Source organism: Dendropsophus ebraccatus, chromosome 8 (assembly GCF_027789765.1).
Source record: "Dendropsophus ebraccatus isolate aDenEbr1 chromosome 8, aDenEbr1.pat, whole genome shotgun sequence".
In the NCBI taxonomy this organism is placed as follows: domain Eukaryota; kingdom Metazoa; phylum Chordata; class Amphibia; order Anura; family Hylidae; genus Dendropsophus; species Dendropsophus ebraccatus.
The window spans coordinates 83,499,020-83,629,884 of NC_091461.1; the positions used below are offsets into that span (position 1 = coordinate 83,499,020).

The window sequence follows — 130,865 nt, forward strand, 5'->3', positions numbered from 1 at the left end:
TAAGCATCTCCCGTAATAAGTGTATATTGGTAATTTGTAGAGATGAGCGAGTAGAGAAATATTCGACTTTCAAGAATTCAAATCGAACAGGCACCGATATTCGACTATTCGAACGAGTATTCAATCCCATTATAGTCTATGGGGAAAAAAATTTGCAGCACTAGGAAATCAAAATTCGACCACTTGGAGGTCAGCAAGTCCCCCATGAAACCTCCCTAAACGATGCGAACACCTCCGGAATGAAACTGTGACATCAGGGGGAGCTTACCTGGGTGCACCCAACACCCCAAAATCGCAGTATAATGCCACTCTGTGCAGCTGCGAAGGAAAAACGAACATTTATGGCAATGTTCACACATTTCGTTCATATTTCTTGCGCAGTGTTACATACATGATTCCAATGTGCATCTGCAGAGCGTCATGTTATTCGCGCGTATCACGCGTAATGCTGTACGAACATTACTGGAACAGTATGTATGACGTGCCTTTTTCTGGGCTACTGGAACAATAAGTATCATGTGCCTTTTAATGGGCTACTGAAACAGTATATATCAGGTGCCCTTAGTGGGCTACTGGAACAATATGTATAACGTGCCCTTAGTGGTGTTAAACAGGGACACTATAAGTCACTTGTACACACAGGGTACTAGAATGAATACAGCTGCTGTTGCTGTTATATGATCGAAGTCTAAAACTGATGCAAACCTCCTACATTATAAATTTGTGCTTAGAAGCTACTACTCCGCTCTTCATTCTGCTAAACAATCTTACTTTACCTCTTTTATCTCTTCTCTATCCCATAACCCAAAACGTCTCTTTGATACCCTCAACTCCCTCCTCAAACCCAAAGTTCAGACACCCGTAACTAACCTCTGTGCTGAAGACCTAGCATCCTACTTCAAGGAAAAGATAGATACTATCTGTCAGGAGATCACCTCCCAGTCCCCAAGTAGTGTTGATCCCATTCCCTCTTGTATTTCCTCCTCTTCCCTCTCAGTATTTGAACCTGTAACAGAGGAGGAAGTCTCCAGACTCCTCTCCTCCTCTCGTCCCACCACCTGCCCTAGTGACCCTATTCCCTCACACCTTGTCCAGTCTCTCTCTCCTGTTGTCACTACTTACCTTACTAAAATCTTCAATCTCTCCCTCTCCTCTGGCATCTTCCCCTCGGCTTTCAAACACTCCATTATCACTCCATTACTGAAAAGACCCTCCCTAGACCCATCCTGTGCAGCCAACTATCGACCTGTCTCTAATCTTCCTTTTATCTCCAAACTGTTGGAACCCCTGGTCTATTCCCGCCTAACCTGCTACCCCTCTGACAACTCTCTCCTTGACCCCCTTCAGTCTGGTTTCCGTCCTCACCAATCTACCGAAACTGCCCTTACTAAAGTCTCTAATGATCTCCTCTCCGCCAAATCTAAAGGTGACAATTCTCTTCTCATTCTCCTGGATCTATCTGCAGCTTTTGACACTGTAGACCACCAGCTCCTCCTCTCCACACTCTGCTCTATCGGCCTCAAGGACTCTGCTCTTTCCTGGTTTTCCTCCTATCTCTCTGACCGCTCCTTTAGTGTATCACTTTCTGGCTCCTTCCCCTTACAGTCGGGGTTCCCCAGGGATCAGTCGTGGGCCCTCTCCTTTTCTCACTTTATACTTTACTCATCGGACAAATCATCAGCAAGTTTGGTTTTCAGTACCATCTCTATGCTGATGATACCCAGCTGTATACCTCCTCCCATGATATCACCCCACGCTCTTCTACAGAACACCAGTAACTGTCTGTCTGCCGTCTCTAACGTTATGTCCTCCCAATTCCTAAAACTAAACCTTGCTAAGACTGAGCTTCTTGTATTCCTTCCCTCTGCTAACCACCCCCCACCTGACATCTCCATCTCTGTCTGTGGTGCGACCATAACCCCTACTCAGCAAGCCCGCTGCCTTGGGGTTATGTTTGACTCGGATCTGTCCTTCACTTCTCATATTAAATATCTTTCACGTTCCTGTAATCTGCATCTAAAAAACATCTCTAAAATCCGTCCCTTCCTTACTGTTGAATCTGCTAAAACTCTTATTGTCGCTCTGATCCATTCCCGTCTAGACTACTGCAATTCCTTACTAATCGGCCTTCCTTCCTCTAAACTCTCCTCTCTCCAGTCCATTCTCAATACAGCGGCCAGGCTCATCTCCATGTCCAGCCGCTATACCGATGCCTCCCTCCTGTGCCAGTCACTACATTGGCTCCCTATTAAACACAGGATACAATACAAAGTCCTCCTGCTCACCCACAAGGCTCTCCACAGTGCTGCACCTCCCTATATCTCCTCTCTCATCTCTGTCTACCGCCCTACCCGTGCCTTTACGCTCTAACGACTTAAGACTAACATCCACCTTAATCCGCACCTCTCACTCCCGTCTCCAGGACTTCACCCGAGCTGCACCAGTTCTATGGAATGCATTACCCAAGACTGTCAGACTCACCTCCAATACACACAGCTTCAAACCAGGGCCGTCTTACCCATTGGGCATGGTAGGCGGCTGCCCGGGGGCCCTTGCATCCTAGGGGGCCCCTGCCCGCTGTGACAGCGGGCAGGGGCCCCCTAGGACGCAAGGGTCCCCGGGCAGCCGCCTACCATGCCCAATGGGTAAGACGGCCCTGCGCGCCCCCCCTCCCCCTTCTCTTGCGACCGCAAGTACTTTCTTGCTTGTGGTCGCAAGAGGAAATCCGGCCCCGGCTGATGCGTCGCTCCTCGGGGGATTCTCAGGAAGCGCACGCATCAGGAACCTCAGTGCGTGTCGCTGGGGCTTCCTGTACCGGAAGTCCCGGCCTGGGCGCACACTGCGCTTCCGGATGTGTGCGCTCCCGGAGAATCCCCCAGGGAGCGACGCATCAGCCGGGGGCAGAAGAGGAGAGGAAGCAGCGACGGGGGAGCGCTGGTAGGTGAGTTGGGTGTTTGTTTTTTTTATCTGCTGTGCAGGGGGGAGCCATCTATAAGGGGGGAATACGGGGGAGCCATCTATAAGGGGGGATACAGGGGGGAGCCATCTATAGGGGGGGATACAGGGGGGAGCCATCTATAGGGGGGGATACAGGGGGGAGCCATCTATAGGGGGGATACAGGGGGGAGCCATCTATAGGGGGGATACAGGGGGGAGCCATCTATAGGGGAGATACAGGGGGGAGCCATCTATAGGGGGGGAATACGGGGGAGCCATCTATAAGGGGATACAGGGGGGAGCCATCTATAGGGGGGGATACAGGGGGAGCCATCTATAAGGGGGGATACAGGGGGAGCCATCTATAAGGGGGGATACAGGGGGGAGCCATCTATTGGGGGGATACAGGGGGAGCCATCTATAAGGGGGGAATACGGGGGAGCCATCTATAAGGGGGGATACAGGGGGGAGCCATCTATTGGGGGGATACAGGGGGAGCCATCTATAGGGGGATACAGGGAGGAGCCATCTATAGGGGGGATACAGGGGGGAGCCATCTATAGGGGGGATACAGGGGGGAGCCATCTATAGGGGGGGATACAGGGGGGAGCCATCTATAGGGGGGGATACAGGGGGGAGCCATCTATAGGGGGGATACAGGGGGAGCCATCTATAGGGGGATACAGGGGGAGCCATCTATAAGGGGGGAATACGGGGGAGCCATCTATAAGGGGGGGATACAGGGGGAGCCATCTATAAGGGGGGGATACAGGGGGAGCCATCTATAAGGGGGGAATACGGGGGAGCCATCTATAAGGGGGGATACAGGGGGGAGCCATCTATTGGGGGGATACAGGGGGAGCCATCTATAGGGGGGATACAGGGGGGAATCATCTATAGGGGGGGATACAGGGGGGAGCCATCTATAGGGGGGGATACCATCTATAGGGGGGGGATACAGGGGGGAGCCATCTATAGGGGGGATACAGGGGGAGCCATCTATAGGGGGGGATACAGGGGGGAGCCATCTATAGGGGGGATACAGGGGGAGCCATCTATATGGGGATACAGGGGGAGCCATCTATAGGGGGGGATACAGGGGGGAGCCATCTATAGGGGGAGATACAGGGGGAGCCATCTATACGAGGGGGGGGGGGGATACAGGGGGAGCCATCTATAGGGGGGGATACAGGGGGGAGCCATCTATAGGGGGGATACAGGGGGGAGCCATCTATAGGGGGGATACAGGGGGGAGCCATCTATACGAGGGGGGGGGATACAGGGGGAGCCATCTATAGGGGGGGATACAGGGGGGAGCCATCTATACGAGAGGGGGGGATACAGGGGGGAGCCATCTATAGGGGGGGATTGCAGGTGGGAGCCATCTATATGAGGGGGGGGATACAGGGGGGAGCCATCTATAGGGGGGGATACAGGGGGAGCCATCTATACGAGGGGGAGGATACAGGGGGGAGCCCTCTATAGGGAGGATACAGGGGCGAGCCATCTATACGAGGGGGGGGAGCCATCTATAGGGGGGGATACAGGGTGGAGCCATCTATAAGGGGGGAATACGGGGGAGCCATCTATACAGGGGGAAAACAGGGGGAGCCATCTATACGGGGGGATACAGGGGGGAGCCATCTATTAGGGGGTAATACAGGGGGGAGCCATCTATAAGGGGGCAATACAGGGGGAGCCATCTATAAGGGGGTAAATCCGGGGATTAGCCATCTATAAGGGGGTAATACAGGGGGAGCCATCTATAAGGGGGTAATACAGGGGGAGCCATCTATAAGGGGGTAATACAGGGGGAGCCATCTATAAGGGGGTGATACAGGGGGGAGCCATCTATAAGGGGGGGATACAGGGGGAGCCATCTATAAGGGGGTAATACAGGGGGAGCTATCTATAAGGGGCCAATACAGATGTGCAGTGTGTAGAGAGATGAGGATGGTGACAGAGTGTGGAGCCTAATATGTCTGTCTGGCAGATTCTGTGGATTCGTGGCTCAGACAAGTTCTCATAACGGCACAGGGCAGATCAGAGAAGACATTCCATGTGAGTCACTTGATGTATCTGCACTGTAATGTATATGGTGTACAGAACCTGTGTAGAGCTGGGTACCTCTATATGACTGGATGAGGTGATAGTGATCTGTGTACAGTGGATTAGTCAGTAGCAGCGGTGGTGTTAGTCAGTATGCGGTGGTAATATTTGTTGCTTGTTATCTGGCATATATATAGAGAAGGGCAAAACAACATGTCTCATATAGACAGAGGAGCAACAACATGACTATTATATTATATATGAACCATGTTGCTTCCCTGTGTTCTGTATACAGGGAAACAACATGGTTCATATATAATATAATAGTCATGTTGTTGCCCCTCTGTATATATGAGACATGTTGTTTTGCCCTTCTCTATATATAAGCCATGTTGTTTCCCTGTATATTGTATTATACAGTATACATACAGGGATACAACATGGTTCTCATATATAATAGTCATGTTGTTGCCCCTCTGTATATATGAGACATGTTGCACTGGTGTGACAATAAACCCTGCAGATTGCTGTTGGAAGTGCTGTCTCCGTTGCGTTTTTTGGATACTTTGAAGCCAACCTGGTCAGGTTTGGTGCGGCACGCACGGTTATTTTTTGTTTTTGCGCTGCTGAAAGACTGTGTTGTGAATTAAAGTTTATGTTAACAATAATTTGTATTTTTTATTGTACGTAATTGTACTGCCTAGGGGCGGGGTTGCAAAGATGGGGGGGTTTTGATGGCGGCGGCCGTGGGGGGTGGGGCCCAATTCGCACCTCTGCCCAGGGGCCCATAATGCTGTTAAGACGGCCCTGCTTCAAACGTGCCCTCAAAACACATCTGTTCAAGCAGGCTTACCAGGTTTCCTAATTCTGACTGCTACCCTCAACCCCCCCCCCCCCACACACACACACACCTCCACCACGCGCACACAGACCCATACATACACACACGCCGAGCATTTAAGCACTTAGACCTGTGCATGCAGGCATTGGCTGGTGACAGGTTCATCCACCCTTACCTGCACTGCCTTATTTATAAAGATGGCCGGACCATAAGAACAATGAAGCACTTTGCCCCTCTGCCATTTTGTCTTGCACCCCCTCCTGATAGTATGTAAGCTGATGCATGCGAGCAGGGCCCTCACTCCTCATGTATGGATAATTATATGTATCTCTGTAATGTCTATTTTTTGTCTATGTATGTACCCCCAGAATTGTAAAGTGCTGCGAAAAATTATTATTATTATTATTTCTTAGCACTGAGAAGTGCTTTTGATTCAGAGATGACTTTTTCGCTTGATCTTAGCCCTGAAAAGGACTTTTGGGTTCTGTAGTAAGCCTGCCTAACCAAAACACTACTAAAACCTATCTCTCCCTGTTGCAAGATCTTTCCCTGGCTAGGTTGAAAGCTCATCTGCGGCCGAGAGGCGGGAGCCAAGTATTTAAGATTTGAGGTCATGTGGTTCAGCTATCCAATGAGGGTAGACGCCGTTTTCGCGCTGCGTGCGTACTCCCAGGGTCCCTCGCGGCCTCCCTGCATGGTCATTGGATTAAAAAAAGCGCCAACTGCGATGGGAGGGCTTTCGAATGTTTTCCGCGTATTCGACTCACTACTTGATTGAATTAGAATCTTTCGAATACCTCAATATTCGATCGAATACAATCTCGATCGAATCGTATTCGCTCATCTCTAGAAATTGGTATAACTTTTGGGGGGCAATACAATACTTTAATAAAAGATTTTCGCTGGACTTCTTTAAAGAAAATAGCTAAAAGATTCTAAACTGTGGTTATGTTCTCATAGTACACAGAATGCTGAGAAGGAAGGTCATTTTCTTACCTTCATCCTCAGCTCTGCAAAATCTTCACTAATCAATATAAAAATGAGTTGGTGCACTGAGTGCACCAATCCCACCTGCCAGCTCCCCCTTCCACGTGAATACTGAGGCAGTGACATTACTCCAGCCCCCATCATCCCACCATGAAGAATACTGATCAGGACAGGTGGGCCAGGTTAGTGCACTGATCCTGTCCCCACTGCTCCAAACTGGCCAATTTACAAACAGATTAAAGTGAAGGGGGGAAAAAAAAAAAAACTGCCCGGGGGCGAAGGTGAGAAAATCACCTTTATCCTCAGGGTCTCTGGCCCTACAGGAACATAACAGCTGGTTAGAGAGTCTTCTAACCTGCTGTTAGTTTCCTTATTTTTTTTTTTTTTTTGTGGTGTTAAAATAAAACTGCATTAAATTACTGCTGTGAAATAAGTGGAAAAAATATATATTGCATTAGCGATCGACGTCCGTATGGTCTCTGCTGTCGAGTGAAGAATCTTTATATAGTTACAGTGTAATCTTTCTGCACAGGTCAATAGCGCCCCCTGGTGATGAGAACACTGAACATTCATCATCCACTAAGGTTTCGGGATGAGTGGGTGGTATTGGTGGATTGCGCATGCGTAGTTGCCTGGCTGAGCCGTAAATGTGTGTTCCCGGAAGCTCCTCACTGTGGGTCGATGCTGATGTCAACCATCTTTGTTGCTGGCAATGTTGTAATTGAAGTTTTATGTACAAGGACGGAGAAGCGTCCATTCAGCTGAGTGTGTTTTGTGGACTAACGGAATCCGGGGGCGCCTATGCCTGAGTGTCGGGCGTTTACTAGGAGGCCCTTGTGCACGGGCTGAATCCGTGAAGGTCAGATTACCTAACAGCAGAGATAACCGGGCTGAGGCTGCCGACATGCCTGGCATCACATTTGACAGATTCACTGGCGACCAGTACGGATCCTGTGCATTGTTTTAAAAGGAACCTGTTATGTTACAAATTCTATTTATTTTTAGTGTTGGGGAATATATTTTGGGAGAATTCATAAAACTTTTTGTTCCTTCAGGTCTGTGTTTGACAGCTCTCTAGATGCATTACTCACATACAGCTGTCAATCAATGAGAAGGACCGCTCATATGACTATTTAATGATAAATGACAACTCATCCTGGATTTTTTTTTCTTCACAAAATGATATATCAATCTGCACAGCTCTTCCTACTCTGTCACATGATGGCTATAGGTTGGACTGCATTTTCAATGTGACAGGTTCCCTTTAATTAAAAGTATATTCATATTTCTATCATTACCAAACCATCTGCGCAGTCTATAACTGAAGGGACCATGTGGACACCCAGCTGTTTCTTTATCTCCCATTGACAAGTTTCACCCAAATTTTTGGTTGTCCCTTGCAGGTAGTAGCTATGCCTGCTGCAATGGCAACTACTGGAGATGTATAGTATTACATGGCCAATCCTTGTCCCCCACAGAAATCTGGTGCGTTTGCAGACTGTCTACATTGCACACTGCACATAGAAAGTTTTAGAACATTTGGGCATATAAGCAGCTAAAAGCCTTGGCGATCAGTCATTGTTCCTTGGGAAGCAGCAGGCGACTGCATATTTCTCCTGCTGCAATAAATGTAGTTTCCCTTGGTATGGATGTGAAAGGACTATTTATGTGACACCCTTTAGGGTGCCAGCTGTTTTCTGGTATAACCCCACCGTTTTTGAGTCTCAGTTATGGTCTTGTTATAGACTATTGGAAGGAATACATAATACCATCTGCAGTAACTGTATAGGATATAGTTCTGGGAATGCTGGCTGACAACCAATTGAGCCACCTCTCCAGTTCCACTCCAATTTCTCTGCATTGGAAACACTTTGTAATGGCATCCATACTGTTTGTCAGCTAGTTATTTAGGCAACAACTACTTGTATTGATCATTTATATGCTGTAGAGACATTGAGAACATCTTCATCTATAGTAAAGTGTACATACTCTGCAATTGTTTTTCTATAGGAACAAATGTTCTTGCATCCGCATGTTGTAAGTCGCAGTCTTTGCACTAAGTATCTTCAGCAACTCCCTCATAATGTCCTGACCAAAGAGACAGAGCAGCGATGCCGTCAAATCTTGGCCAAGAACTCCCTACCACAGAAGGTCTCTGCAGGTGTCCTGGTGACATTATGTACTTCTGGGGGTGCTCCCGCTTTTCTCTACACCCTGAGATCCTCCAAGCTCAATGGGAGACATAAAGGAGATGTCAGGTAGGTGACTCAGATGACCCAATGCATAGAGTGACAACTAGCTTTAAAAAAAAAAAAAAAAAAAATTGCTCCCCCACTGTAGAGAACAACCCACATACCACCAGAATAAATTTTGCAGATTGATATGAATGTTTTGTGAATTTTTGTCTTTTTAGCTTTCCAGGTGGCAAATGTGATTCCTCAGATAAAGATGTGATAGATACAGCATTAAGGGAAGCACAAGAGGAACTTGGAGTAACACTGTCCCGCAGCATAGTCTGGGGTCCAATGAAGCCAATTACAGACCAGGTAGGAAAAACAAGACATGCACTTGGAGTGTTCTCTACATTGGCATGTTCTTCTGACTATTGCTCCGCATCAAGAGTGTGGGATTAGGTTATCCGTCTTCACAGTCTTCTGTTCAGATATGTCAAGGACTGCAGGACCCAGCAACCCCTGCATAACTCTCCTTCCCTGTAGGGCTGCTTGAAGCACTGCCCTGACCCCAGAGCGCCGATTCGCCTCTGGCCAGCCTGCCCTTTCTAATGATTAGCAGTGGAGCGGGCACTCTGGGAGCAGAGCATTGCTCCGAGCTGCCTTAGCGGACACAGGATTACATTACAACTGCATGGGAACGGTGCCAAGCATGAAGTTAAGAGACATACCTTCATCAGGGCAGATGTGGGCACAGTATAGCAGCACTCTCTGTCCAGGAAGAGAGAGGCTACAGCTATGAAGAGATTACCTCCACAGGCATGTCCCCTGACGCAAGCCCCAGCCTAAAATGGATCTGCTTTGATTTGGAAGGCGAGGGAGACTTCCTGGGTCAGAGTACAGGGCTGGAGACCATGCTATGCAGACCATGCCCCTCCCCCACTCACCCTCCCACCTAGTACAGGGAGCTCTTAAGCCAAAGCAATGCTCTTAAACAAAGTCACAATTTTGAAAAACTGTAAGCTCTTCTTGCAAAGCGCTCTCAATCCAAGTAACTCTTAAACCAAGGTACCACTGTATTTGGAAGAGGTTTTTGCGTGTGTTGCTCTGGTTAATGGTCTGGATCCATGCGAATAACTGCTTTAAAAACCTTGGGGGAGATTTATGAAAGGGTGTAAATATACACCTGGTGTAAACTGCCAAGAGGAACCAATCACAGCTCCTTTTATATGTTACCAGAGGTGAAAGCTGAGCTGTAATTGGTTGCTGTGGGCAGTTTGCACCAGGTGTATATTTACACCCTTTCATAAATCTCCCCCCTTATCTTTTTTTGAGACCCCAAGCCTGACTGTGTAGTAAAAAACCCCCTCAGAAAAATATACAGATAGGCCAGCTTTCTTTTCTCAAAGCGGGCTGTGATTGATTGATTGCCATTGGCCTATTGTCTTAGAATAATAAGTCTGCGCCATGGTTTTTCTTCCTGTAAAAGTGTTACAAATGGCATCTGATTGCAGGCAAATATATGTGTGTTCCATGGATAGGCTGTCAATGTCATAAATCTGGGGAAATGTGTGCCTTCATAGGGAGCAGTGACATTATGCAGTAATGAAACATATTTGCTCATTATTAGCTTGAAACATATCACATCTGGAGTGCTGTTCTGTTCCTTCACTGGATGGAAAGTGGTCAGCACTACTGGGACATGCACCTACATACCATCATACAGCATATAGTTGTTTGACAACCCCATCTCTACACTCTAAGTAAAAATCTACACAGGTGATGGTAAACCTTTGGCATTCTAGCTATTGCAAAACTACAATTCCCATCATGCCTGAACAACCAAATATATGGCTTTGAGAGCCATGTGTGATGGGAATGGTAGCTTTGCAATAGCTGGAGTGCCACACATTCTCCATTGTTAGTCTATACCGGTGAGTGCAGATTCGGGATATACAATAAAATGGTTTTAATGCTTACATTCCATTGATGCCTCATCTAATCTTTTGATTCCTCTGTACTTGCAGACAGGCATGGTTATAGTGCCAGTCCTTGCAAATATAGGATGCCTTGAAGATCTGTCAGCAAAACCTAATCCCGAAGAGGCAAGTAACACACTAATGTACAGATCTTATTTGTACATTTTAGGCTGGTGTCAGCAGGTTTTTGGATTGCTGCCACTGCATTTTTTGACCCCAAACTAGAAGTGGATCCAGCAACAAGGCCTCCTTTATTTTTATTTTTTAAATTCCTTGTGAATCCACTGGCCTTGCTAAAATTCTGCAGTGGCACCTTTCCAAAAAATTGTTGTGTGTGACCCCAGCCTTTGATTTTGCCAGCTTTATGCCATGCGATCATATGGTGCTGATCAGTCAACATGGCAGCCGGAGGCCTTCTGCAGGCCTCCGTTTCTGCCATGTTAGGTCTATTGATACAGTCTGTCTAAGGCAGGCTGTACTAGTAAAGTACCCATTTCACAGAGCAATATAGTGGGATAGCACAACAGTAAGCTTATATTTGGTATTGCTGAGGATGGGAAACCATCAGAATTGCAGATTTTTGGTCACATTAGATGCTAGTAAGAAAACAAAAAGCAATTTAAAAAAAATTGTATTTAGCTACAGGTGATACTGTTCAAAATAACAGGATTATTGTGCATAAATTGATCCTTCACACACCTACGTAGGCTAAAAAATAAAAGTTAGAGGGGTTAGAAAATGGCTATTTTAAAGGGACTATTAGTCAAAAAGTTTCTGTTAACAAATATGCCCAGGCTGCCTGGTAAAAGTCAAGGTTCCCAGTCTCCACTCCACTTCACAGTGCTGGGGTTAGCAGGAAACATTGCATTTTCAGCTAAACATTAGCTGAGGCAGGACAATGTAATATATATTATACAAGAAGGGGTTGCTAGACAGCACTGTGTAGGCTCAAAGGCTCAGGTGGGTGCATGAACTCAAGTAGCCAGACCCAGGCTTCCAAATTCACAAGTAGTCGAACGAGGCGGCACTCCAATATAAAGTGAAGAAAAGGTGATTTTATTCACCCACCAATGTGCAACGTTTCGATCTCTCATTAAGATCTTTTTCAAGCAGCCAAAAAAAAAATCTCAATAAGAGATGGAAACGTTGCACACTGATGGGTGAATAAAATCACTTTTTCTTCACTTTATATTGGAGTGCTGCCTCGTATATATATATATATATATATATTTTTTTTTTTTTTTTTTTTTTTTTTAACTCATCTGCCTGAAAAACGTATTTTGCTCTATTAAAGAGGTAATGTGTGTTATTTGGCACCCTTCCCCATGTCTTCCCCCCCCCCCCCCCCCGACCGTGGACCTGGAAGTATGATACAGTATATTTACGGAATCACTGTCGACCATGGCCGCCATCTTGGGACGACCAAGTCATCTTCAGGAGGCCGGCCTGACTGCTCCAGCCCTCCCTCATGCTGGCCCCCCCTCCAGCGCGTCATCAGCTGCGATTGGCTGAGCATAACTGAGCAGCTGATGACACGCTGGAGGGGGGCCAGCATGAGGGAGTGTTGGAGCAGTCAGATACGGGATCGTCCCAAGATGGTGGCCGGGGCAGTCAGTGATTCCGTAAGTATACTGTATCACACTTCCGGGTCCACGGTCGAGGGGAGAGACATGGGGAAGGGGGCCATTCACTTAAATAACACATAGTGTGATTAGGGCTATGGGACTTTCTGAAATATAAATTGCAGTATGTTCCCCAGGAGTCGGGATGACTAGTGCAACAGTACCTCTTTAGACAAAAGATGGGCTGTAGAATATTTAAAACATGGCCACTGTTGGAGGGGCACATGACCAGACACATCCAAACATCTAGAATGCACTCCCCCCCCCTCAATGTAGGCCACTAATTAAGCCTGGTCAGATGTCCCTTCACCAGCAGCAGTTCTCAGAAGATCACCATGCAGTCAGTTGAGAAAACAATACAGACTTAGTTCTCATTGGAAGATATCAGTGCAGATCTAACAACTATATAATAAAGAAAACACAAGGGTAGTTTGAGCAGCACAAAGACCAACATATGGTCAGAATCTTTTAGCTTATCTCTGCACTGGAGAATTTAATCTACAAGTGTATTAATGCTCTCTCTCTCTCTTAGGTGGAATCCCTCCTCACTCTCCAAATTTCACAGGCATGTACAAGCTCTGTTTCTGGCTACACATGCTTCCGCCACCGTGGGCGCTATGCCTACACTCTACCAGTCTTCCGGCTCCCAGGACATAAGGTGTGGGGGCTTACAGCCATGATGACAGACTCTGCCCTTTCCATGTTGTTCCCTGGCACATATCAGAGTGTCCTCACTGGTTCAAGAACTCAGTGACCAGCTTAGTTACTGTCAAAACCTTAAAGGTGCTAACTGGCTGAGGCAGGACAATGTGTATATGTATATCAATCAAAATAAAGGATTGTTTTCCATTATGATATGCCCCTTATAGAATTTACAGACAAAAGATGTTGGCTTAGAAAGTTCTGGTTTATTAGCACACATGAAGGGTTATGCAGTAGTTTCTTATAAATACAATCTTTTACACAAAGTGACCTGAGCCCTTTTAGCTGCTCGCTTGCTTTCTCCTGGCTCCATCAAACTGTTTTATACGTTTCTCCAACTCTGGCCGAAAATGGCGGATTAAACCCTGCAAGAGATATGTAACTGGTTACAGTAAAGGGATGAATATATTCCTCGAATCATCGCTTACAACAGTGTTTTCCAACCAGTTCCTTAACCTCCTCAGCCATTTTTCAGTTTTTCACTTTTGTCCTTTTACTGTTTAAAAACCATAGCACTTGCATTTTTTCACCTACAGACTCACATGAGCCCTTATTTTTTGTGACACCAACTGTACTTTGCAATCACAAACTTAAAGAGGATGTTCAACTCTATGCAAAAAATAAATAATATGCAGGCGTAGTGCAGCGGTCCGCTAAGTTTTGTGGCCACCGTGGACGTTTTTCTTTTCACCAATCTTTTTTTTTTTTACTTCCTGGTTTGGATCATTTATGCAAGGAACCTGCTAAACTACATAGACCAGAATTCTCTGTAAACCGAAACCCGCCCCTTCCACAACGCATACTTCTTTTAATTCCTCCCACAGTCCCTCCCCCCAGTGACCACTAGCCAATCTGAAGTAAGAACCACACAAACACCACCCAGCCATCATTTCCACATATGATTCCTTATCATATCCCTAGATGCTGTTGCCTCTGCTGTAACATGATAGAGGCAGCCAGCACAAGGCAGTCAGCTCTTTTGCATTACAGTATTCATGCAGAAGAGCCGACTTCCACTGAAGTCCTTGCATGTATATACAAGCTCTGTATTTTTAGAGCTACAGAACTTCCTGTACAGCTGGAGAGTGGGTCAAATTCAGGGAAAATTACGAGATCTGGAACTGGAAGTACAGGGGTGGGATGTATAACTTTGGGAAAGGGAGAAAAAGTGTACCTGTTACAACCTTTAAAAAAAAAATCTAAATCAACAGCACATGTGATATTAACCCCTTCCCGCATGAAGGAGTTACTGTACGTCCTCATGCGGGTGGGGGAGTTCAGAGTTCTGAACTGCCGCGATCCCGGATGCCGCTTGTAGCCCGGGAGCACGGCAATTTTTCAATTTCATCACACATTTAATTTTTTTATGCTTTTGCAGTGTACTTTATGAACAAATTCAGCCTGTCATTGCAAATTACAATTAGTGGCGCAAAAAATAAGGGCTCATGTGGGTCTGTAGGTGAAAAAAAAGTGCTATAGCGTTTTAAACACGAGGAGGAAAAAACAAAAAGCGCAAAAAAAAATAAAAAATAATAATAATAGTCCGGTCCTGAAGGGGTTGAGCAAGTTTGCAATATACTTTTTTTTTTTGTGTGTGTGGGGGGGGGGGGGGGGGGAAGGGGGTTCACCCAGTGGTCAAACTGAGTCAAGTCTCAAGTTAGTATGATTGCAACTATATGCAACTTATACACCTTTTATTTTATTAGACTACTTAAAAAAATAAAGACTTTTACAAAAAAAATAAAAAATAAAATGTGTTAAAAAATGGTTTATTACTATCCTTATAACGCTGTTATTTTTTGCATCATGATCTTTACTTTCTATCAATAGCTTGTTTGTGCATATGGGACTTTTTGATCATGTTTATTATAATTTTCCTGGATGTGATGTGACTGAAAATCTGCACGTTGGCGTTTTTTTGCATATACGCTGTTTACTGTGCTAGATTAGGGATCTTATAGTTAATAGTTTGGGCTATTACAGACGCAGCGACAGCAAATGCAGCAAAATGGGAAAAAGGGGGTGACGAAAAACTTTTTTTGTACAGTAAATTGAAGTCCCCATGGGGAACTTCTATTATAACTATACTAATATCAGTGCTTGATTACTATGAGCTGCTGTATATCCTGCAAGAAGTGGTGAATTATTTCCAGTCTGACACAGTGCTCTCTGCTGCCATCCCTGTCCATTTCAGGAACTGTCCAAAGCAGGAGAGGTTTTCTAAAGGGATTTGCTACTGTTCTGGACAGTTCCTGAAATGGACAGGTGTGGCAGCAGAAAGCACCATGCCAGACTGGAAAGAATGCACCACTTCCTGCAGGACATACAGCAGCTGGTAAGTATTAGAAGTGTAATAGGTTACTATTACATAAATTGGTCAGTTTGTCTGCAGCACATCCTGAATTACACTCCAGTGTCAAACTGGGGTATCTGGGGCCCACCAGGAGAAATGATCCTTGGGGGCCCACCAATGAAGAACCAGTGAGAAATGACATTTCAGTCAGTGTTAGTGCAGGTTCTAAAGCTGTGGGGGCCACTGGAGGATCCTCCAGTCGTCTGGTGGGCCAGTCCGACACTGCCCTCCCCCTCCCTTCTGAGATTCGGCAATGAGTTCAAGGCTATTCTGCATCTGCGCAGTACAGCACAGATCGGACCGATGATAACTTGGGGACAAGTTACATACAGCGCGCCAAGTTTATAAAGTAACTTTGCAGGTTGTACATTGCAGGGAGGGGGTGTAAAATCATGTCTAGGAAGTGTACTGGGTGCTGGAACAGCACATTTCCATAGCGTAACAGGCGTTTTTAGGCGATTGGTTCCCTCTAAACTAAATTTGGGGAACATATAATTACAGCATTTTCCTCCATATAGTTAGGAAAGTTTCTTGTGACCTAATGTCAGCAAACTACTTAATGGAGATGATATACAGTTCTTAGTACAAAAAAAAAAAAGTTACCTGCACAGGCCAAGCTGCTCCATCTCCAAGGGCGCAGATAGTGTGGCCCTCAATCTGCTTGCTGATTTCCCATAACATGTCAATCTCATCTGGACGGGCATTTCCTTGACACATTCGCCACATGAGTTTGTTCATCCAGTCAACACCTGATGGCATTTCAGAAAAAAATTAAATAGCAAATAATTGTTATTTTAAGATAAGCCAAACATATGTTCAATGACCGAACATATGCATGATTTACCAGATCACACATTGGAGCTCCTACAATTACATTTTGATTTCAAGTGGTGTGCTGCCAGGGGGAGGGAAGGGAATCTCTCATATCTGGGTGTTTACTTCACTCCCAATATTTCCTCTTTTTACAAAGCCAATTACCCACCACTGTTTAAAAAGGAAGTGGATGACATCTATTTGGTCCTCCCTGAACATTTTGTTGCTAGACAGAATAGCTTCCATCAAAATTCTACCCTGCCTACCGTATTATTTGTCCTGCACTCTCCGAATACATGTCTTCATTCAGGCCATTCCCAGAGGGAGCTATCTCACCTCGTCTGGGGCAATAGGGGAAAGAAGGGTAAGCTCCTCTATCTTATATACAATGAGAATATATGATAGGAATTGTACTTTTGTTACAGCTGGAGGGCCTGAGTTTGTCACCTGTGTTCTACACAATCCCCTTGTCTAGTAAGCCCTTTACCCTTGGTATGTATTGTCTGTCAGATTCCCTTGTCTACCCCCTTTATCATCATGGATACTGTCCTAAATCACTATGTCTTGTTTTTCCTCATACTTTTTTCATCCTTATAACTATAGAAATTTAGCAATGATTCTGTGATATATCACTACCAACCAATATTTATAGTTCACCCACTAACACTGGGAATCGTCCCTGGAGAAGGTAGCAGGATAAGGCTGGGTTCACGCCATGTTTTTTGCACTACTTGAAAACAGATAAAGCATTAACTTACCTTCCCTGCAGGGGGTGCACTGACCACAACTTTCATGTTTATAGAACTCTATAAGACGTGCAATTGCACGAACAATGTCTGTCTGCAAAAGAAGTCAGGAGTGAATTCCTTGAGTTAATTGCATTGCTCAGACGTATCCATAAGTAAACAGTTTCTTAGCATCACTCACTGATTTATCCATTACAATGACAGCTGCTGTGCCTAGACCAGTCTGCGCTTGTATCAAAGCATCAAAGTCCATGAGGACATCATCGCACACTGACCGGGGAATGAGAGGAGTGGAGGAACCACCTGGGATTATAGCAAGCAGGTTGTCCCAGCCACCAGTGACACCACCTATAAGAATCAGAGTACCACAAATAGGTTATTAAAAAAAATCCTAATAAACACCCCATCAAAAGACTAAGGCTAGGTTCACACTGCATTTTTTGCATCCTTTTCAGTACGTTTCTTTGTGTACGTTAAAATAAAAAGGAACATATCAATTTTTTTTAATAATGCAAGTCAATGAAAAAGAGTTCCTGGAGTATGGCACACAACAGCACCTGTTTTTTTTCTTTTAAATATATATACGTTAGATGAGCAACAAAAAACGCCCAGCCTTGGTTGTCTTTGTATAGAATGAGCAGTGTTCCAAATTTACTGTGTAAATCCAATAAAGAACACACGTACGTACATATATATATATATATATTGTATTATCACAAGTACCTGCATGTCTTTCTATAAGCTCTTTCAGGGGGATGGACATCTCCTCCTCTACAGTGCAAGGATTGTTGACATGTCCAGAGATGTTAAACAATTTGGTTCCAGAATTTCTTTCCCGGCCAAAGCTAGCAAACCAAGATCCACCACGGCGACAGATAGTGGGGGCCACAGAAACAGTCTCCACATTAGCGACCGTTGTTGGGCAGCCAAAAACACCTTAAAAAAAAAAAACACAGACAATCTTGATTTGTTAACCAAATACCACAATGGGCACCCCTTACCTAAAAATATACATGGCTCTTCAGTATTAGACAGGCAATTTCTCCTCACAGAATCAGTTTTTAGACAAATGTGAAGCTTCGTAGTGACCTTGAAGGCTATCACAACTTTTCCTTCCTTTACATAACAGCCAGACTAAGAAGCGCCAAAGCAAAAAAGACATCTGGAAAATTTTTGTTTATGCCTTTATTCATTTCCTCCTCACCTTTTGGAAGCCAGAACTCTTAATATTCTGTCTACAGATCCGTACAAAGACCCTTTTTGGACTGGGGGGGAGGCTGTGCAGTTAATAGTAACAAAAAAAAAAAAAGGGTAAACTGAATATGGTCTCGGTTAACAGACCTTTTTCATGTAGATCCTGGAAGTTGATCACACAGCACAGACCACAGGTCCTGGAAGGGGCGCTCTTATCAGGACCTGTGGCCTGTGTTGCCTGATCTATTTCTGAGACCTAATAGTCGGGCACAGTGCTGATTTAGCGCTGTGCACCACTGCTCCCCCCTCCTGCCGGCACCAATCAGTGAGATCACATTCAGTTTCCTACATGTAGAAGCCCCATGGGAACTTACCCAGATTGAAATGTAAAGGACCTGTAGGCCCTTCAGTGATGTCACATTTATGTGATTAGACACCTGACTGGGAGACAGGCTCCCTATAGGTACTGTATGTATTGACCATCTGTATAAAATTTGTTTGTTGATCTGTGTCTGTTGAATGTACATATATAGCAGAGCTGTTTGTGTAGCAGAGGGGAGTGGGTCTATATTGGTGTAGTACCACACAGTACAGTGTGTCTCTGTGGGTATATTTATGTACCAGAGCTGTGAGTGTGTTTTGATGTAGTAGAAGATGATTTTTTGATGAAGATTTTCACTTTAATGTCAGACATTGGTGATTGTTCCAACGTCGGGCATTAACTGTTTAAATGCCACGACGATCTTCAACAATCCTAGCATTTAAAGAACCGTGTCACAAATCCCTGGTATCTAGTGGGCTGTTCACCGCTGCACCGCTTATTTCCCTCTTCCTGCCTTCCCAATGTTTGGTGATGTGTGTGAGATGGTGATGTATGAGAAGTCCGACAACATAAGATGTCATGTTATTTTCAGTATTCAAAACATAGGAATAAATAGTTAATCTGTGTTTTCCTTCAGTAATTTTAAAATTAAAGAAATATACACTGTCTATTAGAAGCATCCCAGCTTTAGTGCAAGAAAAAAAAAAAATTTCTGCCGTTAGGCACACCCAAATGGGTGTGGCTTGCAAAAGGGGTGTGTCTTATAAAAGGGGTTGAATAATTGTTTAATAATCGTAATCAAGCTTCAATTAATCGTGATGCAGAGTTAGGCTATAATCATACCGGACAAATAAATTGGATTAAAATCGATCTATTCTGATGCCTATAACTTTATTTTCCGGTCTATGGGGCTGTATCATTTTTTGTGCTGTGATCTCTAGTTTTTGTCGGTACCACATTTGTGGAGATGTGACTCATTTGATAATTTTTGTTATTCCATTTGTCTAATATGACATGCAGGATCAGGAATGTTACAATTTTGCGGTACAACACATAATGCTTATTTCACATCATGTTAGAGGCAATAATCCAGAATACAGGTAAATTAGGTACAAATACAGTTCCCAAGAATAAAGCATAAAATTATATGTTATAGAAAGTGGTATCATTTAACATAATATATTCAAAATCTAGAGCAAAACAAGACTAACAGGACCGTCGGCTAGCCTGCTAATAGTATGTAAAGCTTCAAAACATAATTTATTCAGGAATTTGGACTTTGATAATAAGGAGCGCGTGTCCATCTAAACCAAACAGTACCAGAGAGAATGTGCTGATGTATTGCTATCAAGCATTTACAAGAATAGTTAACAGAATGGATAATTAATGTCTTAGAAAGGAGAAGGGGAGCTCTCCAGTGCTTAACAATGATATATTTAGGAGATACTAATACATGGAAAGTTATGGTATGGTCCTCGCTGGGAAGGTCAAGGATCCCTACTTGAAGGACAGCAATGGTGGGGGTGCAGGGTAAAGGGTACAGTAACAGAGAGGAAACGGTCATCTACCACTGCCCAGCTTATTATACGCAAATCACAAAAAGTTAGGGATATTAACCCCTTGCCTCCGCAGTCTGTTTTGGCCTTAATGACCAGGGCCTATTTTTTAAATCTGACCTGTCTCTCTTTATGTAGTGATAACTCTGCGTTGCTTTTAACTATTGCGGTTATTCTGAGATTGTTTTTCATAACATATTCCTCTTTATTTTAGTGGTATACTTTGGTTGATACACTCAGCAGTTGTTTGTAAAAAACACAACATTTGCGCAAAAATTTGAAAAATGTATGTTTCTGTATATTCAAAACTCTCTTTTCCTAAGAAAGATAGTCACATGAACTAATTACTACTGCAACATCTACAACATGTCTGCTTTATGGTGACGTCATTTGGTGAACGTCCTTTTACTTGTTAGGATGTTAGAGGGCTTCGAAATTTTGCAGCGATTTTTCAAATTTTCAGGAAAATTTCAAATTCTGATTTCATTAGGGACCAGTTCAGTTCTGAAGTGGATTTGTGGGGCCTGTATGGTAGTTACCCCCATAAATCTCTCTACTATAAAAACTGCACCCCTCAAAGTATTCAAAGTAACATTTCATAAGTGTATTAACCCTTTAGGTGTTTCGCTGAAATTTAAAGGGAACCAATCACTTAAAAAACGCATGTAAAGCTATGGGAATGTGCTGTAGCAGCACCCAGCACACTTCCCAAACATGCTTTTATACCCCCCGTCTCTGCAATGTACAAGCCAAAAACGTACTTTATAAACTCGGCGTCCTGTATGTAAATTACCCCCAAGTAGTCCTCTGGGCGGGGAGCTGCGGGCAAGTAGTCACGGTCCCTGGGCGTTCTGCAGTGCTAATCACGCCCCTCTGGGCGTGATTAGCCTGCATAATTGTGGCGGCGTCATCGGAGGCGCGCTGTCTCTAACGTTAGCACGCCTACGTTCTTGCTGTGCCGCTCATGCGCAGTACAGCGGGTCCGGTCAACGCCGTACTGCGCAGGTGCAAAATAGCCTCGAACTCATTGCCGGATCTCCAGCAATGAGTTTGAGGCTTTCTGCACGTGCGCAGTACGGCGCAGACCGGACCCGCTGTACTGCGCATTAGCGGCACAGCAAGAACGTAGGCGTGCTAACGTTAGGGACAGCGCGCCTCCGATGACGCCACCACAATTATGCAGGCTAATCACGCCCAGAGGGGCGTGATTAGCACTGCAGAACGCCCAGGGACCGTGACTACTTGCCCGCAGCTCCCAGCCCAGAGGACTACTTGGGGGTAATTTACATACAGGGCGCCGAGTTTATAAAGTACGTTTTTGGCTTGTACATTGCAGGGACGGGGGTATAAAAGCATGTTTGGGAAGTGTGCTGGGTGCTGCTACAGCACATTCCCATAGCTTTACATGCGTTTTTTAAGTGATTGGTTCCCTTTAAGCAAGTTGGAGGGGAAATTTAACATTTTCATTTTTTGGCAGATATTCCATTTTAATCCATTTTTTTCTCTTACACAGCAAATACTAACTGAGAAATACCACTCACTATTTATTCCCCTTATTCCAATGTTTCTAGAAATCCCCCATATGTGGCCGCAGTGCGTCACCTGACTGAACCACAGGACGCAGACATGACAGAGACCTGGGGAATGAGTGCAGAGGGAGCCGGGGGAGGGGGGGGGGAGGCTACAGCAGAGAAGGGGAGCCTGGGGGAGCACAGCAGCATGTGCTGCAGCCTCCCCCCAGGCACCCGATCGTCAGGAGGGGCCGGCTGAGGATTGGGAAACACGGGGAAGGGGCGGCTCGACAGCAGAGAAGGGGAGCCTGGGGGGAGCGCAGCAGCATGTGCCGCAGCCTCCTCCCAGGCACCCGATCGGCAGGGGGAGCATATCTCCCCACAGACGCTGCGGTCGCACAGACCGGCGTCTATGGGGTTAACTGCTGGGGGGGAGCGCGGCTCCTCTCTGGGCAGTGGCAGCAGGGGGAGGCTGTGTGACACAGCCTCCTCCTGCAGCTCGATCTCAACTAGGGACAGAGGGGGGAGGCAGGGAAAGCATGACGTCCAGGGACGTCATGATGTGTTCTGGCACTGCTTTTCATGACGTCCCTGGACGTCATATTGGGGGAAGGGGTTAAGCTTGCGGGTGAAATTCATGGAAAATGTAGAAAGTTCACACTACAGTGATATTCTATCATGAAAGTAGGGCAGTTAAATAGAAGCATGCAATTGCAATTTCTTTATCTCAAACAATTTATTGAAACAAAAACCGTGGTGGGTATATACCCCAACAAAAAATGTCAATGTTTCAATAACTTTCTATAACAAAGGTAAATGAATGATGCGGCACTCACAACTGTATGCGTGAAAAATCAGTGCTTGTTTTATTTGTCCAAATCGACAAACATTTCTTAGCAGGTAAGACGCCAACAACACATGATGATAACACCTCATCATGTGTCGTTGGAGTCTTACCTGCTAAGAAATGTTTGTCGATTTGGACAAATAAAACAAGCACTGATTTTTCACGCATACAGTGGTGAGTGCCGCATCATTCATTTACCTTTCTTATGGACTATGATTTTGCAACAATTGCTAGAAGCTGAGTACCCCACTAGCGTGTAAATACCCTGTCTGCATTACAAGGTCCAGCCGCGCATAAAGCGCTATCACCGAGTGTCGTAATAAATAGCATGCTGTGCCGGTCTGTACCTATATGAGACTGTCTCAATAACTTGTTATGTACCCTTGAGCATCAATTACAGCCTAACAACGTGTCTTGCTGTTCACAAGTCGGCTTATTGTCTGCTGAGGAACGGCATCCCACTCTTCTTGAAAGACAGCCCTCAGGTCGTTGAGGTTCTGGGGTGGGGTACAGTTACGAGCCTCTACATGGCGAAAATCGTGCGCCAAAGATGGCACCACCATTGACTGCATTGTAGACAAAAGCGTTGCTGAAAGAATTCAGTCTCAGGTGAGCACCCGAACAGAGAGCTCAGCGGCAGGATTTTTAAAGCGTCGCCAGCCAAGAATGATAGTTATACTTTAAGCTGTTTAAAGAAAGCCAGCACAATTGACAAAGAGGCCTGTTAGAGGCAAAGCATGAGAAGAAGAGAGCCATGACTAGTCACGGCCCAGACCTCACCCAGGTGAGTAGTCAAGGCTCTCCCCTCAAAAAGTCGCATATGTGCAATCAAGGTATCAAAAAAAAAAAAAAAAAAAAAAAAAAATGACACCTCACACAGCCCCATAGACCAAAGGATAAAGGCGTTATAAGCCTGGGAATGGATTTTAAGGAACATATATTTGTTAACAATGGTTTGAATTTTTTACAAGCCATCACATAATATAAAAGTTATACATGTTGCATATCGTTGTAATCGAGTTTTTCCATAGGGGACACAGCATAAAAACGAAGCCGCCCCAAAGAAAAATAATTGCTTTTTTTTTTCAATTTCACCGTGCATATAATTTTTTTCTAGTTTCGCAGCATATTTTATGCAAAAATTCAGGCTGTAATTGCAAAGTACAATTAGTGACGCAAAATATAAGGGCTCATGTGGCTCTGTAAGTGTAAAAATGCAACTGCTATGGCTTTTTAAGCACAAGGAGGAAAAAACAACAAAAATTAGCCCGGTCCAGAAGGGGTTAATACTGCAAGCAACAGACGCTTACCAACATCCGCAGGGAATGGAGGCTTGAGACGGGGCTTTCCTTGCTTTCCTTCAATACTCTCAATCAAAGCAGTCTCCTCTCCGCAAATATAGGCACCAGCTCCTCTCGCCACGAACACATCAAAATCATAACCCGAGCCACAGGCATTGCGTCCAATAAGACCCGCAGCATAGGCTTCCCGGATTGCCACCTGTAACAAATTCATCATCATGAGTTAAAAGTAGCTATATATATTATATATATATATATATATATATATATATATATATATATATAGAGCAAAAAGAAGGGTTGCCGGACACTGTGTTGGCTCAAAGGCTCAGGTGGGTGCATGAACTCAGGTGGCCAGACCCAGGCTTCCAAATCCACAACAAGGTTTGTACGAGGCGGCACTCTGGTATATAGTGAATGAAAAAAGGTTTTGATTCACCCATCAATGTGCAACGTTTCGTTCTCTCATTGACATCTTTTTCAAGCAACCAGTATATTATATACTCTCCATAGACCTGAATGGGCAAGTAATCTCTCACTGAGCTGCGAATCCATCTTGTAAACACAATGTATGAGATCATGAGAAACCAACCAAACCAGAGGAGCTACAACAATCAGTCAAAGCTGCTGCAGTCCATTTAATGTTTAATCAGGTACAGCATCCCAGCCACACATGTGATTTATGTCCAACTATCCTTGGCAGCACTAAGAATAGCTTATACTTTGACAAGCCAAGCGACTATACCTGTAAAAACATTGAAAAGGGCACAGAGCACACTGCTTTATGATCTACAGCACAGGTTATAAATATCAGAGACCTTTATCAAACGGTCACTCAATTCCACCCATGTTAATGACTATATCCATGTTTTCTACATAGCCTAAGGGCTTTATCCAACTTCAGCAGCCACCGCTAATCAAATGCCAAACGATGGGGTTCAGATGGACTCTAGCATGTTTAAGGTTCGCTCATCTCTAGCCCTGATTAAGCTATTTTTTTTAATGATTTTACTGCATATCTGCATGTATTAACTGTGGATTCACCAATACAACTGCAATACAAGTCTTTCTTTTTCTTGGTAATAATAATAGAATAGTGAGCCTTAACATGCATAAGTCTGTTGCAATACCAGACATAGCTAATGGATAGTTGTACCAGAGTTGTTGGGGGGAGGGGGGGGGGGGGACACAGAACAGAATCCCCCCCCCCCCATCCAATCCTATCCTAACTATTACCTGGAGGTTTGAGGCTTCGTTGTAGAACTCTCCTCGGATGTAGATGTAGGCAGCTCGTGCTCCCATGCTGCACCCTGCCACCAGACATCCTTCCACCAACTTGTGGGGATCGTGCCTCATGATCTCACGATCCTTACAGGTCCCTGGCTCCCCCTCATCTGCATTGACCACCAGATACTTAGGGCTAAAGAGAAAAAAAAAGAAAAAAAAAAAAACGAATTAGTTCAAGCACCAATAAAAACACCACAGTTAAAGGGAACCAATCATGCCGAAACTGCCCCCATTGATAAGGAAGCGTGCTGGTACATCAGCCAGCACGCTTCCCAAACATCCCCCTGTCCCCTCTTTTGTTAGCCCGTAATCTTACTTTTGTGATGTCCCGCGCCATATGCTAATCAGCCCCAAGTAGTCAAGGTGGGCTGAACTAGTCAAGGTGGGCTGTACTAGTCACGGTCCTGGGCGCTGTAATCACGCCCAGAGGGGCGTGATTCAAAGACCTTCGCTCCGCCGACGTCATCTCTGGCCCGCGTTCACGTCGGCGGCGCGCCGCGTCTTTCGCATGCCGCGCATGCGCAGTACGGCGGGAGAAGACGCTGTCGTACTGCGCGTGCGGAAGACGTCGGCGTTGGAACGCAAGCGCCGGCGACGTCTTCCGCACGCCGCGCACGCGCAGTACGTCAGCATCTTCTCCCGCCGTACTGCGCATGCGCGGCATGCGAAAGACGCGGCGCGCCGCAGACGTGAACGCGGGCCAGAGATGACGTCGGCGGAGCGAAGGTCTTTGAATCACGCCCCTCTGGGCGTGATTACAGCGCCCAGGACCGTGACTAGTACAGCCCACCTTGACTAGTTCAGCCCACCTTGACTACTTGGGGCTGATTAGCATACGGTGCGGGACATCACAAAAGTAAGATTACGGGCTAACAAAAGAGGGGACGGACGGGACAGGGGGATGTTTGGGAAGCGTGCTGGCTGATGTACCAGCACGCTTCCTTATCAATGGGGGCAATTTCGGCGTGATTGGTTCCCTTTAATAAGGAGTAGGAAAACAGTTGCTCCCACACCGACCTAATATATGCAAATAACGTAGGGAAAGCATGGACCATAACACTAGTTCTGCTAGTATAAAGCTGGAATTATGACTTACTGATAATACACTTCTCATGAGTTTATCATGACAGCATTCCATGAAAGATGTCACCCTTCACCAGGGCTGTGGAGTCGGAAAAAAAAAAAGTAGACTCCGGGGGAGATTTATCAAATGGTGTAAAATTTAGACTGGTGCAAACTGCCCACAGCAACCAATCACAGCTCAGCTTTAGGCAGTGCTGAAAGGAAAGCTGAGCTGTGATTGGTTGCTGTGGGCAGTTTGCACCAGTCTAAATTTTACACCCTTTGATAAATCTCCCCCGCCGACTCCAATAATTTTATTATTGAATTTTCATATGAATTTTATAAAAGTTCCCCATTAATTTAGTTTATGTTTTATCAATCTAAGGCCATTATAAAACAGAAATGTAAACATTTAGTTAAAAAGGGTGAAACAATTTCTCCATATGGGTATTTGCACACTGATGATGAGGCAAGGAATAGGTAAGGAATTAAAAGAAGAAAGTTTTCTGCTTGAAATTCCTCACCTATTCAGCTCTGGCATAATAGGAGCAGAATTTGAGCCCTATCGACTTCTATGGGATTCCTCTAGTGGAATCCACATGTCATTTGTTTGGGCGGAAAGCGGATCTGCGGCAGATAATTCTGCTCAAAAATTTTGCCGTATGGAAATCCCATTGAACACAATAGGACATTGCTCTGTTCATATTTTACGGGGAGGAATTTCAAGTGGAAATTAAGAGCAGATTCTGTTTCAAATTCCTCGCCTATTCTTTAGTGTGCACATACCATATATCAGCAATAAAGCACTGTCCCTATTAGAAAAGAACGGTCGGGGAAAAGTTGCAGCTCAATATTTGGCAACTTTTTTGTGAGCTAGAGGTGAGGGGAGAAGTAGTATTGTGTGTGTGTGTGGGGGGGGGGGGGGGGAGCCTGTGGACACAGGGAAGATCTGTACTGTTCTCTTCCCAGCAATGGTATTTAAGCAGCAGTGTACATCCTGTGCAATATAGAGAAGATCTGGAGACGCATATTGCAACATTAAGGGCAACTGACCAGCTTGAGATGGAACTTCTGCTGATTGAGCAAGACGTTAGTGGGGAAGAGATGGTGGGTAGTGAAATAAATCAGGAGGACCATGCAAGTAGCTGGGTAAATGTAGTTAGAGGGACTGGAAAGGGTTCCAATAAAACAAAGCAAGCAAAATTGTGTTGGTTGCAAGAAACGTAAGGCTATGTCCAGTTCTGAAACAATATGGGGTCCTTGGATAGATTGTCCTGGTTTGCCGTCCTCCCAGATCCGACATACACCCATGGAAGCCTTTTTTGGAAGCGGAGTGCACGCCTTATGCAAAGCAGGTGAGATAAGTCCGATGTCCATAGACAATGACAGGAACTTTGCGTAAGGCGCTCGCTCAGCTTCGGGCCATGGTTACTTTGCCCAGGGACCGGATCCAGCAGCAGGACTCCGAGGGATGGTTACCTACAGTATGCCGGGCTCCGCCACAGCATCCCGACTGACAGGTTTCCTCTAAACTATAGGGAGATTTACTTTATGGATAGGCTCCCTGAGGTTTCGCAAAAAAGTGGTGTAGGGGGCCGTTTCAGCTTTTAAAGTAAGTTGGATCTCAACTGAGAGCTCCTTCTTTGCTAGCACTCGACGCAGACATATGCCAGTTATTTGGATAAATGTTTTTGGCTAGATTCTTAGTGTCACTTTCAAAGTATTTAGTGACCCCCGAGCCACACTAGCACTAGACTGGTTAGACTCTTAGAGGGATTTATAAAGATCGGTGTACGCCCGCTTTTCCCCAGCGAATTTCACCAAGAGGCGCACGCAGATGTAGATTTGGATCATGATAAATAAGGCGCGGAAGAGCAGGCTGCCCGGGAGGGTACAGTAGGTAATGGATAATAGTTTAGCAAACCGAAATTTCTTCAAATATATTAATGCAAAAAAATCAAGGTCAGATCATGTAGGACCCCTAAATAATGGTGAAGAGGAGGATAGAGATGTGGTGGGCGGGGTCAGCACTGTGGTAGGCGGGGCCAGTGCTAACTACCAGGAGAATGCGTATATGGGGGGAATTCTACTTACTGAGTAAGGGCTACCTGCATGGATGCAAACAAGGGCATAACTACTACATGGATGCACAGAGAAGACCTCTTACACTACGTATATTTCAGTCAGTATTGTGGTCCTCATATTGCAACCAAAACCAGGAGTGGATTAAAACACAGAGAGTATCTGTTCACACAATGTTGAAATTGAGTGGATGGCCGCCATATAACAGTAAATCACTGCCATTATTTCAATACAACAGCCATTGTTTTAAAATAACAGCAAATATTTGCCATTAAATGACAGCCATCCACTCAATTTCAACATTGTGTGAACAGATCCTTTCTGTGTTTTTAATCCACTCCTGGTTTTGGTTGCAACATGAGGACCACAATACTGACTGAAATATACGTAGTGTGAACCCAGCCTAAGGATGCACAGAGTGGCCTGAACACTACTTGGGGGCAGATATTGGCCATAACTGCTTATATAGGGCGCAGGGGGGGCCACTGTTACGGTGTGAAGCAATACAGTTTCTGCCTTCAACACTATTAAAATAGTATCCGACACTGCCTGCAAGGAGGAAAATGTTATGTTTACTAAGCAAAAAACAAAAAGAAAAATAGAGATTTAAATCGTAAATCACCCGTGTTAAAAAATAAAAATAGAGATTTTATTTTTTGGCCATATCGTCTAGTCCTATGCAGTAGAGAGGGAACCTTTGTAATCTTCTCTATGCTTCTAGTTCCCAGCAGGGTTAAGGGTAACATCTGCTATGTGTTGCTGTTATGTGGAGAAGATGTAAATAATATGTCCCCAGGAGTAATGGGTAATGCTTATCTGGGGCATTTAGGGCATATTCTTCGGATACAACATAAGTATCTGCTAGGTGCATGTCCGCTGGGCTTGCTGCAGCCGCCAGAGGTGGTCAGGTAGTATGAGCTGTTTTCAACTCCGTGCTCTGCACTAATGAGGGGCAAAAACCCTGAAATAGCTATCTGCACGTGGGAATTCTTTCCTTTTGGAGAGATAGTTTGGCTTGGCATAAAATCCCCAGTCAATGGCTTCTTGACTGAGCGAGACTTGACTTGAAGGGACATATCCTTTCTTCCCAGAATTCTCTGGAGCAGCAATGGTCTGTAAGTCTCCACACATCTTTATGACGGGCTCTCCTTAAGGAGAGTCACTACCCCTTATGTACTTTAAGTAGTTCTCAGAGTATAGTTGTGTACACAGCATAGGAATGCAAGCTTCACTATTTCTGTAACCTGGGAGTTATGTAACTAGTGTTCTGAAATTTATCACTGGGTTGAACTGAAGCTCACCGTCCATCACTTGGCTTATTCATAAAACTCCATTTTAAGCCTGTTGGGAAACCAGCACCTCCTCTTCCACGCAGCCCTGAAGCTTTGATCTCCCCCAATATCCAATCGACTCCTTTTAAAAGAATTTCCTTGGTCTTATACCAGTCGCCACGGCTCAGAGCTCCCTTCAACCTGCACGAAGAGGAAAGAAGGTTTGTGGTGATTATAAACCAGTATGGCGACAAAGCTGAATACAAAAATGTACAGGCTTACTTCCAGTCATGACGACCATAAAGATTGGTGAAAATTCGATCTTCATCACTCAGGGGGCCAAACTTTGTCTTTTTTGGTGCCTGATAAAAAAAAACACAACAAAATTGTTCTACAATTTTATAAATAGTAAATAGGTTAAAATTGAAAGCGCCTGCCTTTTTTAAGAGGGAGGAATTATAGCTGGTGATGAGGAGAAAGCAAGTTTATTAAAATTTCCCTTCATTATATACACAGAGGAAAATAAAATGCCATTTTTTTTATTTCTCCTCTGCATATTTAAACGGTCACAGCACTTAAAGACCCATATAAGATCGTATGCTCTGCAACACCAACTGTAATTTGCAATGACATACTTATGTCTTCCAAAAAATATGCAGCAAAAATGAAAAGAAATTATTTGAGCAGTGAAATAAAAAATAATAATATTAATAGTAATAATGGGGGGGGGGGGGGGGGGGGTTGTCGTCCTTTGATGACTTTTTATTCAGGTTTTTGTGCTTACGCCACTTACATGAGAGATCAAGAATAGCTCATAAGGATCAATGGATTACATATGTACTGCACTGATCTATGTGATCAGAGCTTGATTACTAGGGGCTGTTGAAGGCAGTCTCTAGAGATTGCCGAGCAGGGACATCGCTGAGGCCCAATTAAGTATGATGGATCAGAGATTCACGCAATCTTATCGCATGGAGCCAATACTGCCACCAGACCACCAATGAAGCAATTTACAGGCTATTTAATTGCGTCTGTCATGTAAATTGCCACAGACGATCAGTTTGTGATGACTATGAACAGCAGCACCATATAGAGTGAAGTCACCTTGTGAGCCCTCTCTGTACCCCTTTAGGGATGAAAGGACGTAAAAAAATTAAATAAGTGACATCCTTGGTCCTGAAGGGGTTAAACAGACAAATTGGCAAGTTAAGATGGCGTTCATACCCATATTCAAATTAGGTTAAAGCTTACTTATCACAAAACTACTTTTGACATGTCACAAGACATGTAAAAAATTATTGACCAAAGCAGGTCTTACTACTCACACCCTGATAAGAAGAACTAGACTGGGAAAGATCAAAGCAACGCAGTCCGTCAATATTCCCCATACAAGTCTACGGGAAATTTCGACATCTGTCAATAGTAGTCCACAAGACAAACCCTTTTATCTAATATTCAAAGGGGTATTCTGAAAACACATAAGAAAAGAAGGTCCCACAGTTGCAGATAAAACTTCAGAAATGTATTGCTTGTCCATAAAAATACATTACAAAAAATAAAAGGCACTCAGACGCGTTTCGGGATCAACTCCCCTAGTCATGGCTAGGGTAGTTCATCCCAAAACGCGATATAATGCATTTTAATCTTTGTAATGTATTTTTATGGACAAACAATACATTTCTGAAGTTTTATTTGGGGCTGTGGGACCTTCCTTCCTTATCTGATTCAGTAGCTGGTGAATGGCCCAGCCTCCTCCTTCCACGTGCTCCAAACTTACTTGAGCTGACCTTCTCCTTACGCATAATATTCTGGAAACCCAAAATTCTAAAGTATAATAAGGGCAGGTTATTGTAATTGTTTGATTGAATGTTGTGCAAGTCTTGTACAGGGCATGTGTGTCCACAACCTCACTGGAGGTTTGGCATTTACTTTCTTTGACTTTACTGCAGTACGAGCTAGGTCAGCTCCCTCTCACTGGCGAATATACATCAAAGCTCAGGCACAGCTTGGCCTGATGACGTTTCTACACTAAAGCCAGCCCACCTAGTTGACATCAGCGTTCTCAGCCCACGTAACTAAGCAATGGTACATAGTCGTATAGGCTGACAAGAAATGCATTCCTATCATTGGCTTTACAGTAGGTGGTTCAAGCAAAATTAAAATAAAGCTTGTATGTACCCTTAAAGGGAGTCTATAGCCATATTAAAGCTGACCTAACTGAAGGCATGAAATCTGGTGACAGGGACCCTCAGAAAGATGCTACATTAGTTCTCTTTGCTGCTGCTGTAATATTGCTGCTTCTAAAGCCCCACCTGTCATGTATTGGCAGAGATCTGGAGATTGGCCGGAGAAGCAGCACAGACTACTTAATGTGAACTCTCTCAGTAGTCCACAGCAAGTAACAGGGATTTTATTAATTGTTCTAATACAGCATCTTACAGTCTCTAAAATCACTACAGCAGCAAGTCAAGCTTACAATACAACTCTTCCTGTGATGTAACTGGCTATTGATTAGTCTAGAGCTTACCTGTTGAGGTGCTGCTGTAGAGTTAAATCTGACTAAGGAAACGGCGGGTGCAGGGGAGGGAAGGGTTGAGCGCAGGACGTGTCGAAGAGACAGCATCATCCTGGCAGACTACTAGGAGAGAGATGGCACTGTAAGAACCAAGCCAGAAAAAAATACAATAAATGTGGATCCCCCTAATAAAAATGATTACATACACCTTGAGGTACAATCGTGGTTCTTCGCAGTTTGTGAACAGTTTACGTGCTGTGGTGAGTGGACAATGGCATTATGGTGAATAAACACCACAGAACCTGCAGAGCACCGCATGCCACTGATGTGAAAGGGCGGACTGATGCTCCAGTGGCAAAAAAAGAAGAAAAACAGCTGAATAGGGATGGTCCGAACCTGCCGAGGTTCGGGTTCGCATGAACCCGAACGCTCGGCAGCAGATTCCCGCTGTCTGCCTGCTCCGTGGAGCAGGCGGATACAGCGGGAGTAACGCCAGGAAAACTGGGATACAGCCTATGGCTATGGCTGTATCCCAGTTTTCCAGGCGGTCTTCCCGCTGGATCCGCCCGCTCCACCTGTCACGTGCCGACTCGTCTCCGATCTTCAGTCAATGAAGCCATCTTTGGACGGCCAGGCCGAATCCCTCCGACCGTCCTGAGTGCCGGCCGCCCTTTGCCACGTCATCGGCTGCTCAGCCGCGATTGGCTGAGCACAGTTTGGCTCAGCCAATCGCAGCTGAGCAGCCGATTCCGGGGCAGAGGGCGGCCGGCACTCAGGGCGGTCGGAGGGATTCGGCCCGGCCTTCCGAAGATGACTTCACTGACTGAAGATCGGAGACGAGTCGGCACGTGACAGGTATGTATAGCGCACCAACACTTCCGGGTACACGGGTGGGGGTGGTGGGTTGTATAACTTTGTAATGTGTGTTATTCTGTGAATAATTCTTTACTGCCGCACTACCCCTTTAAAATCACTGTACCACCAAGCCCAGGCTGAAGCACTGGAGGTGGGCCGACCCACCCCCAGTGGGAAGAAACCCCAGCCCTATCATAGAGGACCTAGGGTTTCCTCCCACTAAGGGTGGGTTGGCCTGCCTCCAGTGCTTCAGCCTGGGGGTACAGTCACTTTAAAGGGGTTGTCCAGCAAAATCTTTTTCTTTCAAATCAACTGGTGTCAGAAAGTCATATAGACTTGTAACTTACTTGTATTTAAAAATCTCTTGCTGTACTTATCAGCTGCTGTATGTCCTGCAGGAAATGTTTTATTTTCAGTCTGACACAGTGCTCTCTGCTTACATCTCTGGCCGGGACAGGAACTGTCCAGAGCAGTTTCCCATACAAAACCTTTCTTGCTCTTGACAGTTCCTGTCCCGGCCAGAGGTGGCAGCAGAGAGCACTGTGCCAGGCTGAAAATAAAACATTTCCTGCAGGACATCTAGTAGCTAATAAGTATGGGAAGACTTGAGATTTTTAAATAGAAGTATGTTACATGTCTGTTTAACTTTCTGACACCAGTTGATTTGAAAGAAAAAGATTTTTGGACAACCCCTTTAAGAGTCTTACCCTCTAAGCCATAGCTTAGGACAGGGATGGGAAACCTTTGGCCCTCCAGCTGTTGCAAAACTACCATTCTTATTATGCCTGGGCAGCCAAAGGGAATTGTAATTTTACAACAGCTGGAGGGTTCCCCATCCCTGGGTTAGGTCCAGTAGGTAAGCTTTGGGGTAGGCATGGAGTGTCTCCTGCCATGTCACTGCATGGCTCCCAGCAGCTCAGATACCAGTCAGCATGGCTCCAGATACCCAGGACAATCTAGCAGGAGCTGACTGGTTCCCTCCCAGCCTGTCTAGCTGCTGGATGTGCTGCATATGTACTTCATATAAGGAGCCCGTACAAAGCATACACTGCTATAGTGTCCAGGGATCACACACACACACACACGTCACATCCCAGCAGCTGAGCACCAGGCCAGGATCAGGGAAGCACAAATAACCCAAGAAGACAACATGTTCCCGATCCCTGCGAGTCCCGCACCAATAACCCCAGCCACCCCGATGACACCCCGATAACTTATCATCTATTTACAGTGTCACCTTCAGCAGCGGCCCCCTAGACAAGCTCCTCCTCTTCCGGCACCGAGGCTACAGTCACTGCTGGAGACTTACTGGCGCCGACATGACGTCACTAGCGGAGGAGGCCATCTTTTCTTCGGGCAGATTCCAGAACATTGTAGATAGATGTTCTGAGGGAAGCACGTGACGTCACTTCCCCTTCAAAATAGGGGAACCAAATGTTTGTACAAACCTTCCCCTGCATATCAATACATGGCCACAGAAGAGGGCAGCCACTGTCACCCCTGTATTATGTGATGAGTGCCAGGTATAGACCCCCATGCTGTGCCTCTATAGGGTCATAGAGACAGCCATAATGCGGCAGCACAGTGTCCAAAACATTTTCACAAATCCCAAAAGATACGCCATTATATGTAAACGAGAGGGAGACGATGTGCATGAAATGGGAAATTGGGGGCAGTGCAGTAGTTATATATATATATATATATATATATATATATATATATATACATAGTATATAACTACTGCACTGCCCCCTAATCCCTATCCAACGTACATCGTCCTCCTCTCCCGCGTGTGAATAAGACTGTTGCCATCGTGTGGTCATTGCAGGAACTGCAGGGTTACATGCTGTTACATCCTGCTGTTACATGATCACAGACTCTTACCGGAAATGCGAGCTGAGAAAGGTGAGAAGCTTTGGAACGCAAAACCGGAAGTGTATGATATACAAAGGAGGCTACTTCCGGCCTGTGGAGAGGCGTGTGTGTGGGGTTACCCAGGCTATAATTCCCTTCGCTAGTGGTATATCACCATTGTACAGGTGAGGGCTGCGGATAAACACCCCATAGTACGTTATGTTGTTGTGTGCATGAACAATGGGACGCTGGAACTGAGCACGGCATGCTGGGACTTGTAGTCTGGTCTGTCTGTGCCCTTGGGTGACAGATTAAAAAGACCTGTCATAGAGGATGAGTAATTGTTATTGTCCCCTCCGGAAGGGGCCCACTGAAGGGCGTATGTGATGGCGTTAGTTCTGTACAATGCAAAATATTAAAGGGGTAGTTCAGCTAATTATTTTTTTCTTTTAGATCAACTGGTGCCAGAAAGTGCCACAGATTTGTAATAAAAAAAAAAAAAAAATCTAAAGTCTTCCAGTACTTATCATCTGCTGGATGTGCTATTCTTTCCAGTCTGGAGAGCAGGAGGGATTTTCCATGGGATATTGCTGCTGCTCTGGGCAGTTCCTGTCAGGGACAGAGGTGGCAGCAGAGAGCACTGTGTCAAACTGGACAGAATACACAACTTCCAGGACATACAGCAGATGAGAAGTATTAGAATATTACAGCGTAAATTACAAATCTGATTACAGTTGATTTGAAAGAATTTTTTTTTTCTGTTGAACTACCCCTTTAAGGATCTGCTTGGAAAGGGCTCACTTTTTTGGGAACGACACAGAGGTGAATGCCTGTCCTGGACTGTTTCCCTGCATAGCATGATGTATCAATATCATGCCGGGATCAGGGAAACACTGCTGGGATCAGCACTGTAATAACTGAGCCACACCTGCCGTGCAGGGAAACTGTCTAGGGGAGGCATTCACCGTCCGTGTTTCATGGACAGAATACAGAACATGTAAATGCAGTCAGTTCTGAATTATTTTGCAATATATTGTATATTTTGTGTTTAGGACTGGAGGGGATGTATCTGGTCTTTTAGGCTCTACCATTTGACATATATAGTGACTATTCGCCTCCTACAATGCACTTTTTTCTGTGCAGAAGCTGTTTCATGCCATGATAGCCACAAGGGGTGTTCTGGCCATGTCATTGAAGCTTGACCCTGTCCCAGCCTACAGCTGAAAAACTAGCTGAAGTACTTTTAGGAAGGGACATCAGAGAACTCCCTGACACTTTAAAGTGACTGTACCACCAGGGCCGACCCACCCCCAATGGGAAGAAACCCCAGCCCCTCCATGACGTGACTTCATTAGAATTAATGGAACCCTATTATAGAGGGGCTGGGGTTTCTTCCCACTGGGGGTAGGTCGGGCCGCCTCCAGTGCATCAGCCTGGGCCTGGTGATACAGTCACTTTAAATACACATGATAAATATATCAAGTTATGCTGCGTTTACAAGGAATGATTATCGTCTGAATTTTTTAGCAATAACTACTCCGTGTTAACACAACAAACGATCAAGCGACGAGCAAAAAATCGTTCATTTTGATCTTTGAACATGTTCTCAAATAGTCGTTTGCTAAAAAATAGCAGATCGCTTCGTGTAAACAGTCTTTCAAAGATTCACCCTATGTGAAAGTTGGGCTTAAGCGATCTTAAAAATGATCGCAATAACTACTCTTCTTATAAATTTTATAACAATTTTCATCTATTTATTCATCTAAACACTGCTCGTTATAAAAACCAAATTGTTGCTTCAAAATCGTTAAACGATCGATTGGACGAATTTTCGTTCCGTGTAAACACAGCATTAGACAGCAAGCACCCTGGATGGATCAGTGGCAGCTGCTCTGTAGAATGGGCCCTTTATTCCTCACATTAAAGGACAAGTGCCATGAAAAACTTTTTCCCAGTAATTGAAGCACATTACAAAGTTATATAACTCTGTAATATGCTTCAATCACCTATCTGCCTCCCTTCCCTGTCTTTTCCCCCCTCCACCCCCCACCAGGAAGTGTCCTGACTCACACAGACCTGATTACTGTCGTCACCGTCACCAGGCAGCTCCTTCTTGTGAGGATGAGTCATCAGCAGGAGGGCTGCTCTAGGTCCTGTTACACCAGCCTCCCCCTCCCCCTCCTTGTCAGGTGACTCTGCTTGCTCAGCTTATCTTCTCTAGTGACATGACTCCTTCACTGAGTCCAGGGCAGCAGGAGAGAGGGTATGAGGGGAGGGGGGAGCTGCCTATGTGCCGGAGTCAGTCGGAGGGAAGATAAGCAAGTGAGATGTGACAAGTGATGGCTTGCAGTTGTTCAGCCAATGGGAGCTGAGCAAGCTGTCACCTGACAAGGCAGGGGAGGGGGAGGCTAGTGTAACAGGAGAAGGAGCTGAGAGAAGAGCTCGGTGACGACAGTCATTAGGTCTGTGTGAGTTAGGACACTTCCTGGTGGGGGGTGGAGGGGGGAAAAGACAGGGAAGGGAGGCAGATAGGTGATTGAAGCATATTACAGAGTTATATAACTTTGCAATGTGCTTCAATTACTGGGAAAAAGTTTTTCATGGCACTTGTCCTTTAAGTACTTTCAGCTAGCCATCCAAACTGATTCACTCCTCTCCTTTTTTGTTCTGTTGTATTTTTGTTACCACTTAGCTGTGGATAGAAACCCAGGAATTGGGAAAGCGGACTGTGGAGTGCCTGGTAGATTTGACAGAGATCTTCCCCTTTTCTGGGAGTCTCTCTCTATAGTGGGGTATTCCACTATAGAGCTAAAAAATTAAATGTTTCCAAACCTAGCTGGTCTTACTCAACAAGTCATCTGGAGTATTTTGAGCCATCGTCTGTCTAGCATTTCCCAGCATGCATTGCACCTCAGAGCCAACTGCCAAGTACCTGCCCATCGTTGGCTCAATCTGCTTCTGTTTTACACTGTAAACAAACTAGTTATCTGTTATCCACAGCCACTCTCATGGTATGGCCATGTGGAATATTGTGATTTCTTTGAGATTCTGAGGGAATTGGGGAGGTGCCTTGGGTCAGGTCCTTAACCTCTTAAGGACCTATGACATACCGGTACGTAATGGATCCCTGTCACTTAAGGACCCATGACGTACCGGTACGCCGGCCCTATAATACATAGCAGGCCATCTCTCTCTGTCGGCACGGGGGGTGGTTAACTCCCCACCCCCCCACCCCCCCCACCCCCCCCGTGCCGACGATCACTGCTATTGGCTGATCAGTTCGGATCAGCCAATAACAGTAATCTACAGCTTTCCGGGTCATCTGTAACCCGATGACCCGGTAAGCAAGGGCGGTCGGTGCTGTCCGAGACAGCACCGACCGCCATTACTGTTAAAAGTAATGGTGGCCACGGTGCCACGTACCAATCGCCGTGATCGGCCGGCCGATCACGGCGATATTAGTCTAAAAAGTGTAAAGATACCTGCTCTGATCACCTCAGCTATGTAGCTAAGGTGTTCAGAGCAGGTATTAGCCCATACTCACCTGATCCCAACGTCCGGATCGGTGTCTTCCGGGTCCCACGGCGTCTTCTTCCGGGTGGCTGTGTACAACTTTTTCTGGCGCTTCATCTTCGGGTTTTTCCGGCGCTTCAACTTCGGCTTTTTCCGGCTCCCGTTGTTTGTCTTCGGATTTTTGCCTTCTACTGCCCCCTAGTGGCTAATAATACACTTATCAGTAACTATAGGGTTGAAGACAGCTTTTTTTTTTTTTTTTTTTTCCGCACCCTACCGCCGCTGAGTGCTGATCAGCATCGCACGAAAGTGCGCCGCTGATCAGCAACTCCTCCTTTTTGGCGTAGGTGCTTTTTTTCCCCCCTATATCCTACCGCCACTTTCTGCTGATAAGTGCCGCACACTTATGTACGGTATTTATTAGCAACTCCTTTGTTGGCGTAGGTTTTTTTCTTACTGTTAAATAAAAAACGTAAAAAACACTACATTACACTACACGAAATAAAGTTTTACACTACACCAGTACACATTTACATACCCCATATACTAGTCCCCGTATAAAGATAGCCCCCAGGGTGTTTTCGGTGGCGGACGCATACGCTATTATTGCCTCCGACACCGAAAGAGCCAGTGAGGATGAATGGGGGGGATCCTTTTTTCCTCCATTCATCCTCATCATCCAATGACGTATCTGGGGGTAGCGTAGCGTATGTTGCCTCCCAGACATGTCTTTTCTGCCAGTACCGTCCCAATAAGAGATCACGGTATGGCGCAAAATTCTGCAAACTCTGTGAGAGTACCTCAGGGTACACTTACAGATTTAGGGTAAGTGCACAATGCGGAATAGCGAAGGATAACCCTTTGTGCTTTCCGCAGCTGGCACCCGCCGGCGGACTGATGCAGGCGCGCGTCTCCGCCTATGTCATAGACTCCATTCTATGCATGTGCGGATTCCATCGTCCGTCCAAAGAATGAACACGTTCATTCTTTGGACAGAGGGCGGAATCCACCCGTGCATAGAATGGAGTGTGACTCGAGCGGAGACGCGCGCCTCCATCAGTCCGCGGGCGGGTGCCAGCTGCGGAATGCACAAAGGGTTATCCTTCGCCATTCTGCAGTGTTCACGTACCCTTAGAGTGTATGAAGGAAGGGACACCAGAATCCTGCCCCATCCTCCGAGTTAGTGGGGAGATCATTTGGGAACTGATCTTCCCACTGCTGGATAAAGGTCACCACCTGTACGGGGATAACTTTTATACCAGCACCCCCTCTTCCGGTCCCTTGCTGCCCGAGCTACTGTAGCTTGCGGCACAATCCGAAAATATCAGAAGCAGTAATAAAGCCCTAATATTTAGCAGCCATGGAGCTGACCCAGTGCTTCTGGATATGAAGGACCCCGTATCGCCCCCGGGCAACATTTTCCAGGCGACGTCCCCCACACTGGAAAATAGGAGACCCCAGAAGAAGTGCAGAGTGTGGCGTAACAGGGGTCACACAGGACAGGTGTCACACTGGAAAATGGTGTCCTTCCTGATCCCCCCGGCCTCTGCATACTGGATTGCTTCAAGGCGTACTACACGTCATTGGAGTTCTACATTATCTAAATTCTGTCCCTTATTCCTATTTCAGGGGTCACTTTGATCCGGGGATTATTCTGATCGCCATTATGGAGTCGGGAAGGAATTTTTCCCCTGTGATGAGGCTCCTGTCGTTTGCCTCACAAGGGTTTTTTGCCTTCCTCTGGATCAACACAGGTTGAATTTGATGGACACCTGTCATTTTCAACCTTATAAACTAATAATTGCCATATTACCCCCAAATAAATTAAAATTGTCCCTTTTCCCCAGCTAAGGTATGGCCGCCATTCCAATTAGAGGCTTGCCATGATGCAATTACAAAGCCTCTGTGCGGCCAGGACAGTAGAAAACCCCCACAAGTGACCCCATTCTGGAAACTACACCCCATAAGTAATCTAACAAGGGGGGCAGCGGGGATATGGTCCCCTGGTGACAGCCACATTTGGGACGTGAAAATGAAAAAAATTGTATTTTTTATTTTCACACCACATATTCTACATATGTGCCTGTTACCAGTGGGGTCCATATGCTCACTGCACCCCTTGTTAGATTCCTTATGGGGTGTAATTTCCAGAATGGGGTCACTTGTGGGGGTTTCTACTGTCCTGGCAGCACAGGAGCTTTGTAATTGCGACATGGCCTCGATCCTCCATTCCAGCCTCTAAATGGCGCTCTGTCCCTTTGGTGGCTTGCCCTCTGCCCATATGGCACATTATATCCACATGTGGGGTATTTTCGTACTCAGGGGAAGTTATTAATGAATAAAGTGACACAGGTCATATTCATAAAATTTGCTCCGGTCCTTAAGGCCATTTCAGGCCCGGTCCTTAAGGGGTTAAAGTGTCACTGTCGTTATAACTTTCTAAATCAACAGTAAATGGGATATAAAGCAAGTTTGCAATATACATTCATTCTTTTTTTTTGTTGTTATCATGCTGTAAAACAAAGCTGAACTTACCAGAAATCCAGGTCCAGTCTCTGGAAGGCAGATTGTCTCACTTGTGCTGGTTGAAAAAAAAAAAAGAGACTAAACACAGGAATTCCGGCCAGTGGAGTGTCCCGGCTCACTGTGTCCATCAATCGTATGACTGCATTTTCGCTGAGAACGTTCAGATGGCCTGGGATGCACAGGACGTACTGTTTTGTGACTGTTTCCTGTTTTTTGATGGAGAAAAAAAAGAGTCAGAAAACAGGAAGTGCCGTGTTTTCCATGATAACTAAAAAAAATAATAATGCATATAAAGTACAAACTATATCACATCTACTGTTGATTTAAATTTTTAAAGTTATAACGACAGTAACACTTTAAGTTTATCCTCTATATAGCACACGTCATGAAGTTAAACAGGCTCCATTATAGTGCAGTCTAACAGGATTTATTAACCCCATTAAGGACCGGGCTAATTTTCGTTTTTGCGTTTTAGTTTTTTTCCTCCTTGTGCCTAAAAGGCCATAGCACTTGCATTTTTACACCTACAGCCCTTATTTTTGCGTCACTAATTGTACTTTACAATGACAGGCTGAATTTTTCCATAAAATATGCTGCGAAACAAGAAAAAAAAAGTTTTGCGCTGTGAAATTTAAAAAAACTCAATTCTTTTTCTTTGGGGGGGGGGCTTCGTTTTTACGCCGTGTGTCCTATGGAAAAACTGATATGTTATATATGTTCCTCAAGTCGGTACGATTACAACAATATCTAATGTATAACTTTTATTTTATTTGATGGCTTGTAAAAAATTCAAACCATTGTTAACAAATATATGTTCCTTAAAATCGCTCTATTCGCAGGCTTATAGCGCTTTTATCCTTTAGTCTATGGGGCTGTGTGAGGTGTCATTTTTTGCCCCATGATGTGTTCTTTTAATCTGTACCTTGATTGCACATATGCGACTTTTTGATCGCTTTTTATTACAATTTTTTCTGGATTTGATGCAACCAAAAATGTGCAATTTTGCACTTTGGGATTTCTTTGCGCTTACGCCGTTTACCATACAAGATCATAAGTGGGACAAATTAATAGATTGAGCGATTAAGCACGTGGTGATAACAAACATGTTTATTTATTTATTTATTTTTATTTATAAAATGGGAAAAGGGAGGTGATTCAAACTTTTATTAGGGGAGGTTTTTTTATTTTATTAATAAAAACACTTTATTTTATTTTCACTAACAGTAATTAGAAGCCCCCTGGGGGACTTCTATACACACAGCACTGATCTCCCATTGAGATCAATGCTGTGTATATAATAGAGCAATGATCCATCAGATCAGTGCTCTATTATAATGGTCTGCTGCAGACCATCTAAATAGATTGCCGAGCCGGGATCAGCGCCATTTCGACGCTGAGCCCCGGCCGGCTCATTACAACGGATCTCCCCTCCGCAATCGCATCACGGGGGGTGGGGGTGATCCCTTACTAGACACCAGGGACAGGGGCCACATATACTATCCAAATGCAGCTGTCAGCTTTGACCGCTGCATTTGAATAGTTAATCAGCCGTCCGCAGCGGCTAATACCTGCGGTCCCTGGCTGCACATAGCAACCGGGGAGCGCGGGCTGCAGAGAGGGCTCACGCCGGTAGCACTCTCTGTTTACCCCTTACGGCCGCATGACGGGTACACTCGTCATGCTTCCTTAAAGGGGTAGTTCACCCAAATTTTTTTTCTTTTAACCCATAGCTGCACCAGGACGTTATTGAACGTCCTCGTGCCGCTATGGGAGTTCAGAGGGGGTCGCGCGGCGACCACCCTCTGAACTGCCGCGATCCCGGGTGCCGCGTGTAGCCCGGGCTCGCGGCTATTAGCGGGCACGGTCCGATCGCCGTGCCCGCTAATTAAGTACTTAGAAGCAGCTGTCAAAGTTGACAGCTGCTTCTAAATACTTCCTGATATGCATCCCTGGTGGTCTAGTGGGGGGATCGCCCCCCTGCGGCGCGATTGCGGGGGGGCGATCCCTGCATCCATACCGGGCCGGGGTCTGCTCCGTAATGGCGCTGATCCCGGCTCGGCATTCTATTGCTTTTGGCTGCAGCAGCCAAAAGTAATAGAACACCGATCTCATGGATTCATGCAGTATAACTATACTGCATGGATCTCTATGAGAGATCAGAGTGCATATACTAGAAGCCCCCCAGGGGGGCTTCTAGTATATGTCTAAAGTAAAAGAAAAAAGTATTTTTAATAACACAAAACCCCCTCCCCTAATAAAAGTCTGAATCACCCCCCTTTCCCCATTTTATAAATAAAAATAAATAAATAAATTAATAAACAAACATGTTTGCTATCGCCGCGTGCGTAATCGCCCGAACTATTAATTAATCACATTCCTGATCTCACACGGTAAACGGCGTCAGCACAAAAAAATCCCAAAGTGCAAAATTGCGCATTTTTGGTCGCATCAAATCCAGAATAATTGTAATAAAAAGCGATCAAAAAGTCATATATGCGCAATCAAGGTACCGATAGAAAGATCACATCATGGCGCAAAAAATGACACCTCACACAGACCCATAGACCAAAGGATAAAAGCGCTATAAGCCTGGGAATGGAGCGATTTTAAGGAACGTATATTGGTTAACAACGGTTTGAATTTTATACAGGCCATCAGATACAATATAAGTTATACATGTTACATATCGTTTTAATCGTAACGACTTGAGGAACATGCATAACAAGTCAGTTTTACCCCAGGGCGAATGGCGTAAAAACACATTTCCCCCAAATAAAAGAAATGCGTTTTTTTTTTCAATTTCACCACACATATAATTTTTTTCTGGTTTCCCGGCACATTTTAGGCAAAAATTACATCTGCCTTAGCAAAGTACAATTAGTTGCGCAAAAAATAAGGGCTCATTTGGGTCTCTAGGTGGAAAAATGCAGGCGCTATGGCCTTATATACACGAGGAGGGAAAAACGAAAACGCAAAAATGAAAACTGGCTGTGTCCCCTAAGGGTTAAATCAACTGCTGCCATGAAGTGCCAGAGATTTGTAATTTACTTCTATTAAAAAATCTCAAGCCTTCCAGTACTTATCAGCTGCTGTATGCCCAACAGGAAGTTGTATTATTTCTAGTCTGGAGAGCAGGAGAGGTTTTCTATGGGGATTTGCTACTGCTCTGGACAGTTCCTGACATGGACAAAGGAGGCAACAGAGAGCACTTTGTCAGACAGGAAAGAAAACACCACTTCCTGCTGGACACACAGCAGCTGATAAGTACTGGAAGACTTAAGATTTTTTAATAGAAGTGAATTACAAATCTCTGGCACTTCATGGCACCAGTTGATTTGAAAGAAAAAATTTTTGGGTGGACTACCCCTTTAAGGGGTTAAGGTATATACAGTAAACTCCAACTAAAAGAAATATTAGTGGTGACAACGATGAAATGCTTCCCAGCACCCACACAGTCTGGCTTCCTCTTACAGTGGAGATACTTACAGGTACCTAAGTCTCACCAGTCCTATTCTGTAATCCATCTGATTCCCACTGGGCTGAATTCTCTCCCCTTGTGGCAAATCCAGCACCTGTGCTATTATCTCTGGCTGCTGTTTTTACATAAATCTGTCTCTGTCACTTTTTCTACCTCAGACACCAGGACCTTGCTTCATTTTACCTCACAATGTACTGACTGGACTCCCTTCCTAATTCTTTTATGCCCCTCATCTTCCAGCATGCACAGCACAGCTCTGTTAACTCCTTCACTACTGGCCAACTAGCAGTGTGTGCTAGCACTACTGGCATTCTCTAACTTCCAAACTGAGGTAAATAATTAACCCTTGACAGTGACAGTCAGGCTTACCCTGGACCACCTATCTATCTACATAGATTAAAGTGACAGCCTCTAGAGAGGTTCCCCTATACTGCTCTGGAGGCTGTCACTGTTCTGTTGTTTCCTCGCCCCTTGGCCAGGTGCTCACTAATTGGTGTGATGTCAGTAGTGGGCAGGGTTAGAGATGAGTAGATGAGGTGTTACAGCTTGTCTGGCAACAGAAAAGACAGATCATGTGACTTTGGTCTCAGAAGGAACAGGGTAACATAGGGGCCTATTCCACGGAGCAATAATCAGACGAATCGGCCCCATTCGGCCGTTTATCGCTCCATGGAATAGAGACAACCATAAGCCGGTGATCGTGTCATCGGCTGATCGTTTATTTAGGTTCAACCTAAAATTATCGGGCACCGACTGCACATCGCTGCGTGGAATAGCGGTGCGCGGCCGTCACGCATGAGTAAGGGGGCAACCCCGAAACGTCACGGCAGTAAGGAACACCCACTCCGTTCAATGCACACCCAAGAGAGCCCACAGCTACCAGCATGAACTCTCATGTGAAAATTCCAGAGAATAAATGGAAAAAATTCTATGACTGAAACGTGAGTCTACCTTTTCTTGTCTGGATATATAAGGAATTTAAAGTGCAACTATAATTTCAGTAGCCAAAAAATGAAATTCCTCAAATAAAAAGCCCTCGTGTTACCCTTTACAAAGAGCCCTAAAGTGCGTTGATAGCGTGTACGCTCACTGAATTATTTGGCTCAGAGGAATAAATGATTTTTTCTTCTGGCTGAGAATGTGGGCGTGGCCTCTCCCTCATCTCCCTGGCTGGGTCCCTCCATTCACTGAGCAGCACCTTAGCAGATGTATCACACATAGCAGGATCAGATACAGCCCCAACATACAGTATCACACTGTAAGATTAGATACAGAGCACCAGCAGATGGTATCACACACAGTGGGATTAGATACAGTCATCTGCTCTCATTACACTGTAGGATAATGTCAGCCATGGAGGTGGGGGCACCTGCTGCAGACATCTGATAGTGAGTGTTATATGTACTATGGAAGGACTACAGCTGTAGTCCTCCCCTCAGTGACTCACCCACTCTCCCTCATGCAGTATATTGGAGTCATGATGGCATGTGCCTCCTGGGTGAAGCACTGGGTACTTGTCCCTCCATCCAGCTCTTCCCCTGCGCTGCTCCTTACACACAACACCCTCAGCTCTGCTAAGTCACCTCTGTGAGGGGAGGGGGGAGAACGTGCTGCTAGGAGGGGGGGAGGAGGTTTTGTTTCTCTCTGTGTCAGGACTCTTATCTGATGCTCCTGTCACAGTCCGTACACTCAGGACGGATCTCCAGGGAGGGGGCGTGTCCAGCAGGAGTGCAGAAATAAGTCAGAGCCAGAGAGGGCTGTAAGGGCATAGTCAGCCTTATGTATTTAAAAAACTGTTCATTTTAGGTTATTAATGTAGATTGCAAAAATTCTTATCATGACGTAAGCTAACTAAAACTGAAAGGTCAAAATATTTTATAGTTACGCTTTAAGTTACATTGTATACACAAGCTAGGCGCTCCAGCAAATCATTTTTACATTTGTAGTTGGGGGAAAGATCAGACGCAGAACATGAAAAAATATTACGGTACTGAAAGAGTAGTAGATGCTTGAAACAAAAATCCAGCAGATGTGGTTGGTAAATCTACAATAAGTGAATGTAAACCTGCCTTGGAAAATCATACACCTATCCTAAGATCAGGGCCGGCTCCAGGTTTTTGTGGGCCCTTGGTCGAGAGAGACTCAGCTGGCCCCTTTGTATAGCACACCTCGGGGCACACCTACCAAATAAAGTAAAATACCGAAAAGAAAATGTAATTCAGTGACTCACAGGTGAGGTCTTTGATCTGAGGCGATCGCTCTCCGTTTCCTCTCCATCTGGCCCAGACCACCATGATGATTTCTTCAAGCTACAATTCATCTCTTCAGAACCTGTGAGACAAACATCTTAGGCTCCGCACATTTTCAGCAACTTCCTTCCCTTTTCCCCACCCATAGGCTCCCATACAGTAGTAATTCTGCTGCTTGGTGTCATGTGCAGTGAAGTAAGGAGGTTTGTGGGTCCTGTACTGTGCCCCCCATATAGTAATAATGTCCCAATGCTGTGCCCTTCATATAGTAAAAGTGCCCTCTGTCCCCATAGTAATGCCCCCTGCCATGCCCCCATAGTAATGCCCCCTGCTCTGCCTGCCCCCATAGTAATGTCCCCTGCTCTGCCCCCATAGTAATGTCCACTGCTCCCATAGTAATGCCCCTGCTCTGCCCCCCTAGTAATGCCCCCTGCTTTGCCTGCCCCCATAGTAATGTCCACTGCCCCATAGTAATGCCAGTGCTCTGCCCCCCTAGTAATGCCCCCTGCTCTGCCTGCCCCCATAGTAATGCCCCTGCTCTGCCCCTCTAGTAATGCCTCCTGCTCTGCCCCCATAGAAATGCCCCTGCTCTGCCCCCCTAGTAATGTCTCCTGCTCTGCCCCCATAGTAATGCCCCCTGCTCTGCCCAATAGTAAATGTCCCCTGCCCCCATAGTAATGTTCCCTGCTGTCCCATAGTAATGCCCCGAAATAGATGCCCCCTGCGCTGCCCCCATAGAAATGCCATCTTCTCTGCCCCCCTAGTAATGCCCCCTGCTCTCCCTCAACACAAGAAAATTAAAAAAAATAAAATCATACTCACATAATCTAGGAGCACTCCCAACTCCCAGCATGTCCAGCCTGTTATGGGAGATCAGTGGACATTATAGGACAGGGGTGGGGAACCTCCGGCCCGCGGGCCGCATCCAGCCCCTGACCCCTCCGGATGTGGCCCGCGGCTCCCCTGTGACATGCGCCGCTCTGGAGGAGAAGGAGCCGACACACACGGCATCCTCCTGTGTCTGTGACAGCTGCCAGGAGGATGCTGTGAGTGCCGGCTCCTTCCCCTCAGAGCGGTGTACATCTTCTGACTCCTGCCCTCCTGTGACGTGCGCCGCGCTGGTGAGGCAGGAGCTGGCACAGACACAGGAAGATGTGTTGTATGCCGGCTCCTGCCTCACCAGCGCAGAGCGGCGCACGTCTTCTGACTCCTGCGGGCCGCGCGCGATGACGTCATTTCATCGCGCACCTCCTGCAGGAGAAGACCGGCACAGAAGAGAGGAGGGAGAAGAGGACCTGGACAGCGTGGGAGCGGAGGAAAGGTGAGTGGGATGTTTATTTTTTTCATTTGGGGCAGACACTGGGGGTTAACTAGGCCACCAGGGACATGACTGGGGGGGGGGGGTTAACTAGGCTACCAGGGACATGATTGGGGGGTTAACTAGGCCACAAGGGACATGACTGGGGGGTTAACTAGGCCACCAGGGACATGACTGGGGGGTTAACTAGGCTACCAGGGACATGACTGGGGGGTTAACTAGGCTACCAGGGACATGACTGGGGGGGTTAACTAGGCCACCAGGGACATGACTGAGGAGTTAACTAGGCTACCAGGGACATGACTGAGGGGTTAACTAGGCCACCAGGGACATGACTGAGGAGTTAACTAGGCTACCAGGGACATGACTGAGGAGTTAACTAGGCCACCAGGGACATGACTGAGGAGTTAACTAGGCCACCAGGGACATGACTGAGGAGTTAACTAGGCCACCAGGGACATGACTGAGGAGTTAACTAGGCCACCAGGGACATGACTGAGGAGTTAACTAGGCCACCAGGGACATGACTGAGGAGTTAACTAGGCCACCAGGGACATGACTGAGGAGTTAACCAGGCCACCAGGGACATGACTGAGGAGTTAACTAGGCTACCAGGGACATGACTGAGGCGTTAACTAGGCTACCAGGGACATGACTGGGGGGGTTAACTAGGCCACCAGGGACATGACTGGGGGGGTTAACTAGGCCACCAGGGACATGACTGAGGAGTTAACTAGGCCACCAGGGACATGACTGAGGAGTTAACCAGGCCACCAGGGACATGACTGAGGAGTTAACTAGGCTACCAGGGACATGACTGAGGAGTTAACTAGGCTACCAGGGACATGGCTGGGGGGTTAACTAGGCTACCAGGGGCATCACTAAGGATTCAAATCAGGTACAAGGGGCATCACAGAGGGTTAACTACAATAGCAGGGGCATTAGGGGAACAATACTTTGCCTTGTTCGGGTGCTGCAAACCCCCGCTATTAACTGCCGTGCACGGTATAGCATTGAGTGCGGCCCTCGAATGATTTTATTAAGGCCCGACCGGCCCTCGACATGGAAAAGGTTCCCCACCCCTGTTATAGGAGATATAAGAGGAGAACTCCCAGCATACAGAGGGGAGGTATAGGTGAGCCCCGCCCCCTCATGTCACATGACAATGATCACAGGTCCTTCATCCACCAGCATCCTCTCCCGTTCTCAGCCCCGCCCCCTTATGATGTCACCACAGGTCCTTTCCCATGGCTCAGCAGCAGACAGGCAGGTCCTTTACCCTGTAGCTGTCATTATCAATGTGCAGGGCCGGCGTCAGCACCCGGCTCACTGCTCGGGCAAGTGTCGGGGGCCCCTCGAGCGGCTGTGGGCCCCGGCACTTGCCCGAGTAAGCCGGGTGCTGACGCTGGCCCTGCCTAAGATAATAAGAAACTAATAAAAGGGCAGACTGGATGGACCAGGAAGGCTTTTTCTGCCGACAATCTTTTGGACAGAGCTCTGAAAAAGTTCTCTGACCCTGCCCAGAGAACTTGCTGATATGCCGCAGTAGCAGAGGATTGCAGTAATACATAGCCATTAGTTTAACCCCTGTACGCCTCTGCATTGTTTGTAAAATGGCTAAATGCTCTTATGCAAATTACTTGCATAAGAGAATTTAGGGCGTTGCTCAGGGCCAGAGAGCATCACCCCGCCCAGCCTGCCCACTATGCATATTCATAACTGCATAGTGGGCTCTATACACAGCGGCTGCGCAGGGAAGCAGTCCCGTCGGAGACAAGCTGCTTCCTGCGCATGCGTGAACCCCCTGGGCCGCCGCCAATGCTCAAGACGTAAGTATAAGATAAACTTTATACTTACTTTATACTTATATACGCCTTGAGGAACCTCCGGGAGTATCGGCAGCGGCCCGGGAGCAGCAGGCGGTTGCAGGAGTGGCTCTCGACAAATCCGGAATCCTGGGCACTTTCCTGATGTACATCAGGAAACTGCCCGTGATTGCAAAACTACCATAGACTTCCATGGTTGCCCCATTCCTGCACAATTAGGGTCCTTTTACATGTAATGATCTAAGGGTCCATTTACACAGAAAGATTATTTGACAGATTATCTGCCAAAGATTTGAAGCCAAAGCCAGGAATGGATATGAAGAGGAGAAAACTCAGGCTTTCCTTTATGACCTGTTCTTTGTTTATAGTCTGTTTCTGGGTTTGGCTTCAAATCTTCGGCAGATAATCTGTCAGATAAACTTTTTGGGTAAATGAACCCTTAGGGTACTATTACACGAAACGATTATTAACGACTAACGATAAACGATCGCAAACGAGATTGTTTATCGGTAACCTGAAATCGTTCACCATATTACACAGTAGGGATGCACGATGCACCGAAAAATCGATTCTACTATCGATTTTAGGGGCATATTTTCGGTTCGATACCAGGATTTCCTGGTATTCAATACTTTATGATTAGGGTGGTATTACACGGGCCGAGCAGGGCCCGATAATACCTGTAAACGAGCAGCGATCTGCTAGATCGTTGCTCGTTTACTGGGCCTATTACACGGCCCGATAATCGTTTGACAAGAGCTGCAAGGACATCGTTACCGATGTCCTTGCAGCCCTTGCTAAACTGGCATACATTACCCATCCACGTTCCAGGGCTGCTCCTACGTCCGCTTCTCCCGGGGGTCCCGCGCGCTCTCTAGCGTCACAGCAGCCTGTCAGCTGGTAGGCCGCTCAGCCAATCACAGGCCGGGACCGCCGCGGCCTGTGATTGGCTGAGCGGCCTACCAGCTGACAGGCCTCTGTGACGCTAGAGCGCGCGCGGGACGCAGGGAGAAGCGGACGGCAGGAGCAGCCCTGGAACGTGGATGGGTAATGTATATCGTTAGTCGCCGGCCACGCACCGCTATTACACGCAGCGGTGCGCGGTCGGCGCCCGACGAAAATAGGTTCTAAACTTTATCAACGATTAGCCGATGATCGTTGTCATCGGCTGATCGTTGCATTTATTACACGGAGCGATAATCGGCCGAATCGGGCCAATTCGGCCGATTATCGTTCCGTGTAATACCACCCTTAGCCGCACTGCTGCACAGCTTATCATAGAGTACACAGCAGGAGACATGGCAGGCAGCGAGCCGAGTGCCTGTCATGTCTTCTGCGCATCCCCTGTACTGTTACTCCTCAGCCCGCCCTCCCTCTCTCCGCTTCAGCGGCGCCAAGTTCAAATAGCCGGCACACAGCGATCGATTGTGCCGGCTATGTAACTGTATAGATGCCGCTGTCACACTGACAGCGGCATTTAACCCTCTCCTAACCCCCTCCATATGCAGCAGGGTCGGCTACTGTGTGTAGCAGACCCCGGCAGCTAATGACTGCGGCCCGAGATCCCGCAGGCTACAGTCATTTAACCCTTGAGGTGGCTGTGAAGTGTCTAATCGGCACCCCCGCAATGTGAGTGCGGGGGGCTGATGGGTCACCTCACAGCCTGAGGTCCGCACTCACCCTCCCAGTGTCTCTGTTAAGTCTGGCTCAGCCACATTCTACTAGCAGAGCGCTGATTTTACTGATGCTATGCAATGCTATAGCAGTAATATATAGCCTTGCATAGCTCAGGGGTCAGAGCAGGGTCGGCGGCTGCAGAGAGGGAAGAGAGCAGCGCTGCGGTCCGGGAGAGGAGATCGGAGAACAAGGCTGGAGGAGGGGGAGACCGGAGGAGTGGGGGAGGCAGGAGGACATGCGGCCACTAGATCTGCACGGGACTGTGAGGTGGGGGCCGGAGGCCCCCATTATCCCCCCTGATAGCTGGTATGTTACATGACTACAGCCCCCATTATCCCCCCTGATAGCTGGTATGTTACATGACTACAGCCCCCATCATCCCCCCTGATAGCTGGTATGTTACATGACTACAGCCCCCATCATCCCCCCTGATAGCTGGTGTGTGTTACATGACTACAGCCCCCATTATCCCCCCTGATAGCGGGTATGTTACATGACTACAGCCCCCATCATCCCCCCTGATAGCTGGTATGTTACATGACTACAGCCCCCATTATCCCCCCCTGATAGCTGGTATGTTACATTACTACAGCCCCCATCATCCCCCCTGATAGCTGGTATGTTACATGACTACAGCCCCCATTATCCCCCCTGATAGCTGGTATGTTACATGACTACAGCCCCCATTATCCCCCCTGATAGCTGGTGTGTGTTACATGACTACAGCCCCCATCATCCCCCCTGATAGCTGGTGTGTTACATGACTACAGCCCCCATCATCCCCCCTGATAGCTGAAGTGTGTGTTACATGACTACAGCCCCCATCATCCCCCCTGATAGCTGGTGTGTGTTACATGACTACAGCCCCCATCATCCCCCCTGATAGCTGGTGTGTTACATGACTACAGCCCCCATCATCCCCCCTGATAGCTGAAGTGTGTGTTACATGACTACAGCCCCCATCATCCCCCCTGATAGCTGGTGTGTTACATGACTACAGCCCCCATCATCCCCCCTGATAGCTGAAGTGTGTGTTACATGACTACAGCCCCCATCATCCCCCCTGATAGCTGGTGTGTGTTACATGACTACAGCCCCCATCATCCCCCCTGATAGCTGGTGTGTGTTACATGACTACAGCCCCCATCATCCCCCTGATAGCTGGTGTGTTACATGACTACAGCCCCCATCATCCCCCCTGATAGCTGGTGTGTGTTACATGACTACAGCCCCCATCATCCCCCCTGATAGCTGAAGTGTGTGTTACATGACTACAGCCCCCATCATCCCCCCTGATAGCTGAAGTGTGTGTTACATGACTACAGCCCCCATCATCCCCTCTGATAGCTGGTGTGTTACATGACTACAGCCCCCATCATCCCCCCTGATAGCTGGTGTGTTACATGACTACAGCCCCCATCATCCCCCCTGATAGCTGAAGTGTGTGTTACATGACTACAGCCCCCATCATCCCCCCTGATAGCTGGTGTGTTACATGACTACAGCCCCCATCATCCCCCCTGATAGCTGAAGTGTGTGTTACATGACTACAGCCCCCATCATCCCCCCTGATAGCTGAAGTGTGTGTTACATGACTACAGCCCCCATCATCCCCCCTGATAGCTGGTGTGTGTTACATGACTACAGCCCCCATCATCCCCCCTGATAGCTGGTGTGTTACATGACTACAGCCCCCATCATCCCCCCTGATAGCTGGTGTGTGTTACATGACTACAGCCCCCATCATCCCCCCTGATAGCTGGTGTGTGTTACATGACTACAGCTCCCATCATCCCCCCTGATAGCTGGTGTGTGTTACATGACTACAGCCCCCATCATCCCCCCTGATAGCTGGTGTGTTACATGACTACAGCCCCCATCATCCCCCCTGATAACTGAAGTGTGTGTTACATGACTACAGCCCCCATCATCCCCCCTGATAGCTGAAGTGTGTGTTACATGACTACAGCCCCCATCATCCCCCCTGATAGCTGGTGTGTTACATGACTACAGCCCCCATCATCCCCCCTGATAGCTGAAGTGTGTGTTACATGACTACAGCCCCCATCATCCCCCCTGATAGCTGGTGTGTTACATGACTACAGCCCCCATCATCGCCCCTGATAGCTGAAGTGTGTGTTACATGACTACAGCGTCCATCATCCCCCCTGATAGCTGGTGTGTTACATGACTACAGCCCCCATCATCCCCCCTGATAGCTGAAGTGTGTGTTACATGACTACAGCCCCCATCATCCCCCCTGATAGCTGAAGTGTGTGTTACATGACTACAGCCCCCATCATCCCCCCTGATAGCTGAAGTGTGTGTTACATGACTACAGGCCCCATCATCCCCCCAGTGATAGCTGGTGTGTGTTACATGACTACAGCCCCCATCATCCCCCCTGATAGCTGGTGTGTTACATGACTACAGCCCCCATCATCCCCCCTGATAGCTGGTGTGTGTTATATGACTACAGCCCCCATCCTCCCCCCTGATAGCTGAGGTCAGAATAGGGGGGGAGCATTTCTATTCTATTTTTTTTTGTTTTGTTTGATTTTTATTTAATTTATTAAGTATCGAATCAGTATCGAGCATTGAAAAAAAAAAGTTGGTATTGGTATCGAACTCAAAATTCTGGTATCGTGACAACACTATTACACAGAACAATAGTCGTTAGTTATGATAGTTACTATGATCGTTTACTCCCAGCAAAACAATGGACAATGTGCAATTACACTGAACGATTAGTGAAAAAATGCGGAACTACAGCGAACGATTAACAATGATTTTAGGTTCAGATCTAAATCAACAATCAACGACACACTTACGATTTTTCGATCATTGCTTGCAATTACACAGAAAAATTATCGTTCAAATTCGAATGATATAACGATTTTTCGCACAATAATCTTCCGTGTAATAGGGCCCTTAGGCGCAGATTTGAAGTTGCAGATTCAAAGCAAATCAGAAGCTTCAAATCTGCGCCATCAAACCTGCTGTAGAGAATTCTGGAAAGGCCCTATTACATAGATAGATTGTGTCAAAGCAGGCTGATATCTATTTATTAGAGCCAGCGATCAGCAGACAAGTGGGCAAATGCTCTGTAATAAGAGATGCACTGCCAATAGCAGACTATGTTTGTGCTGCTTTTGCAACGCGATGCTCGCTTGTCCCATTGGTTAGACCATTATATAGCAAATTTTTCTCGCATCACCTGGTCTGCACTAGCACGGGATCTCAGTGGCGCAGTCTTTTTTTCAAAACACTGTCCTCCTGGCGTTCTGTGCCATTCTCTTCTTGTGCATCTGCCCAACTCTATGCACTGGAGGTAACCCAGCGCCTTCCAGTGTGAACTCCCCTCTGTGAAAATTTCCTGTTTATTCTAATGGAGGCGCGTCACAGAGGGGAGGGGAGAGTGTCACACTGGGGGGTGCTGGGCCTACGTCCAGTGCATAGAGCCGGGCCTGTGCACAAGAAGAGAATGGGGCAGAGCGTGGGAACCAGGCAATGCTTTGAAAAAAGGGCCATGCCACCAAGATCCCCACGTGACCAGATAATGAAAAAAAAGAATTGCTGTACATGATGGTACATTCTCCTAAAAAAATGGATAAAGGCAATTTTTTTAACAATTGAAAAACTTCTTTAACAGCACTGCATGCAGAATACAATACAGAATACAATGAACACAAGTTCGGCTAGGAGCGTGCTCTGGCCGGTAGCACTATTACAACTAGCAGGTTTCAAGTGATGCCACTTCTTGCCATTATTTTTTTTTTAACCACTTCGTGGCAGAACCCCTTTAAACAGTGACGGATCCTCTTTAAATGCTTTAGATCTGTAAATCTATGGGGCTCATATGGTATTATTACCTCTTCTGGTTAATGGGACATAATATAAATAGGCTACAAGATCATGACCATGTACAGACTTGTCTTTATTAGGCAAGTCTGGGAAATTGTGAATGGTAAAGGAAGGCATTATATCAAAGTTGTAGTAGCTGTTTGTGTGCATTAATCAGTACTTACATTTTTACTCTTGTAGGATGCCATCCTGTATTGTTAAAGGATGTTCCTTTAGTTGGAAAAAGAAGGATCCGGCTATCACCATCCACGCCTTTCCAAGAAGCAAGGAGATGATTAAGGCATGGCTAATGCAGACAGGTCAAGATTTTGGAGACATTGAAGCTTTTACTGATAAAGTATTTGAAGGGAAGAAGACAGACGCATTTCGCATATGCTCTCAGCACTTTACCCCAGATTCCTATACTAATGAGGGAATGAGAAAGAGCCTGAAGAAGGATGCTCTCCCAACAATTTTTAACTGTACAGTACAGGCTACAACTACTGTAAAGAAGATACAGAAAAAAAAAGGTGAAGTCTTCTGTTTGGAGACTAATGATTTTCTTTTGAATACTATGCTGTTGTGTGGAGATTCATTTGTGAACAGAACAGTTTTATGGGGGAGGGGGGGTGGTAGGGGCTATCGTTAAAGGACAAACTCTGGTGCAAATGTTTTTAACTGTGATTGAAACATGTTACAAAGGTATATAATTTAGCAATGTGCTTCTGTCCCCCTTCTCTATGTCCGCCCCTGGCACCCGCGTTGTCCCCTTTAATATGAACCAATTGTTTTAAGTAATTTTATAGTTTTGTCCAAGAATATGTAGTATCTACTTGAGGAGCAGCACTATTTCTGGCCATACTATAACTTCTATTTCACATTTTTCACCAGATTCGTGCTTTGAAGGCTCTGTCTTTAATTTTCATTTGTCCATGAGGAAGTGGGTGGAGACTAGCAGCTATAATGTCTACAGAAGTGGGGATCCTGCTTTTTTATGGCTTCATTGTACACCCTAAGAAACTGCAGCAAAATGAGTGGAATTATAGAGCAGTATTCAACAGTCTAAGCTGTGAATCAAGCACTGGGGGAAATCTAAGAGAGTAAGCTTGTGTAGTCTTTTTGCAGTCCCTCTATTTGCTTCTAATGCTTTTATTTGTGTATCGCCAACTGATTCTACAGCACTCTACATAGTTTGTTGATTTTGGTCCTTGTCCCCATTAGGGCTTACGATATAAATTCACCTGGATTTTTTGGGAGGAAAAGAGTACCCAGAGGAAATCCACGCAAAAACAGAGCAAACATACACACTCTTTGCAGGTGTTGCCCCTGGTGGGATTTGAACCCAGCACTCCAGTGCTGCAGAACTACAGTGCAGTCTTGTAAAGACAGGAAGGAGTTGAGCTGAATAATAAGTTTGGGGACAGGCAGGAAAGGAGCCTGATAAGAGGAGAAAATGTTTTTTTTCTCTCGTAAAATATGTTACAAATATCCTTACATTCCCTTGTACTACTATTTTATGCAAAGTTTGTTCAAATAACAGTGCTTTTGTAGCGTTAGCATTTAGTTGTGTATCCCTGAATCATAGATCATATATAGTGTGAAATAATCTCCTCATTCATTATATAGAGCGTCCGCCTCGCCCCAAAAGTGCAAAGAAAATCAGAAGTCGAATGACTCAGAGGATATTGAATATCACACTGGAGATCATCTACCTGTTGACTGGGGAGGTGAGAAATTGAGAATCTGTCATTTTTTTTATCTGTAATAATACAATATGGTGCTTTGTATTGGAGGGAGCTGGGCACTGGTTTGTTTCCAGCACATGCATGTAAAATACCAATAACACTTATCAATACTGGCCAAGTGAAGGTAGAAAATGTTGGTTGTTCTTCATTGTTTAGTTGTAATTAGTGATAATGTTGTTTTCTCTCCTCCTACTCAGGATTACACGGTTGTGAAGTCTCGTAAGCGAGCTAAGATGAGAGAATTAGGAGAACTGGATAGTTCCCAAGCTCCAGCGAAAATGACACCACTTCCTCCATGCCACAGTAGTGAGGAAAACAGTGATCGGAGGATTCTGGAACTAGCCTACAAGATTATCCAGCTGCTGAATGGAGAGGTGAGAACAGATGGGTCAGCGGGACATTATACATTGACACCAAAAGCAACATTTGATTAATCACACACAGCACAGGAATGCAAATGCAAGTTGTTACTTCCACACCTCTGCTACAAGATAGATAGTGCCAATGGCTTTTTCATCATCATTTTTGAAGCATTTGATTAATGACTATATAATGTAGTTAGGTTGTGGTGGTAACATTTTATCTTAATTGTTTTCCAGGAGGGGGACTATTTAGAAGGACATCATGACTTTTATGCAGACATGTTGGATAATGAGCAGTCGTTCAGATCACATGGTAAGAATTGTTAAAGTGACATTGTCACCCCCTTTTTGCATTTTGACTTCTCTACACAGAGGTGTAAAAGGTAAATTTACCAGTTTTCATGCTTCATTTTATATCATACGTCGTGGTGCTTGTTTAAGTAAAAAGGGATCTTTTATCAACTGCAGATTGTTCTAAATTGGTGGGGCTTTATGGAACAGTGCCACTTAGCTCCACCCACAGCACCACCGTTGGCCCCACCCCTCTGTGACATCATCATCACATAGGCCCCATCCCCTTAATGACCATTGGAACAGGCTGGCCTAAAGGTCTAGGCTCCACCTCCTCTAGGTCGGCCCATACCAATGGGTGTCGAGGGAGGGGCGGGGGATTTTAATAAGGACTCATTGGCGTTAGTGTGCTCTTACATAGAGTGCTACTTGCCGGGGCTTCCACTTGCAGACAGCATGAGAACTTACCGCTTCCTTGGTAGGCACTGGTGCATGCAATTTATTGATATTTGTGGACTGTACCAGGAATTACCGTTATCTAAATTCAGTTCAGCAAAAATAGACAGTAGGCAGCACCATCCCGCAAATCCCTTTTTTATCGCAAAATTATCACAATAGGCACTCACTTGATTGAGGTGCTGCATTCTCGTCTGTTTTTGTTGCTATCGATGGCACTGTGATACACCTGTGCTGCTTTCCTTACTAGTTTATATTTATATTTAGGGACCTATTGCCAAAAATTTAAATCTCAAGCTTAATTTTTTTTAACATTATGGATGATTCTCAATTTAAATCTCAATTTTTATTTTTTATTGCTAAATGGAACATTTTTCTCCTTGCAGGAAGCCTCAGATGCTATTTTACTGTTGTTTGGGGCAGCAATTATACTGCTTTACACAGTAACAGTGGGCCCAAATAAGCAATTATGCCCAGTATGCCTCCAAATTTTAGTCATGACCGCTCTGTGCCCTCGTTTAGTAGACAAGCCCACTGTGTACATCCATATTGTAACTGGGCCCTCTCTGTGCATCCATGTAGGTAGTGTGAGTAGATTATGCATGCACTGTGACATTACTGTGTATATTACCTGTATAGTGTAACATTGCTATTCGTTATCCATGTACTTTGACATCACTGTGTGTTATTCCTATACATCACGGTCTGTATTACACAAAACATATTGCATAGACTTTTCAGGTTCTCAGCTGACTACTAAAGGAAACATAAGTGACATCCTATAGAAATTAGTGGAGTTTTAAGAAAATTATTTACAGTAATTGCTAAAAGTTCTTCCTACAACTGCAGAGCAGAATGTCAGAGCAGAGTAATCCCATCTCATGGCCTCAGCTATTCTATGTATCAGGAAATTTTATCAGTCACTTATAATATTTAGCACACCATTACACAGTTCTGAAGATGTTAGGTAACAACCAATGTGAAATGTCACAGGGGCTGTCATCCAGCTTTCCCAGAGGCAAGTGTGCTTACCTATAGAATAGGAGCCTTGGAAAGCCTGGTGAGAAGCATAGTACGATACTGTGTTTGTTTTCTATTACTTTTGTTTTATAATCTGTTGTTATGCTTCCATAGCACATAGAATGCTAAGAATGAAGATACTTTTTTATCTTCATCCTCAGCATTGTTTAAATATTCAGTTTAATTATTAGGTAAATTAAGTAGTTTAGTGTACTGGGGGTGGGAGTGCTGTCCTTAGTGCACTGACCCACGCTGCCCCTCCTCAAAAATACAGAGGCAGCACTCTGCAATGAATATTCATGAGGAGGGGCAGATCTGTGCACTAAGGGTTATAGTCCTCAAGTCTTAAGTGCACAAAACCGATCTGCAAGCAAGCACCGATTCTGCTGACCAGCATTCATTTCCTTTCAGATATGTGGTGATGCAAACAGGCTGATAAATCAGACATGCAAGACTGTCACCAAAGGTTTCTGGTGGTGAAAACCATGATAACAATATACATTTCTATTGAAAGATGCAAAAATTATTATGTTAATTTGTTTTCCCTGAGACCCATTGGCATCACAATGTATGGGGTAAAATCGCCCCTGCGAGCCCCTGGGATGAAGGAATATTTTAATGAACATAATTAGATAAGATTTTAATCCCCTCCTACGGAAGTATAAATAGGCCCCGCCTCCCCACATCATCAGTCAAATAACAAGATCTAACAACAAGGGAGGGAGCCTTGTGATGCCAATGGGTCTCAGGGAAAACAAATTAACATAATAATTTTTGCTTCCCTATCGTCCCATTGGCATCACAACGTATGGGGAACTAGCAAGATATCCCCAGGGTGGGTTACTCCAGAGCAGCGGCACTGAGCACAGATCTGGCTAAGGCTGTTCTGGCTTCAAACTTGGCACTCAATCTATAATGCCTGACGAATGTAGATAGAGACAACCAGGAGGCAGCCTGGCAAATACTCTCCAAGGGTACGGATGACCTTTCAGCCCAGCTGGAAGCAACCGATCTCGTAGAATGTGCCCTTGTGAATTCTGGAGGAGTCTTTTCTGCCGACTAATAGCATAATCCAATTGCATCACAAATCCAGCGAGATATGGAGGGCTTGGAAGCCTTCTTCCCTTTATTCTTACTAGCAAAAAGAATAAGCAGATTTTCATCCTTACGAAAATCCGCAACTCTGGACAAATAGATTCTAATTGTCCTAGAGACATCCAAAAAAGATAGATTCACATCATCTTGGGATTGACTTGCAGGAGAGAAAACAGGAAGTAACACCGGTTCATTTATGTTTGCAAATGAAGGTACCTTAGGTAGGAAGCCTGGGAGGAATCTGAGGATTACTTTGTCTTCTGCAAATGACACATAGGGAGGAGCTGAGCCAAGGGCCTGAAGCTCCCCTACCCTCTTGGCTGAGGTTACAGCCAACAGTAGAGTGCACTTAAATGTGAGAAATTTTAGGTCTACCTCCTCCAAAAGTTCAAATGGAGGGAGGCAAAGGCATCTTAGAACGAAGGAGAGATCCCATGAATCTACTTGTCTATTCATTCTAGGCCTTAATCTTGTAATGGCCTTCACAAAATTTTTGACTTCCAAAAACTGAAATAATCTACAATTTTAATGAGCTGACAACACTGCAATTTGGACTTTAATGGAACCTGGCGTCAATCCCTTGTCAAATCCTTCCTGTAAAAACTCCAGCACTTGCGGAGTAGAAGGCTTTAAAGTATTAATCTGCCTTGCAGAACACCAAGATTGGAAAATGTTCCATATACGGGCATAGGATTTGTTTGTGGCATTACTGCGAGCGTGAGATAGTGTGTGCAAAACTTTATCAGAAAATTGTGCTGAACCTAATAGAATCCCCTCAGTCTCCATGCTGTGAGACTGAGACTGGCTAGGTCCTGGCAAAGATGCTCCCCCTGTGAAATCAGGTCCGGCTCCAATGGTAGTTTCCAGAATTCCCCCTTGCTCATATTCATGAGCAGGGTGAACCAGGCCCTCTTCGGCCAAAATGGTGTGATTATTATCACTGATGCCTGATCCAACCTGATCTTCATGAGAACCCTCGGAATCATGGAGATTGGAGGAAAAATGTAGGCCAGTTGGAAATTCCGTTGTATTGACATGGCATCCACGATCGACGGTCTGTCTGTTGTATACAGGGAACAAAAATTCCTCAGTTTGGCATTCTCTGCTGACGCCATGAGATCTATCTGAGGTAGTCCCCATCTCCGGGTTAATTGCATGAACACTGTTCTCGACAGTGACCATTCTCCCGGAACCGTCAATCCTCGACTCAACCGATCTGCTAGAGTGTTGTGGATGCCCCTGATGTGCATGGCCATCAATCTGGACACTCTGGGTTCCGCCCATCTGAAGATACATTCCACTTCTCTGAGAAGTAGAGATGATCTGGTACCTCCCTGCTTGTTGATATATGCCACACAAGCAGTGTTGTCCGTCCTTATTCTCACCACCCTCTGCGATAACATTGAAGAGAAATGTAGAAGAGCTAGATAAATAGCTCTGAGTTCCCTGACATTCGAAGGGAGCGAGGACTCCTGCGCGTTCCATACTCCTGACACCATCTTCTCTTCTAAGTGGGCATCCCATCCTGTGCCTGAAGCGTCCGTTGTGATCGTGATCCAATGAGGTTCGAGTATTGAAGCTCCATGTCTGACCTGTCTCCACCAGGTTAGAGACTGCCTCGTCTCTGTGGACAACACATGAAGCGCATCTAGATCTTCTATTCTGCGATTCCAAGTCTTCAGAACCTCCTGCTAAAGGTATCTCTTGTGCCATAGAGCCCATGGAACCGCATCTGGGGAGAGGAGCCCCAGAAACTTCATTAAGGTTCAAAGAGACACCTGCCGAGGCGGAATTAGAAATTGTGCCCCTCTCTGAATACGAATCACTCTGGGTGGTGAGAGAAAGAGTTTCATTTGTATGGAATCTATGACAAATCCGAGGAACGTCTTTGTTGTGGACGGAACAAGGTCTGATTTTTCCTGGTTGACTATCCACCCCAATTGAAGAAGTATGTCCAAGACATAACTCAACTGAGACCTCAGAAGATTCTGAGTCTGTGCCATAATCAACCAGTCGTCTAGGTAGGGAATGATCTTTATTCCCTGTAACCTGAACAGTACCATGATGGCTGATACAATTTTTGTAAATACAAAGGGGGCTGAAGTTATTCCGAATGGTAGCACCTTGAACTGAAGGTGTCTTACCTCCCCCTGAAGTTGAGTCGCTATGCGTAGATATCTCCTGTGGGTTGGCGCGATAGGAACGTGGAGATACGCATCTTGAAGATCTAAGGACACCATAAAATCTCCCTCCTGCAGGAGGGTTTTTACTGATTTTATATTTTCCATGCGGAATTTTTTCTTTATCATGAATTGGTTTAAATACCTTAGATCGATAATAAGTCTCCACTTTCCGGATGGCTTCATAACGAGAAAAATTGGAGAATGCACTCCTAGACCGATCTCCGACGTAGGAACCTCTTCCAAAGCTTCGACTGCCAACAGGTGAAAAATTTCTTCTTTCAATACCGGATGCTTTATCTGACCTAGATACCTAGATACCAGAAACCTGGGGGGAGGGAAAGGAGACAAAGGAAGCACATAACCGCAGCGGATAATGTTTACAATCCAGGTGTCCTTTATTAATTTTTCCCAACTTGGGAGAAAATGAGCTAGACGCCCCCCCCACAGGTATACTTCTGGCGTCAGAAATCTGGCTTTTTTGAGGAATCCTTATTCTGCTTTCCTCCTTTCTTGTTGTAATATCTTCCCTTATTTCTGACCTGGTATCTATTTTTTCCTCTCTGAGGGGATCTACCCCTCCGAAAGGAACCACGAGGTCTGTAAGAGCCACTGGCGGAAGATAATGGAAGGGATTTCCCTTTTTTGTCCGACATTTCTTCCATTAGTTTGTCGAGTTCTGAACCAAAGAGTCTACCAGGCTGGAACTCCAAGTTGCATAATTGGAACTTAGAATTAGCGTCACCCACCCAAGGTTTTAACCACAGGGCCCGGCGACCAGCTGTAGACAAAGCCATAGTTTATGAGGCTAGCCTTGTTCCTTGTGATGCTGCATCACATAGAAAATCAATGACATTGACATTTTTGAAAGAACATAGGACCTTGTCCCTGTTCACACCAGACTCCAGATCCTCCTGGACCTTGGCTAACCACCTCCTAAGGCTTCTAGATACTTGAAGGAAGAGATTGCAACTGCCCCTTGGGCTGCTGCAGCTGTATATGACCGTTTAAAGGCCACCTCCACCCTTCTATCCATAGGATCTTTAAGGTTAGATCCGTCTTCTGCGGGTAATACTGTGTTTTTGGATAGTTTAGCTATTGCTGTATCTACCTTAGGAGGTTCGTTCCACTCCCTGGGTTGGTCCTCCTTAAGGACGTACAGGGTCTTAAATTTTTTGCTCAAAACCGAAGCTTTTTCCGGTTTCTTCCACTCAGCTTTTATCATGGACATTGATGCTTCTCCTACTGAAAAAGCCCTCGGCTTTTTCACAGGGGAAGCACCTTCCTCCAGCTCTTCAGGGTGAATTTCGGCCTGTACGGCCCTACGCAACTTATAGATGCTGTCCATAGGAAAATAGCTTTTAAATGTATCCTTTTCGGCTTCAGATGGAGATGATGATTCTGAAGAGGAGGAGGACTTCACCTCATCAATAACCGTAAAAGCTGATCCCTAGGGCAGAAAGGATAATTTTTAGCTGAGGAGAGCAATACCCTAGCCCCTTACTATATATAGTACTTACAGGCTGGGAAACAGAAGGAGAGATAATATGCTTGGGTTTTTTCTTCTGAGAAGAATGGCGAGACTCTCTATTAGCAAAAGCTTTTTCAACATAATCTTTCACCCAAACTACCACATCCTGAACTTCAGGCTCTTCAACATTTTTAGGGCGACATGAGGCACAACGAACTGAAATAAAAATTCCATGTAAGAATATTTATAGAGAAAAAGAAACCTTATCTTGCTAGTAGATTCAGTCGTACGGAATTCGTAGCCATCCGGTAGAGGAGTCTCGCATTCAGCACATGTGAAGTGCTTGCGCTTAGATGCTCTTTTAGCAGACGGACTGGTTTCCATTGCTGACATCTAAAAGATATGTGTATATAAGTCTCACCTATATGTCACATATAATATGCATATAATATGTTTATAACCATGAATAAACAGGCCTAGCCTGTAATAAACTTGCAGTAAGCAAAAACAACCACTAGATGGCAGCAGAACATATATTATCAAAGACTTACTATGTAAGCAGAAAGAAGACTCCAACAGGAAGTTGAACACGCAGAGGAACACACTGTATACACAGGAGCCACTCACACTCTCGGAAGAGAGCTTGTACTGCCTGGAGCGCTCCTGAAATACTCTGAGCGCTTCTGAAGCGCAGAGCCGCCGGAGCGGCGTGACGCTGCAACGTCATTACGCGATGACGCGGCGCGTACGCGTGATGACGAGGAACCCGGAAATCTTCCAGAGAGATGGACCGCAAGGCCGTGGACCTGCGTGTCAAGCAGGCGAGGAGACCTAATTGCAGAAACACTGCACAGAATCTCCTCAGTAGCGCAGCCCAACGTAACACAACACCCTCTACTAATCCCTGTAGGGAGAAAAAGGGAGAGATTAAGAAAACATAAACATGAGCATAAGGTAGGAGGGGGCAAGGTCCCCTAGGGCTTAGCTGACGAAGTAAAAAAGACTGATGATGTGGGGAGGCGGGCCTATTTATACTTCCGTAGAAGGGGATTAAAATCTTATCTAATTATGTTCATTAAAATATTCCTTCGTCCCAGGGGCTCGCAGGGGCGATTTTACCCCATACGTTGTGATGCCAATGGGACGATAGGGAAAAAGTGATTGTAGTAGTGCATGTTAACCAAGAAATAATGTAGTACACTCATACTTCTGTTCTCAAAACAATCCCTTCTGGAAGGCTGTATGAGAAACAAGCAGTGTTTTCCCACAGGAAACAATGTAAGGCTGGGTTCACACACAGAATATTTCATTCGGTATTTTGCAACCTCAACCAGGAGTGGATTGAAAACACAGAAAAGATCTGTTCACACAATGGTGAAATTGAGTGTATGGCAGCCATATAACAGTAAATAACTGCCATTATTTCAATACAACGGCCTTTGTTTTAAAATAACAGCAAATATTTGCCATTAAATGTCGGCCAGCCACTCAATTTCAACATTTTGTGAACAGAGCCGTTCTGTGTTTTCAATCCACTCCTGGTTGAGGTTTCAAAATACTGACCAAATACTGACTGAAATATACTGTGTGTGAACCCAGCCTAAATGGGTTTAATGGCATAACTAAGGGATATGGGGAACCCCTGCGAACAGGGACCCTAAAATCACCACTGAAAAAAAAAAGCTGCATTTGGCATTTTTCAGAAGCTCCTTAGAGAACGGAGCTGGATTGTGCCCATGTGTTGCCTGCACCTCAATTCTTTATGGATTTCGGAGTCCCATTCTAGAAAGTACCCCAGATGGGAATACCTAAACGTAGGAAAAACAGTATACTGTATGCACTTTTGAAGACCTTTTAGACCAGGGGTGTCAAACTAATACACAGTTGGCCAAAGTAAAAAAATTGCCCAAAGTCGCGGGCCAATCTTGTTATTTATTGAGGCGTGCATACAGCATTGTTGCTGTGCACTATGATAAATGATATCATACATTGCAATGACATGACAAGTATAGGAAGGAGAGCTGGCTGGATTGTGGCCTAGTATGTTGGCTCCTCTGTGGCAGGAAGCATCCAGCATAATGGGTGATATGTACAGCAGTGATGTGGACTCTCCCACCCACCTGTAGACAAGCTGCCCATCCATAAAGGTAATAATGCCCTCTCCTGTAGCCCATGCAGTATTAGTTTCCTTAACCTCTTAAGGACGGGGCCAATTTTCGTTTTTTCCTCCTTGTGTTTAAAAGGCCATAGCACTTGCATTTTTCCACCTAAAAACCCACATGAGCCCTTATTTTTTGCGTCACTACTTTGCAATGACATGCTAAATTTTTGCATAAAGTACACTGCGAAACCAGAAAAAAATTCAAAGTGTGGTGAAATTGAAAAAAACCCCCACATTTCTTTTATTTGAGGGGGTATTTGTTTGTACGCCATTCGCCCTGGGGTAAAACTGACTTGTTGTGCATGTTCCTCAAGTCGTTACAATTAAAAGGATATATAAAATGTATAACTTATATTGTATCTGATGGCCTGTAAAAAATTCAAACCATTGTTAACAAATATACGTTCCTTAAAATCGCTCCATTCCCACACTTTTAACGCTTTTATCTTTGGTCTATGGGGCTGTGTCAGGTGTCATTTTTTGCGCCATGATGTTTACTTTTTATCGGTACCTTGATTGCGCATATACGACTTTTTGATCGCTTTTTATTACATTTTTTTCTGAATTTGATGCGACCAAAAATGCGCAATTTTGCACTTTGGGATTTTTTTGCACTCACGCCGTTTACCGTGCGAGATCTGTAATGTGACTAATTAATAGTTCGGGCGATTACGCACGCGGCGATAGCAAACATGTTTTATTTATTTACTTACTTTTATTTCAAACTTGGGAAAAGGGAGGTGATTCAAACTTTTATTAGGGGAGGGGGCTTTTTACTAATAAGAACACTTTTTTTTTTTTTTTTTTTACACATGTACTAGTATATTCTAGTATATACTCACTGATCTCTCATTGAGATCTTTGCTGTATAGTTATACAGCAAAGATCAATGAGATCAGCACTAGTTTGCTTTCGGCTGCTGCACCTGGCCGGCACCAGACACGGAGATCGCTCCTCCAGGACAACGTGGCACCCGGGATCGCGGCGGTTCAGAGCGGGGTCGCCGCGGGGCCCCGCTCTGAACACCTCTTTGGGGACATATGACGTCATCGGCTCATTAAATCATTTGTACGGCCATATAAATTATTGTTTTTGGCTGAACAGATGTGGCCAGTGCATTTGAGTGGCCGCAGGAATGATTGCAGTATCTCAGCCTTGTAAAGGCTCTGCAGACAAGCCCCAATATTGCTTATTAGTCATTGTTTGCAGCGCACATAAGAGGAGGGGGAGAGGAGGAGCCAGGACATGAGGAGGGAGGGGCAAGCAAGTGGCACCTGAAAATATACTGTGCTGCAGCTGCATTGGTTAGAACATCTGTCACTGACAGGACTTGGCCTTGCTTGGATGTTCAAGTACCAAAAGCAACTTACAGTAAAATTATTGTTTGAGCACTGAATTGTTTGAGGACTGATATATCACTGTATACTAAAATTAATTTTTTATATATATATATAAATTTATATAAGATAGATATATTGTATGTACACATTCGGGGAAATTTAGAAAACATGGTGTAAAGTAAAACTGGCTCAGTTGCCCCTAGCAACTAATCAGATTCCCCCTTTCATTTTCCAAAGAGTCTGTGAGGAATGAAAGGTGGAATCTAATTGGTTGCTAGGGGCAACTGAGCCAGTTTCACTTTACACCATGTTTAATAAATTTCCCCCATTATCTGTACTTTAGAAAGTGTTGACCTTACATATAAGTTTGAGTGCAGCAAACCATTGCCTTGATATGTTGTAATGCTTCAAACTCAGTCCACATGGTGGTAGTCCTCAATGTCTCATAGACAAGGCTGGTACTGTTTGTGCTATAGCCAGTTTTCTATTCCTGTACAATTCCTTAAATAACAACAGCTGTGGACTAAGAATTTTCTGGTTCTAATAATTATTTTCATTCTCATAGATTTATCTGAGCATGGCCTTGTTATATATACATCTGACAACAAAGAAGAATCAATGCTTTATGAGGAAGGAACATTCATGGACACCTCCATTTATACTCCCGATGTCCGTCATTCATATATATCTACACAGGGAGAAGAGTCCATCTCACAAGAAGAAGGCGAACTCACAGACAGTGATATTACATGTACTCTAATTAAGGAGGAGCCACCATCATATCATGAAGAAAATCTCACTAACAAAGATGTTTGGACAGTCACAGACAACATGCAACAAGTATCATCTTCACATGTTAAGGATGAAGATGTCTTGCATTGCAAAAGTAAGACACTAGGTAATGATTCTTCTGCACCTATCAGTCATAGACAACAGGAATTGTCTACTATTGATGATGAGCAACCATCAGATCAGCCAACTATTAAGAATGAATCCATCCCATGCAAAGATGGACAACTCAATACTTTGTATACTGTGAAAAATTCTGAAAAAAATTATATGAAGCAAAAAAAGGCTTATGCGAAAGAAAAAGTTCATGACTCACCAGGGGAGATTCAGTACAGGATTGTTCGTATTAAGGATGACTCAAGCTCCGAAGAAGACAATACTTCCACTGAAGAGTACCACAATGATGACACTGATATACAGGAAGAAAATGTGGTTTCAGTAAATCTCAGCCAGCGAGGTGGAACTATAAATAATGTGATCTGCTCTCCCGAGGAGGCAGTGAGGACCTATCAGTGTGTCGGATGTCAGAAACACTTTACTACCAGGACAGATCTTCAGACACATCAGACAATCCATAAAACATTCCAGAAAAGCATATGTCCTGAATGTGGGAAAACTTTCCTGTGTACTTCAGCACTTATAACACACCGGCAAAGTCATACAGGAGAGAAGCCATTTTCATGTAATGTTTGTGGCAAATCCTTTGGACAGCTGTCTCAGCTTAAAACTCATGAGCGAATACATACAGACGAGAGGCCCTTTTCATGTTCAGTTTGTGGCAAATGCTTTAGATGCAGGTCCCACCTCATATCACATGCTAGAATTCACAAGGAAGACACCGTATCTGTAGTCTAAAAAAGTGGGCTGATGGTTTTTCCCTTTATAACTTCCAGACTTTCAATGTGAAATCTTATCCGTCTGTTCCTAATAGACACTATACAGTCAAGTTTCTGGACTGGTTAAGGTCTTGCTCTTGTTGGTCTTCCGCTCATCGTGAGTGATGGACAAAAACAAAGCCCTCTGCTGGTTATCTGTGACATCCATTTTTTTTTTTTTTGTAGCTATGAAATATGCTTGTCTTATAGAGTATTGGAAAATGGACAAAAAAAGTATTGGCTATATTATTTTTAAAATGGTTTCACAATGATATTCTGTTATTAAAGAGTATCTTCAACCAAAACTGTGCAGACTGAGCTTTCTATTGCTTATTTAGGAGGAACAGAGGTGAACAAATTGTTCCACCACCGTTAAGGGCACATAAGGCAGATTAATTTTCTAACTAGAGAATTGTATTCTATAAATGTACAGTACAGCTGGGCAATTATGGTCTAATTGAACATGACAACTAATTCAACATGTAACCTCGATTACGATTATTATACCACACCCCTTTTTGCAAGTCACAACCATTTGAGCGTGCCAAACTGAAGAATTTTTTTCGGGCATTACAGATGTGTCTGAGCTGCACATAGCAGCTGTTACTTGGTGTATATAATGATGGGGGTTGTTGTGTGTATATAATGATACACTGTATCATGGTAGTGCTTGTAGTGTATATGATGATATATTGTATAATTATAGGGGTTGTACTCACATCATATACAGTACCCTCCTCATATCTGCACATCATATACAGTACCCTCTTCCTATATACACATTATACAGTACCCTACTATATACATACATCATATACAGTACCCTCCTCATATATGCACATCATATACAGTATCCCTCCTATATACATACATTATATACAGTACCCTCCTCCTATACTTACATCATATACACTGTATATGATGTGTATTAAGGGTAGGGTACTGTATATGATGTACATATAGGAGGAGGGTACGGTATATGATGTATATAAAAGGAAGGTACTGTGTATGATGTATGTTTATAGGAAGTGATTACTGTGTATGGTGTGTGTATGTATATTATACAGCACCCTCCAGGGCCGTATTAACAGCTGCTGCTGCCTTAGGCATTGAGCCTGAAGACGCCCCATCTTTACTCACCAATTAGCATAATTATTTTCTAGTTTCTGAACATCATATTGATATCTGATCAGTCTTAGGCCGTGTTCCCACACTTACTGTACGTCACCACATGCAGCTGAAACCAGACCCTTATGGGGTAACCAATAGGTGTATGGCCAATAATCCTTGTAACAGCATGACTACTGAGGAAGAAATGGGAGCAAAGTTTTTCACCACAGGATTGGTAACTAATAGCTCCAGGCGTCATATTTCACACTGCCTGAACAACCCCACCATCCCCCCCTCGAAAAGACACCAGATTTACTGGCGAGTCTGAATGGGGAGTGGGAGACTAAAAAAAAAAAAAAAAAAAAGTTGTTTCCTTCCCCCTGCTGCCTAATGCTGCCCCCCCCCCCCCCGCAAGGTGCTGCCCTAGGCACCGGACCATTGGTGCCTAGTGATAAATACGGCCCTGGCACCCTCCTCCTTTATACACACATCATATATACAGTACCCTCCTATATACACATCATATAGGACTTCAGATATGTGGCATTCTGCATAGCTCTGTGTGTCCAGGGGCCGCCCTGCTGGAATTAACTCTTGGAGCTTGCTACAGACACCCCAGCTCACTACATATTGGAAGTTCAGGGGAAAAAAAATTAAAAACGTCTCCCCATGAACTGCCACACTAAGTTGTTTGCACTGTCAGATACCTTGCTCTGCCTATGAAAAAACAAACAGAAAGAATCAACCTGCAGGAGATGAGGTCGGTTAACCGAGGCCATATTCAGTTTCAGGGGTTCTTTTTACGGTTAATTGCCCAGCCCAAATTTAGAGATAAAGAGTTTGCTTGTTTCTGCATAGGGGACTGTAGGGCCTTTTACATTAAATTTTTATAATTTGCTGAATGAGCATTCATAGAAAGGGTTATTCTCAATAATCTACCACTGGGAAAGGACCAGTGATCAGTGTCACTCACCATGATAAAGGTTAAGTTGCAATTCACTTTAAAAATGTGTTTAAAAGTTTTGGGAAATTGTGGTGCCAAGACTTACAAAAAAACCCTCCAAGTTTCACCGATTTAGCATTAAAGGTATTTCAATGATGTTTTTTTTATTTAAATCAACTGGTGTAAGAACCAGGGCTGTGGAGTTGGTAAGCCGCAGCTTCGACTCCGACTCCTGCTCCTTCATAAATGGCCAGTCAGATACCAGGGGAGTTATTTATCACACTGGCTCAGCAGCTTCTCCCTAATGTTGTACATGATCCTGGGGCGACTTCTGAGGGAAAAAGGAAAGATATAAAGCAGCTTCTCCTGTGTGTGCAGTGGGTGCAGCAAGTCTCCAGCCTCCATGTCCTGAACAACCTAGAACTAGATAGAGCAGATGGTCTTTTCCTGCTGACAATCTTCTATGTTTCTAACGAAATATTCACCATACACACAGAAACACTGCTAACAATGCCAGATCCCTGTAATAGAGAGGGGTAAGCCATAGTGATAAAGACGGGGTCACACATAGTGATAGAGAGAGAGGGGGGGGTCACACATGGTGATAGAGAGGGGTAATATTACCGCCATACCACTACCATCACCACCATATTGTTACTGACCAAATCCTGTATACTAAGATTAATAAAACACTGTACCAGATTACAAGTAACAAATAATACCACCACATACTGACTAACACCACTGCTGCTAATGAATAATACCACCACATACTGACTAACACCGCAGCTGCTACTGAATAAAATCCACTGTACAAAGATCACTATCACCTCATACAGTCACATAGAGGGAGACCCAGCTCTACACAGGTTCTATATACCATATAAATTACAGTGCAGATAGATTTAGTGACTCACAGGGAACATCCTCTCTGATCGGAGTTCTTCCCTTTTCATTTTCTTCTCCATCTGTTCTGGGCCGTTATGAGAACTTCTCCAAGCCACTAATCCACAGAATCTGTCAGACAAACATATTAGGCTCCTCACTCTGGCACCATCCTCATCTCTCTACAAACAAATCTGTATTGGCCCCTTTACATCGACTCTATGTGATCCCCCTTGTAGTATATGCCCCTCTCTATGTGGTCCACTATAGTACATGCCCTATTGTATACAGCCCCCGTGTAGTCCCCCTTATAGATAGCCCCCCAATGTTTCCCCCTTATAGATGGCCCCGCATGTGTTATCTCCCTTATAGATGGCCCCCCATGTATCCCCCCTTTTAGATGGCCCCCCATGTATCCCCCCTTTTAGATGGCCCCCATGTTTCCCCCCCTTAAAGATGGCCCCATGTATCCCCCTTAAAGATGACCCCCATGTATCCCCGTTAAAGATGGCCTCCATGTATCCCCCCCTTATAGATGGCCCCCAGTCTGTGCAAAAACAAAAACAAAAAAACAACTCACCTGACAACTTGATTCCCCGCCGTGTCTCTCTCCTCCTGTTTTCTCCTCAGTCTGGCTGTCGGCTGATGCGCGGCTCCCGGCTCCCTGGCTATGTCCCATCCCCGGCAGCACAAGCATCAGTGAGCGCTGTGTGTGCTGGGGATGTTACTTCCGGCATGGGGGCGCTTGTTATATGCCTCGGCGCACACTGACCTCACTGATGCTTGTGCTGTAGGGGTCGGGGCATAGCCAGGGAGCCGTGAGCCTCCCTCTTGTGATCGCAAGCAAAATCCTGCTTGCAGTCGGTCACAAGAGGGAATGGGTGAGGGGGTCCTTGGGGCCCCTCCTTGGTAGCGGCCCAGCTACGCCACTGCACACAGCCTGTTGCAGCCATAGCACACATACACACTGCCTGCTGCAGTCATAGTACATATACACACACACAGCCTGTTACAGCCATAGCACACACACATAGCCTGCTGCAACCATAGCACACACACACATACAACTGCAGCCACACTAAAGAAAAACACAATCTTCTTTCAAAGAGAAAACACACTGAGGACAGAGGCTAGTGCTGCACTACCTATGTATTCTCCTCCTGACACAATGCTCTCTGCTGCCACCAATTAATCACTGTATTTTGGCTGTATGGGTAAACTATAATCACCATCTTGAAAACCAGTAACATTCTCCTGCTAATTTTGCTACTTCGATTCTTTTTTTCCTTCTCTGTTACTTTTTTTTTTTTACTTACTGAGAATACCAATAATTTGATGGAAACACATAGGGGATACTGTCAGGGACTGGTTATAGGGCATTGTAGAGGCAAAGAGGTAGTCCACAGTAGGGGGCAACACCTTTGTAGACCAAATGCCCCAATATACCCTGTGCCAGCAGAGGTAGCTTCACATACACTTCTAGGCTGCAGAGCTCTGATGTGGGCGCATCAGAGCTTCACCCTGCAGACTATGGTGCGTGCAGCCGGAGCCGCTCGCTTTATAGTGTGAACTGACAGGGTTTTCTACGGCCGCAATTCATTGAATTGCGGCCGCAGAAAACTGACATGTCAGTTATTTGCGGGGCCGCACGGAATCCCATTGAAACTAAGGCATTGTTCCACCCCGCCATCGGCAACAACGGCCATAGTTTTACGTAGTGTGAACATAGCCCTATAGTGTTTACTAGGGTCAGTAGTCCCTGTTTGGAGTAGCTGCTTTGTGGATCAACCCCGGGTGGCCTGCAGCAAAATGTTCTCTTCTCAACTCATGTACTCATACCACATTTGTAGACATTATTGTTGCAAGGACCCGCTATTATATTTGTCTAATTGTGTTGCGTTTTTGTGGGGAATTTCAGTTTTTTCTATTTATTCAGTAAAAGTTATGTCACACTAAAAATGTCTCTATATGCCCCCCAGCACTGTTGGTCTACAGGTCTTCATCTGTACTGTACGGGGAACTTCTGAAAATTTCCCCTGGTAGTAAGCCCCTCTCCCCCCACATTGGACATTAGCCTCATTTACTAAAAATACCCTATGCTGTTGTGTCATTTATTTTTCACGCCAAATTCATTAATGTGGAGCGACCCTATGTAAATCTGGAAAGCTTTTCACAGGACAAAACTATAACCCGACCATCCCGCCACACTTAAAGTGGCTGGTTTTAAGCATAGAAAACCCATCTAATAAATGAGAGTTCGCTTAGTAAATCAGTCATTTGCGGCAGATTTTAAAAGACACACCCATGACAATCCCACTTGGACTTTGGACAACATTGGCAGGTTTTTGGACAAATCGTGTAGCGCACCTTTAGTAAATGTGTCAGTCTATTAAAATGGACAAAAACCTGACAATTTACTGGTGGTAACACTTAAGTAAATTAGCCCCATTGTTCCCTGGTAGTAAGCCCCTCTCCTCCCACATATAGGCATTGTACCCTGGTAGTAAGCCCCTCTCCCCTCACATATACCCAGTCCCTGGTAGTAAGCCCCCTCCCCCCCATGTTGACATTGTCCCCGATGTAATAAAAAAAATCCATATACTCATCTTGCTGCAGCTGAGCTCTGCTGTCCTCAAGCATCTCCCTTGCCAATGCTTGGCTAACTTAGCTCCAGGGGGCTAAGTTAACTTACCCTCCCGGTGTTCAGCGTTGTTCTTCCATCAATCAGCCAACCAGTGGCTGAGGCAGGACACCGCTGCAGCCACTGATTGGCTGAGCAGAGAATCATGCAGGGTTTGGTTAAGAAGGAAGACGTCTGAAGGCGAGCATAAACTCTCTCCAATGCGTCCTCACGTAGCCCCCCCAAGGGCAACACTGTGGTTATCAATCTGTACAGATGCTGCATACTGTAAGGAGCAGAACACCTGTCAAAATTATGGGTGCTCTGCTCCTGCCTTTTTTTTTTCTCTCTCTCGTTTTTCAGATATCGGTATTGTGAGGATTACATCAGATTCGGTGGACTACGCCAATGGCCAGCAGATTTTTTTTTTTTATAAAATGGTCATCAAGGAGTGTGAGAGTGTTTTCATTTGAATAAAAAATATTGTTCAATTGTGTATTGGAGAGCTGTGGAGTTAGTAAGCAGCAGCTCCTTCATAAATGGGCAGTCAGAGACCAGGGGACTGGCTCAGAAGCTTCAGTGTAATGTCCTACATGATCCTGGGGCGACTTCTGTGTGAATAAGAAAATATATAAAGCAGATTCACCTGTACGTGCGCAGTGAATGCAGCCAGTCTCCAGCCACCATGTCCTGAAAAACTCAGAGCTAGACTAGATAGAGCAGGTGGTCTTTTGTGCTGACAATCTTCTATGTTTCTAACTAAATATTTAGCATACACAAAGAAACACTGATAACAATGCCAGATCCCTGTAATATAGAGGGGTCGGCCCAAGTCCCTGTTTTATCAGCTCTCTGGCAGCGTCTGTGTTCCTGAATCATCACGGCCCCACAGGAACTACCCTCTCAGCCAGTCAGTGACTGCAGCTGTGTCCCGCCTCACTCACTGATTGGCTAAGCAGGCATTTCTGAGTGGGGCCATGACATCACCCACAGGATTGGGAGCACGTTGCACTGTGGGGGCACAGGGATAGGTAAATAGGACTTCTTTATTATGATCCCAACCCTCTCTCTCCCCTGGATTTTTCACTGATGCCCAAAATACCCCTTTAAAGGGGAACTTCAGGTAGAGGTTAAAAAAAAAATAAACTTCTGCAGAAGCATATAGCATTACTCACCTATCTATCCCAGTTTTGAAACTACCAAAAATCCATTTGTTTGTGTTTTGTATTGTTTCTGTACTTCCCGGTTGAGCAGTTCCCAGAATGCAGTACTGGTTCCAGAATGCAATGCTTTCCTTCAGCTGTTCATCACAGTCCTCCACCCTTCCCATTCCCCACCCAAATCTGTTGAAGAACATCTAGGCTGTGTTCACACAGCACGCTGCATTCTCTACCTGTAACGCTGATATTGGAATAAAGTACTTTTTGAATTAGAATTTTTTTTTTATTTTAATTTCCACACACATATTATGATCAAGCATCTTTTATCTTTGAAGTTGAGCCCCACAATAAGGAGTTTATCCAATACTATCTTACATAGAATATACTGTTTATGCCTTGTTTTTTCTCCAAGTGGGATTGGCAGTGCCGGCTCTGATCCTCTCTGCCGTTTAGCATAATTTACTTGTGTTACTGCATCATTTTTGTGAATACGCTGCAAGGCTGCAATGAAACTCCAACATGTGCGAATACAGCCCTAATTTCACTGCAGACTTTAGCACAATCGGTGAAATCAGTGCAGCAGCTGCTTCTGGACGGTCAGAGATGGTGAATCACTCAGGGGATTGGAGGATCCAGCCAAGCCTCCTGTGACATCACGCCCTGCCCCCTGTCTGCATCATCAGCCTGGGCCTAGCTAACACACACAATGTGAGACAGAAGCATGGAAGTTTTGTCTCCTAAAGGTGGGAGAGCAGTGGGAGCAGGAGAAAATGTGAATTGGCACATCTTCTCAGAGAAAACACCACATTGAACTGCTACACTACTTATGGCTTCTACTCCTCCACCTCTATATTTCAAAGGATATCTTCATATTACACTGCTGCTCATATACAATAATCCAGCATCCAGGAAGATAACAGCACAGATCTCCCCCAAAACAATGGACTCTTCCAGCTCAGAAACTAGTTGCCAAATAGAGACCAGATTACTGACTTAGGGCGGGTTCACACTATGGAATTCTCGCGGACAATGTCTGCGGAATTCAGTCAGCTGTCCGCCCGCACGGGCACACGCTTTTCCGCCGGCTCCATAGACACCATTCTATGGGCCGGCGTATTCCGCGATCCACTAAAAGAAGTGACATGACACTTCTTTCAGCGTATAGCGGAATACGCCAGCCCATAGAATGGTGTCTATGGGGCCGGCGGAAAGGCGCCCAGATGTGCGGGCGGACAGCTGACGGAATTTCGCGGACATTGTCCGCGAGAATTCCGTAGTGTGAACCCGCCCATATGGAGGAAACTAATATATGGGAGAAAGAGTTTTTCTGGTTGTTATAAATAAAGGGCTTAGATTGATAGAACATAAACTATATTAATGAGGAACATTTGTAAAATCCATATGAAAACTCAATTATAACATTTTAAAAGATTTTTTTTTTTTTTTTTTAAGCCAACTCTGACTCCACAACTCCAAATCTGACTCCACAGCCCTGGTGTATTGTGCTTAGTAGAGGAAGCCATCCTATAGACCGCATCATTGCTAAGCCAGGGCTTACTGTTTGCCAGAAAAATGGCTAAGGGTACTATTAGACAGGCCGATGGGGGCCCGATAATAAATGTAAACGAGTGCCGATCTGCTAGATCGGCGCTCGTTTACTGGGCCTATTACACGGCCCGAAAATTGTTTAACAAGGGCTGCAGGGACATTGTTACCGATGTTCTTGCAGCCCTTGTTTAAACGTTATACATTACCTGTCCAGGTTGCAGGGCTCCTCTTCCTCTGAACTTCTCCCCGGGTCCGCGCGCTCCAGCTTCAGACTGGCCTGTTTTAGCTGACAGGCCACTTAGCCAATCACTGGCCGTGGCGTTTGTTGCTTTCCCAGATAGCCCCTTTAACCCAGTCAGTAATCTGTACAATCTCTCATTAAAGGGGTTATCCAGCGCTGCAAAAACATGGCCACATTCCCCCTACTGTTGTCTCCAGTTTGGGTGGGGTTTTGAAACTCAGTTCCATTGAAGTAAATGGAGCTTAATTGCAAACCGCACCTGAACTGGAGATAACAGTAGGGGTAAAAGTGGCCATGTTTTTGTAGCGCTAGATAACCCCTTTAACCCCCACAATCTATGGCGTTTAAGGTACTCAGTGACAGGACAGGCTCCTTTTAAAAGTATTAAACACCCCCCCCCCCCCCCATCACAATAAAGGTTTAAAAAACTCCCTTGCCCATTATAAAACTAAAAAGATTAAAAAAAATAAAAATAAACATATTGTAGCGAGCGGAATTGTCCGATCTATTAACCCCTTAAGGACCGGGCCAATTTCGTTTTTTGCGTTTTCGTTTTTTTCCTCCTTGTGCTTAAAAGGCCATAGCACTTGCATTTTTTCACCTAGAAACCCACATGAGCCCTTATTTTTTACGCCACTAATTGTACTTTGCAATGACAGGCTGAATTTTTTCATAAAGTACACTGCAAAAGCAAGAAAAAATTCAATGTGTGGTGAAATTGAAAAAAATGCATTTTGTTTATTTGGGGGGTATGTGTTTTTACGCCTTTCGCCCTGGGGTAAAACTGACATGTTATAGTCGTTACAGTTAAAACGATATGTAACATGTATAACTTTTATATTATCTGATGGCCTGTAAAAAATTCAAACCATTGTTAACAAATATATGTTCCTTAAAATCGCTCCATTCCCAGGCTTATAGCGCTTTTATCCTTTGGTCTATGGGGCTGTGATGTGTTCTTTCTATCGGTACCTTGATTGTGCATATGCGACTTTTTGATCGCTTTTTATTACAATTTTTCTGGATTTGATGCAACCGAAAATGCGCAATTTTGCACTTTGGGATTTTTTTACGCTTACGCAGTTAATGGTGCGAGATCAGGAATATGATAAATTAATAGTTTGGGCGATTACGCACGCGGCGATAGCAAACATGTTTATTTATTTATTTTTATTTATAACCTGGGAAAAGGGGGGTGATTCAGACTTTTATTAGGGGAGGGGGGTTTTAATTAATAACACTTTTTTATAGTAAAAAGAAAAACAGTATTTTTTCAGAAATATCTTTACTAATCACCAACAAGACTGATATTAAAACTATTCTATAAAAACACATTTAATTGAATAAATATCTATAGAAGCATTTACTGTACATCTCCCACAGGTATACAAACAATACAAAACTTTATAGCACTAAAGTTACTGTATTAGCACATCATTTAAATTAAATATTTTATTAAACATTAAATTCATGCTGCTTCACTGTGTGTTATTTGTTTTGCATGAAAGAACTGCAATAATTGAGTCTTCTTAAATAAACGTATAAAAATATCCTGTTGAAGCACTATTTAAATACACATAAAATTCTAAAAATTCGATTAAAAATGAATAGCATTTAAAAATCTTTACTACCAAGTGAACTGAACCCTGGGTGGACCTACTGTACCATTAAGAACTAATCTACTGCACACAATTTTTTTACACTTTCTAGTTAAAAAAAAAAGAAAAAAGGATAATAGTAAAACCAGTAAAGCTGCTTTGGCACTGGTAGGAATTCTGATGGTCCGCCAACAGAAATGAATAGTCCGAATACAAAAATGAAAAGTGTGGATGGTTTAATTTACTAGAAGAGAAGTGTCAGCTCTTGTTCTGGGTACTTTTAACTAAATATCCTCCTGGTAAATGTATGAAACTGGATAATGTAGAAACCATCTGGTCTCCTGGATTATCCGGGACTGTTAATAGCTGAATGTTGTTATCGACAATTGTCCTGCTTTTGCTGCTCAGGCAGATTAAAGGATTTGTAGTTGTCGACTGGAACAATGAGAGAATATCAAAGCTGCCTGTGCCAAAAATCTAGTGGCCAAAAATAAAAAAACTGGCCAATATGACTTGCACCACATTTTGAATATATTTTAGACATTTCTGCACCTTGCTTGGTTTATATGCACCACAATTAAGATAATTAATACAAAGTGCAAACCTAATTAAAGTGTACCTGTCATTAAAAAAGAACTTCTGATGTAACAGGTATATCAAAAGTTTTGTTCAGACCGTAAGCGATAATAATAAAAAAAAAAAAACGATCAAAGAAGTACACATACAGCGCGTTCACTCCTGGCTCTGTGTCACATGACCTGGGCAGACTTCCATATTAAGTCTATGGGGCCATCCAAATCTTACAGACACGGAGTGGGGAGAGGAGCACACAGCAGCGTGGTCGTCTCCCTGCTTGTTCTACTAATCTGTCTGGGTCCAAGTGTTCAGACCCTGACCTATAAAGACCCTAGAATACATGTCCCTAGGATATGTCAAAAGTTTTTTATTTGTAACAGGTACGCTTTACAGGGGTTATCCGGCATTAGAAATAGTTTTTATGTTGCACTGTTGGAAAACATAACAAACATGTTATGCTTACCTTGCCGCGCTCCTTCAGTGTCCTGCTGCGGCATCTCTGGTGTCCCAGCTGACTGCAGCCACTACCACTTCTGGGACGAACTTATCTCAGGAGTGACAGCCTGATCAGGCAAATCACTGACAGCGCTGTGGCCAGTAATTGGCTGAGCAAGTTGTCACTCAGGGGATAAGTTTGTCTCAGAAGTGGTGGTGGCTGCAGTCAGTGGAAACGCCACACCAGGGAACGCAGAGGTAAGCATAAAACGTTTATTATGTTTTCCAACGGGGAAGCATTATATGAAAATTTTTCGCCAGATAACCCCTTTAAGCTAGTCAGCCTGAAGATGCACTAGACTTCTAAATAGAATGAGTTACTATAAAAAATATGGTGCCTTCTTCAGCTGTCTAGTATAAGTTTACATTGTACAAGAATAACGTTTGATTATATGCGCCAAGGTGAACAAAGTCTGACTGTTAATGTAAAGTTACATTGGAGAGTTGGTCGCCTGCATCCACCTCAGCTGCCTGTTCAGGCTCTTCATATGCACCAAAAGTGGAGTGGTTGCAAATAGCCACAATTCAGATTCAGTTTCTTGCTGTTATAAGGCTCTTGAAGATTGGCCTGATTGTTGCTGTAAGCAAATCTTTCCCACCATATTCTTTTTACCAGTTCTGTATAGAATACTTATTCCTTTGCCGCACAGATGCCACAATTAGTACATTTAGCTCGTGATCCACATTGTTCCCGACTGTGAATTTTCTGATGTTTATTAAGAGCAGGTCTATGTGTGAAGCATTTACCACATTCTAAACATGAAAAGGGTTTTTCTCCAGAGTGAAATCGCTTATGTCTTAAAAGAGCAGAATTCTGGGTAAAGCATTTTCCGCACTCAAGACAATGAAAGGGCTTCTCTCCTGTGTGAATTCGCAAGTGTTTGATGAGATCGGCTTTTCGTGTGAAGCCTTTGCCACATTCTGAACATATAAACCGCTTCTCACCCGAGTGGATTCTTTCATGCTGGATAAGATTTGATTTTTCGGTAAAACCTTTTCCACAGAAAGAACATGAAAATGGTTTTTCACCTGTGTGGCTTCTCTGATGTATCAAAAGTTTGGCATACTGAGTGAACAATTTATCACATTCTAGACAGGGGAATATTTTTTCACTTTTAGGAGCTGCATTATAAACAGCAAAACTGGACTGATCAGGAGAACTGTCCTTCTGATAAGCAGGATCGCTATTTATATCTGCATCCTGAAGGACTGGGTTAATACTTGCAAAGCTCAGATTTTCTTCTGCAGATTTTTCAGAGGCAGTTCTATCTTCTCTTTTAGAATCTGAAGATACAGTAAGCTGGCCTTCCTGGGAATTCCTGATGCTGTGTCCATCTGCCAGAAATAATAATAAGATCTATGACGATGGGGTTTTATTAGAAACAAACATATATCATTAGTAAAGGAGATAGTATTAGTAAATAGTATAACAGTAGCCTGCTGTCACAGATGATGTAGCTGAGGATAGGTGTCGGGTGTGATGGAAAATCAAAGCAGACTCATTGTGTTCAAAGATTGCAGAAGCTTACCCCTTCCCCATAGAGAACACAAGGACGCTCAGCTGTGCCAAAGGTTCCTGTGTGTGGGGATGGCAGGCAGGAGGGATAACCGACTGCCAGACAATCATTCAGCAGTCAGTTATTAAAGGTGAAAGGCCACCTTGTGGAGGTCAGCACTTACTGTTAAAAAAAAATAAATAAATCCATTGATTCGTAATCTTTATAAAATCATATAGCAGGGTCCATAGAAAAAACATGCAAGACAAAAAGTCTGTGTCCTGCATGTTTTTTCTATGGGCTCTGCTATTTATGAATTTTTTTAACAGTAAGTGCTGACCTCTACAAGTTTCTTCATACTCGTATGCTCTGGATTCAAAGGTCCTCTGGTCGTGCATTATCCAGGTTAGCTGGCTATCTCCATCTGTTTGCTGTATGGGCACCTTGCCACCCATCAGCTACTACTGTTAAAAACAGTTCCACATATGTGCCAGGAAGTGATGCCATAAATTTGGCAGGAGTAGCACCGATTGGATGAAGTTGCCACATACAGACACACAACGTTAATGCTGATGACCAAACAATATTTAGAAATAAAGGGGTCCTTAGCAGGCAGTTTCCTCTACATGATTAGAGACCCCACACTAGCTCCAAAACTACAGTGAATGTAGCTTTCCATCTTGGCTTCAGAAATGTCTACAAGCTTTAAATACACAGAAATGAGGCAGACCCCAAACATCTGTTTTACAACTGCGATGGTGCCCAGATGTACAGAATCAGAAGCCACAGCTTCGTACATTGGGTAATGGCTGTGTTGTGTTACTGCAGCTCAGTTCCCATTCCCTTCAACTTGTGTACATATGGGGTTCACAGCACTCGAAAATATCCTCACAGCTGGCTTGGACAAATAGGAGGAGTGCACAGCCAAGCCACTTCCTCGAAAGGTACAATGCAAAAAATAATGAAGCTAAATAAAGAATAGTGGAGTAAGGTTGTTGCATTGCACTTTCATTGCAATGTTTTCAGGGTAATGCAGCGGTTTCCTGCAATCGAACCATAACATGACGGAACTGCAATGTGTAAGGGTCCCTTTTTCCATAAACCGATTGGTATAATGAGCATTCCTTGGACTGTTTATTAGGTAAATGAGCATTCCATGTAAAAGAGCCAGCGATCATCCAATGCACAGGCTGAATCTTTTGTGCAGCCCTGTAAATTATCTTTATCAGACGCACAGATATGCCCCAGATAACAATGCATATATAGAATTCAGCTATTGAGCATGCAGCTCGGCCGCAGGAATCATCCTGCAAATGAGCACAGATTTTGTTGATGGACACTTCTTGCAACCTCAAATCGGGACATGTAAAAGGAGCCTTAGGATGCTTTTCTAAGATCCATGCCGGATAAAACCTTCAATCTAGCAGATCAGTGTTCAGTAAATGAACCTCTTAGCTCGAATCTCATATTTATATATTGCCATAGTTCTAATCTGCCGGGCATATATGGGGTGTAATAAGGGCTAATCTATATGAAAAGCATTTCCCACAATGAGGACATAGTAAGGGTTTCTCACCTGGGTGAAATCTGCGATGCCTTATAAGAGCAGATATCTGGGTAAAACATTTACCACACTCAAGGCAAGGAAATGGCTTCTCTCCCGTGTGAATTCTCTGATGTTTTATGAGATCAGCTTTCCGAGTAAAACTCTTACCACAGTCTGAGCAGAGGAATGGTTTCTCACCCGTGTGGATTTTCAGGTGCTGAATAAGGTTTGATTTCTTTTTGAAGCCCTTTCCACAATAGGAGCATGGATAGGACTTCTCCTCTACATGAGTCCTTTGGTGTATCAATAGCGCATCTTGCTGGCTGAAACATTTACCACAGTCCACACAGGTAAAAACTTTGCCACTGTGAGCCGTGCCATATGAAGGAAAAGTGCATTTATCAGGAGTCGTTTCCTCATCATAAGAAATCTCATTATTCATGTCAGCATCCTGAAGTTCTGAGTTTCTGCTTTGGAAGCTACTGTTTTCTTCCGGGGACTTATCCAAATCATGGTTCTCTTCTAATTCCCAATCAGGACTGGGATTTCTGGTGCTGTGGGCATTAGCTGTGGATAAAAATGTACGAGTTGTTAAAAAAAAAAAAAAGACAAAAGGAGAAATTTGTGTCAAGATGGCCTGGACTGTCTTTAAATGTTTTGCAGACTACAAACGATTTATTATGGCCTGAAGATTAGCATGAAGAAGTGAGTATGGTCCAGGAGTCCTCCCCCCCCCCCTTTTTTTTTTCTCTCCCCCTTTCCCTTCTCCTCTTGCTCCTACCTTCCATAAACTTCACTTTCTTTTTTAGTTATCACTTTTTTCTTTCAATCACGAGACTAGCGGTTGTTTCTAATGTTTCCGTTGATGCATGTTCTATATTCAGCTACTACTATGCAAATGCTTTACCAGTATGTAGATTTCTGTGCCTTATTGTGTTGATTGTTACTTTTACTGTATGTTCTTTTTTTTTTTTTCCAAAGAATTTAAAAAAAAAATACAAATATTTTTTTTCTTTAATTTAAAGGGAACCAATCACGCCGAAAATCCATCTTAAGATAAGGAAACGTGCTGGCACATCACCCAGCACGTTTCCTAAAAATCCCCCTGTAACCTCCGTGCTCCCCCTCCATCAGTCAGTAATCTTACTTTGAAGAAGTCCGGCGCTGTATGTAAATTTCTGGCAAGTAGTCACGGTGGGCGGATTTAGTCAAGGTGGGCAGGATCAGTCACAGGTCCTGGGCGTCTGTAATGGCTGTAATCACACCCAGAGGGGCGTGCTTGAGGTCTGCCTTCCATCCATGTGACCCGGCGGCTTGCGTTTCACCTCGGCGGCACGCTGACATCATCCGCACGCAGCGCAGACGTCTTTTGTAGTCCGCGCATGCGCAGTACGGCGGGAGACGACGCCGACGTACTGCGCATGCGCAGACTCTGGAAGATGACGGCGCTGCGTGCGGATGACGTCAGCGCGCCGCCGAGGTGAAACGCAAGCCCCCAGGTTACGTGGATGGAAGGCAGACCTCAAGCACGCCCCTCTAGGCGTGATTACAGCCATAACAGACGCCCAGGACCTGTGACTGATCCTGCCCACCTTGACTAAATCCGCCCACCGTGACTACTTGCCAGAAATTTACATACAGCACGGGACTTCTTCAAAGTAAGATTACTGACTGATGGAGGGGGGCACGGAGGTTACAGGGGGATGTTTAGGAAACGTGCTGGGTGATGTGCCAGCACGTTTCCTTATCTTAACCTCTTAACGACAAAGGGCGTATAGGTGCCGCTTGTAGCCCGGGACCGTAGGTATTAGCGCGCACGGTCCGATCGCCGTGCCCGCTAATACAGTAATCAGATGCAGCTGTCAAACATGACAGCTGCATCCGATTACCGGATCCAGCGTCTCCCTGGTGTCTAGTGGCGGAGATCGCTCCTCCAGGATATTATCCCGGAGGAGCGATCTCCGTTTCTGAAGCCGGCCGGGGACCGCTCCAAGATGGCGCCGTCCCCGGCTCGGCACTCGTTTACTTCCGGCTGCAGCAGCCGAAAGCAAACGAGTGCCGATCTCATGGATCTCTGCAGCATATCTATGCTGCAAAGATCTCAATGAGAGATCAAAGTGTATATACTAGAAGTCCCCCAGGGGGGCTTCTAGTATATGTGTAAAAAAAAAATATATAGTGTTGTTGTCAATAAAAAGCCCCCTCCCCTAATAAAAGTCTGAATCACCCCTCTTTTCCCAGGTTATAAATAAAAGTAAACAAATAAATAAAAAAACAAACATGTTTGCTATCGCCGCGTGCGTAATCGCCCGAACTATTAATCACATTCCTGATCTCGTACAGTGAACGGCGTAAGCGAAAAAAAATCCCAAAGTGCAAAATTGCGCATTTTTGGTCGCATCAAATCCAGAAAAATTGTAATAAAAAGCGATCAAAAAGTCATATATGCGCAATCAAGGTACCGATAGAAAGAACACATCATGGCGCAAAGAATGACACCTGACACAGCCCCATAGACCAAAGGATAAAAGCGCTATAAGCCTGGGAATGGAGCGGTTTTAAGTGACGTATATTTGTTGACAATGGTTTGAATTTTTTACAGGCCATCCGATACAATATAAGTTATACATGTTACATATCGTTTTAATCGTAACGACTTGAGGAACAGGCATAACAAGTCAATTTTACCCCAGGGCAAATGGCGTAAAAACACATTTCCCCCAAATAAACAAAATGCGTTTTTTTTTCAATTTCACCACACTTTGAATTTATTTCTGGTTTCGCAGTGTACTTTATGCAAAAATTCAGCCTGTCATTGCAAAGTACAATTAGTGACGCAAAAAATAAGGGCTCATGTGGGTTTCTAGGTGGAAAAATGCAAGTGCTATGACCTTTGATGCACAAGGAGGAAAACACGAAAACGCAAAAATCGAAATTGGCTCTGTCCTTAAGGGGTTAAGATGGATTTTCGGCGTGATATGTTCCCTTTAAATTATATTTATATTAGTGTGAGATTTATCATCATGTTATAACTAGCAAATGTTTCATAGACATTTGTTTTTCATTACATCAGTTCTATGGCCATCTAACCTTTTTATACAACACAGACCACAACACATTCTTAACTAATATATCAGGGCTGTGGAGTCGGTAAGCTGCAGCTCCAACTCAGACTCCAACTCCTGAATTTTATCAGGACCAACTCCTGCTCCTTCTTCAATGGCCAGTCATAAACCAGGGGAGCTATATATCACACTGGCTCAGCAGCTTCTCCCTAATGCCCTACATGATCCTGGGGCGTGAATAAGGAAAGATATAAAGCAGCTTCTCCTGTGTGTGCAGTGGATGCAGCCAGTCTCCAGCCTCCATGTCCTGAACTACTCGCAACTAGACTAGATGGAGCAGGTGGTCTTTTCCTGCTGACAATCTTCTATTTTCTAACTAAATATTCACCATACACACCAAAACACTGCTAACAATGCCAGATCCCTGTAATATAGAGGTCAGCAATAGTGATATACAGGGGCTCACACATAGTGATATAGAGAAGTCACACACATAGTGATATAGAGGGGTCACTGTGGGTGTGGGGGCACACCATAGCATACAAACCTGCTGCTGCAGCAGTAGCACATACACACACAGCCTGCTGCAGCCATAGCATATACACACACACACAGCTGCAGCCATAGAACACTGAAGAAAAACACCACATTGAGGACAGAGGTTACTGCTACACTACTTATGTCTTCTCCTCCTCCTCTATATTACACAGGATATCTTCATATTACACTGCTGCTCATATACAGTCATCCAGCATCCAGGAAGAGAACAGCACAGATCTCCCCCCACACAATGGACTCTTCCAGCTCAGAAATAAACTGCCAAATTGCGACCGACAACTTTTCCTTCACCACCCTTATCTAATAGGGCCTGTGTCCTATTAGTATGTTGCTCATAATATACATTGATGAGCAAAACTTCATATCAAAACTCAATTTTTAATTGTTCTAAGATTTTTTTTTTTAAAGCTGGAGTTGGAGTCGGTACATTTTTTTTCCAACTCCAGCTCCAGCAAAAAATTAGTTCCGACTCCACAGCCCTGTATATGCCAATAATTTTTCTCATACATTGTTTTATTTATTTCTGTTACACACAATTTGCACTATTATGGAACTGGTGAGATCTAAATTAACTGGATAATAGTTCATGAACATCTCAATTATATTTTACTAGATTATTTCTGGAAAATAAAACAATCTGGAAAAAAACAAGGCATAAACATGTAAGATATCCCATGTCTTATCGGATAAAAGTCCTTTTTGTGGGAATCAACTTCAAAGATAAAAGATGCTTGATCACAATATGTGTGTGGGAAGGGGGGGGGGGGAAATATTTCAAAAATTCTTTGCTTTATTCCAATATCAGCATTACAGGTAGAGAATACAGCGTGCTGTGCGGGTGGGACCACAATGAAATGTACTGCAAATAATTCAGTAACACAATGAAACTGCAATGTGTTAACACAGCCTAGATGTTCTGCAACAGCTTTGGGCGGGGAATAAGCAGGGTGGGGGACTGTAATGGAACAGCTGAGGGAAAGCATTGCATTCTGGAACCTGTAGTACTGAGTACATCTGCCCAACCAGGAAGTGCAGAAGCACAAAATAGAACAAAACCCCCCAAAACAAATGGATTTTGGTAGTTTCAAAACTGGGATAGATAGGTAAGTATTGTTATATGCTTCTGCAGAAGTTTCATTTTTTTTTACCTCTACCCGGAGTTCCCCTTTAAATAAAGAACCCTAAGCAAATGGTGATAAGAATATACTAAAAAGCCAAACTTCTCCTGTAAAATAAGCTCTGAATCCAATGTAAATGAATGTGATGGGGACCCTGGCCATCTAATTTAATTATGTACTGTGTATGTATATATATATATCTCAACTAAAATCATATAAAACAGGAAGGAAATTTATGAATTAAGATTGGACTTATTACTCACCTTCAGTGATATCTACGGGGACTTCCTCCTCCTTACACTGCATATCACTGCTACTGTAATCACCATCCTCCCCCTCTACAACTTCAACTTTAATCTGAAGTGACTCTTCACCCTAGTAAACCAGGAGCAATAATGTGTAGATTGTGATATCAGGTAACAAAATAAGATACACAACTATCAGCTTCTCAGATACATGTCGATATAACGGCAACTGGTGACCTTTCAGTTCCACATACCTCACCATCATGTGGATCACTTTGCTCTTCTTCTGTATAATCTGAATAAAAAGGACTGGAAGATCTTTGTTGTTTACTTCGGTCCCCAGAGCCATCTGTAGGGAAATACAGAGTGACTACATACATGATCAGATGATAAATGTCTGTAGTTTACCGTTAAAAGAAGCTTTCTCCTTTCCTTAAAATGGGTTTTCCGGGGAGAAGAAGACAGTTAAAGCCTCCTCCTAGCACTCACTTCTGGGATCCACACCATCCAGGTGTGGAGGGGGTGGATATATAGCTGATTATCGTGCATGGACAAAAGCTCGCCTGCACGATTACCACTAGCTGCACATTGTTTCTGACGTTGCTGCAACATTGTGCAGCTATGGCAATATACACCTGCCCCCTCCACATCCGATATGGCATTTCCAGTACATGGAATTGCAGAAATGAGCGTCAGGGAGTAGAAGGCTTCAACCATCTTCTGTTTAGAAAACAGATAATAAAAAAATATTGCTACAGTATCTTTTTCCACAAACAGCACCACTCCTGTCCTCAGTTCGTTTGTGGTACTGCCGATCAGTCTCATTTAAGCGAACGGAGCAAAGTATGTAATACAACAAACAACTGAGAACAGCTGTGCTTTTTTAAATCCTGGATAGCTGCTTTAAATAACCTCTCTTCTTACCTGGAGATGAGAGCATCTCAGGATTATCCAGATCATCATCATACAGGTCTTTGGGTCCTTCTAAATACTGACCTGCAGAAACCTGAGACACAAGGATACAGTTAATGCTAAGACCTTTGGTGTTGCTATATCGCATCCCAGCAATCCCAGCAGTGCTCACCTCTTCAGTCAACAGCTGAGTGATCTTGTCAGTGAGTTCCAGGATCTTCTGCTCACTGTCTCTCTTAAGTGTCAGTGACTGAGATGGAGGCATCTTAATGGGGCTTTGGGACCTGGCCCATCTTGCTGATGGCTGGCGAGGCCCACCATATTGCTTTTTCACTACTGTGTAATCCTGTAGATTTAGAAAGAATTTGATCATCATAATAAACCAGTTATTACAGATGACTCTGCCAAAGGTAGCTGTACGCAGTTACTCATGGGGTGTTACACGGGGCCCATCCGCTCTGAGCTCTAGCTGACATGGTATAGTACTTCATGCCCCCTCCAGACTTGTCTCTTATTAAAAGAGTATTCCAGTATGAGAAAACTGCATTTAAATAAGAGTATTAACCCAAGATATACAACTTACTAATATAGTGTTACCACTAATAGTACTGGCTTCCATACTGACAGGAGATGGAAAAACTACAAAATGTGTATTGTCTCCTGCTCGCCAGCTCTTCCTCCTCCCCTGATAAAATGCATCATCCTCTGATGTCACAGGAAACTCAGCTGAATCTTGTCCCATTTAGGGTAAGTTCACACTGACCGACTCGCAGCGGAAATCTCACTGCGAGTTTTGCAGCTCCACTTCGAGCTAAGGTCGTGGCAGGTCCTGTGCACACATACTTTCAGACTGCTGCGAGTATGTAATTAAAGGGGTACTCCAGAGGGGGGGGGGCAGTTTTTTGCTGGGACCGGGGAGGAGGTAGCTGAGGGAAAAGACGTCCACTCACCTCCCCGATTCCAGCGCTCCGGTGCCCGGCCGCTTCCGGGTGTCTGACGCGGGCCTGAGACGTGACGTCTCAGGTCCGCTCAGCCACTCAGTCTTTCCTTTATGACTTGTTGCCTGTGTATAGTCTGTTTCTGGCTTTGGCTTCAAAGATCTGTCAAATAAATCTCTCTGTGTAAACACACAATTATTAACACAGCTAATTGTGAACCTAGAATCCCTCACCTCTCCAGTCAATAGGAAGATGATCTCCAGGGTTATGTTTAATATACTCTCAGCTATGAGGCTCTTGTCTTGGTCCATCATGAAGTATATATAAATCAAGTCTTGTCTTTCCAGGGAATGTTAAGTACAAGGTCCCACTACAAATATAGATAGGAAACAGAATGGATGTTATCAGCGTGATAAAATGCTTCATACCATGACATTGATATATTCAGTGATTGGTCACACAAAACACCAAGAATATTACATAACGAATATTACTGCTAGGAATAATGGATGATCAGTCCTAGTAATGTTCAACCACAAACCCTGCATTTTTACTGAAAATTTTGACCTCACAACTTGTAAAGGTTAAGTTTCAGCAGTTTCCACTAATACAAACTGTCCAGATTGCAAGCACTGCTGTAGGTTCGGGTTTCTGTCACGGATATGCAGTGATTGGTTCTACTAAATCACATGAATGATGCACGTGCTGCAAATTACACCATCCATGACGCAGCCATTATTACGCCCTGATTTTTTCTGGAGCATGTGAACAGGGCATAAAGAGTCCCATTCACATATGTTACCAGAGGAACTGCTGTGGAATTTATGCCTAAGATCCAAACAGAATCTACAAAGCGAACACAGCATTACAATTGTTACTTACTAAAGTTAACAAAAGTAAGAGGTTGCCCAGCAAAAACTCACTTTTCCCCAATCCACATATCCTATAGAAGAAAAGTAGGAGGTCATGGTAGTCTGACCTCTGTATCTGGCCTCGCCGACTGTTATGAACAGAGCCACGGGTCCGGCATGCGCCCCGCAGATGTATTCATTTCTATGGAGCGACAGAAAGAGCAGAGTACGCTGAAAGAGTGATGTTCTCTGCTATTTTTATTGGCTCCATAGGAATGAATACAGCTGTGGGCCACACCCCCAGTTCTATTCATAAGAGCCGGTGTGACCCGATATGGAGGTCAGCAGGGGGTGCAGAGGTGGGACCCCCCCCCCCCCCCCCCCAGTGACCTTCTACTTTCCTGGACAACCTCTTTAATACTTGGCGAAAACAAAAAGTTTAATAAAAAGGAAAATTGCTTCAAGTGTCTAGTGTTTCTCATTTGCTGTTTATGACTGGAATAGTAATGACTGTAAGAGAAGAAAATGGATCAAGAGAAAGACTTACAACTACAAAAGTAATAAAACTAATATAAAATATTTTATATAATATAAAATGTAATCTCAAGCCCTTCACTACTTATCAGCTGCTGTATGTCCTGCAGGAAGTGATGTATTCTTTCCACTCTGACACAGTGTTTTCTGCTGCCACCTCTGTCCAAGACAGGAACTGTCCAGAGCAGGAGAGCTTTTCTATAGGGATTTGCTGCTGCTGCAGACAGTTCCAGCAGAGAGCACTGTGTCAGACTGAAGAGAAAACAACATTTCCTGCAGGGCATCCAGCACCTGATAAGCCAAGGAAGACTGGAGATTTTTAAACAGAAGTAAATTACAAATCTGTATAACTGTAACATACACATAGGCGTAATTATACAAATTGTCTCATAGCCAAGATGCGTGGAATGTATGAGGAGCACTCAGCTCTTATTCTAGTGTAGACTGAAAGGCCAAATGCAAGGTTATCCCCGATCCTATATAGCAAGCTGATCAGTGGGGCCCCACATTATTTCAGCAATGTTAGGAATACCTATAGAGAATGAATGGCCACACATGCTGCGCTCTGCCCTGGTGATCATCAGGGGTACCAGCAGTCCGACCCCACAGACCTCCCTATAATCCCCCATCCTGTAGATAACTTTGAGAGCTGAGGACGCCCCTGGACTTTCCACCAATATATGTATAAACTGCTGGAAAGAGCAGATGAAATGTAGTGACACAGACTACTTATTCTCACTGTTCTGGGATGAGCAGTAACTATATGTCCATGCTACATAGCAGCCACACACTCAGCAATAACCCTGTAGAAGCAGTGAGGCCAGCTGCAGGGATGACAGCCTGTCACTGTGTGTTCCCTGTCACCTCAGTAACACAGCTCATTACTCTCCTATTAGAAGGTGCAGCATCATTACTACTATTATTATACAGTAGATTTATTACCTCTCGCTGTTCGCGGGGAAGGAATAAAGAGCCTCGACATCTGCAGGAAACACAGGATTAGCAGGGATTAGGGAAGTAGTACTCATACAGCGAGGCATTGTGGGGGCCACAACAACATGGCCGAAACTCCCCACAGCCGAAGACTCTTCATGCCAGTGTTTAGAACCGAGTTGCTCTTGGTAGGTCACGTGGTCTTGAGGTCATGTGACCGAAATGGGAACGGCTAGTGCTGCTCTGTGTAGAGAGGAATGGTAATTTAAAAAGTCTAATAGACTGAAGAACACGTGAGGTGGTTGAGGGATCATGTGATCAGTCACTTGTCGGAGTATTAGGGCTCCCGACTATGACGTAGTCAGTGTAACACAGTGTATCACAACGTTCGCATGAACAGGTATTTGAGATGTAGGCGCCTCATGGAACGTAGGTCATAGTGTGCCATTCCTGTTGTTTCCAATAGCGCATTAAAAGGCCAGGAGCGGTCCCACAGCAGCGAGTGAGCCTGCTCGGGTAGTCACACCGAGCATCATAGTGGTTTCTGAGGGAGCGCTGATTATGCTGCTAACAGGAGCGCGCCGCAAAGCAGCCAATCCCGTCATGCCACGCTTCTGCTCACGTGACGTCAGTGCTTGCCTCCCCGCAGACCATAGACTATATAGAGCAGGGGTGTCAAACTCCTCTCCGCTTAAAGGGAACCTGTCACCCCCCGTGCCGGGGTGACAGGCTCCCGACCCCCGTTAGAGTCCCCTATACTCACCTAATCCCGCCGGGTCCCGCTTCTGGAGGTGGTCGGGTGATGAAGATCTCAGCCGCTGCAGCCCGGCGCGCGCTGAGAGATGAGTCCAACACTCAGAGAATGACGGAGCGCTGGACTCTCCTGTCATTCTCTATGGGTGTTGGACTCATCTCTCAGCGCACGCCGGGCTGCAGCGGCTGAGATCTTCATCACCCGACCACATCCAGAAGCGGGACCCGGCGGGATTAGGTAAGTATAGGGGGCTCTAACGGGGTCGGGAGCCTGTCACCCCGGCACGGGGGGGGGGGGGGGGGGGGGTGACAGGTTCCCTTTAACCCCTTAAAGACGGAGACCAAAATGGCCTTAACCCCTTAAAGGGGTATTCCCCCCAAAATTATTTTTGCATTAATACGTTGCCCACCCATAGCTTTCCATCTTTCCAATATAAAGTTATTATGGATTCTGCACAGTTTTGCTGTTATCCAGCTGCATTCACCTCCATGGATTGCATAGAATCATCAGACCTCAGTCCACACCGACATGCTCCCTGCTCCTGGCCCGAACCCTCCGTGTCGGCATCACGTGTCCTCAGTCCCAGCACAGTGAAGTGACTGAGAACACTGATGCGGTTGGCTGCTGTTACAGAGGGAGACAATAATCAGCGCAGCTGTGACTGCATCCCTCTCTATCAGCAGCCACCCGGTCACCCCCAGCCCAGAGCTCACCCATTGTGTCCAGAGCCTCCTGGCAGCACACAGCCCCCCGGCCACAACCAACTGCACCCCCCATCACCCGTGGCATCCCTCACTCACCCGCAGCATAGCTTCCGCACTCACCAGCAGCACCCCCCCCCCCCGCGGCAAGCTCCGCCCGCGCAATCGCCCACGGCAAGCTCCGCCCCCCGCAATCGCCCACGGCAAGCTCCGCCCCCGCAATCGCCCATGGCAAGCCCCCCCCCCCCCGCAATAGCTCAGGCAAGCCCCGCCCCCCGCAATCGCCCGCGGCAAGCTCCGCCCCCCGCAATCGCCCGCGGCAAGCTCCGCCCCCGCAATCGCCCGCAGCAAGCTCCGTCCCTCGCGATCACCCGCGACAAGCTCCGTCCCTCGCAATCGCCCGCATCACCGCCAACTCAGCTCTGCTACACCGGCATCCCCACCAACTCAGCTCTGCTGCATCGGCGTCCCTGCCAACTCAACTTTGCTACACCGTCACTTCCAACTCAGCTTTGCTACACCGGCGTCACCGCCAACTCAGCTTTGCTACACCGTCACTTCCAACTCAGCTCTGCTGCACCGGCGTCCCCGCCAACTCAGCTCTGCTGCATCGGCGTCCCCGCCAACTCAGCTCTGCTGCACCGGCGTCCCCACCAACTCAGCTCTGCTGCACCGGCATCCCCACCAACTCAGCTCTGCTGCACCGGCGTCCCCGCCAACTCAGGTCTGCTGCACCGGCGTCCCCGCCAACTCAGCTCTGCTGCACCGGCGTCACCGCCAACTCAGCTTTGCTACACCGTCACTTCCAACTCAGCTGTGCTATACTGTTATCATCTCCTTCATTGTCTCAGCTCTGCTACATCGCCATCATCAGGCAGAAGCATTGCATGATGGGAAATGTAGTTTCCTATCTTGGATATAGACCATGTTTTAGAAAAAGTTGTAACTCAGGAACGGCAGCAGCTAGAAAGATGGGAGACGGCTCAAAATACTCAGGGGGACTTGGTGAGTAAGGCCAGCTAGGTTTGGGAGCATTTCATTTTTTTTTTGCTCTTGGGGGGAATACCCCTTTAAGGACAGACCCAATTTCGATTTTTGCGTTTTCGTTTTTTCCTCCTTGTGCATCAAAGGCTATAACACTTGCATTTTTCCACCTAGAAACCCACATGAGCCCTTATTTTTTGCGTCACTAATTGTACTTTGCAATGACAGGCTGAATTTTTGCATAAAGTACACTGCGAAACCAGAAAAAAATTCAAAGTGTGGTGAAATTGAAAAAAAAAACCCGCATTTTGTTTATTTGGGGGAAATGTGCTTTTACGCCATACGCCCTGGGGTAAAATTGACTTGTTAAGCACGTTCCTCAAGTCGTTACGATTAAAACGATATATAACATGTATAACTTATATTGTATCTGATGGCCTGTAAAAAATTCAAACCATTGTCAACAAATATACGTCACTTAATATCGCTCCATTCCCAGGCTTATAGCGCTTTTATCCTTTGGTCTATGGGGCTGTGTCAGGTGTCATTTTTTGCGCCATGATGTGTTCTTTCTATTGGTACCTTGATTGCGCATATACGACTTTTTGATCGCTTTTTAGAACAATTTTTCTGGATTTCATGCGACCAAAAATGCGCAATTTTGCACTTTGGGATTTTTTTTTTATGATAACATCCCGGAGGAGCGATCTCCGCCACTAGACACCAGGGAGACGCTGGATCCGGTAATCGGATGCAGCTGTCATATTTGACAGCTGCATCTGATTACTGTATTAGCGGGCACGGCGATCGGACCGTGCCCGCTAATACCTACGGTCCCAAGCTACAAGCGGCACCCGGGACCGCCGCGGTTCAGAGCGGGGTCGCCATGCGGGCCCGCTCTGAACGCCCTTGCCGGCAATAGGGCGTACCTATACGCCCTTTGTCGTTAAGGGGTTAATAACCAAAAGGTGCAAAAAGAAGGGAGAGAGAGGGTACATGAACTAAACAAAAAACACATAGGGCCATAAGCCCAAAGGGGCCCCCTCTATCTTTTAACTACAACAAAATGGTCTTAAGGATCAGACCAAATTTCAGGAATAGGACCTGTGTCACTTTATCCCTTAATAACTTCGGGATGCTTTTACCTATCCGGCTGATTCTGAGATTGTTTTCTCGTGACATGTTATACTTTATATTTCTGGTAAAATTGAGTCGATACTTACAGCCTATCTTTATGAAAAACCCCAAAATAACGTAAAAAATTATGAAAAATTGCATTTTTCTAACTTTGAAATTTTGTGCTTGTAAGGAAAATGGTTATGCCACATAAATTATATATGAAATAGTATTAGCAACATGTCTACTTTATGTTGGCGGCATTTATTAAACTTTTGTTCAATTGTTTAAGACAATAGAAAGCTTCAAAGTTTAGCAGCATTTTTTTCACAAGAATTTCAAAATCAGATTTTTCAAGGGAGCAGTTCACGTTTGAAGTGGATTTGAGGGGGCTGTATATTATGAAGCCCCACAAAGCACCCCATTTCAGAAACTGCACCCCCCAGCAAAATCCATTCCAGAAAGTTCTTTAACCCTTTAGGTGAGTCACAGAAATAAAAGCTAAGACTGTGAGAAAATTGAAAATTTCAATTTTCTTTGTAGAAATTATATTGTGATCCAATATCTTTCATAATAGAAAACCTATTTACAGAGAAATGCATCCCAATTTTTATTGCCCTGTTTCTGCAGTTTATATAAATGTATGCTATGTGGCCATATTGCACTATTTGACGCAACCACAAGCCTCAGATATAAGGGAGCGCCTAGTGAATTTTGAAGCCTCCTTACAATTGGCCAATTTTCAAAGTACCACTTCTGGTTGGCAGAGGCTCTGGGGTGCCAAATCCTAACAAACACCCCTAAAGGGACACCATTTAGGAAACTACACCCCTTAAGGAATGTAACAAGGGGTATAGTGAGCACATGGACCCCACTGGGGACAGACACAATGTGCCGTGAAATTGAAAAAAAAAATTTTTTTACACTAAAACTTGGTCTATCCTTAAATTTTTTAGGTTGACAAAGGGTTAAAAGGAAAAAAAAATTGCTGTGGCACCGGTCCCTACCTCCACCCATTGCTGGGCCCTTGCTGGGACCCATTCTCTTCACCCGATATATCTGGTCCACCTGCGTGGCTAAGTTCCATCTTATTTCCCCAGCCTCTCCTATGATATCATTCTTGCTACACCCTCAGTTTCCCCCGGGATTGGAATCTGTGATAGTCCAGTTGTGGGGTGGCAGGAAATTGTTCCAGTTTGCAGATGTGGTGAACCCCATTACTCGAACGTTGTTGACGTTCGAGGATTTGGCTCATAAGCACAATCTACCTCTCACGGAACGGTACACCTATTTGCAACTACGCCACTATATGGACTCCACACTTGGGACCCTTACGGTCTCGAAACCCACAGCATATGAACAGTTGATCCGTAGAGGGCACTCCACTAAGGGTTTAATATCTGACATATATAGAATTCTAAATTCCCCTGTTGACGACTCCTCCCCCCGCCACAAATATATGGACAAGTGGGAGAACATCCTCTCGACATCTATCTCCCCAGAAGGCTGGCAGATTATCTGGAGTAGGGCGGCCAAGTCCTCCATCTGCACGACCTACAAAGAAACTCAGTATAAGATTCTTATGATGTGGTACCACACTCCTGAGTTACTTCATCGATTAAACGCTACCATCTCTCCGCTATGCTGGAGGTGCAGTGGGGCGACGGGCTCCCTATACCACATTTTTTGGCTCTGCCCTTCTATCCAGTCCTACTGGCAGGCAGTCTGTAACCTGGCGTCTGCGGTTCTGCAAAAACCAATCCCTGAAGACCCCAAGATCTGTCTGCTAAATCTCACCCCGAAGACTTTGGGCAAAAACTCCACCCGCCTGTTGATGCAAATCTTGATGGCAGCCAAGACCCTTATAGCTCGGCACTGGAGACAACCGACCCCTCCCTCCCGCCTAGATCTTGTAACGCGGATTAAAGAATTGAGATCGTTAGAATATCTCACTGCCTCGATTAACAATAAAATAGAAGGCTTTGAAAAGGTCTGGGATCCTTGGGATACCTACTCTTCTTCCTAGGGTAGTACGGTTTGGATGCCTGAGTTCTACTCCCCCCCTCCCCTCCCACTTCTTTCTACTGTCTTGTTAAGTGTACGTTTCATTTTCTGTGGTGTAGTTTGGTTTGCTGCAGGACTTTTTTGTATCTGATACAGTCCCCGTTTGGGACTTCTGCTTTTTACAGATGACACTGCCTTTACTTTCATAATCTCACCTCTGGCTGCTGCTTCATCGCGGAGCGAGGTTATTTCCTGCACTTATAACTGTTTGCTTATATTTCAGTGTCTTGCCATGTGAATGTTTCTTACTCCTTTGTGAGATATGTAGCGAACCTATTTGTTTTGTCACTGCTCTGTTCGAACTTTATTTGGAAAAAATTTAATAAAAATGACATTTAAACAAAAAAAAGGAAAAAAAAAAAAAAGGGAAAACTTGTAGAGAAATTTCCCCCGAGTACAAAAATACCCCACATGGGCACATAATGTATCATGCAGGCACAGGACACGCCTCCAAAGAGAAGGAGCACCATTTGGCTTTTGGAAGCTGAATTTGGCCAGAATGGAGGACGGAGGCCATGTCGGGTTTACAAAGCCTCCGTGCTGCCAAAACATTGGAAACCCACCACAAGTGACCCCATTATGGAAACTACACCCCTCAAGGAATGTAACAAGGGGTATAGTGAGCACATGGACCCCACTGGTGACAGACACAAATGTGGAACAATGTGCCGTAAAAATGAAAAATAAAATTTTTTACACTAAAACGTTAATGTAACTTTGAATTTTTCATGTTCACAAGGGGTTAAAGGAAAAAATAAACCCCTAATCACGTAGCGCAATTTCCCCCAATTACAAGAGTACCCCCCATGTGGACACAAAGTGCAAAGCCGGCGCACGGAAAGCCTCCAAAGGGAAGGAGCGCAATTTGGATTTTGGAAGCTGGATTTGGCCAGAATGGAGGACGAAGGCCACGTCAGGTTCGCAGAGCCCCCGTGCTGCCAAAACATTGGAAACCCCCCACAAATGACCCCATTATGGAAACTACATCCTTAAAAAAATGTAACAAGGGGTATAGTGGGCATATGGACAACACTGGTGACAGGCACAATGTGCTGTGAAAATGAAAAAAAAAAATTTTTACACTAAAACAATGTAACTTTGAATTTTTCATATTCACAAGGGGTTAAAAGAAAAAATGAACCCCTAATCATGTAGAGCAATTTCCCCCGATTACAGGAGTACCCCACTTGTGGACACAAAGTGCAAAGCGGGTGCACGGAAAGCCTCCAAAGGGAAGGAGCGCAATTTGGATTTTGGAAGCTGGATTTGGCCAGAATGGAGGACGAAGGGCTCGCAGAGCCCCCGTGTGGCCAAAACATTGGAAACCCCCCCACAAGTGACCCCACCAAACTCAGGAATCTGTGATTCGTACAGGGTGGGGTCACTTTAGGGCAGGCATGTCCAAAGTCCGGCCGGAGGGCCATTTGCGGCCCGCGTTCCGAACTTTTACGGCCCCCCAGGTATCCAGCTTGCTATTATCTGCCTGTGTTATAAAGCATATAGCATGTAGCATGTAAAATGGTCGGCCCTCGCACACTTCATCAAATTTGGCACTCTTCGAAAAAAGTTTGGACATGCCTGCTTTAGGGGGCTTGTGGGGCTTCCTGGGGCCTAGTCCTGGGGGGCTTATCATCACTAAATGATGATGACGATGAGGAAGAAGAGAAAGGAAGAGGGAACGAGGGATCTTCCTCTTCTCCCTCACTGGTTGTCACAGTATCGGAGGCAATCCAGGCGAATGCCTCCTCTGCCGAGAACAACCTGTGGGCCATTTTTTTTTTTCTTCTTTAGGATGCCTTCACACACACCGGATCCGCAAACTGCGGATCCAGCGTCAGTGCATCCTTATGATTGACATCCCGCTGCGTATATGTAAGTTAACCCCCAGCTGGCCGGAGCATACTTTACCTCCACTCCGCTCCGGCTTGCTTCGGGGCTCCCGGCGTCTGCTCATCCCGCGCAGCCAATCAGTGTGCTGCCCCTCCACAGCCACTGATTGGCTGTGGAGGACATCCTACCGAGAACATCTGAGGCAAGCCGGAGCGGGGAGGAGGTGATGTATGCTCTGGCCGCCGGGGGGTTAACTTACATACACGCAGTGGGATGTCATTCTCGCTGCGAGTATGCATTCTCATAGGGATGCACTGACACAGAATCCACATCTGTGTGTGTGTGTGTTTTATGTACCGTTTTTACATTTTGTGTGTTTTTTACTTTTTTTTTTTTTTACTTGGACACACAGGGGGGATGATGGGGGCAGGAAAAAATAAGGGTGGCAGGACGGAAGATGGCAGGGGAGAGGAGAGGGTAAGAGGAGAGGGTGGCAGTAGAGAGGGGAGAGGGTGGCAGGACAGAGGAGAGGGTAAGAGGGTGGCAGCAGGGAGAGGGTGGGTGGCAGCAGGGACGGTGGGTGGCAGGATGGCTGGCAGCAGAGTGGGTGACTGGCAGCAGGGTGGTGGAGGGAGGGTGGTTGGATGGCAGCAGGGTGGTGGGAGGGTGGTTGGATGGCAGCAGGGTGGTGGGAGGGTGGGTGGCATGGCAGCAGGGTGGGTGGCTTGGCAGCAGGGTGGAGGGAGGGTGGGTGGCTTGGCAGCAGGGTGGTAAAAGGGAGGGTGGGTGGCTTTGGCAGCAGGGTGGTGGGAGGCAGGGTGGGTGGGTGTCTTTGGCAGCAGGGTGGTGGGAGGCAGGGTGGGTGTGTGGCTTTGGCAGCAGGGTCGTGGGAGGGTGGGTGTGTGTGTGTGGGGCTTTGGCAGCAGAATGGTGGGTGACTTTGGCAGCAGGGTGATGGCAGCAAGGTGATGGCAGGGAGGGTGGGTGATGGCAGGAAGGGTGGGTGGGGGTTGCAGCAGGGTGATGGCAGGGAGGGTTGGTGGGGGTTGCAGCAGGGTGATGGCAGGGAGGGAGGGTGGCTACAGGGGACAGCTAGGAGCTGATCTCCCTGTGCTCTCTCCTCCTCCCCGTCCGTGGTACTTCCTCCTCACGCGTGTGTTACCTGCACCCCGTTCCACCGCCGACACCCTTCCTGGTGCCCCTGCTGGCAGCCGAACACCCACCCTCCCACCACCCTGCTGCCAGCAGGGGCACCAGGAAGGGTGTCAGCGACGGAAGCAGGGGAGCAGGTAACACATGGGGGAGGAGGAAGTACCGGGGAGGAGGAGAGAGCACAGGGAGATCAGCTCCAAGCTGTCTCCCTGTGTCTGAGGACGCACGGGTGGGGGGGGGGGGGTGCGGAGGAGGAGGAGGAAGCAAAGGGGGAGGAGGCACCCGGAACACTGCAGGACCGCACCGGGCGCCAGGCACACCACTCACCACCCCCATCATCACCTTCTCTGCTGCTGATTCTTGGCCAGCAGAGAAGGTGATGATGGGGGGGAGTAGTATGGATCGCCCGTGATTGGCCGGCTGGCGGCAACCGGCCAATCACAGGCGATCGAAGGGCCGGCACCCATGGGCAGATGATGCCCAGGGACAGCTGGGATTGGTGCTGTCTCGAACAGCACCAATCACAGCACTGTGCCGGGTCCGGTCCTGGAAACTAAGCAAATCGCTGTAATTGGCCGATGACAAGTCAGGGGGGGCCCCCTACGTGACAAAGGAAGATGGCTGCTGATAGAATCAGCTGCCATCTTCACCGGAGCGCCGCGTGATTTCGCGCAGCGCCCGTTTAAAGGGCCTGCGTATCGGTACGTCATGTGTCCTTAAGTGAGAGTGATCCATGACGCATCGGTACGTCATGGGTCCTTAAGAGGTTAAAGGAGAAGTCCCGCAAAAATTTTTATTAAAGTATTGTATTGCCCCCAAAAAGTTATACAAATCACCAATATACATTTATTGCGGGAAATGCTTATAAAGTGCTTTTTTCCCTGCACTTACTACTGCATCAAGGCTTCACTTCATGGATGAAATGGTGCTGTCATGACCCAACTCCCAGAGCTGTGCGGGCTGTGGCTGCTGGAGAGGATGATGGCAGAGGGATGCCCAGTGTTCCTCCAGTGCCCTGTGTCCCTTAGTGTCCCCCTGCCATCATCCTCTCCAGCAGCCACAGCCCGCACAGCTCTGGGAGTCGGGTCGCGACATCATCATTTTATCCAGGAAGTGAAGACGATGCAGTAGTAAGTGCAGGGAAAAAAAAGCACTTTATAAGCATTTCCTGTAATAAGTGTATGTTGGTGATTTGTATCAATTGGGGGGGGGGACACACATAACTTTTAATAGAAATTTTTGCCAGACTTCTCCTTTAAAGAAGTAACATGTTGGGGCTCATGCACACTGAGCAAAAGACGAGGAATTGAAGACAAATCCGCTCCTAAAGTGACTGTACCACCAGGCCCAGGCTGAAGCACTGGAGGCGGGCCGACCGACCCTTAGTGGGAAGAAACCCCAGCCCCTCCATGACGTGACTCCATAAGAATCAATGGAACCCTATCATAGAGGAGCTAGGGTTTCCTCCCACTAAGGGTGTGTCGGCCCGCCTCCAGTGCTTCTGCTTGGGCCTGGTGGTACAGTCACTTCAAATTCTGCTTAAAATTCCCCCAGTAAAAGAAAGAACAGGGCAATGTCTCATTGTGTTCAATAGGATTTCCGCTGTGTTGTTCACACTGCAGAATTTCCAAGCAGAATTTTCTGCCGCAGATCTGCTTTCTGCCCAAAGAAGTGACATGTCACTTCTTTGGGCGGATTCTGCTAGAGGAATCCTATAGAAGTCAATAGGGCTTGAATTCTGCTTAAAATTCTGCTTGAGGGTACAAACACACACGGCATATACGCTGCGTATTTACTGCTGCGATACGCAGCAAATACGCAGCAGATTAGATCTAAATAACTGAACACAGCATCAAATCTGCACCACCAAATCTGCTGCGTATCTGCTGTGTGTGTTTGCACCCAGAATTCCACTTGCATTCTGCTTGAAATCTATGCTTCAAGCAGAAATCTATCCTCTTCAATTTCTCATCTTTTGCTCAGTGTGCATGAACCCTTAATTCTCCGAGCGGAGAGCGGCGACAGCGGACGAGCGCGCTCCCTCTCATTCACTTACAGCAGCATACTGAGCACGGCGGGATTCCACAGCGGAGAGGTCCGCTGCAGAATTACGCCGTGTCAACTCGCGGGCCAACCTTCCTGGCACTGCCTATGCTAAAGTAAATGTCCCCACATGGTAGTTACCCATTATATCCCTCAAGCAGTAGGTAATCCCATAATTGTGGCCCACATACTAGCCAGGCCTACTATTAGAGCCCCACATAGTAGCCAGCCTTCCAAATAGTCTCTTATATTGTAGCCAGTCCGAGCGGCTGTCCAGACCACTCATATTATAATCTGCTAAATCTTCAGGAGCAATACAGCGTCAATACAGCAATGGAGTTTGACATGACTGATATAGAAGCTTTCCTGCTGGGATCCTCAGTGATGATGTGGGTCTACGGTCTGATGGAGCTACGGTCACACGTCTGCGCTGCTGTTCCAGAGGTTGTCCAGCCATATACCCGGCTACCTCCAGCAGTGTCACGGACTAGGAATGGTGCAGTCATGTCAGTATATGAGCGCCGCTCCATTCACACTGCCATGTAAAGTATATACTATATACCATCAAAAGTTATTGTATATTCTATCCTACACAATATGTATACGGACGTGACTATATTATTACTATACATATCTCTAGTGTTACTTACAATCCTCTGTTCATGCTATGTGCACAGTATACACAGCAGCACATTGTCCTCACTCATATATTGTACAGACCTGGAGATTTCCTGGACCTATTCCACAACCCTCCTGCTGTCAGGGACCACTAGACCCCTGATAGTGAGCGGGGGTCATCCTCTGTGTCACACCAGTCAAGAAGATGATGGATTGACAGGGCTAAGCTGTAATATCAGCTACAGTCCATGGGTGAGAGCCCTGTTACATGGGGGATTATCAGTTACACAAGCCAGTAGGTTCAGCGTTTGAATACCAGTGGCTGAAGAAGTTAAATGCAGCCCAAGTGAGTCTGGGAAAACATGGATACAGCTACAGGTGCTGAGGTGCTGTTTCAGGTGAGCTGTCATGTATAAGGGTGCCTTCCTACGTACCGTATCGCTGCGTATTTATCGCTGCGACTTTCTCGCACATAAATCCACAGTGAAACTGATTGCTATAAAGTCAAAATATGTGTATTCTCGTTGCGTGTTTGGTGCGATTTTGGTGCATGTTTGGTGCGATTTTTACATGCGAGTTTTGATTTTCACGGGAGAGTTTAATACCACAAAAATCGCAGCTACTTTTGTGCGAGTTTCATGCGATAAATACGCAGCGATACGGTTTGTGTAAAGGCACCTTGAGGGTCTGTTCACACGTACAGGCTCGCTGCGTATTTATCGCTGTGAGTTTCTCGCACATAAATTCACAGCGATACTGATTGCTATCAAGTCAATGTATGTGTATTCTCGCTGCGTGTTTGGTTCGATTTTTACATGCGAGTTTTGATTTTTACATGATTTTCACTGGCAAGTTCAACACCACAAAAAACGCAGCTACTTTCATGCGAGTTTGATGCGAGTTCTGTGCGAGTTTTACGCAGTGAGTCTGTACGTGTGAACTGACCCTGAAGGGAAAAAATACCACAGATATTCAAGTAACTAAATGATTGAACACAGCTGAATATCTGCTGCAGATTCTGTGAATGGACTCTGGGGCAGGAGTCACTTCACCATTTTGCCCTCGCTGTCATGTATACCTCTTATACCTCAGCCAAGTGTCATGTATACCTCAGCCCACTGTCATGTATACCTCAGCCAAGTGTCATGTATAACTCACCCAAGTGTCATGTATACCTCAGCCCACTGTCATGTATACCTCAGCCAAGTGTCATGTATACCTCAGCCCACTGTCATGTATACCTCAGCCAAGTGTCATGTATACCTCTTATATCTCAGCCCACTGTCATGTATACCTCAGCCCACTGTCATGTATACCTCAGCCAAGTGTCATGTATACCTCAGCCAAGTGTCATGTATACCTGTTATCACTCAGCCAAGTGTCATGTATACCTCAGCCAAGTGTCATGTATACCTCTTATAACTCAGCCAAGTGTCATGTATACCTCAGCCAAGTGCCATGTATACCCAGTGGCGGATTATAATGTGGGTGGCTTGGACGGCCGCCCGGGGCTCGAAGCTCCGGGGGGCCCATGCCACGCCGCCCACATTATAATCCGCCAATCCGAGTGACTCTCTTGTGACCGCAAGCATTGTTTTGCTTGCGGTCACAAGAGTCCGGCTGTCCCCGTCTGATGCGCGGCTGCCGGGGGTGTCCCATCCTATCCCTGGCAGCGCGCGCATCAGAGAGCTCCCTGTGCACCTGTGGCTGTGACTTCCAGCGCACGGGGAGCTCTCTGATGCGCGCGCTGCTGGGGATAGGACGGGACACCCCCGGCAGCCGCGCATCAGCCGGGGACAGACCAGGAGGCAAGAGGCTCGACGGGGGAACGGATGGCAGGTGAGTTGTGTTTTTTTGTGTGTGTGTTATCTGCTGTGCACAGGGGGGGGGGGGGCATCTATAGAGGGGGGGAGAGGGAAGAGGGGGACCATCTATGAGGGGGGAAGAGGGGAACCATCTATAAGGGGGGGAGAGGAAGGAGGGGGACCAGCTATGAGGGGGGAAGAGGGGGACCATCTATAAGGGGGGGAGAGGGAAGAGGGGGACCATCTATAAGGGGGGGGGATAGGGGGACCATCTATAAGGGGGGGGGGGGAGGGGGACCTTCTATAAGGGGAGAAGAGGGGGCCATCTATAAGGGGAGAAGAGGAGGACCATCTATAAGAGGGGGCCATCTATAAGGGGGGAAGATCTATAAGGGGGAAGAGGGGGTCAGCTGACATCCTCTGTGCTGCTGTGACCTCCCCTATAGATCAGCACCCTCCTCTCCTGACATCCTCTGTGCTGCTGGGACCCTGCGACCTCCCCTATAAGATCTGCATCCTCCTCTCCTGACATCCTCTGTGTTGCTGTGACCCTGTGACCTCCCCTATAAGATCAGTGCCCTCCTCTCCTGACATCCTCTGTGCTGCTCGGACCTCTCCTATAGATCAGCACCCTCCTCTCCTGACATCCTCTGTGCTGCTGTGACCTCCCCTATAGATCAGCACCCTCCTCTCCTGACATCCCCTGTGCTGCTGGGACCTCTCCTGTAGGATTAGCACCCTCCTCTCCTGACATTCTCTGTGCTGCTGTGACCTTGGGGGGGGGGGGGGGTGGCAACGGCAGGAGGCAATATGTTTATTGGGGGCAGCATAGGCGGGGTGGACAATGCTTACTGGGGGTAGCAGCAAGGGACCAAACATTATGTTTATTGGGTCCAGCAGGGAGGGGAGGCAGGCAGTGTTTATTGGGGACAGCGTGTGTGTGTGTGTGTGGGGGGGGGGGGGGGGTCGGGGGCAGTAGCGGATTATAATTTGGGCGGATTGACCGGGGGGTTGGGGGCAGGTTGGGTGGACAGCCAGGGTACATTTCATCCGCCACTGTGTATACCTCTTATAACTCAGCCCACTGTCATGTATACCTCACCCTACTGTCATGTATACCTCACCCTACTGTCATGTATACCTCAGTCAAGGGTCATGTATACCTCAGCCAAGGGTCATGTATACCTCAGCCCACTGTCATGTATACCTTAGCCAAATGTCATGTATAACTTAGTACACTGTCATGTATACCTTAGCCAAGTGTCATGTATACCTCAGACAAGTGTCATATATACCTCTTATATATCAGCCAAGTGTCATGTATACCTCAGCCCACTGTCATGTATACCTTTTATACCTCAGCCAAGTGTCATGTATACTTCAGCCCACGGTCAGGTATGCCTCAGCCCACTGTCATGTATACCTCAGCCCACTGTCATGTATACCTCAGTCAAGGGTCATGTATACCTCAGCCAAGGGTCAAAATGGGATGCTGACATATGGATGCACAGACAGGTTTTGGCCCCATTGACTTTATTGGCTGGATTATAGTCATATTTTTAATCATGTATTCTAACTCATAAGCATAGTGTGCTGTAAATACATGTATACATCCAGGAAATTACCTGAATGTTGTTGACTATGTTCAGGCAATTAAAGTCAATGTGGGCCGTGCCCCACTGGGCACATATATACATCAGCATCCCATTTTGACAGTTTTCTAACATATATGTGACATAGAGGACACAAAGAAATGAGAATGAGCCCTGCCATCTTCAAGGGGTTGTCCAAGCAGCATTTTTTTTTACACATGTTCAGGAATGAGGTAACCCACAAAAAAAAAAAAAGAACAGACACTAAGGCCCCCTTCACACGTCCGGACAAACCATCTGGATTTCCGGACCCATACCTTTTAATTAGTCACAGACACCCTTCCGGATTTTTCTGGAAGGGTGTCCGTTCCGGAAAATAGACATGTCCCTTTTTTGTTCGGAATTCCGGCCCGGACGCCCCCATAGAAGTCTATGGGAGCGCCGGAATCACGGGCACCCAGGAAAGTGCCCGTGATTCTGGATGATTGAGAGCCTGCCGGGACCACTCTGTACCCAACCCCCCCCCCGGTCACGAACATCGGCACAGGCCGCCGCCCGTTCACCTCGCAGCGTTGCGACCGAAAATCAGCTGTCCGCCGCCAGACCCCAACCACAACCCCCTACACCCAGGGCTGTATTAACAGCTGCTGCTGCCCTAGGCACTAAACCTTAAGACGCCCCATCTTCACGCACCTATTGGTGATACCAGACCTCACCAATACCACCATACCCCCCACCCCCCTGGAAAAGACACCAGATTTACTGGCAAATCTGAACAAGAGGAGGGAAACTAAAAAAATAAAAACTAAAAATTTAGTTTTTTCTGTCCCTCTGCTCCCTGGTGCTGCCCCCCTGCAAGGTGCTGCCCTAGGCACCGGACCACGGGTGCCTAATGGTAAATACGGCCCTGCCTACACCCCCCCCCACCCGCACGGACATCGGGACAGGGCTGCCAGCCGCCCGATCACCCTACCGCAATCCCCCCCCCCCCCCCCCGGACATCAGCTGTCTGCCGCCCGGCCTCAACACCAATTAACCCCCCCCCCCCGGGTGGAGCGGGCTGGACGTCAACTGCCCGCCGATCACCCAGCCGCACCCCCCCCCTGCCCCCGGAACTCACCACTCTTCTCTGCCCTGCCTCGGGTACCCTGCAAGAAGAAGAAGAAGTCCGGACCGCAGCAGGTTGCCCCCGTCACCACCAGCTGCCGCCACCGACGACACGTGGGATAGAACATCGACCCCCCCCCCCCCATCCGAGTACTAAAACTACCACCAAGTCCTGCTAACAGGTCATGATGGGAGTTGTACTTCTGCAGCTTGTGGGTACCTGTGATGTATGTTGGCATACTAGACCATATTGAGAACACTTTTTTTTTTTCTCATCAGGAAATCCTGAAGACTTTTCCTGATGGTTTCCTGATGGTAAAAACGGATTACTGTCAGGAAATCCTGATACTTTCCTGATGACATTTGAGGTCTCCTGATCAGTATTTCCAGACAGTAAAAACTGACACGGACGTGTGAATGGGGCCTTAGGCTAGGTTCCCATCACGATTTTGCAAAATGTACAGAAAAACATGGGGTAAACCACGTTTTTGTGTACACTACAAAATGTAAAAAAAACAAAAAGGATCCATTTCGATTTATAATGTAAGTCAATGGAAAAAGGATGGCATTCAACAGCATCCCTTTTTTTTCATAGAACGGATACATTAAACGGACATCAAAATTGTGATGTGAACCTAGTCTTGCCTTCCTTGCTCCCTCACTGCTGCTATTACTGAGCTCCAGTCACTAGCCGCACAGACAGTTAGTAGCTGAGTGTGATAGTGCGGTGGCTTGTTTGTTTTTTGTTTGTTTGATAGGATAAGTTTTTTATATGATAAAACGAGTGTCAGTAAGATGAAAATTGTGGACTATACTGTATTCCACTCAATTCTGCCTTTTTTTTTGTCTTAAGTTTATTGATAAGCATAATGCCGTCACCTCTGTATTATCACTTAAGGCCCTATTCCACGGAACGGCTATCGTCCGTATTCGGCCGTTATGGCCAATAATCGTCCCGTGGAATAGAAGGCAATGATCAGCCGACATCGGCATGTTGGCTGATCGTTGCAGTCGTTTGTCTTTCAACCATGTTGAAAAACAAACGACTGTGATAGCAACGATCTGCTGCAGCCGACCGCCGCCATCCTCTATGGGCTGCCAGGACGATCTAGCAATCACCCGGGCTGCCTCCCTCCCGGCCCCTCCCGCACTCATCCAATCGCTGCCTCCGCGTGTAATAGCGGTGGCAGCGAGCAGGGAATGAGGAGAAAACCAGCGCTTACAGTGCTCGTTTGCTCCTCACAGTCAGCCTGTGGAATAGGGCCTTTACACAGCAGCAACTCTGTAACATTTTCCTAAGGTATTTAGTGAGCAATAAAAAATTAGATGTCTGGTGGGTGGGGGCACAACAAGAGGATAAAGAGTGGCTGAACAGACAGATGAGTATGATCTATTACTTTGTTGTGTCAGCCACTTGAGGCTGGTTGCAATCTTCTTCAGTGGGAAGAAATGCCAAAGGCAACAACATATTCTTACATGTTTTGCCTTACCATGGCTTGGGCTACACTGTAGGCAAAGATTGACTAAGACAGGCATTTTCTTATAGCAGTCTTAGCTTCTCCTTATCCCAATATCCTTGATTTATACATCCCTCCCTATACCCATAAAGGTAGAGATCTATCAATCTAGGCTGGTGAAGTGACAGAGTAGCTACTGAGAAACACTCTGATGACTCGTGGTTCAGGCAGCATGACATTCATAACTGGTTCTCTTTAAGAAACACAAAGTCCATGGACAGGGTTCAGAGTGGGGTAGGGGTTCCCCTGTATTCAGAATGCTGTTGAGTACTAGGCAATGCCCCGTTTGGGGTTATTGAATTTCGAGGGTCTGGGGGGCTGTTTGATTTGTATATGTTCACCAATATACCCCCCCCCCCCCCCCGGTATGCTCACTAACATAGAATATGTTGATAAGGCTAATATAATGAGGCTGTTCCATGTTAGTGAGCATATACAAATCACCCCCCCCCCCCCCCAGGCAGACTAGTTTAGCTCACCCAAGACAGTGATAGCGAATACATGGCGGTGAGAACGCTTTCTAGGAGATCCTGTTTGTGCAGCAGAGGTGTCTTTATCCTGCTATTGCACCTTGTTGACATTTAGGTTCTACAATTTTATAACTGTATAACAGAGGTTACATTTTAAGCCACTGGGGAAAATGGGGTATATGAGCCAGTTCTCTAGAATTGATCTCACACACAGACACCAGCACACATGTATACAGACACCAGCACACATGTATACACACATACAGACACCAGCACACATGTATACAGACATACAGACACCAGCACACATGTATACAGACACCAGCACACAAGTATACACACATACAGACACCAGCACACATGTATATAGACACCAGCACACATGAATACAGACACCAGCACACATGTATACAGTCAGGAGCCTGTATGCAGGGAGGCTGGATGGCCGGGCCCCCCTGGATCCTTGTTTGAGCTCGGGCCCCTGACAGCTGTACCCAAGGGCGTAGCTAAAGGCTGATGGGCCCTGGTGCAAAATGTTAGCTTGGGGCCCCCCCCCATCTCACCCGATCAGGCAAAGTCATATCTAACGTTATATCCAATTACTCTATTGTGCCACCATGTTCTAATGCACTGCCACTGCCTCCACCTCAAGTACTGCACTACTGCCCCCTATAATTAATGGACTGTACTGTGTCATTGTCTAATCATTGTATTCCAATCTTTGACTCTCCAGCTGAAAAACTACAACTCTCATCATAAACTGCCAGTTGGAAACAATGGGGGTTGTAGTGCTGCAACCTGAAGAGCCACATGCTGCAAAACTACAACTCCCATAATAAACTGTCAGCAGGGCACGATGAAGTTTGAACTTCTGCAACCTGGAGAAATCACCTGATATCACCTGCAGTCCTATGTAACACCACATAACACAGTGGTATCTGAGTACAGATAATGTAGTAGATTTCACCTGCAGTCCTATGTAACAGCACAAATAACAGTGATATCTCTGAGTATAGATCATGTAGTAGATGTCACCTGCAGTCCTATGTAATAGCACAGATAACACAGTGATATCCCTCTGAGTACAGATAATGTAGTAGTCACCTGCAGTCCTATGTAACAGCACAGATAACACAGTGATATCTCTGAGTACAGATAATGTAGATGTCACCTGCAGTCCTATGTAACACCACAGATAGCACAGTGATATCTCTGAGTACAGATAATGTAGTAGCTGTCACCTGCAGTCCTATGTAACACCACAGATAACAGCGATATCTCTGAGTACAGATAATGTAGTAATCACTTGCAGTCTATGTAACACAATAGATAACACAGTGATATCTCTGAGTACAGATAATGTAGATGTCACCTGCAGTCCTATGTAACACCACAGATAACACAGTGATATCTCTGAGTACAGATAATGTAGATGTCACCTGCAGTCCTATGTAACACCACAGATAACACAGTGATATCTCTGAGTACAGATAATGTAGTAGCTGTCACCTCGGGGCACCCTACTAAATGATGTTCTACAAAATAAGAAAAGTGTCATACAGGGACTCACAGGTGACGTCTTCTTTGATCTGAGGCGTCACTTTCCCTTTTCCTCTCCATCCGGCCCAGTCCTCCATGATGATTCCTTCCAGATATGTTTCATCTTTTCAGAACCTGCGAGACAAACAATTTAGGCTCCGCACATTTCTAGCAGCTTCCTTTCCTTTCTCCCCCCTGTAGGCTCCCATAGTAACTGCGATGTTTGGTGTTATGTGCAGTAAAGCGAGTAGGAATATGGGATGCCCCCTGTATGTAGGATCCCCTGCTGTGCCCCCTGTATGTAGGATTCCCTGCTGTGCCCCCATGAGCTAATAATGCCCCCAGAGGTGCCCCCATGAACTAATAATGCCCCCAGAGGTACCCCCATGAGCTAATAATGCCCCCAGAGGTGCCCCCCATAAGGTAATAATGCCCCCAGAGGTGCCCCCATATACTAATAATGCCCCCAGAGGTGCCCCCATGAGCTAATAATGCCCCCCAGAGGTGCCCCCATATACTAATAATGCCCCCAGAGGTGGCCCCCATATACTAATAATGCCCCCAGAGGTGCCCCCATGAGCTAATAATGCCCCCAGAGGTGGCCCCCATGAACTAATAATGCCCCCAGAGGTACCCCCATACACTAATAATGCCCCCATGAGTTAATAATGCCCCCAGAGGTGCCCCCATATACTAATAATGTCCCCAGAGGTGCCCCCATGAACTAATAATGCCCCCAGAGGTGCCCCCATATACTAATAATGCCCCCAGAGGTGCCCCCATATACTAATAATGCCCCTAGAGGTGCCCCCATATACTAATAATGCCCCCAGAGATGCCCCCCATGAGCTAATAATGCCCCCAGAGGTGCCCCCCAATACTAATAATGCCCCCAGAGGTGCCCCCATATACTAATTATGCCCCCAGAGGTGCCCCCCATGAGCTAATAATGCCCCCAGAGGTGCCCCTAAAAAAACAAACATCCTACTCACCTAATCCGCGCTGTGGCTGCAGGCAGCAGCTTTTCCTCCTCTTCGGGCTCCATCTTGCGAGCCGCAGGGACGGGCCTTCCGGCAGGCGTGATGACGTCACATCATCACGCCTGCCGGAGAGGTCACGGCCCGGCCTCTAATAGGCTGCTGGTATGAAGTGCCGGCAGCCTATGGGAGGGAATACAGGAGGAGGACACTGACAGGTCCTGCTCCTGTATTCTGATTGCTTTTATGTTCCGCCCGCTCATTGTGCTCACTGTGCGGGCTGAACATCGAAGCGATCAGTGCATCCCGAGAAGCTGCGCGGCCGCAGCTTCTCGGGATGCTCAGAGACAAGTGGCAAGGGGGGCCATGCGGGCCCCCCTAGCGTAGCGAACGGGGGGCGGCGGCCGGCGGGCCCCCCCCCATGTCTCTTAGGGTCCGGGCCCCATACGGCAGTACCACTTGTACTGCCCTATCGGCGGCCCTGCCTGGCACATCTGCTTTAGTAAATACATGCATTACTTACAAAATTGCAGTTTTACAGAGTTTCAAGAAAAGATTCAATTCAGGACAACTGGCAGACTGTCTTTGAAGGACAGTGAATATAATACTCTCTTGTGTGTACACTATTGCTATACATTAATACAAAGACTAGAAGACCATACATGTGCCCCATATAACAGTACCAATGCACATTTCAAGATTGTAATTATTACTATTATTATATACAATTCCACAATTATTTACATTGTATTCGCCAAAACGGTTTCTATCACAAACCAAGTAAACTTTCCGCAGCAATTTATCTGCTGCCACATGTCTACATGTGTGTCTGGACCAACACTTTAAAGTACTTAGATATTTCTAGTTGGCAACCAATAGGGCTCCCCTACAGCTTTCACAGGAGTTGTCAACTAGTGTGCCACCGTCATCTCTTCCATATTCCTATTTCTAAAATTTGCACCATATTCTAGACATGTATAGTTTTTTTTTCATTTGCATCAAACATGTGCCTAAATTGAGTCTAGAATCCAACATTTTGTAACATATATTTATGCAATGTGTGAACTGGTCCTAAGCAGCAGTATATGATGCCTAAGTAAGGTGTATGGGTCTTATTTACTGGAATAGGACCTATGCACCTATGACTTTTTTAGATGCCATATAGTTAGTTGCCTTGACAGTTGTATCGCCCATTGTTGTACATGTTCCTCTCAAGGTAAGATCAGGTAGGGTTATGTTCCCACACCATTTCTGGGGCATTTGAGCCTCAAGTAATGTTTGCCTTTAGGATAAAAAAGGCCCTGTTGCTTAACTTTTCAGCTGTAACATTTGTAAGAGTGTCCACAGGGAACTGTATTTCCATTGGATTCAGTGGAATGCAAATAGGAAAAATATGGCCATTTTCGGGGCGTTTGTGAGTCATAAAATGGCTATTTTACATTGCAAAAAACTGTGTGCCCATAGCCTGAAGATTAAGAGACTCCTCAATATCTTGTGTAAAAAAAAAAAAGCTCCTACTGCTTTTATTTCTCTAATTCTACTTTTACTCATGCTTTAAATGTCCTGTATTTTGTGTAATGGTCAGAAGTAAACCTATAGTAACATCCCTACGTTCTGCTTTCACCAAACTTTTTATGCTGGAGTCACAGGTATTTATCAATCTGTTTGCAATTTCACAGTTGGTTTTAGTAGCCCAGGCAGGTGGTTTAATAGTCCCTGAAGATGATATCAACATCTCTAAGGTAAGACTAGTGTTAAACGGATTCTGATAGATCTAATATAAATGGAAACAGAAAGTTCACCTTGTTTCTATTAGCAGACAATTTCCAGTTACAATAAATGACAAAAAATTGCTATTAAAAATGAAATGCTCCCAAACCTAGATCCTGAGTTACAGGTTTTTCTAAAAGCAGGTCTATATCCAAGATGGGGCGGGCCAGAAAACTACATTTCCCAACATGCCTTGCACCTCGGAACCAACTTCTAAGTATCTGCCTCATCATGTAGTGATTGCCCATCACTGGCTCAATCTGCTTCTGCTTTACACTGCAAACAAAACTTATCTGTCTATCTAAAGATATACAAAAGAAGCAGCACATCCAGAAAAAATAGGTAGATGGGTGCACGCAGATCAAAGACCTTGGTAATGGAACAGGAATCTAAAGGCAGTAGAAGTCCACAGCACACCAGCGAAGTGGAAAAAAAATTGTGGTTTATTCCATTCAAACAGCACGTGAAAGCACTGCTACGTTTCTACTCTCTCACAGAGTCGTTATCAAGCTTGATAACGACTATAAACCACTTTTTTTTTCCACAACTTCGGTGTGCTGTGTACTTCTACTGCCTTTATCTGTTTATCTAACCATCTACATAAATAGATTATAAAGAGAGAGAGATAAAACAGTTATATCTCCTTTCCCCTATACTGCTCAGGAGGCTGTCACTGTTCCGTTGTCTCCCCGCCCCTTGGCCAGGAGCTGATTGGTGTGATAACAGTTTTGGGCGGGTTACAGATGAAGTGTTTCATGTGACTTTGGTCTCAGACGGAAGGGGGAGGACAGAGGAGTGGAGAAAAAGTAAACCAGGAAGTGAGGATTTTTATGCAGCTTTCAGGGTGTAAGTCAGGATGTGCTGCAGACAAACGGACTAATTCATGTAATAGAAGTGAATTACACACCATATACTTTTGTCGTCCATACTTGCCGCTCTCCCGACCAATCATAGACAGAAAAAATCACACACACGGGTTGAGCGTGACCCCTTTGTTCTGGTCGAGATCAGTTACAGCCAAAGCTCTCTGGCTTTGGCCTAACGCTCCCCATAGAGAACAAGGGATCACTCTGCAGGGCCAAACATGTGTGTGTATGGGGAGGATGGGCCAGACTGGAAAGATAACCAATAACCATCAGTTATTGAAAGTGTATGGCCACCTTTACAGTAGCAATATTATTTGTTGACCATAGCAACCCATCATAGCACAGCTTTTATTTTACTGGGGCTCATGAATATTTCAAAGCTGAGCTGTGAGTGGTTGCTATAGGCAACAAAGGACAATCTTACTTTAAAGCGTAACTGTCATTTCAGGGTAATTTTTTCGAAAACATTAAATATCAACAGTTCAAGCGATTTTAAGAAACTTTGTAATAGGTTTTATAAACCAAAAGAGTTTCCTTCTGTACTGAAAAAGCAATCTCCCAGCCTCCCCCCTCCCTTCAGAAGCAGCAGGATTTCTGTATCCATTATGTGGCTATGGAGAGGGGAGGGGCTGTTAGGAGTGACTGAGCACGGAGCAGTCCTGCAAAGCACAACACCCTGCAATCTTCTCTCAGTAAGTTCATAGATAAGCACTGACCTTTCCGACCCCAGAATCCTGCCTTTTAGGTGCCCAGAGAGTCTACAAAGAGCTGACCTTCATGTCACCTCAACCTGCTCCCTCATCTCCCTCGGCCCCTCCCCCCTCCATAAGGATAGAATGGAGAGAGCAGAGCCTGTCTTCACTGGCTTCTCTGTAATGAAGACGCCTGATAATGCACAGATAAGAAGTCAGGGGGGGAGGCTGGGAGATTGCTTCTTAAGTACAGAAGGAGGCTTTTTTGGCTGATAAAACCTATGACAGAGTTTCTTAAAAACGCTTATAGTACTGATTTCTGCAGTAAAAAATAAATATGACAGTTACGCTTTAAGAATGATTGATAAATTTCCCCCTTTGTTTGATGCGTTATTGCTCGGGAATTGAAAACAATACTAGACCTAATGTCAACCTCATCAGCTTTATCTCTGTTCCAGAATATAATTTATGCAGTCACCAATGAGCTCATGGTATATCCTACATATTAAAGGAGAAGTCTGGTGGGTGGGGGAGGGGCTAAATCACCCAGGAAGAGGGTGGGGGAACATAGTAAAGAAGGTATATTTACCGTTCCTGGTGCCCGTGCAATGCAGTGTCCCTCTCCTGGATGCCGCCGACAGTCTGCATATCTTCCCTTCTGCTATGTCACGACCTGGCTGATGGATGCTCTGCTCAGCTAGTCAGTTACTGGGGCGGGACACCACTGCAGTTACTGATTGGCTGAGAGGGCTAAATTCCACCCTTTAGTGACGTTTCAGCCAGTGTCGTGATGTTACCCACAGTGGGGAATGGGAAGCATTCCGCCCCCCTGCCGGAGTTGTCATTTAAAGCGACTCTGTACCCACAATCTGACCCCCCCCAAAGTGCTTGTACTGTCAGATAGCTGCTTTTAATCCAAGATCTGTCCTGCAGTCCGTTCGGCAGGTGATGCAGTCATTGTCCTAAAAAACAACTTTTAAACTGGCAGCCCCCTGCCCAATGGGCGTGGCCTCGATTGTGTATGCATTAGGCTGGCACACCCTCTCCGTCCCTCCTCCCCACCCTCCTCATCATTAGGAATGCTCCAGGCAGATTGCCTCCTATTCATCAGCTGTGTTAACACGGCACATGGGCTGGATCGTTAAGCAGCTGTGCAATGTTCAGACAGGAGTAAATGTTTCTGTGGAATTCCTAATGATGAAGAGGGTGGGGAGGAGGGACGGAGGGGTGGTGCAAAGTTAGGGCACAAATACTCCCTTTGGGCACGGCGAGTTTAAAAGTTGTTTTTTAGGACAATAACTGCATCACCTGCACATCAAAATAGTATCAGGAGGTATATGAAATAGTAAGGCCATATGCACACACACTATTTTGGTCAATATTTTTAGCCCAAACAAGGACTGGTACTGACAGAGAAAAAATATAATGGAAAGATTTGCACCTTTTCTGTTTTAGTCCCACTTCTGGTCTAGGTAAAAACAAAAGCTGACCAAAATACTAAGTGTGGACACAGCATATGGCACTTGAAGAACCTGGAAGAAGAGTTTAGCTTTTTTGTATCTACAAAATTTGCCCTATTAGGAAGCTGGAAGCAATTCCTAGCCTATATAAAATCTCTGTAACTAGAATATTTCCCATGTAAAATAAGTAGGATGCTGGCCTTTATGAAGTCTCTGTATGTAGAACAATTCTGTATGTGAAGAACCTGAAAGCTGAGCTTAAGGCCCTATTCCACGGAACGATTATCGTCCGTATTCGGCTGATATCGGCCGCTACGGACGATAATCGTCCCGTGGAATAGAGTGCAACGATCAGCCGACATCGTTCATGTCGGCTGATCGTTGCAGTCGCTTGTTTTTCAACATGTTGAAAAACAAGCGACTGATATAGCAGCGATCTGCTGCCGTCGCTCCATTGAATAGGAGCGTCGGCAGCAGACGCTGTTATATCCTATGGGCTACCCGGACGATCTAGCGATCACCCGGGCAGCCCCCCCGCCGCCCCTCCTGCACTCACCCGCTCGCTGCAGCCGCGATCAATAGCGGCGGCAGCGAGCGGGGATTGAGGAGCAAACGAGCGCTGAGAGCGCTCGTTTGCTCCTCTAAACGACCAGTGTAATAGGGGCTTTAGTCTGTACAAGATTTTCTGATATACATCGCAAATCATGTAAAAATCCTGGAAAGGAGTTTTAGCCTGTGTGAAGTCTCTGATGATAAATAAGTTCAGATCTCTGGATGAAACATTTTTCACACTCACAGTAAGGGAATGGGCAGTCAACTGTGTGATTCTGAGGATGAGACATGAGGCTGGCCTTTTTGCTGAAGCATTTCCCATAATCATAGCACAGATATGGCTTTTCACGAGTATGGATTTTCTGATGTCTCTTCAAATGAGTTTTCTGTATAAAAGACTTTCCACAACGAGGACAAACATAAGGCTTCTCCCCAGTGTGAATTTTCTGATGACGGACAAGTACCGATCTGTGACTGAAGCACTTCCCGCAATCTGAACACGGATACGGTTTCTCTCCAGTATGAAGTCTCTGATGATAGATTAAATCAGATTTCTGTACAAAACACTTCCAACATTCAGAACATACAAACGGCTTCTCCCCCGAGTGAATTTTTTGATGCCGGACCAGTACCGATTTATGAGTGAAACTTTTACCACATTCAGAACACGCATATGGTTTCTCTGCTGAGTGGCTCTTCAGATGAGAAACTAGGCTCACTTTTTTGTTAAAACATTTTCCACATTCAAGGCAAGGAAACATGTTATTATCTCTATGAGGAGTACCAGGTATAATTATATTCAGTTTGTCAGGGAAAAAGGGATCTGGTGATAGCTCTGAGCTATGAAATGCTGGGTATATAATTGAAGTAATGATATCTCCTGGAGAAACTAAGTTGTCCTTATCTTCTATTTCATAATCTGGTGTTAAAATCAGACGTCCCTCCAACGTATTCTGGTAAGTCAGCCCATCTGCTGTGGGGAGATAAGAATGTTGTCAATATTAACATTTTCAGAAAACTTTTAAAAGCAGTCATACAGTATTAGGCTATGTTCACACTACGGATGAGACCACCTGTTCCGTGACCCCGGCCGGGTCACGGAACGGCTGGTCTCTGCCCGGATCATCCAGGCCAGTACTTAAGTACCGGCCAGATGATCTTTTGGCCGCAGGATTCTGATGTGGGAGCATCAGAACCCTCATAGCACACAATGAAGCAAACGTCCGGAGCCGCTTGCTTCATTGTGTGAACTGACAGGGTTTCCTAAGGCCGCAATTCATTGAATTGTGGCCGCAGAAAACTGACATGTCAGTTATTTCGGGCGCAGCACGGGATCCCTGCCGGAGCGTATACGATATATGTACGCTCCGGCCGGGATCCCATAGAAGCAGAGGCAGTGTTCCGATGGCAACAACAGCTGTATTTTTACGTAGTGTGAACATAGCCTTAGGCCTCTTTCACACATTCACAATATATGGTCCATGCACGGACAATATTCTGCAGACGAGATCTTGGAGCTCCCAACATGATTCATAATGATGCAGGGAGCTCTGACACAGTTTAAATATTCACTGTATTCAATATTGTTCTGACATTCTGTGTCACAAAAAGTGATTGTGGTAAACATTTCCAAACTGGACTGGAAAAAAAAAATTACCGGTACTTTCCCCAGAAGATGCTTAGTTGCAACCAGGCTGAGCAAGCTTATATATTGAGCTTACTTTCTTTCAGCAGGTAGGTGGAACACAGTGTTTCAGTTATAGCATCCCTAAATTACCTTTTTTTTTTTGTCCTTTCATTTTTTTGTGGTGTTTGTGTTTTACAGCCCAAAGGACTTCTGGTTAGCCCTGTGTGAACTCTGGTTGTAGATCAAGGTTGGCTCCTAGGCTGCCATAATCGGTGCAGTACACATGCAGCCGGTAAAAGGTATTTCAGTACTGCTGGAAAAAATGTAGTTACAGAGAAGAGATATTTGTGGGAGCATCAAGGCTGCAATAGGATGTGGTGTAGGTTTTATCCCGGTTGAATGGGCACAGAAGGCATATTGTGCATATTGTCCAAATGGTATTTCATAAAAGCGGTAAAAACTTGCAGCAGGGTATTATAGGATGTTCATGTTATTACACAACACTGGGAGTTGGGACCACATAGAGAAACAATCCTAAGGCCTTACTGTCACACTCTGTAATCCATGGAGGTTATGGAGCATGAAGCTGTGCAGTGGATTCCTGGTGTCATGTATCAATATGATGCAGGGAGACCTGAAAGTGTTTGAATCTGCGTATGACTTCACTAATACAGTCGTGCGGCTGTATCAGTAAAGTCCAGTGAAGATTTGAACACTTTCAGCTATTCTAGCATCATATTGATACATGACACCGGAAGAGCTCAGAGTCTACTGAGCAGCTTCATGCTTCGTGGATTACAGAGTGTGAGCATAAGCCCTATTTGTCCAGAACTAGGTAGCCATTAGTTTGAGGGGGGTATGGTAAGAAATTAATGCTGCTGAGCACATTGAAGTCAAGAACATACAGGGCTTATAACTGGGAGTTAGGTTCCCTATGGGATGCAGTTGAAGAAACCAAGGAAGGCTGCCTAACTACACATGGAAGGTGAGAAGAGGAGAACAGGCAGGCACAGCTGAGTAGATACTTAAAGAGGATGTACCGTCAGGTACATCGTCTTTAATATGACCCACAGATAGAACAGCGATGTCACAAGGAAGCTGGTGCTGCGGTCCGTTTTTCGATCCGCGGCCCGGTTCCCATGTACGGTGCCGTTCTATGCACAGGTATCGGGCCCATGCTGAAGCACAGGAGGCGGGCCGGGCCGCCCCCCCAGTGGGAGGAAATTCCCTCCCTTTTATGACGCGGCTCCATTAGAATTAATGCAGCCACGTCATAGAGGGGCGGGAGATTCCTCCCACTGGGCCCCGCCTCCTGTGCTTCAGCCCCGGCTCGGTACCCATGGATAGTACGGCGCCGTACACGGGAATGAAAAACGGACCGCGGCACCGGCTTCCCCGTGACAGCGCCGTTCTATCTGTGGGTCATATTAAAGACGATGTACCTGATGGTACATCCTCTTTAAAGAAGGTAGTACTTGCAGGAAACCCTTGGATACCTTGGTCAGACAACTCACAATTACCTCACAACAGGAAGTATTGTTTGCAGAAGCAGCAGAGACACTTTACAGAGACATACATATATTGTGGACTATCCACAGGATAGGCATTCAATAGTTGGCGGGGTACCAACACCCATCTCCCCTAACAATCAGCTGTTCAGTGCCCGCATTACAGAACAGAGCTGGAAGCAGTTGGCTCTGTTTCCTGTGTAGTGACGGCCACTGAATAGGAGACGATACTGCAGCACCCAGCACTGCTGCTTCTGACTCTTGTTCTTCCTGTAGTGCAGGTGCCAAACAGCTGATCAGCTGGGAAAAAGTGCTATACTCAGTTTCAGGTGACTTATGTTTTGCTAATAATTTTAGCCTGTATTGAATCAGCTGTAAGCTGTGAATTAATTGCATAAATAATCGGTGCAGTACTGCACTGCGTAAGGCCTGATTCACACATCTGTAGCGCTGTCCATGCCATGAACCCGCAACTACAGACAGTGGACACATTCATTTAATGTGGACCATGGCCCATAGGAGGCAATAGAAAACAATGGGTCCTTATTCTGTCCGCATGGGCGGGTCTGCAAATGCAGACAGGATAAACAGATGTGTGAAAAGGGCCTAAGAGTGGCATAAGTATTGGCAGAAATGTTTACATTCATTTGGAAAAAAAACACAGAACGTGTGAGGATCAGTTCTCAAACCCAATACCATGTTCTCAAGAAAGGGCAGTAGTACTAATGTCTCTAGACCACCACCCCTGGAACAATATGCCTTCTTTATTAGCTTCATCTAACAGCAGATGTTGTAGCATGAAAAGTGCTATAGCGAACAGTCTACCACAGGATCTGGTCACAGCAAAAACAGTAGAGGGCTTCAAAACAGGGCTAGACAAGTTCTTAGACCAAAATAATATAAATGCATATGTATAGAACCTATCACCCCTCCCGCTTCCCTGTATCCATCCCCTCCTTGGTTGAACTTGATGGACATGTGTCTTTTTTCAACCGTATTAACTATGTAACTATGTAACTATGATTGAGGTAGAACAATAAATGTACTTCTTTCTCTATGTCTTCATCACTTACCTATGCTGGAATTTATAAGGGTCTCCTTTGTCCACTGTAGATCATGTCTTGCAAACGTCTCTTCCATCCCTTCTATAACTTCCGATTTAATACCAACTAAACTATCAGCCTAGATAATCCACAGAACAAGAATTAAAAAAAAAAAAACATTCACGAATAATTATTCAATCTCAAATGGGCACGATCATTAAAAAAATGTGATTCCTAAGATATTTTTATATAACTTCATTAATATAAAATTACTCCTTAACAATTGGCATTTGTCTCCCGGAAGCTGGATAAGTTGGATGCATCCCTAGGGAGTCCTAGAAGCCAAATACTCGGCAAGTTCACTCATCACTGCTCCTTACCCCCCCCCCCCCCCCCCCCCAAATAAGCTCTAATGTCTTGGCCACTAGGTGTCTCATCCATCTGCTGTCCGCTGCCTGTTGTAAGGGGAAAACTGGCTTTAATAGCAGACTTCATCAGTAACTTTTTCTCCTCCCCATATTCCATCTAGTACTATATCGTGTGAATTATCAACCCAGTGTGGGAGGGGGAACTACTTGTGTGTCTACTACTGGCAAACAGTCCAGCTCTGGTTCTTAAATGACAGGTACGCTTTAAATTTCACATTATTTGTTATGTAAAAATGTCTCAGTCTACCTGGCATTCCTGAGGGATGCTGTGGTTTATTTCAGGACCATCTTCAAAACTGGGACCTCTCTTTGGTGAATATATTTTACTGGATTCATCTGTGGATTCATAACACACACACACACACACACACACACACACACACACACTGTGATTAAATAAACTGTCTAGATGATGGGTTTAACCAAGTGATGATTGTAACTGCTCATTTCTTTTATATTCAGTCTTACCGGTTGGTGTGAGGGGCTTGTGGTTCTCCATCATGACATCCTTATAGAGATCCTTGTGTCCTTCTAAATACTCCCACTCCTCCATAGAGAAATAGACAGTGACATCCTGACATCTTATAGGAACCTGACACACACAATGAACCAGTCATTATTCTGGCACATACTGAAGAATGTCCCAGCATTCCCTGCAGCACTCACCTCTCCAGTCAGCAGCTTGATGATCTTATTGGTGAGATCCAGAATCTTGCTTCTCTCATGTATCAATGAATGAGATGAAGACTCCATTGAGGGGCTTACTGTTCTGCTCCAGCCTTCTGACATATGTCTGCAGTTGCTGGTGATGACTGGCTTTCCTGATGACTTTTTCACTACTGTGGAATCCTGATTGAAGGAAATAAACATCAGGACCCATATTTACCAATCTGTATTAAGACAAACACTGTCTTATTTACCCATAGCTTTCATATATGAATGACCTGTGATAAAATAAAAGCTGAGCTCTGATTGGTGGCTATCAATACATCAGAGAGTTGTTTTTTTCTCTTGTTGAGAACTCATTGTCTAGAATACCAAAAAAGCAGTAAATATATTTATAGTGTATATGTATAGGGATATATTGTATGTATACTGTATAGTATATAACTATGTATACTATACCTATATATTTACCAGCCAGACCATTGCTTTTAGAGCAGAGTGGTCAGTAACCTAAACTGCGAGCTGTCAAAAAGTGGAGGAAAAGAGCACCATATCAGGAGAAGGAGGAAAGTTTGCTGAATAAATTGCAAAACATATCTAACATGACGAGCTCTAAAAGTTTTAACTATGTTAGATGAGAAATGGAAGACCCCTTTTAATCAACATAAATGGAATATTTTAAGAATTCTTCTAATCTCATTTGATGTCAAATAATATTACCCCCAGATAACTTACTTCTCCAGTCAGTAGATAAATGATCTCCAAAGTGAGATTTAATATTTTCTCAGTCATCAGACTCTTGCCCTTGTCCATCATTAAGACTCCACAAATGGGATCAGCCCTTTATTGACGTAATCAAACATGAGGTACCTGTATCTGTATATAAAAGAAAATATATTAACAGCATGGCTAACTCCTAGGCCATATGTGACATAGAGTTACAGCACAGGCCCTTTACTTTAGCATGCTAAGCTAAACTCCTTTCAAAGCTAGTGAGTGATGGGTGCTATCATCAGCCACCACTCACTGTTAATGACTGATGCCAGTGATCACTCCGATGTCAGCCATTAATCCTTCAATAGCGATCGGTATCATGTACTGCCCCAAAAAACAAAAAGATTCTTCATGGTTTTAGAATTGGGACAGACAGGTAAGCAGTATTACACATACCTCCCAAGTGTCTCTCTTTTGGAGAGACAGTTTCTACTTTTGACCCATGTCCCTCTGTCCTTCTATGCCCTTACATGTCCCTCTTATTTACCTAGAAATGAGAGTGGCATTAAAGGGGTAGTGCGGCGGTAAACAATTATTCACGTCATCAGCTGCTCAGCCGCGACTGTCTGAGCACAGTTATGCTCAGCCAATCGCGGCTGAGCATCTGATGACGCTGCAGAAGGCGGCCGGCACTAGGAACGGTCGGAGCGGTTCGGCCGTCCGTCCGAGGATGACGTCCTGGCACAAGATGGTGGACATGCGCGACATGGATCAGGTAATGTATAATGCACCACACTTCCAGGTACACGTGTGGGGGTGTTGGGACACGGGAAGGGGGCCATTCACAGACATAACATACATTACAAAGTTGTATAACTTTGTAATGTGTATTATTCTGTGAATAATTTCTTAGCGCCGCACTACCCCTTTAATATACTTTCTATGTTGCTCTAGAAAGTGTCTGGTTTCTTACTTTATAATAGACCCAAACTTGCGTAATATTCCATCATGCGGTGCACGATGGCGTCTAAAAATTGTTATATTTGCATGAAATGTGGGCCCCTTTCACACATGCAGACTCATTGACTTCTATGGCACCATACACGTGTATTTGTTACGAATCTATGTTGGGGACATGATCCATGTCGCAAAAAAATTATTAAAGGAGAAGTCTGGAGAAAAATTTTATTAAAGTATTGTATTGCCCCCCAAAAGTTACAAATCACCAATATACATTTATTATGCGAAATGAGCCAACCTGTCAGTTTAGCGCTCGCTTGCTCCTCGTTCCCCCGAGAGGAGGAGCGGGTAAGAGCCGGGGGCAACGTGGGGGCTAACTGGGTGATTGCTAGATCGTCCATGCAGCCTAGAGGAGACAGCGGCGGTCTGCTGCTACCACTTCTATTACACGGCGCAATGGCAGCAGATCGCTGCCAGGCTAATCGTTGCCGTTTCAGCCTGTTGAAAGACAATGATCAGCCGACAATATGCATGTCGGCTGGTCGATGTCTTCTATTATACTAAGCGATTATCGTCCGAATACGGCCAATAATCGCTTCGTGTAATGGGGCCTTTACTGAAACACATTTGTAATCCTGTCCACAGTTGTGGGTCTGCAGTTACATACTAGGTTACTGATGTGTGAAGGGGACCTAAGGATGCAGTCACACATACACAATCTGCTGCAGATTTGCAGATATTAATGCAACTAAACGCATGCATCAATCTGCAGCAGATCCTTTATGTGTGACTTCATCCTTCAGGCTATGTTCACACTACGTAAAAGAACGGCTGTTGTTGCCGATGGCAACAACGGCCGTACTTTTACCGCGGTGAAACAATGCCTGTTGTTCTATGGGATCCCGGCCGGAGTGTACACACATCGTACACGCTCCAGCCGGGATCCCATACGCCGCCGCAAACAACTGACATGTCAGTTTTCTGCGGCCGGAATTCAGTGAATTCCGGCCGCAGAAAGCCCTGTCAGTTCACACAGTGAAGCGAGCGGCTCCGGCCGCTCGCTTCACTGTGTGCTATGGGAAGCTCTGATGCGGGTGCGCGCTGATGCACCCGCATCAGAGCTCTGCGGCCGAAAGATCACCCGGCCGAGATGATCCGGCCAGAGACCGGCTGTTCCGTGACCCGGCCAGGGTCACGGAATGGCCGGTCTCTTACGCAGTGTGAACATAGCCTCAAAAGGTATAGAATATAAGTATATTATAGATTTACTTATTAGATTATAAGTAAAGAAATGTCTGTAATTTTTTTCTACACTGAACCACAAGTGTCCCTCTTTGTCCATTCAAAAAGTTGGGAGGTATTTTATTACATGTGAGCCCTACTGGGGACAGGAACCAATCTGAGTGATGACAAGCTCTGTGCAATATGATGATGCTTTATAAATAGGGATATTATTATAGCTTTGTAGCTTCCCTGTTTAGATTAAAAATTTTTGCTACAGTTAAGTTACATTCAGATGTCCCATTTGGTGGCATAAGGGAATTAATATAAACAATGAGGTGTACTGGGGCTTACAGAATGGAATGGAATGAAATAATTGGCATGAATACTAGAAATAAGATACTATTACATTAATAATAATCTAAAAAGTGAGTGATCTAGTTAAAAAAACAACAACAATAATTCAGTGTTACGTGTAATAATACATTCAGAATCATAATATAACTTATATATTGTAATATACTTTATAATCATGGTTCTTTTTACTATTGGTTTCCAATGATATGTCTTTGCTATAGTCATGATAAATAATAAAGCAGTAATGTATCATACACAGATCCAGAGATATTACCTGCCGGGAGGCTCCAAGATGAGCTATACACAGCAATGTACATCTGCCCTGTGACACAGGAAATTGTAACAAAATAAAAAAAAATCTGAGAGAACAGCATTCTGGGGATTGTAGTCATCTCCCGAAAGAGGATTCTGGGAGTTATCATTCATACAATCAGGAGGTTTGGGGAACAGTATATGCGATTTCCTAGTAGGCTAAAGGACCTTTAATGATGTCATGCCCACAAACCCAGCCTCTTGTGTAGGTGGAGTTCTCTCAGTATGCTGGGGGCTCAGCAGCAGAGAGGAGATTTTCTGGAGTTAGCTATAGATTGTGTATTCATCCAGGGTTAGTGGCTTAGGCTGAACAAGAAGTAAGCCCCACTTTATTATGTGACGCCCTGCATGTATGTAATGTTTTGCAGGAACTGGGGCTTCTAGGTGCAATGTCCTCCTAGTAATGTAGAGTAGTGCACTGATTTGGGACTCTGGGTGTACTGTTCTGTAATGCTGTTACAGGTTCTAGGGACTAAGGGTGCATTGTTATAGAATGCTCTACAGGACATGAGACTGTGGGTGCACTGTATTGCTCTCTATTGACTGGGGATGGTAAGTCACACTCTAAGTGCCCTGTAAGGCTGGTTTCACACTGAGGAATTTAGAATTCAAGTGGAATTAAAGTAGAATTTAAGCCCCCATAGACTTCTATACGATTCCTCTAGCAGAATCCGCCCAAAGAATTGACATGTCACTTCTTTGGGCAGAAAGCAGATCAGCGGCAGAAAATTCTGCTTGGAAATTCTGCAGTGTGAACAACAGAGCAGAAATGTCATTGAACACAATGGGACATTGCTCTGTACATATTTTACGGGAGTAATTTCAAGCTGAAATAAGAGCGGATTCCTCTTCAATTCCTCGCCTAATTCCTCATCTATTCCTAAGTGTGAACCCAGCCTTATACAGTGTCCTGCAGGGACTGTGGATGTCTTGGTATGCAATGCCTTGCAAGGACTGGGGACTGTAGACCTCATGTTATGCAAAGCCTTCCATGGAGTGTTATACAAAGGGCTTCCATGCCTTTTATGCAATGTTTTGCAGGGGCAGTGTGCATTGTAGAGCAGCATTTTTAGACTTGTGCCAGTTGAAAAAAACAGGATAAACACAGAGATTCTGGCCAGCACAGAGAGTCACTGCTCAATGTGTCCATCAGGCACATGACTATGATCTCTCTGAGCGCTCAGATGGCCTGAGAAACACTAGGCTTCCTGTTTTCTGACTTCTTGAGAAAAGAAAAGTCAGAACACAGTGCTGTGTTTTCCATGATAACTTAAAAAAAATAATAATGTAAATAGCAAATTTGCTTTATATCACATCTACTGTTGATTTAGATTTTGAAAGTTATAACAACAGTGACACTTTATAATAGTATAAAAGACTCAAGATTCTTAAGTTAGTTTCCATTTCTTGGCTTGATTCCATCTGCTTTCATTACATAGTAGAAAATGGACTGTGCATGCGATTCACTGTCAGAGCTAGGCAATGTTTCAAGGGGCAGAGACCTCTTACTACTGGCTTTGAAACATTGCGCAGCAGGTGAGAACATTGGACTAACGCTGACAGCTTGCTCAGCCTGTTTTGTACTATGTAATGCAGATAGAATCAAGCCAATAAATGGAAACTGTGACTTCAGAATCATGAGTCTTTCATACTATGTTAAAAGAGAAATCCTGCCAAAAGTATTTTTAATATGTTATTACTTATGGAAAGTTAGACAAAAATTTCTAATGTACATTAATTATGGGAAATGCACATATACTGCTATTTCCCTTAATTTATTAGATCATGGAGTGTTAGAATTCTCTCAGAAACAGTGACGTCATGACAAAGGGTGTAATTCCTATGGAGTGTCCAGCAGGCGGCGCACTATATATAGAAGTCAATGAGTACCATTGACTTCTATATATAGTGCGCCCCTGCGGGACACTCTATTGAATCAATGGATGTGTATGTAAAAATGTTATGTACAGTATGTTTTAATTGAATACATTTATGGAATACTTTGGGGAGCAAGTGTCCTTGCTCCCCAAAGTATCCCATAAATGTATTTAATGAATATATTTGGAGGGCACTGGGAGCAGCGACTGTCAGAAGCCCCGGTTGGGGGTGGGTCCTCAGTGCATAAGCCGGACAAGTCAGGAGTGCACAGCAGGCACATGACTGACGCCCCGAGGTCCCGCAAGCAGCGGCTGATGGCAGCAGTGGAGGAGGAGGCGGCGGCGGCCGGAGCAGGTGAAGGGGTCCTGTACTGCTTCATCTGTAGGGGAGGGCTGCCAGTCCAGTGTCTGGCCCTGCTTCCCTGCACAGTCGGTGTATATAGAGCCCACTATGCATGTATGAATATGCATATTGGGCGGAACAGCAGGGGGCGGACTGGGCAGGGTCCGGCGTTGCTCTCCGGCCATGAGCAACGCCCTAAATCTCTCGCATCCGCCCACTAGACACCAGGGAATGGGCTGCAATAAGTATTCAGATGCAGCTGTCAACTTTGACAGCTGCATCTGAATACTTAATTAGCAGGCACGGCAATCGGACCGTGCCTGCTAATAGCCACGGCCCCGGGCTACATATAGAGCACGGCCCCGCTCTGAACTTCCTTAGCGACCGCTTGACGTACAGGTACGCCCAGGGTTGTCTAGGGGTTAAAGGGACAGTACCCAAGCCGCTCTTAAAGGGATGGTACCCAAGCCGCTCTTAAAGGGACGGTACCCAAGTCGTTCTTAAAGGGGCATTACATAAGTTGCTCTAAAAGGGACGGTACCCAAGCCGCTCAAAATTGGACGGTACCCAAGTCGCTCTTAAAGGGACGGTGCCCAAGTCGCTCTTGAAGGGGTGGTACCCAAGTCAATCTTAAAGGGACGGTACCTAGATCGCTCTTAAAGGAACGATACCCAAGCCGCTCTTAAAGGGATGGTACCTAAGTCGCACTTAAAGGGATGGTACCCAAGTCGGTCTTAAAGGTACGGTACCCAAGTCGGTCTTAAAGGGACGGTACCTAAGTCGCTCTTAAAGGAACGATACCCAAGCCGCTCTTAAAGGGATGGTACCTAAGTTGCACTTAAAGGGATGGTACCCAAGTCGCTCTTAGAGGGACGGTACCCAAGTCGCTCTTAAAGGGGCAGTACCCAAGTCGCTCTTAAAGGGACGGTACCCAAGTTGCTCTTAAAGGGTCAGTTCTTAAGCTGGTCTTCAAAGGATGGTACCTAAGTCTCTTTTAAAGGGACAGTAATTAAGCTGGTCTTAAAGGGACAGTACAAAATTGCTCTTAAAGGGACATACCAAAGTTGCTCTTAAAGGGAGGGTTTCAAGGGTTAAAGTTGATCTTAAATGGAAGTCACTGTTAAAGGGACGCTCTTTTTAAGCACTATGTATTTCCCTGGAAATGCAAATCTAGTATAGATTTGTAATTTACTTCTATTTAAAAATCTCAAGTTTTCCCATATTTATCAGCTGCTGTATGTCCTGCAGGACATGCTTTTTTTTTTTTTTCAGTCTGACATAGTGCTCTCTGCTTACATCTCTGTCTGAGACAGGAACTGTCCAGAAGAGTAGCAAATTCCCATAGAAATCCTCTCCTGCTCTGGAAAGTTCCTCTCTCGGACAGAGGTATCAGCAGAGAGCACTGTGTCAAACAAAAAAGAAAACAACATTCTCTGCCGCCCAGCCAATCAGTGGCTGCGTCTGGGCAACACACTGATTGGCTGGGCGGGAGAGCAGGACGCCGGGACCCCGTGCTGCAAGGGGAGGCAATGTATATACAGAGAGCCGAGCGGGAGCCGAAGGAGTTAAGGGGGCGGCTGCATTACATACTTGCAGTGGTCTGAAAGACCGCTGCGAGTATGTAGTACTGGGACCTGCCAGGACCTTGACTTGTAGTGGATCTCGCTGCAAAACTCGCAGCGAGATTTTCACTGCAGGTCTGTACATGTTAAACAGACCCTAATAGTATTTTTCCTGACAGGATTTCTATATTAGT

General features: G+C 45.4%; 5 protein-coding genes across 11 annotated transcripts; 2 read left to right on the forward strand and 3 right to left on the reverse strand.

Annotated features, from left to right (window-relative positions):
- The first annotated feature begins 7,459 nt into the window (after positions 1-7,459).
- NUDT8 (nudix hydrolase 8) lies at positions 7,460-14,884 on the forward strand. 2 transcript variants are annotated; one of them, XM_069980791.1, is made up of 5 exons: positions 7,460-7,673; positions 8,825-9,072; positions 9,228-9,360; positions 11,013-11,090; positions 13,119-14,884. In XM_069980791.1, the coding sequence occupies exons 2-5, from the start codon at positions 8,831-8,833 to the stop codon at positions 13,338-13,340; spliced, it is 675 nt and encodes a 224-aa protein (XP_069836892.1). In that variant the 5' UTR covers positions 7,460-7,673; positions 8,825-8,830; the 3' UTR covers positions 13,341-14,884. The 2 variants fall into 2 exon arrangements, with proteins under 2 accessions (XP_069836892.1, XP_069836893.1); XM_069980792.1 differs by having other exon boundaries at positions 7,668-7,756.
- Positions 13,475-34,339, reverse strand: NDUFV1 (NADH:ubiquinone oxidoreductase core subunit V1). 5 transcript variants are annotated; one of them, XM_069980789.1, is made up of 11 exons: positions 34,241-34,339; positions 32,161-32,268; positions 29,916-29,995; positions 29,664-29,834; positions 25,168-25,351; positions 23,941-24,130; positions 17,924-18,136; positions 17,382-17,548; positions 17,213-17,294; positions 16,245-16,390; positions 13,475-13,653 (listed from the first exon to the last, which is right to left on the reverse strand). In XM_069980789.1, exons 2-11 carry the CDS (start codon positions 32,257-32,259, stop codon positions 13,570-13,572), a joined length of 1,416 nt encoding a protein of 471 aa, XP_069836890.1. In that variant the 5' UTR covers positions 32,260-32,268; positions 34,241-34,339; the 3' UTR covers positions 13,475-13,569. The 5 variants fall into 5 exon arrangements, with proteins under 5 accessions (XP_069836890.1, XP_069836886.1, XP_069836888.1 ...); XM_069980785.1 differs by having other exon boundaries at positions 32,161-32,288; positions 34,241-34,330; XM_069980787.1 differs by having other exon boundaries at positions 32,161-32,288; positions 34,233-34,319.
- A 608-nt stretch (positions 34,340-34,947) lies between these two features.
- On the forward strand, positions 34,948-69,324 carry LOC138798696 (oocyte zinc finger protein XlCOF29-like). The gene is made up of 6 exons (XM_069979243.1): positions 34,948-35,042; positions 55,489-55,817; positions 56,914-57,014; positions 57,230-57,406; positions 57,632-57,707; positions 67,974-69,324. The coding sequence occupies exons 2-6, from the start codon at positions 55,490-55,492 to the stop codon at positions 69,050-69,052; spliced, it is 1,761 nt and encodes a 586-aa protein (XP_069835344.1). The 5' UTR covers positions 34,948-35,042; position 55,489; the 3' UTR covers positions 69,053-69,324.
- Positions 69,325-78,845: 9,521 nt separating this feature from the next.
- LOC138799506 (gastrula zinc finger protein XlCGF26.1-like) lies at positions 78,846-92,986 on the reverse strand. 2 transcript variants are annotated; one of them, XM_069980793.1, is made up of 8 exons: positions 92,454-92,986; positions 90,360-90,496; positions 89,361-89,534; positions 89,201-89,282; positions 88,531-88,625; positions 88,295-88,406; positions 83,321-83,857; positions 78,848-81,583 (listed from the first exon to the last, which is right to left on the reverse strand). In XM_069980793.1, exons 2-8 carry the CDS (start codon positions 90,438-90,440, stop codon positions 80,880-80,882), a joined length of 1,785 nt encoding a protein of 594 aa, XP_069836894.1. In that variant the 5' UTR covers positions 90,441-90,496; positions 92,454-92,986; the 3' UTR covers positions 78,848-80,879. The 2 variants fall into 2 exon arrangements, with proteins under 2 accessions (XP_069836895.1, XP_069836894.1); XM_069980794.1 differs by lacking the exons at positions 90,360-90,496; positions 92,454-92,986 and adding an exon at positions 90,139-90,344 and having other exon boundaries at positions 78,846-81,583.
- Positions 92,987-118,158: 25,172 nt separating this feature from the next.
- On the reverse strand, positions 118,159-127,000 carry LOC138799507 (oocyte zinc finger protein XlCOF8.4-like). Its single transcript, XM_069980796.1, has 7 exons — positions 126,852-127,000; positions 124,061-124,201; positions 123,326-123,508; positions 123,128-123,251; positions 122,907-122,995; positions 122,262-122,370; positions 118,159-119,026 (listed from the first exon to the last, which is right to left on the reverse strand). The coding sequence occupies exons 2-7, from the start codon at positions 124,139-124,141 to the stop codon at positions 118,230-118,232; spliced, it is 1,383 nt and encodes a 460-aa protein (XP_069836897.1). The 5' UTR covers positions 124,142-124,201; positions 126,852-127,000; the 3' UTR covers positions 118,159-118,229.
- Positions 127,001-130,865: the final 3,865 nt, after the last annotated feature.

Coding starts and splice junctions, on each gene's coding strand:
- NDUFV1 (XM_069980789.1), bottom strand. CDS start 32,259: ATGATGCTGTCTCTTCGACACGTCCTGCGCTCAACCCTTCCCTCCCCT. Junction 24,131..25,167: donor ACGAAGCCTCAAACCTCCAG/GTAATAGTTAGG, acceptor AATTTGTTACAG/GTGGCAATCCGGGAAGCCTA. Junction 16,391..17,212: donor GTGCACCCCCTGCAGGGAAG/GTAAGTTAATGC, acceptor AAATGCCATCAG/GTGTTGACTGGATGAACAAA.
- NUDT8 (XM_069980791.1), top strand. CDS start 8,831: ATGTTCTTGCATCCGCATGTTGTAAGTCGCAGTCTTTGCACTAAGTAT. Junction 9,361..11,012: donor TGAAGCCAATTACAGACCAG/GTAGGAAAAACA, acceptor CTGTACTTGCAG/ACAGGCATGGTTATAGTGCC. Junction 11,091..13,118: donor CAAAACCTAATCCCGAAGAG/GCAAGTAACACA, acceptor TCTCTCTCTTAG/GTGGAATCCCTCCTCACTCT.
- LOC138799506 (XM_069980793.1), bottom strand. CDS start 90,440: ATGATGGACCAAGACAAGAGCCTCATAGCTGAGAGTATATTAAACATA. Junction 89,535..90,359: donor TCTTCCTATTGACTGGAGAG/GTGAGGGATTCT, acceptor CTAAATCTACAG/GATTACACAGTAGTGAAAAA. Junction 81,584..83,320: donor GCATCGCAGATTTCACCCAG/GTGAGAAACCCT, acceptor TATTTCTGGCAG/ATGGACACAGCATCAGGAAT.
- LOC138799507 (XM_069980796.1), bottom strand. CDS start 124,141: ATGATGGACAAGGGCAAGAGTCTGATGACTGAGAAAATATTAAATCTC. Junction 123,509..124,060: donor TTTATCTACTGACTGGAGAA/GTAAGTTATCTG, acceptor TCCTTCAATCAG/GATTCCACAGTAGTGAAAAA. Junction 122,996..123,127: donor CAAGCCCCTCACACCAACCG/GTAAGACTGAAT, acceptor ATGAATCCACAG/ATGAATCCAGTAAAATATAT.
- LOC138798696 (XM_069979243.1), top strand. CDS start 55,490: ATGCCATCCTGTATTGTTAAAGGATGTTCCTTTAGTTGGAAAAAGAAG. Junction 57,015..57,229: donor TCTACCTGTTGACTGGGGAG/GTGAGAAATTGA, acceptor CCTCCTACTCAG/GATTACACGGTTGTGAAGTC. Junction 57,708..67,973: donor GCAGTCGTTCAGATCACATG/GTAAGAATTGTT, acceptor TCATTCTCATAG/ATTTATCTGAGCATGGCCTT.